This window comes from Aythya marila (genome assembly GCF_965140915.1).
Source record: "Aythya marila genome assembly, chromosome: 9".
In the NCBI taxonomy this organism is placed as follows: domain Eukaryota; kingdom Metazoa; phylum Chordata; class Aves; order Anseriformes; family Anatidae; genus Aythya; species Aythya marila.
This window is the reverse complement of record NC_139050.1, coordinates 1,623,581-1,767,759: the sequence shown is the minus strand read 5'-3', so window position 1 is coordinate 1,767,759 and position 144,179 is coordinate 1,623,581. Positions and strand designations below refer to the sequence as shown.

General features: G+C 39.3%; 1 protein-coding gene and 1 long non-coding RNA gene across 3 annotated transcripts; one reads left to right on the top strand and one right to left on the bottom strand.

Moving 5' to 3' along the window:
* Positions 1 to 46,041: 46,041 nt before the first annotated feature.
* On the bottom strand, positions 46,042 to 47,208 carry LOC309881566 (electron transfer flavoprotein subunit alpha, mitochondrial-like; the record flags this gene model as incomplete). Its single annotated transcript, XM_082767688.1, has 1 exon — positions 46,042 to 47,208. The coding sequence occupies one exon, from the start codon at positions 47,206 to 47,208 to the stop codon at positions 46,204 to 46,206; it is 1,005 nt and encodes a 334-aa protein (XP_082623814.1). The 3' UTR covers positions 46,042 to 46,203.
* A 17,764-nt stretch (positions 47,209 to 64,972) lies between these two features.
* Positions 64,973 to 122,311, top strand: LOC309881575. Of its 2 annotated transcripts, XR_014318160.1 has the most exons (4): positions 64,981 to 65,103; positions 83,042 to 83,104; positions 85,410 to 85,588; positions 121,041 to 122,311. It is a non-coding gene; the product is annotated as an uncharacterized lncRNA (long non-coding RNA). The 2 variants fall into 2 exon arrangements; XR_014318159.1 differs by lacking the exon at positions 83,042 to 83,104 and having other exon boundaries at positions 64,973 to 65,103.
* Positions 122,312 to 144,179: the final 21,868 nt, after the last annotated feature.

Here is a 144,179-nt window from a genome sequence, read left to right as displayed (position 1 = left end):
GAGCATGGGCTCACCTGGAGCCTTTGGCAGAAAACCCCAGAAGAAACTCGAGGTCGACCTCTGGGCTTCTGGAGTCGGGGCTATCGAGGATCAGAAGCCAATTACACCCCAACTGAAAAGGAAATACTCACAGCATATGAGGGTGTTCGAGCTGCTTCAGAAGTTGTGGGTACAGAGGCACAGCTCCTCTTGGCACCGCGGCTACCTGTGTTACATTGGATGTTCAAAGAGAAAATTCCCACTACACACCATGCAACTGATGCTACATGGAGTAAGTGGATAGCGTTAATTACACAGCAGGCTCGAATGGGAAAACCCAATCGCCCAGGAATCCTGGAAGAGATTATGGACTGGCCGGAAGGCAGAGATTTCGGAGTGCCAACAGAAGAGGTAACCCGTGCTGAAGAGGCACCACCATACAATGAGTTGCCAGAAGACAGAAAGCAGTATGCGTTGTTTACTGACGGATCCTGCCGTGTGATAGGGAGCCATCGGAAATGGAAAGCTGCTGTGTGGAATCCCATACGACGAGTTGTGGAAGCCATGGAAGGGGAAGGTGAGTCGAGTCAGTATGCAGAAGTAAAAGCCATACAACTAGCCCTAGATATCGCCGAAAGAGAAAATTGGCCAGTATTGTATCTTTATACTGACTCATGGATGGTGGCAAATGCTCTGTGGGGGTGGCTGCAGCAATGGAAAGAGAGCAACTGGCAGCGCAGAGGTAAGCCTATCTGGGCTGCTACCCTGTGGCAAGATATTGCTGCCCGGGTAGAAAACCTGGATGTTAAAGTACGTCATGTAGATGCCCACATGCCCAAGAGTCGCACTACTGAAGAACATCAGAACAACAAAGAAGTGGATCGAGCTTCGAAAATTGAAGTGGCTCAGGTGGACCTAGACTGGGAACGTAAGGGTGAGCTGTTTGTAGCTCGATGGGCCCATGAAACATCAGGACATCTGGGGAGAGATGCCACTTACAGATGGGCTCGTGATCGAGGAGTGGACTTGACCATTGAGGCCATCACACAGGTTACCCATGAGTGTGAGACCTGTGCTGCAATCAAGAAAGCCATGAAGGTAAAATCTCCCTGGGACAGGGGGAGATGGTTAGGGTTTCAATATGGTGAGGCCTGGCAAATTGACTATATCGGACCACTCCCAAAAACTCGCCAAGGCAAACGGTACATACTCACCATGGTAGAAGCAACTACTGGGTGGCTGGAAACATACCCTGTAAACCATGCCACAGCCCGAAACACTATCTTGGGCCTGGAAAGACAAGTATTGTGGCGTCATGGTACACCAGAGAGAATTGAGTCTGACAATGGGAGTCATTTCCGAAACAATCTTGTTACCTCCAGGGCAAAGAGGCATGGTATTGAGTGGGTGTACCACATCCCTTACCACCCACAAGCCTCTGGGAAGGTTGAGAGGTACAATGGACTGTTAAAGACTATGTTACGAGCATTAGGTGCTGGGACGTGGAAACAATGGGACACAAATCTACCAGAAGCCACTTGGCTAGTTAACAATAGGGGGTCTGACAGCCGTGCTGGTCCTGCCGAAACAAAACCCCTGAAGGGAGCTAAGGTTCCCGTAGTGCATATAGGAAGGTGGATGGGGAAGGCAGTGTGGGTTGCTCCTGCCTCGGGAAAAGGCAAACCCACTCGTGGGATTGTCTTCGCCCAAGGACCAGGGTATACCTGGTGGGTCATGCAAAAGAATGGGGATATCAAGTGTGTGCCTCAAGGAGATTTGACATTGAGAGAAAACTAATCTATAATCTAAGTTATATGTTGTAGGAAGATGCTGTAGGATCAACGACAGGTCAACTTTGCAAGGAGCCGGGCAGTGCAACAAGGACTTGAACTAAGCTGGTGCTGGTGTCCAGACATCCAACTCCGCCTGCCTTGAGTGGCCACTTTGGCAGATGAAGACCTAATCATCAACAGTTCTTATGAACATTTTCCAAGAAAGACCTATGGAATGAAAAGATACATCTGCCTATTAATCCTGTCCTGTTAAATCCTTGTCCTGTTAAAGGACAAGGGATAATGATGAGAATGCTTGTATGCTAAAGTATGGGGATCTGAGTGTGACACAAATGTTATGGAATAAGGGGTGGAGGTTGTACTGGGTCTGGCTGGAATGTTAACTTTCCCGGCAGCAGCCCATTCAGTGCCGTACTCTGTACTTGTAGCTGGAACAGCAGTGTTATCACACCAGTGTTGTGTCTACTGCTGAGCAGCAGTGGCACAGCATTGGGCCTTTCTCTAACCCTCCTAGGGGGTGGGCAAAAAAGTGAGGAGAGAAACATCACTAGGGCAGCTGACCTAAACCAATCAAAGGGATATTCCATACCATGTGGTGTCACACTCAGCAATAAAAGGTGGAAACAGGAAGAAGAGGGGAGGGGTGGGCTCTCGTTGAGAAGACGTCGGTCCTCCTCTCGAACACCGGCTGCGTGCGTTGAGGCCTTGCTTCAAGGACGTGGTCAATCATCGCTCATTTGTGGGAAGTAGAGAGTAATTTCTTTCCTCTGCACTTCCATATAGCTTTCATTTATTTTGTTTGTTTGTTTTCCTCCCTTTTTCCCCTTTCCCTTTTATTTCCCCTTAGTTAAATTGTTTAGTTCATGGTAGTCTTTATTTAATTATTATAATTATTTCCCTTTAATTAAATTATCCTTATCTCAACCCGTGAGTTGTTCTTTGCTTTACTTCTCCCCCTCCTTATCTAAAGGAGGGGGAGTGAGAGAGCGGTTGTGGGGTTTAGCTGCCCAGCACGGTAAAACCACCACACTGTGAGGGGGAGAAATTCCTCTCTCGGATTGGAGGAAAATTAAGATTGCGTGTGCCGTCTGGGCTCTTTTGGCCATGCTAGCATTCCCAGTCTGGGTGACAGATGGGGGGCAGAGGGTTCACTCACCAATAAACCCTAAGGATGTACAAGCGATTGTTAAAGCCATTGCAGATAAAGGGCTTCATTCTGCAATGGTCTCCACCCTCATAGATGGTGTTTTCAGGGGAGACAATATGCTCCCGTTTGATATAAAACAAACTTGTAGACTGATCTTTGATGGGGGGGGGATGATCACTTTTAAACACGAACGGGAGGACAACTGTATGAGACAACTGGCCCAAGTTACTGGGGCAGATCAGCCACTATATGGCTCTAGCGTGCAGCGGCTAATGGGTGTGGACCCAACAGTGATCACCCCCCAGGCGCAAGCCCAGGGCCTGTGGGCCCATGAAGTTATGGCAACTCGTGCAGACAGAGAAGCTCCAAACAGCCAACGCCCCAACTTCCAGTGGAAAATGCTGCCTCAAGGAATGATCAACTCGCCTACTATCTGCCAGATCACAGTGGATCGGGCGCTGGCGCCAGTTCAGTGCAGTGACCCGACCGTGACTCAGAATAAAACTAATGAAAACTGAGTTTCTGTTCACAGGAATGGATCATCGGACACCCCTGTAACCTGTATACCCCGGTGACAAGAGAAGACAATAAGTCATCAAGTGTCCCGTCTAAGCCTGAGAGTTCCACACTGGCAGAACCCAGACGACAGCGAAGCGGCCTCTGTGGGTGGGGGGCTGTGATGCCTTTGTATGATCTTATCTTTGGACCTTGTATACTAAATAAGCTTGTGTTGTTTGTTAAAAGTTGGTTAGAGAAAGTTAACATTATGTTGGTAGAACACCAACAACTACTTTAAGAGTGTATTTACTCAGGGTTACCAGTTACCTCCTAGTTTTCTCCTGGTTATTGTGCTTTATGTTTTTTATTTAAGTTATGATGTCTACATCTTAAGATTGTTATATTTTAGCTAATTTGGTTGTGCATAGGGAGGGGGGAAATGTGGGTAGTTAGGGTCTGGCGGCCGGAAGATGTCGTGCTGTATGGAAAGGTGGAGCCCGTCCCTTGATGGACAGCAGCGTGTGGTCTGTGATGTAAGCAAGCGGAAGTGACGCTATGGGCCTCGGTTATATAATGCCATGTGACTCGACAATAAACGCCATTTGCCATCCACCACATTGGTGTCTGTGAGCCGATGGACCGAGCGGCCTGGGGTTGGTCACCGTGCCGTTCCTGAACCAGGTCGCCACTGCCCCCTGAAGGCAACATCCTACCCTCAAGTAGATCGACACACACACCTAACTTGGTGTCATCTGCAAACTTACTGAGGGTGCACTCAATGCCCTCGTCCAAATCATCGATGAAGATATTAAAGAGGACTGGCCCCAGTACTGAGCCCTGGGGAATGCCACTAATGACCAGCCTCCAACGGATTTGACTCCATTCACCACGACTCTTTGGGCCCGACTATCCAGCCAGTTTTTAACCCAACAAAGCGTGCGCCAGTCCAAGCCAAGAGCAGAATGCTGTGGGAAACAGTGTCAAACGCCTTGCTGAAGTCAAGGTAGACCACATCCACAGCCTTTCCCTCATCCACCCAGCGCGTCACTTTGTCATAGAAGGAGATCAGGTTCGTCAAGCAGGATCTGCCTTTCATAAACCCATGCCTATTGGGCCTGATCGCCTGCTTGCCCTGCAAGTGCTGTGTGATGACACTCAAGATAATCTGCTCCATGATCTTCCTTGGCACTGAGGTCAAACTGACAGGCCTGTAGTTTCCCGCGTCTGCCCTCCGGCCCTTCTTGTAGATGGGCGTCACGTTTGCTAGCCGCCAGTCAACTGGGACCTCCCCCGATAACCAGGACTGCTGATAAATGATGGATAGTGGCTTGGCCAGCTCCTCTGCCAGTTCTCTCAGTGTCCTTGGGTGGATCCCATCTGGCCCCATCGACTTGTGCAAATCCAAGTGCCGTAGCAGGTCACCAACCATTTCCTCATGGATAGTGAAGGCTACATTCTGCTCCCCATCCCCTTCCACCAGCTCAGGGTACTGAGTATCCAGAGAACAACCGGTATTGCTGCTAAAGACTGAGGCAAAGAAGGCATTGAGCACCTCCGCCTTTTCCTCATCTTTTGTAACAAGGTTTCCCCCTGCATCTAGTAAAGGATGGAGATTCTCCTTAGTCCTCCGTTTTGCATAGATGTATTTGTAAAAAGATTTTTTGTTATCTTTAACGGCAGTAGCCAGATTGAGCTTCAGATGAGCTTTGGCCTTTCTGATTTTGTCCCTGCACAGCCTTGCAATCTCCTTATAGTCCTCCTGAATGGCCCGCCCTCCCAGTCCCCTAAAGTCCCATTTGATGGTCTTCAGGCTTCTCTCTTCAGTGTTATCACTGCCAGCCTGGACTATTAAAAGAGGATAATAATCAGAGGGATGAAACAGGTTGGGAAGCTTTCTGGCAATGTCCCTGACCCTGGCCCCAGGGAGGCAGCAGACTTCCCTACGGGTAAGGTCAGGCCATCAAATAGGGCCCTCTGTTCCCGAAGAAGGGAGTCGCCCACAGCAATCACTCTTCTTTCTTGGTGGAGGCAGTCTTGAGGCGTGGAGTTGACTTCTTCACCCTAGGCATCTTCCTGGGTAGACTTTCTACCTCTTCCTCAGCTGCTGGTCTCTTAAGCTCCAGGGCTACAAACCTGTTGTGTAAGGGTAGCTTTTAACCATGTAAGAAGAACTCATAGTAGTAGCAATTAAGTGGGGGGAGAGGGAAGGAAAGAAATAGAAAAGTAAAAGGTTTTGAAACAAACAGGAAAAAATAAATTACCAACAAGATGTGTGATTTTAGATTTTTATTGCAATCCCAGGTTGAGCAGATACTTTGTAAATATTAAAATAAGAACAATGATTTTAAAATAGTGATTTGAATAACACCTTAGATAATTTTACAGTTTATATTAAATTTGGAAAACAAATCAGGCCATTCTTCAAGACATAAAGAATAATGCATTCTTGGAGTAAAAAGCAAGGCAGTTTTGAAGGAGAAGTCAAAATAAGGGAGAAACTTACGCAAGAAACAAAGGAGTAAGAATAAGTCAGGTGTCATTCAGACTCATTGAATTTCTAATCTGATTTTATCATGGAACAGAAGACCTTAAATAACTAAAAAACCCTAAAAAACTCTGTGAAGTTGGGTTCAGAAGAGATGGGTTGGTTCAAAGCAGGAGAGTGTGGAAGTTTTGGCAGGAAAAGGGTATAATGATGCAGAAACCTTAGTTTGCAAAACAAAAATCAGAATTACTTGCTATGCTGGAAGGAAAAGACAGAAACAAACATAAAAGCAAACAAACAAAAAATACAAAAAACAAACAAAAAAAAAAACAACCCACACCTGATTGTGTGGTTTTGAATAAAATAAAAACAAAAATAGTTCTCAATTCTCAGAACTAGACAGTATCATGCCTTTACACAAAGGTGCAATGCTTACATTAAACAGAAACATTTTCTGAGAATCTGTAGACAATGACAAATAGTTACAAACATACTCATACATGTCCTTCATGATACAGATTGAAGCAGAATTGAAGGTGATTGCAGAAAAAGAAAAGTCAAAAATAAGATAATTTCTCTTTAGAAACTGTTTGCACTTTTTGTTTGGAACATTTCCTTAAACATAAGTAGCTTTTTCTTCCTTTGTTTGTAAGATGTTCTCCATATACAGAGAGCAACCATGCAGTTATAACTCTTTTTCACTTCAAATTCTTTTTTTCTAATGTTCAGTATTGTCAATATTGCTCTATTAAAAGTTCACCTTGTTACATACTTGGTTGTGCTCATTCAAGCTCACACAGTCATGGACTGTGCCATGGACTTCCAAGCAGTGTGAGTTCAGCAGGGTGGCAGGAAAGCAGTAGTGTCATTGTCTAAGTAATACTCTTGCTTTAACTGCAAAAATTTAGTTCATTTCCTGTTCGTCATGATGAAGGAAGATACATTGAAACTGAGATTCAGGAAAATGCTATAAGGTAAGTGTGGAAAGATTATTATGGAACTAGAAAAGCTTTGTTTATTTTAGTGCAATAGAACAGAAGAACACATTTAAGCTATATCTGATCTTTTTAAAGGACATTTAAATTAATAACCTAAATTTATTTATGTAAACAAATTCAATTAGAATTCATTTAAGAGGATAAGAGAAGTGGTGAACAGGCAAAACATCAAGAAGGAGACAGAACTCTTTAAATTGAAAGACAGCATCTTACACAGGCAAAGCTCTGTATGAATTACTAATGAATAAATATAACATTATACAGGAAATTATATGAATTCATCAGTTCTGGACCAGCTGACTAATATTAACAGTGCAATTAAATCAACAAGTCCTGTCTCAAGAGAGACATTATATAATTGTGATTGCTCCAAATGGGATTTTAAGAAATTACAACTTTCAGTATTAGGAAAGATTGGAATTGAGCCTATATCTACATTCTGCATTCTTTTGCCTGCAGGTTACTGATTAACCTGAAACATGAAGTCAGAATAGGTCAGTCCCCCAAGGCAGGGGCTAAATGTTGGCCTAATATCAAAAAAGTAATTTAGTTACATCTTAATTAGTTTGTTCTCTTTCATGTTTTATAGACCTGATTGTGATCATTGCTTTGTTTGAGGCTTTTCAAAGTTTTACCTCTTTGTTTGTTTATTTGTTTAAGTAGATTTGAAGAAACATTTTTATTCGTAGTCAACTTTTTGAAGGCTGAGATTGTTCTGAAGAATCAGTGTCATGCTGCAGGGACAGTCCATTTCAATGTTTTTCCTTGCATTCAGAATAAGATTCTGATATCCCAGAAAATACTGTTTTATGCATGCCATTCCATGTGATTCATTCGTTGATAATTAATCTTGCATTATTTTGAAGTTATTTTTCATTGTTAGCAAAAGGTGAACACTTGCATGTATGTAAAATAGAAACCCAATATGCCTTTTGAAAACTCATCATGAAAAATGTCATAGGAAATTTTTAAACTACAGTTAATTTCTGCAGTCAACTAAAATGGCGTATATTTGTGTCTAGATATTATTCTCTGTGATATTCTCTGAGGATAGCCACAATTTCTGTTTGTTTCTTTCTGCATCTATCTTTTTGTTATGTGACTGTACAGGTTGCAATGCAAAAGACAATGATTTGGAATTCCTCAGTCCTTGATAATAAGAATTAATGTAAATCAAATGATTAAATAATGAATTAAAACTCAACAGCAACAAAAAGCTTTTCTATAATCCATCTTTAAAGAAAAAGCCTTGAACTTTATGAATCTGGGCATGTGCTGTTGATTTATAACTCCTGCAGGATAAATAATCAGCTCAACCAATATTGTACCATTGGCAAGCTATTTAATAGAGCTTTCTTTCCAGCCCACATTATGACAGGTCTCATACTCCTAAGCAAAAGCCTATTATTATCATCTCATTATTAGTTTACATTGAAGGCTTTAGTCACGTCACAAACTTTTTTTTTTTCAAGGACCCCATCACTATTACTTTCTCTCCCAGAGATAAATAAGGAAATGATGGATGAAACTTGCTATCAGTAGAAAATGCATCAGCCAGCCCATCAGGGTAAAGAAATTTCATAAATTCAATAAACCACCAGCAGTAGAATGTGTGTATATACATGTGAGATGCAATAAAAGCATAGATAAACCAATCTGATTTGAAAGACAGGAGCACACAAAAATTCATGGCTGCCAGACTCTGAGGGAGGCTCTTTGCTGTGGATAAAGCTCACACGGTGCGTCTACACTGGTAGCAAGGATAGCTGGAAATTTCATTAAGGTAATCTTGTGGTGCAAGTGCTTGGTATGGAAGTCAGAAAAGAGAAGTTAAGTACTTTCTGATTTATTTCTCCTAGGCCTCAGTAACTTTCTTCTTCACTGGTAATACTGGGAAACATTTTCTAAATTACGTTAAAGAGTTAGTGAAAAAATGTTTATTTAACATGAAATGCTTCTTGGCCAGTTTCTGATACTTCTGAGTCTAATGGGTAGGTAATTCCTTACTTGCCTACCAGCTCTATTGACTTTATTAGGAATATTTGCACATGGCTCAGTATGACAAATATTTAAGATTACATTTGAAGTTTAACAGCTGCTGAATGCTTTGTTGGATCTAGTCCCGAGTGAGGTGTCAATCTGTTTAATGATGGACAGACCCTCAGGGCCACTTTGCTTTGTTGGAAACAACTTTAGCCTGTGGCAAGCAAAAGAAATCTTATCCTCTACATTGAGTGAAAAAGTCATGAAAGATTTTATTTATTTATTTATTTATTCCTTAAGACTAATGAGTTAGAGTATGACTTCAGTAGGTTTTGTCTGCTTCATTGCTGATCATGAGCCTGATAATTTGTTCATATGCAGAATACCTTGCAACCATTTTTGGAGGTACTAAATGCTTGCTGTGCATGTACAGCTTCCACCCCCTGTTCCCCTCCCTTCATGGTCAAAAAGTAAAAACTAGGTAAAGACTTTGAAATATATTAACAAAACTTGTAATGATATATATTAATGAAATCCTTCCTAGCACACTATTTGTTTTTATTCATAAAATCAGTTACTAGACAGTACCAAAAGACAATTGTCAAATGTAAATGCAAAAATGCATTTTAGTAAATAGGGTAGAAGGAGGTTTAAAGGTAAGGAAAAAGAAATGCAAATATGAACTCATCTTTGTTTCAGATCTGTTGGCAATAAAACTTTTCAGTACTCTGCAAACTGTATTTTTACAGTTTTTTCTATCAAACCTTTGCATGAAAAAGTAGAGAACAATGAATTCCCCCTCAGTACTCTACAACAACGAACATAAAACAGGTCTTTTGTGGACTTCAAACCATGATGCTGTAGTATACAGTACAGAGAGTGCCTTTACTGCTCAATTGATGCAAGCTTTTTTGATCTGTACAAATACATGATTTTTTTTGTGTGTACAGAGTTTCAGACATGAAGGCTGCTGATGAAATAAGCAATCACTCTGAAGCCTCTTTGAAAATGATATACCAAGGAATTTTACACATGGAAAAATATGAAGATCTTGATTATCATTCTAGCAATCAGCATGTCAGAAAATGGGAAGGGAAGTGACGAGGAAAGGGTGAGTGCAGTGAACCAAGCCTTTTCATAAGAACTGCCTGCTGGGGCTGTGTGCAGTCAGGCTGAGAGCAGAGCAACATCCGCGAGTGCCCCACTGTCTTCCTGGCCTTAGAGTTTAGAAGATCATCATACAGTCCTATGTAGCAACACATCTGTTCCTATCAGATCTGCATTTAAGTGCATTTGGAAGGGTTAAGGGCAAGGGATTTAATTCCCTGATCCTTTCCTGTTTGGAACCTGGTTTTGTGTGTTTGATTGGTTTTGTTTTTATTTTGTTTGTTGTTTTGTATTGTTGTTGTTTTTTTGTTTGTTTAACTGAAAGCAAATAGTGTGAGTTATTGGAGATTAGAAATGTCACTCACACATGAGAACAGTAATCATTTTCAATGAATATAAAAATCAGAAAATCAGTAACAATAACTACTGTCTATTATCTTTCTGTCATCAGCATTTTTTTTCTTGCTCTTCATACTTATTTGATAACTAATACTGAAGAGATGCCACTGAGAACCTTTGCTGCTTCTGTCAGTCTAAAATGCTCAAGAAAATACATGTTTATTACTCTACACGAAATACCATTCACATAAAAGTCAACAGTTAACTCTTTTTCTCTCTCTTTTTTTTTTTTTTTTTTTTTTTTTAAGAGAGTAAGCTTTTGTTTTCTGAGTTATTACTTGCATGCTGGTAATGACAGTTTTTTAAGTACTCAATTTTTACTAGTTTTGTTTTATTATTGTTAATGCAGTTAGATTGGTTCCACTCATAATTCTAAAAAATGTCTGTAACATACATCATGTCATTTCTGTTAAATTGCTTTTGTTTGTTTATTTATTTATTTATTTATTCCCAAGAAATATGACACACTGATTTATGTAAATTCACGTATTGTAGAATGAGGATGGGTTGTGAAAATAGCCATGTAAGTTTGCCTGACAGTTCTAATTTAATATGTATTTTTCAGATGTTTTTATGTTTTTGAGTTGTAACATTTCAGATTGAAATTATTTGAATTCATCTTTATTGACAGTAATCTTGAGTTTTTAAATTATTATTTTGTTTAAAGTTTCATCAAATGATTCCAAATTTTATGCATCTAGTAAGGGAGAAAAAGGTTGTTTGACAGTTGTCCCAGATTATTACATTATTACAGGAATACAGTTTACTGTCAAGAGTTTGTAGATTGTTGATATTTGACAGAAATTTGAGTCAGAATTTTGAGATTTGACAGCAGAAATAATGTTGTGGACTACAATTTTTTTTTGATCTTTTCATGAAAATCCTTCAGGATGCTCTTATAAGCATGACAGAATTTCCATTACTGCCTGTGCAGTAAAAATCATTAGCTGATTGCTGCTTAAGCTTTTAAACAGTTTATCTGCAGGAAATAAAACGAACAAAAATGAATGCTACTGCCTGTCTTGTCCTTCCCCCCTCATTCCCCTTATGTTGGTTGCATGAAGCAATCTTTGAACTAGGAGGTTAAGACCACAGAGTGTGATCTTGGTGGTTGATTCAGGCAGTTACAAGTTGTTATTCTGTGGCTCTGCCTCACGTCTGCTGCATTTTGCAACATTTTTGCCTCTGTTTTCTGAAGTTAAAGTAAAAACATTTTCTTTTTATTAGAGGTAGTTTATTGAAACCTGTCCTGCAACAGGTAAAAGGACTAGGAATGGAATGATTTTTTTGTTCTTCTTCATTGAGTTTTGGAAATATTTTCCAAATATTTTTTCCCGTGAAAATATGAAATGAGCTTACTGATGGCGAGCCTATTTGCTCACCCGTGATTTTGCAAAATTTGTTAGGGCTGTGTTCTAGCTGTGCTATTTGTCATCCTTGTTTTGAAGTTGCAGCTATTGAAGACTTTACCTTTGAAAAGCAGCCACTGCTACGAATATGCTTGAGTTACCCTTAGTAGCATTTTTCACCAGTTCCATGAAATCTCCATCCTCAGAGATGTGATTTCAGTGAGAGCTCTTCCTACTGTCACTTCCACTGAGATCAAGATTGCTTAGAAGAGACAAAATAGGAGCTGTGTCATTGAAGTCACATTGTATCTTCCAAGGCTTCATGGAGGGGAACACAATGTCAATTTAAAGTATTACAGGTGTTATTTTCTTTCTTTAAAATTGTAAATACCAAGGATTTAATGTTTGAAAATAAACTTTTTTTTATGAACAGTTTAGTTACTGTTAATAGTGTTTTCATTGTGTCAAAGGTGTGTTGAATTTGTTCCATTAAAGCTCTATTTCCTGAGACACAGTCCCAGTGGGAGCATCTCTTACTGTCACTTCCATTGAGATCACAATTGCTTGGAAGACAAAAAATAGCAACTGTGTCACTTATGTAGGACTTGAAAGACTACAGTGACTCTGGAAAAAATCACATACATTTCTTCTTTCTTTATTATTTTTTTTAAATGAAAAAAATATTAAAAAATGAATATGTACATAAAGAGTGAATGTAACTTTTTGGATCCTGTTTAGCTCCTTCAGTTCTGTTCTTGTGACCCAGTGCCTACACCAATAGCAACTGCTGAGCTGCATATGACCTACATACATTTGGAAAAACAAGCAAACAAACAAAAAAAAACACAAACCACAAACATACAAAAAAAAAAATAATAATACAAGAGTGTAAAACAATAGATACTATACCACCAGACACTCCCACTTCTTACACAGGAAATAATGGATTTACAACGTCTTTGGAAAATAATTGACTGATTAATGATTAGTGGCTAACAAAGATTTTTTTCATTCTGCAAAATGTATTGATTTTGTTAAGTGTGGTCTTCCCTCCCCCACCCCCCCAATTTCTGACATTTATTTTACTTATCTTATGGAATATGACCAGATAAAAACTTTCTTCATTTTTAGCTTCATGGGATAACATGAATAAGCTATAAATGGATTAGGATTTGTTATACTTTTTTTTTTTCCTCTTTTATTTATGATGGAAGATAATATGCTTTTAAGAATGAAGGCGTTGTCTACTGATAGCCGTGCTCATCCTACCTGTAAAACATAACTTTTTTCACTAGCCCCTTTCAGCTGCCTTGAAATAAAGCAGCTGAGTCCATGAGAGTGGTTAAATGTAATTTTCTTGACTTGTCTCGATTTTGTGTTGGGCTCAGGACTGGAACTCAGAATCTGGAGCATAGGGCTGTGTATGGTACTACTTTCTCAGCCACTTAACTAGTGACAGAGTGTGTGCCTCTCATCTCACTGAGCTAATAACTGCTCAGCCAAGGCCTCAATTTCATAAATTAGTTCTATAAATTATGTTGAAAGTGAACATAGGACCAAGATGCAAATATACATATAATTTCTTTTGTTGCAGGTACTCAGTTAACACAGATTTGTTGCTATTTTTAATATGTAGTTTAGGACTTTATGGCAAACATTTTTTATGTGAAGCAGGCTGAGGAAAACTGTAATTTGACTTCTTAACTGATATGTATTTATTTGTTGTTTTATACTCAAGAAGAGTTTAAATAGCACTACCAGCAGGGAATCTGACACTAACTTCAGCTGTGTGTCACTTCTCCAGTCTGTTTACATCTCATTAACAATATTGTTCTAACTGGATAAAAATAATTAACTTGTATATCTTCACAGAAGACTCATATAGCCCCAAGTAAAAGCAAAATTCAATAATTTACACTTTCACACTTTGCTTGATTTAATTCAGGATCATGGTGATCTTTGGCCAAGAAAATCTCAGACCTAGACAAGTTAAATAAGTTACTTGAGTTCTTGGAATTAGCAAGTCCCACATGCTGTTGTCTTTTTTAATTTTCCACATCATTAACATCTGCAAATGAATATGTAATGCTGAGTCTACACAAGTCAAACTCTTCTGTCATTAAACATCTTTGCTGCTAGCAATAACTAGCTTTTCTAATGCTGTCTTGTAGATAAATGTGTATTTACCCACAAAATACAATAATATGGATAACTTGTGGAGTTGTGTAATCAATAGACATGTCCTGAGTTTCTGGGAAAGTTACAGCTAGCCTTTCCAACTCAGTGGCATCTGCCTTAATCACTCTAAGTTGCAAGTGGCTTCTAGTAAGTAACATTTAATTGAAAAGTCAATCTACCACTGTGGACAGACTTTTGTTACTCCAAGAAAACAATGACCAAACATCAGGAGAAGATTCTTCTTTGGCTAAGCTTTATATCAGCAATCACACAGGCAGGTGGAGTTTTTCAGCAATGCTCTCATAAATAGTCCAGTTTGAAAGTAAATGTAAAACAATTTCCTTTGCAATTCCTGCCTGCAAAGGGCTTGTTGAGTTTTCTTCATAAAGGTGGGCCACAATCCTTTAATGAATTTCAACTATATGTAGTAGGTATAATATAATCTTATCATATATAGACTACACTGCCCCTGTAATAACCAGATGGATCACACACAGTCATTATTATGGTACTGTAATTTTACCCTTGGATTCCAAACAGAAGCAACCATAAGCTATCATTTGAGTTAATGCAAAGTTGTGTTCCTGTGGAAATGTAAAAGGACCATTTCTCTAAGCAGGGCAAATTTGTAGACTCTTCAAATAAACCTAATCCAGCGGTTTATTAATGTGGCTAACTGGTTTGCATTGTGATAGTGATCCTTACTTAACACAGCAACACCTAATAACAAATATATCATTATAGAAATCCTTAATAGTTTGCAAAAAATGACTTTGTTGTCTTATGGCTATTACACTTTCTATCCTCTGAAAGCTTTTCCATGTGTGAGAACTGGTTTTCAAGTCTCTTAAAACTTCTGTCATCCACGTCTCCCAAAATCCATGTCCCTTGGAAGAGGATTAAGAGTTTGACAAACAAAAAGGAACAGCTTGACCTTTATGGTTTTGACTGTTCTTTCTTAATGCTAACACAAAGCAAAAATAAACAATATATGATGGCACTCACATATCAGGAAAGATCACAAAATGGCATTACTCACTCTTGATATTTTGAGCGGCAGATGGGTAACAAATAATTTTTCTCCATTTTTCTCCATTTTTCTCAAATTTTTCTTGTCAATATTTCATTTAAAGCACCAAAGCTGATAAGTATAGTGCATTTTAGTTCTTGAAAATAGAAATATCATTATGCTTCTCTGGCCTAATTGCAAACATTTTTAAAAGAACTGAATCAGAATTTGACATGAAAACAGATTTCTTCCCCATTTTGATACAGTGAATATAGTGTATTAAAATGCTGATAAAAATCAGTATCTCATTGTCAAATATTTTCTGTGAGGTTTTCAAAATATCTGTCTCAGTCTTTTGAAGTGTCTCTCACTGGAGGGTTGAGAGCCCTGCAAACAACAGCACCAAATATTTCTTGTTTCTTAGTTAATTGCCCTGACTTATGCTTTATGCTTAAAGTTAAATGCTTTACATTTTAATTTAAACATTAAGGAAGTAACCACCAAGTCTGTACAGGGTGTGTATGAGCTATGTAAATACAAAACAGTTAACTGTACCTATCTTGCTCTAATTCTAGTAGCTGCCTAGACCTGTGTCATCACTTATTCCTGCTAATTAGGCTTGTTCTTTCTATCAGTCTTACCTATTCCTGCTAATTAGGCTTGCTCTTTTTATCAGTCTATGGATTTTCTACAGGGCCTATCACCGCACAATTAAATTCCTCCCCTGTCATTTCCCAAGTGTCTTCCAGTTGGGGTTTGGAAATGATTTACCCTGTGTTCTGGATGTAAAGCCTTACTGAGTGCACTGTCCTATTAGTTAAGTAGTGCTAATACCAAACACTACAGAATGCAACGTATGTGGATTTGACTTAAATTGGAGATCAGCTAAAACTGGGGCCATGTGCAGTTCTTAAAAGTATTTAAATGCCTAAAAATGAAAGGAAGCTTTTGTAGATTTAAAACGTTTTCAGTAAGACTACTTAAGCACAGCTGGAAATCCCACAATATCTACTTCCTATCTATTACCTGGGGGTGCCCGTACAGCCTGGAAAATTGTACCAATGAGAGTGGTGTTAGACAACTGAATATCTTGTATCAGTAAGAGCTACAATAATAGAATTTTTATTTATGCTTTTTTTTTTTTTTTTTTTTTGATTGAAAGCTCCAGTCATGGTTTGCTAGGCACTTTTTGCTTTGGTCATTCTTTTCTACCAGTTGTTTCACAGAGTATAAATATTTGAAATAATATACATATACAGACCATTAGAGTGTTATGTTTGAGGCACATTTGCCTGAAACTTCTTGGAAGTTGACAGGGAAACCTGAATGAAATCCTTATTATGTTCCCAGATTATTATTTTTTTATTATCTTTTGTCTCTACAGATACAGGCTGACTCAGGTTAAAGGGACTATAGATGTTAAAACAAGTTACTAAGGAAGAAAAACTGTGAAATAAATCTGACATTGCTGTTCCTGATAGACTGTAAAAAATATGTTATTTGTTAATTATTAAGACATTTCTTCATATTAAATTGCCACATTTGTCTTCCAGCTGGTATCAGTGTCATGTAATATCAGAAATGTGTGACTTGGGAGAGCTATCATATGACATTCTAATTATTTTTTTAAAATTATTTTTCTATGAAGTGTTGTTTCTACAATGCATTTGCTTTGTTAAAACTGTTAAAGCTATTTGATGCTTTGAAAAATAATTGTAGAAAGCACGTTTATCTAACAGTCTGTTTGCCTTTTTATTAGGTATATGTCTATCCTCTTCCACCCTAATGGATGAATAAAATACTTATATGATTTTTTTTTTTTTTCATGAAATCTCCTTAAGGAAATCTCTAGAACATAAAATCATGTATGTACCACCTAGGCACTACATTGCTACGCTCAATCCAATTTTGGGTACTTTTTTCCTTACAAGCATTCCCACTGAATTTAGGGCTGCCACTGGTGGTGTAGATCTGGTAGATCTTCTCAGTCAAACCCCTTCACTGACTGTTGTTCTTATTACTCAGCTCTGAAACCACATGTAAAGGAATGATGCAACACCCGTGAGCTATGGAGGATGTATGTGAGAGCTTTGCAAGGAGATAAAACACTAGTGGATTGTATTCTGCAGATTTTCTGTTAGAAAATCTCTTAGTGGAGCATCCTCTGGCTGATGGAAGACTGAGTATACATTTTTAAGGACTGATAGGGCACCCAAGTTTCTTAAATAATTTGTAAAGATTCAATATAACCAGGAAGAAAATTATGGGGATGGAAAATTAACAAGGTTAAACGTCAGTATTAAACCACTTTCTTCTTCATGGCTTTTTTATACATGTTTTTTCAAAAACTCAACTGAAACTGCTGCTGCTACTACTACTATTATTATGTTGTTAATTTTTAGGTAAAGCTGCAGTTACCGAGTAAAAAATTCCTGGTAAGAGTGGTACAGCAGGAATAAATTTCCAAGTCCAAATTAATTTCTGAGAACTGAAAAGGACTTCAGTTCTCTTTTCAGCAGAAATTTGAATGTCTGTATTTTCTTATATAGGGCTTTTCCTCCTCATCTCTGAGTGTCTGTTAGGAGGTGAGCATGCATCTATGGGTGTGACTTTAAGTTCTGGGATTAGGCATAACAAATACAGATACAACCCTTTGATCTTCTCATGGCATAAGACCAGACAAATATCATTTTTCATTCCACCATTAACATATTCAGTCTCAATACTAAACTGCTGAAGATTCTCCCTGATTATATTTTTATGCAAAATTAGTCTGTAACATTCCTGCTGAAGATAGATTCTTCTTGTGTGAAATTGAACTCTTTTAGTGCACCCCCCCTTTCTTGGCTGCACCAGTCCCAGACTGGAGAAGCATTTTAGCTGACTAATATTGAAAAAAAAAAAATGTATATATATATATTTCGCTACTGAAAAGAAGCAACAATTAATTGCTTCCTGACTTTCGTATGAGAAAAACAAAATCTAGAGAGGTTTCTACTCAGTCCGGGAGTCCTACCTACTCTCTACATTTGTGGGATATGCAGGATATCAGCATACTGTTCTTGAGCACCAGACTGCTGTCCTTGGACATTATAGCAGTGTGTTGAGATTTCCATGTATGAGAATAAGATATATGAAATTGAACTTCTTTTCAGTTGAGGAACTCCATAACTGTACCATCCTTCTTATTTTAGCTTTGGGAAAAAAATAATAGTAATAATTAAAAAAATTACAGAATGATGAAGAGTTATGAAAGAAATCATAAACCAAAGGAGGATCAGGAATAAACAGTCTCACAAATAATAGTCCAATACTCTAATTCTTAAGCAATATGATCATGTCTTTGAAAAATATATTTTTCTTAAAATATATACAGGTATCATTACCTCAATCATATGGCGAAAAGTATTTTCCTCACCTTTAGGAAACAAGAAGCAGCACTTTCTCAACCAAACACAGTGTCTATACCTGGAACAGCTTTTCTCTTGTATGCTATCTGTGTATAGACATTAAAATTGTAAGTGTTAAACTTGATGTGAGTTTTGGGTGGGGACCTGTCTGCAGATTCCATTTTGTTTGCCAGCAAGCACTTTACCCTGCTCTGTAGCTTGCACCTTTTAAAGAAGCAGAATAATTTAAGGCACTTCTTGTACAGTCATTAATAGGTTGTTTCCAGTGGGATCTCTTCACCGAGTACGTGTTAATGTCCATGATGTAGGTCACAACTTGGTATTGCTGTTTTCTCTAATTACCATACTTCAGTGTATTTTTCCCTCAGCTGGAACATTGTGTTCTCCCAGGCACAGTGTATGTGAAAGTGGAGATATCACAAAATGAGAGGAAAAAATAACCTAATTATCTTCATGGTCCGGAAAGGTCCAATTAGCAATTAGAGAAATGTGTTGAAATAAAAATTGCACAATGCTTCTTTTGACTCTGTTTCTAAACTGTCGAGTTCACTGCTCAGATTTATCATGTGACTAACTAACTGCTGATAAGAACACATTTAACACTAAAGTGTTAATGTATCTGACTACAGATGGTTTGAGGTGTTTGAAACTGCATGAATTACTGAACTGTAGTATCATTGCAAGGTTGTTAATTGTTCACTGAGCCTTAATTGAAAATACACTTTAATGCATGCTGCACTGTCACTGGATGTGCAGTGATCATAAATGAATATACCCAATTGCCAGCTCAAGAATGCAAGAAAGTGATCTTGTGCATTGATTAATCCAAGAATGTGCAGGCTCTGCTCATTCACACTCCTCGCATAGGTGCAGAAAACTGATGATACATCACAGAACTTTTGGTAAGAATAAGGCAATGACATTGCTTCAGGCTGAGATTCTATAGTTCATAATGAATCAAAGAGAGTGGGGAAAAAGTGATGTGTAAGAGGAATGTTTTATTGCAGGAGGGCTAACTGCAGTGATTTTCCATGTGAATCTGGCTCCATACTTATACTGAACCATCTTCAACATGAACCACACCTGAATTATAAGGCATATAATTAATCTGAAAAAATGTTTACAGACTAGGACTGTATTTGAGAAGAAACTGAAAAAAGGTGATGTTGTATCTGTGGTCCATAGTAAAATCCATAATTTATATTCCAAGATTTGATGTGGTTATATAATAGTCTTAATTTATCACATACTATATATTCTTCTACTTTATAAGGTGTCCATATCAATCTTTCCAATCTCTCTAGGAAGTGCTAAGGGTAGGCATAGATTCTTACTAGCACGCAGCTGAATCTTGGAAGTCTACTTGGTGAAATATTATTTATTAAAGACTCTGAAGGGAAACTGGAAAAGATAAATGTAAACACACAAGTGTCAAAGGATGTTAATGCTCCTCTGCAGAATCATTTTTTTTTTCCCTTTTGTCCAGACGGTTTCATATTTTTGCAATCAGAACTTGTGAAGTTGGCAACTGACAGGGATATATACATGTTTTTGTTTGTTTGCTTGTTTGTTTGCTTGTTTTAATATTTTTTTCCTGTTTTTCCAGAAAAACAGTGTGCTGTATTCAGTGGTGGTGGGGCAGGCCCTAATGAAGTATCATAAGAAAACTTGTAGGCTGCATGGCATGAAAGTCACAGAGGGTAATACCTGAATTTTCCTCCTTTTCCTGGACAGAAAAAAGAGTAAAAAAAACATGCTCTGTTTTCCATCATGTATTCCAGTTGTTACAGGCATTTATTTATTTATTTATTTATTAATCTCTTTGTCTTGCAGCATGGACAATGTATAACCTCTTTTTTTCCTCATAGATTATAAGTTCCCTTGTATTTTTAGATTTCATGCTCAATGTACTTATTCTCTGGTTTTGGATCACTCAAGCCAAACCAGTTCTTGACCATGCTTTGCTGCTCAAGCATAACATACAGATCAGACTAGAAGAATAATGACAAATATAGACAAAGGTACTCATGGTGCATAAGACTCAGAACCCAAGACTGCTAGCTGTATACAAACATTTAAATACAGGAATGCTAGGGTATATAAAATGTAATGTTACACCTCATTGTTACTCAGATGCATTCAGAAACTATTTTTAGTAGGTTCTCCTTGTAATAAAATTCAAAAAAATTGTATGTCTTGACTCTCCTTGCCTGCTTGCACTTGCCTGCTTGAACACTATGGTGGTTCAGCTGTGAGTACATATTGTTATTTTTGGGATATATCTCAAACTATAGCATTCCCCTGACTGCTTTATCCAGCTATTCTGTGTATGAAGAGTGGAATAATGTCTCTGCCAGCAATGTAGAAAATTTATGGAACTCTGCTCCTCAAAATCAATTTCCCACAAAACATTATATATATAATAATTCTCTGTCTCAGTTCCACTTTTTTCATATCCTTTTCTGGTTTAGAACATACTAAAACTTTGCTCTAAACTTGGATTAACAGCTGCCTGTGCTCTTAATCAGTAGAATAAGCAAAGAATCTGTTATATTATTGATCTCTAGGATATTGTTCTACCGTTATGAATACGTTCATTTGTAATTTAAGCCTTTTATTGTTCTCTATTGGGTGTTAAATTCAACGTTTTGTTAGGTTTGACATACTCATCTCTAGAAAAAATTCTGTAATCTGTTGGAAATGCCATTGCTTGTATGGTATACATTGCTGTAGAGGTACATGCTGTTAGAAAAATCTAAATTACTTTCATTAGTGCATACAAAGCTAAGAAAGATTATACTTTCAATTTGAGGAATTAAGGATAAACTTAGTCTAAAAACTCTATAATTAGATTTTTCCTAAAATTCCTGGAAAAATGTAGTCTTTTAACAAACTAATTGATATATTTTAAAATACTTATATATTAAAGAATATATTGTATTATGCTCTCTGAGGAATCCCAAGGCAAGTACTTTGGCAGTCAGTTTAACCTTTACTGTGTGTGTGGGTGGGGGGGGGGGAGGGAGAGAGTTGGGAAAGACAACTGGAAAAATTGGTTTACTGATTGTATAACATTTTTTTAGGAAATAAATTAATACATGGAGCATTTAATGCACAAATTTATGGAGAAATCTAGCTTCCTTGTAGGCAGAGAGAGTCTTATTAACTTGGGAGAAAGGCAGGCCTTTCACATGACCCTGACTCTTGCAGGAAGGGAGGACTGGAAGGGTTTTTTGAAGTCCTAAAGTCCAGTCATCTGCCCTCATAAGCAGTTGTAATATCTGGTACTAGTCAGAAGTACACTTTACTTGCTTATGTATACATCTTCACATGTATCCATTCTTCTAGTTGAAGTCCTCTTATTCTTGTTACTTAAAGTGAATACTTCTGTTATTCACTTTAAGGTGAAACCTGCTAATATTGAATTTATTTCTGGGTTTTCCCTTTCCATAGGTGGATATCATCCTTGTTTAATGGACAACAATGGCCTGTCCTGTTTTTTGGGTTGAAACTTTTTAGGAATATACAGTTAATACTGATAAGTAGTCACTCCTAGTCAGCTGCTGCAAGCTCCCTTTTCCAGGCAGCAGGTGATTGACTGGTAATTCATCTGGCTGTGGATCCAGGATGCCTGGGCAGAGAGTGTTGCTGGCCATAACGACCCAGGCTAATACTGCTTTATTTGCCTGTACCTTTTTGTACTTTTTGTAGTCTCTCTACTCTGTAGTGCCTCTTGGTTTTTCTCTCTCCCCTCTTTACTCATCTTCATTTCCAGATGGCCCCACTGAAGCTGGTGCCCCTGGGCCTCAATTCCCCCTGTTCCTCACCTCCCCCTTAACCATGGAATGAGCAGTTTGCAGAGAGGCAGGAGCAGGTGACTGAGGGCAGCGTTCTTTATGCTGCTGTTTGTGACAGAGGGAACAGGGCCAGCTTTGCTTTATGCAGAAAGGGCAGTAGGCCAGCAGAGCGGCTTAGTGGAGCGTATCCAGCTGGACTATATGCCATGCAGGCCTGGTTCAGATCAGGGACTTGGTGTGATTCTCTGCATGTAGTTCATCCTCAGTTCCTCTAGGCTGAGGTCTGCCTGCCTAATGCTAGCTGGGAGCTTGCTGTACACCACCAGGCCTGGAAACCTCAGCACAGAAATTCCAATGCCTCATGTTTGGGTTCTTCTAGACTGAAAACTCTCCACTTAGGGTATGTTATCCCTTAAGCTACTGGTATAACCATTATGTAAACAATTTGCATAGGAGTCATTTTTTTTTTCTAAAAAAAATACTGCTATCTGTCTGGATGTCAGCTCCCATTGTATTGGATGGCTATGGGTACGTGTCTCTTAAATCGTGCTATGACCAGGAACAAATCAATTGTATTTGTAGCTTTTACTGATGGGTGTACGAGCATTCAAAGCTGTTTGTCCTACCTTTTCTAGGTCTAGGTAAGACTTACCAAGCCTGGGAGAATTAACAAATGCTCATTTACACTATAGCATATGATGACACGCACTGGATATTTTTGTTTCAGTGTTTCAACTTTTTAAAATGTTGCCCATAGTTCTGAAAGAGGGGCCATACAGCTAGGTTAGAAGTGGGGTCTGGCTGAAAAATCAGTGTTTTCTTTTTGCTGCTTGGTAAATTCCTTAACTTTTCTGACTTAGATTAGATTAAGCTCTTGTTTTGATGGTTTCCCCAGCAATGTTTTGTTTTCAGACATTGCATTTTTTTTATCAGTGTATTTTTATTTATTTATTTATTTATTTATTTATTTTTCTGTAATCAGGCCATTCCAAGGAGCTATTCCTAGTGGAGACTGCTAATTGTTTGATAATTGTGTATACAAGCTGGGCATGCCAGCAAGGTATTTGGAAAGGTATAATTGTATCAGCATCATTTGGCCATTAAATGCAAATAAGCAGATTAATCCAGCTCAATGAAATCCTGAAGCAATTTGATAACTATATTTATGTGTGTAAATAAATTTTGGGTTGCATATTTCCAAATAGTGTATTAGAAGCTAACAAAGACCTCTGTGTTATTGCCAGATACTTCTGGAGCAGGAAAAACAGACCGGGGACAGCTGAAGTTCCTTTAGTGTGAAGAATAATAGAGATACTTAGTGACCTCAGAAATTTGCAGTCTCAAGATGAAAGCATATTTTGGGTCTGAGAGGGACTCCTAGCTGGTAGAATGTGGCTGTTATTATTTGCTTAGTAATATTTATTACTAAATGTTTCTGTTTATTGCCTAAGAAACTTTAAAGGCCATTTTATATATCTTTGCAACTGGAAGCAAAATACAAACACTTGAGTCTTAAACTTGATTCTTTACTATTTTATTTTATTTTATTTTATTTTATTTTATTTTATTTTATTTTATTTTATTTTATTTTATTTTATTTTATTTTTTATGATATGGGCTATATATTTTGCTATGGAGCAGTACAGTAGGTGTACAGCCAGTTAGAACAGATACCTGTGTTGAAGAAACAGGTATGTAGAAGAGTTCAGGTGTTGACTTTGTACAGGACATTCCCAGATGGAAGCAATAGCCTCCCTCCACTGTACCCATCACCTCCTGGTGATTTGAGCTTTGACTGAGCAATGCATTTCCTCAAGCTGCATTTCCAAAATGTTTCCTCAAGCTGCACAACAGTTCTGTTTGCTCTGTCTGCTCAAATGTTTTTCTTAGAGTTTATTGCTAACTTCAGGGCTGCTCCTTTGTCCTTTGACAAAGAACTCAGCTTCGTTAGTCCTGTTAGTCTTTTACTATGGTGTTTCTTTCATTTGTGTTCCTTTGTGAAAGATGCCCTGGTCCATATAGAATCTTACAAACTACATTTTTGTTTAAATGGTTTCCTGCAAGACTTGTGCATATATTTTTGCTAAACTAATTTTCTTTTGGGTTCATTGATCTCTTTAATGAAAGTCTGAGCACTTTTATGAGCCAAAACCTCATTACACTGCACAGAGTCTGTATTTTAAACATATGTGTTCTGTTACTGTACATTTTAATAAAACTTTATTAGTTTTCTTTTCTGATGAAAAGCAGCAGGAAAATTTTCCTTCATTAGAAATGTTGAGGTGCTGGGAAATTTTACATTCTTGTTTTCAGATTAATTACAGGTTTTGTTGTACCTGGTTAACGGACCTTCTGTGGAAGGAAATCAGTTTATCTCTTAGAATATCACTGCATTCACATCAAGATTATCTTTACACATCTGATCATATGGCTCCTTTTCAATGAATAATAGTGTTTTTTCAATGTAGGATTTATTAAGTTTTTCCTGTTTTAAATGGATATGATGCACATTTTATAACAAGGTATTTTATCTAAAGTCTGCTTCTGCCAGTGACACTTCTCTCTTATACAGCAGCAGATGCAAAAGTAATTCTGAAATGTATTTCCTTCCTTCTTTTAGGGAAGACTCTTTCTTTAAGGGGCTTCTTATGCAACATGGGGTACTGTTATCTGTACATTTATTTAGGTTTTCTGAATGTTACGAAATGAAATTCCTATTTCATAGAAATGAAAACATTTTCATGTAAATTAATTTTGTAAAATCCTGTGTAGTATCTGGAGGGAAAAGAAATGATGAGAAATTTAAAAACTTTGGAGGATTTTCTCAGTATGGTGAATCTACTCCAATATTTTATATTTCCTTCTGTGACTACTGCCTATGTCAGGGATGATACTGAGAGCAGCATATGATTAACTGCAAGCTACAATAGGTGTTTTTGTTTGTTTGTTTTGTTTGTTTGTTTTTATTTTATTGGGGGGGGGGAAGATTAGATATAAATCTTTTTTTTTTTTTTTCCCTCATTCTCTTATTACAGTTGCATTTTAATAGTTTCCTGGGTTAAATAAGAGGTTAAAAGCTCCTTGCATTTTCTTTCCTGCTACTGCTACCCTGAAAGGCTATAAATCAAGCATTTTTTTTCTCTTTCTGTTGCAGCAGTTACTTCTTTGTACCTAACTTGTAAGTTTGGGGATTTATTTATTTGTTTATCAAACAGGAATATATTTAATTTTGCCTAACCAACGTATGTATTTTCTAAACATCCACTTAGAGCAAACTACTGCTGACCTTTCATCTGCTGCAAGGAGCACCTCTCTTTCCAGTATACAGATTGCTTTGAGGTATTTCTAAATACAGGAGTAAATCATACATGAATACAGAGCAGCTTGCTTTTCAGCTGGGGTTTTGCTCTAGATATACATGGAGATAGAAGAATGGTTCAGATTGCAGGAGTAATGTTTTCCATGTCTCCCAGGAAGTGATTTGCTATTGACCTACACAGAGTACTTTAGGTTTTAATTCCTTGCAGCAGTTGTGTCATAAGTAGGGAAGTACAGTAGGTGCAAATGCCCTAGGTGTTGAGTTCAATGATGGGTTCACTAATAGTTTGTTGCACAATGAGTTTAATGCTTGGCTATTTGCTTCTGAAGGAAAATTGTACATGCGAGTAAGCCCAAATGTGCTGACCTTAGAGACTGTCCTTTCTGGAAAGGTATATTAAGTTGTACACTATGGCTTTTTAAACAGAATGACATTAATGTGGTGATTTCCAAATAACTGACATCATTTGAATTAACAAGTGCAAAGTAACTGTTCCCTCTGAATTGCTTACAAAATAGTAGCACATAAAGTAAATCCATAGGAGTTCTGTTAGCATTTAGTGGTCGGTGATTTGGCATCCTTATCCTAATAACATCTGGGATGATATGTGATGCATTTACTTCATTAATCTGCATTTTAATAATCAGATTTGGGGCCATATTTTCTGCTGGATTCTTAGAGCTGCTTAATAAAAAATGTGACACAAGGGCTCTTGGCTGCAGGTCTTCAAGCAAAAGATTTACAGTATAGGCTCTCTGAGCAGCACGCCCTAAGGGAATATGTGGCAGCACAAGGTATCTCAACTGCTTTGATTCTTTTTTTTCCTAGCTGCAAGCAAATCATGCTTTCTAGACTGGGAAATGCTCTAAGTTAGTGTTGGATTTTCCCTAAAAGGCTTGTGAAAACTCTACAAGCTCATCCTTAGTGGACTGAATTTGGTCCGAACCTTTTTTTTTTGTAGTCACCTTTTAAATATATAATCTTATTTACTCCATTTATTTTAACATGGAAAGTGTGCTTGTGCTTTGTCATCCTCTGCTTCTGTTGTAATTGAACAGAACAACTCAGGCATGCAATTTTCTGCATAGTATTTCCTTATTCAGTAAAAATGTTGGTGGAGTGGCCTTCACTCAAACCTGAGCAACCTCAGCATATCTGTTAATATCAGGTGGAAAAACTTCAGGTAATGAAAGAGCTGTAGTGTGCTTCTGAATTTTGGATCTGAACTCTTACCAAATGATGTGATATTGTATCCAGAGCTGGAGCTGCTGTGCAAATCTGTGGCAAGCATAATCCTTCGGAGGTACTTTTTTTTTTTTTTTTTTTTTTTTTTTTTTTTTTCTGTTGATGGGAGCTCGGTCCAGAAAAAGCTGCTTCTCTCAAAGTCTCTCATTGACTTCTGGCTCAGTGGGAGTCTTTACTAGTGCATTAGCAAAGCTTTTTCTCCTTAGGTATGAAGAATTGTATGTACACTTGTTTCAGCACTAATTCACAGTAAGAAAAACTTTGAGCATGGACTTGGCATTCCTGTTCCCATACTAAGACAGTGTGGGGTGTTTTTTTTCTCTCCAGCTTCTATATTTGGAAAAAGATTTTACTGAGATTTTTACTTAAACAAGTCCACTTAGCCTTTGTTTGTTCTACTGCTTAACCTGATTGTTAAACTTACAAGCACTGTGGATGTTTGTCAGTTAGTGCCTAATTAGCAGTATTTTTAAGGTCTGTGGTTCCGGAATTTTTCTAGAATTCTGCTGCCCAGTCCAGAAGCTTATTGAAAAGCATGTGTTGGGATAATATCCCAGAGAGCATCAGAGGTGTAGTCCTTGACCCTGTTTCTTCTCATCAATAGCTCTTAATACTGTTCAATATTCTCTATGAATGAGAATAAGCTTGTGAAGTCTTGCAGGGTAGATGGGTTAATGGATCGATATTGACCTTTCCCATTACAACCGCAATTAAAACTGCATATGAACTGAAATGAGAGGAGCAGTTTCAGTACAAGCAGGAGGTTAGATGGGAGTTGCAGGATGGTGCTTTCATCTAACATTCTTTAAGGCCTTTTCAGATGTCTCTGAAAATGTCACTGAATTGGAAATAAAGATATGTGAAGAACTCTGAGGTTGTGGGTAGTTTTAAACAAAATCTATTGTATAATTCTTTGCTTAACATCAACCGAATTCATAGATTTGTTGTTAAAGTCCCCTGATTTTTCTCCTTTTCTATGTATTTTGGATTGATAAATGATGCTTAGCCCAAGGATATTTTGCAAACAGTGACCAGACTGGGTTAACATCACAGAGCTGTTTCTGGGTCATAGCTGTGTGAATCCAGAACACGTTCCATGTGTGTCCTTAAGCAGGCTCCATCCTCCAGTCTGATAGGCTTTGAACACCTTTTGGCTATACTTTCACATTTTATATGACCACCTATTTCAAATGTTAAGTGGCCTGGTATTTCTGAATCATGATGAGAGAATCCAACAGGTGGGACACATCCTTATTAAGATGTGACTTCTTAGGTAGCTGCAGAATGGAGTCTCCTACCAGGGGCTTCGTTTTTTTTTTTGTGTGTTTTTTTTTTTTGTTTGTTTGTTTTTGTTTGTTTGTTTTTTTGTTTTTTTAACATGCTTAATGTTCTGATTCATGCTCAAGTATAAATCTCTCATTTTGGTGTTTTTTTCTTTTTGTTTAAGGAAATGAGGTAGCAGTATGGGAGGGGGGAAAACATTTCACATACTTTGTATTAATATAGCATGAAAATGAGAACCAAAACAAACAAAGTATGTGTGGGGCAGCTCTTTTTACTTGAGAATATGTATATATGGCGTACCAAATCCCAAAGTGTGCCTTCAAGTGAAGTGTATGTTTGCAGGTGACTTTATCATTAGTTCTCTTTGCCTGTTCTCTTGTCTCTTATTTTATCTATTGTGAAATGCAGGAATATGAGAGGAACTAATTCTTTACAAAGCATGTTGAACCACCAAATAGCTGAGCTACATTCTATCTTTTTGGCTGGTTTGCATAATAAACTCACAAAGGCTATGCATACAACTAAAACGAAAAGAGGAATGCTCATTAATTCCCATGTCTTGTGGTCACAGAGTGTTAATTAAAGGATGAAGTGGGATGGGGAAATAATACTGAAAAACTTAAAAGGAGATTTAGAAGTAGCGAGGTGATAAGTTAATTGGTTGATAACAGCATGATTTCATCATTGGGTAGTGCCAGATTTTGCTACCCTGATTTGTACTGAATAGCATATAATATTTGGAAAGGATAGCTCTGAATTGCTTAGGGTGAAAGAACTACTGCCAGCACCAAAACATACATTCTCATTTGTCCATAGAAATTTGTACGTGTAGAAAAAAAGTAAAATGATGTGCTTTCCAGGTCAAACTACCTAGTATTCCCTTCTCAAGAAAAAAATCATTTCTTCCCAAGACTGGAAGGAAATGGGATGTGCAGATACCTGTCCTGTTTCTGCTACTCCTGCTAGATGGGTGGCTAGCCTTCTGCTGCAAAAGTTTGAGAAGTGAGCTGGAAGGACTAAGGGGATTGATCTTCTTGGAGCGGTTCACAGTGCAGGATGCTTCCTAGCTTTTCTGGAGAAGCAGGTGGTATTGATCTGTTTAGTGGGGACACTAAACTTGCATTGAGCAGAAAAATCTCATTAAAGCTCTCCAAGATGCCCTTTGCAGCTATTTGTTGTGGTTTAAACATTTTTCTGTGCAATGGTTTTATTTAGATTAAATGGCCTCAAGTGTAGCAGGATCAATGCAGCTATCTGGAGACTTAATTTTGGTAAATAAAAATAATTGTAATACAGAGATAAAACCTATTTGCCATGTTACCTAGTGAAGAGAATGGAAGAATCTTCAATTTGCTTTGAAGTGATGAAAATCCATAATGCTATTTAGGTGATTCTTCTTTCCCTCCAATGCTGGAGCATGTTTTCAGTACGTCAAATAATCTTGCTAATCAAAAATGATTTTTTTTTTTTAAAGAATAAGTTTGTGTGTTTGAAAATAACTGCACTTAATGTGGGACTGTAATGACTATTACATGTCACCTCCATTTAAGCTAATCTGAATCAGACCCTTCCTTTTTTATTCTGAGTTATTATACAAGCTGTTATATAAACTCATGTATATTTTATGAAGTCTGTCTTTAGACGTCCACAAGTCTAAAAACATTAGAAATAGTGTATAGTCTCCATCCCTTTTTAGTTTCCATATGTAGATGTTTATATCTGTGTCTCCCAGTAGATGTCTTAGTGTGATTTAGTCTTACATCTAGGTTAATAGCTTGGTCTTAAGTTGTTTCTGAAAATGAAAGTTCAGGTTCAATTTGATATATCAAACACATAACACAGCTGCACAGTTTATCTGAAGAGTTGAAAGTACTTTGGAAAATTTTATGTACTTGTATTGCATAGGGAGCTTTAGGAAACTCATGACCTTTAAAACCACATATAGAGATAAGTCCTATGCACAGAAGACTAGCAGAAAGGGGACCATCTCCACTCTTGTACTTAATCTGTGGGGGTGAAGCTCCCTCTGAGCAGCAGCTGACTGGTGAAATTCTTGGGTCTAAGTTCAGCAGTGATAAGTAGTGGCAAGCAACTTGGACTTCAATTTAGATTTTAGTTCTTCCATTTGCCTGGTATGCAAACATACCTGTACAAATGCAATCTGCCAAATCTTGTTTCTCCTCAGAGAAAACATTAGTAGTGATTAAGCATCTGGAACAAGAGTAGTTTGGTTTCAGAGCTGGTACAGCAATGGAGGACCTGGTCTGATAAGAATATCACCTCCAAAAAATGAAATGAGGAAAGCTAAAGGCTTCCTCATTTGATTTAGTTTCATTTTTCTGTGAATGTGACAAAATCCTAATAGACAAAATCCCTTAAATAATTTATTTATTTATTTATTTATTGACAGCAGTTAATTGCTCACATTTTTGTCAACTTTCTAACCTTTAAATGGTGCCACTTGTGACAGCATTAAAAATAGTGACTGCTTTTAGAGGAAGCAAGAGGAAACAAGCCATGTATTTCCACTTTAGTTAGGATTTGTAGTGTATTAATGACAATCATGTTGTCAGGAAGCTTTACACACTTGTAAGACTGTCGTGATGGGCATTTGTTATTCCTTGTCATCTTCCTTTCTTTTTCCTATCCATAAAAGTGAAGAATATCCCCTAGGGTAATGTGACTTGGTGCATAATGCGGAGCTGTTTTTAATAGAATACTGCTAGTGACATGACGGGAAAATCAGTGTATAATGTGCTGCTAGTCTGCATGTAGAGAGAGACCAATGGGGATAGTAGGATTTATGATAAACCCCACCTTGTGGTTCCACTGCAAGTCACATGGTGTGCCGGCGTATCTCCTACTATGCAGGCATAATGCCTGACTTGATACATAATCTGTACAAAGAACTTCTGAGGGCAGGAGAGAGTCCCAGGTTTGTACTTCTGTCTGAAAGACCTAAGCACACACAGTTAAGGTCAACTCTGACCAGTGCAGTACATCTGGCTTCATCCCAGTGATAGACTGTGGAGTTGGGATGTGTGTCTTTTTGCATCTTGTCCCAAATGAACTGCTTGGAGCTGACGGTTGCTGACAGCAGTTTGCTTTTGCTATTTCAGAGACTTCCTCAAATGCTGGGGCTCCATCTCTGATTACATGGGTAGTGGCCACACGTTAGTGGGGGAGAAACTGCAGGGGAAGGTGGTGGTGAGGAGGCAGCTGCCACCAGAATAATTCACTGAGCCTACAGCCAGCTCTTTAATGTTATCACTGGCAAAAAAGAAGCCTATGGGGCAGGCTGTGAAACATGTGAATTGCTTGTTTTCATCTTACTAAATGTAATGCTCGTCTATAAGTTGAGATTGAAACATGAAACATCTGTACACCATTTTATACCTTACAGAGAACACTACCTGAGGCTGCTACTAATGATAGGCCTTTCAATGATTCCTCCTAATTAATGAAAATAACTACCACCTGTGTGTGGTAGTGTGTTATGTTTTTTTTATTTGAGATCATAGATTGAAGCCACAGCATTGGGTTATTAATGTGTAAACTGCTCTTACAGGATTATCTCTAGTACAAATCCTATTATCTCTATTGCACAAGTCCTCTGAGAGCAGTCACTTGTCATTTCTTTGGAAGAAGCTTAATTTAAAGTTAAGGTCACTGAGGAAAAAATCAAATGCAAACTGAAGTGTAAATGCATATTTAGCATTTCCTCTAAGACTCTCACTAGCAGGCTATTGAGAAAACAATATCAAGAATTGAACGCTGGTTCTTCTGGTTGTTTTTAGCAAAGATTCTTTTCTGACCCACTGTGGAAGCAATTTGTCATGTCTTTTTTTTTATATATATTCTTTTTTAATGCTTAGTAGTGGGTTGTCTTATCTGAAGCAGTCTTACTGTTCTTAGGAGAAATAATTACTGTCTTTATCCTAGATCTCTTTATCCTAGTTATCTTCATTTTGAAAGTTATTACCTGATTTCTTTGTACTGTCAAAGTAAGTGAATCAATTCACTGAGCTCTGTTATTATATTAATGAAATCTTTGTACTAGATGGGTAACCCTGTATCAGTGAGTGGATGACTTCTGAACTGCTCAAAGAAAGGCTTATCTTCTTAATTTCATTCATCCTGTTTTCCCCCAGTTAAACATACAGATGCCCTGAATTGTAATAAACCTGGCAGCATTTAGTAGTAGTAAATCCACATAGTTAATATCACAAAGGCTCAACCTTAATGATAGCAAAACAAGGCCATCTAGATGTATTGGATGCTGCTGCTTTAGGCATGCTTTTGGTGTGGGTCATATTGCTAAGGTTGACCTTTTCGTATTGTCCTGGTCTGCTCTGGAAAAACTGTGACCTAGTTTTGGAGCTGTAAGCTATTTAAGTTAGGCAAAATATGCCTTTTGAGAGTGTGGGCAGCAATTCTCTCTTGCCAAAAAGCAGCATGCTAGCTTGAATTATATAGAAAATGACTCTTAAAATCGGTAATGACCAGAATTATGTCTGAAAACTCTAGAACATGTACAGATATAACAACTATTGAAGTTGAAGCACCTGTGCAGGTCAGTCTAGTTAGATTTGGGTTTTACATCAAGGAAAAAGCTTATCTTCCAACTGTAGCATTTTCTCTTTCTGTTAACTCTGATTTTCCTCAGTGGTGACAATAAGTCATGAAACCCCATTTACATGCAAGAGAAATAAATCTATTTATCCCTGAGCACAGGATTCCTTGTGGTCTCCTGCTGTAGTCCAGAAAAATCACAGCATATCAGACATAGGACACTTGCTGAATATTTATCAAAGGTTATCTGCATCTGGGAGATATCAGATGTCTACTCTTGTCTAGAGGGTCATGGACTTGAGTAGCTTTTTTTTTTTTTTTTTTCCCCTGGGGTTTGCAACAAAGGGGGAATGAATTTCTGTAAATAATTACAAAAGCATTTTTAAAACCTTCACTGCTCCAGTGTCTTGAATAAGTAAAGAATATGCCCAATAAGAGTTACCCCACTGTGACCCCATAGTTTCACCAGATTTTCTTGCTCTCTGTTCGGTGTATTTCTTATCTAATGGTGCCCCTGAAGATAAGAGATCACTCTGTAAAGGTGTATGCTACAGGTACTGAAATACAGAATAAGGAATTTATTTGTTCCTTCTTATTTCTTACAAAAGAGGGACAATGGTTAACATATATATTTTTTACTGTTTTATTTTTCTTCAGAGGTGTTATTTAACCTAGTGAATCATCGTCTACATTTTTCTTCCTGCTTCCTTTTCCTATTCTAGAAAAATTCCCCTCATTGCAAAGTCCTTGGTGGCTGTAATCAATATATCATCTTCAGTTTAGTAGGCAGTACTCAGAGTCATTAGGAATTCTGGGCAATAACTGAAGTCAGTAGAGAGCTCTAATAGGTACAAGGCATTCATTGTCTGCCTTGCCTTAGGATGGTATGTTTTAAAAACTGAATTGTAAGCTCTTTTGAGAGAGGCTGAACCTCCAGGCAAGGGTATTTGATTTCAAGAAATGATTTACAGTTCTACAAAATACTTGTGCAAGCCAAGTGCAATTATCAAGACGGTTTGTGCTACCCTTAATCTGCTAGTATTTTGACATGTTTCTGCAGATATTTGTCTGAGGAGTGGATAAACATAGTAAGTCTGTTACTTCATTGCACTTCGAAGCTTGTCTATATCTATTCGCCTAAAAGATTGCCTGCTGAGTTTTATGTCTCTATCTGTATCTGCCTATTTACTTTCTAGTACTGTGGATTTCAGAAAATTGGCTTTAAATCCCTGTTTTTGCCTGAATGTTATAAATCCTTTTAGCCTTCTGTATTATACAGATGTGAGAGTGATAAGACATCTTATGGTGTTCTTTCTTCTGTGTGTTAGATCAACACTTGTTTAGAGGGACATAATACAAATAATTTGTATTCAAGTGGTTTGTTGGACAGACAGTGGGTGAGTAGGTCATGGTGACCATATCAAAATTTAGACTTCAAAAACTGTTGTGTTTATTAGGACACAAATCCTTTGTGTTTTTGAGACTACAGTTACATGTCATCCTTGTGTGTGTTTTTTTTTTATTTTTATTTTTTAATTTCAAGATATTTCAGAATTCTCTGTTATAATGTGTATCAACAGTGAAGATAGTTACCTCTCAAGAGACTGACAGTTACCTCACAGTGACTGGGCAATGGATTTATTCTCAGTTCTGAATTTGGAAAGATAACTGATATCTAACAATTATCTCTCAACAACGGCTACTCTGTGGTTGTAAGAACCTTGGTGGATAATTAATGATGAATCAACTCCACTGCTTTGATTTCTCTCTATGATAAATATCTATGGACAGATAATGACTTCTTTAAATGTATTTGCTGTTCTTTGTCTCTTAAAGCTTTTTCTTCACTGTGGGTATATTAAACTCTGCTGCTATTGTTGTTGCTGTATCTCTGTCAGCAAAAGCTCTATAGAAGAGTTTTTGTATCTAGAGATATTTTTCTTCTAGAGAAGAATATTGTATCTGCAAGATACAATTACTTCTTAGCTCAGTAATTTCAGCTCACACTTTATAGACTGGTACAAGAGCAAAAGCATTGCTATGTCAGTATTCATTATGTTTGGAGGCTCTGCAGTTACGTTGAAGTCTCACAATTATACCAGAAAATGGTATATTCTGCTCACTTTTTTCTAACAAGCCATATATTTGATCTCAGACCCTGGGTGGGGAAGAAGGAAAAGAGAGATGCTAAAGTGATTGTGGCTTCCTGTTAGCTTCCCCCCTGAGGTAGTTATTGACCACTTGTTGAGGAAGCACTTGACCTTGGTGTCTCTCACGCCTTTCTCTTCTACCTCACATCAGAGAAGACCAGTGTGACACCATTGACAATAGTGTTTTTTTTGTTTGTTTGTTTGTTTGTTTTTTAAGTATCAAGACAACTCTTCTAGATACAACTCATCTATATCTACATATTTGCTGGTATTTGGCTGGCTTTAGTTTACTGATTATGCTTCACTTTTTAATTACAAAATATCTGGATGTATATCTAATGGTTTGGTTGGATTTTGGGAAGTTAATGGTCTAGAAAGAGTTAGACAATTATTTCTGTGCTGATTAGTAAGGTTAATAACAGAGTACAGGGAATAAATAGCTGTGACTGAAAGTAAGTTTGTATTTCCAGGCATTGTTAAGGAAAAGAGGATGTAAAATCGAAGTACAGGAGAAAAGTCAGGAAAGGGAAGGCTCTCAGAAGGGCTGAGGACAAGTGAGTAGGGCAGAACAATAATCTATTTTATTTTTCTTTTTCGAGTTACTTTTGGGAGGCTTTTCTAGACCAGCATATTTCTTCCTCCTTTTTTGTTGGCTTACGTTAACAAGGGTGTTGCATGTCAGAAATTCTAACTGAGCTTTAACAGAAGTAACAAAAATATTTTGGTGTGCAAATATACCAACTGAAGCTTATAATGTGATTGGTCTTTATAGTTCAATGATCAAATCTAGGTATAAATTCTGCGTTTTTTAAAAGTTGATGCCAATGGTATAACTTCTTGTTTTATGTAGCTCTGTTCTTATGTATTTGTAAAAGTGTGGGGAAAATTGCAGAATACAAAGCAGTTCTCATTTTTAGATGAGCTGCATCTGTTTAACTACATCTAACTACTTTCAGATCCGAAGGCTTAGATAATAGTCTCTATTTTTACTGCATATTCCCTAATGGAAGTGAACTGTATTGAGCTGTATCAAATTATTTTGTTATAACTAGCACTGGAATGTACTAATGGTTTTGAACAGTGGTGTGGAAGGACCACTTTAAAGATAATACCTCAATTACTATCTTTCCTCAAAAGCATGTGTTGAGAAATGAACCAAGGCAATAAATCAGCATGAAATCTTCAGAGGGGTAATGACACTTTCCACTTTTAGCTTTATGGAATGTGAACCAGCAGCCTGTAGGCAAATATCTCCAGGTAGGCCCACCACTAATCACCTGAACTAAGCAGGTTGCCAATATTTACTCAGCACAAATACGTTTTTTTCAGGCAAAGGATATATTGCTTCCCCCTCCCCCTCATTCATGCAGCTCCCATTGTCAAAGGCAACTGTGTGTTTGCAAAAAGAAAACGGATCCCCCGAGGGTGTCAAGTTCTGTAAGGTAATGTTCTTCTGTTATTTTTTACGCACTGCTTATTTTTATGAGTTGTTGTAATTGTTTAGTGTGTATGATTGCTTCAGGGCCTGCTTTCAGGTGTGGAATCACAGCATAAAAAGGGCTTGTGAATAAAATATAAAGAATACAGAAAAGTAAGCTCATCCTTTTAATGTCAGCAGAGCAACTATTACACATTCAGAATTGGAATTGACATAAAGAGCAGCAGAAACTGAAACCTGCTGGGAAAGTGTGAAAATACACAATCCTAACTGACCAATTAAAGCCTACAGTTACTGACATTTTGGTAATTCAGTTAAAGTCTGTATCTGTTCTGAAACAACCGGTCCACTGGGAGGAATGCTTATGAAGGCATCATTGATTAAATATGCCGAACCAGATTAGTGGTCATATTTATAACTAGTAAATCAAATACACTTATAATGTAAACAACTTCTTTATTCTTGTTTTTGGGAAAACTTTTTGACATGAACATGGAAATGCTGCTACCTGAGCTAAGAGCATTGTTACAAAGTTATTGGGAACTTTTTGTCACAGTTTATACCATCAGTCAGTGAAATGGATATTTTTTGGTAAAGAAAAAAATATTTTTCTTGAGCTGTAATAATTGAACTCCATCTTGAACCAAGCAATTAGTGTTACTACTGCTACCACTAACAGGTAGAAAACTGATGGATGGATTTCTTTTGATGCCTGTTAGCTGATGAGATTCACTGTAAATGCAGAGAAAAGGCAGCTTCGTAAGAGTTGTCCTGGAGGTGAATTTAGGATGGATAAAGATGACAAGTCATAACTTTCATAAAGAAAACTTTCTAAAAACACAAACTCTTTTTTAACTTGAGATCATAATCCAAAGAATCCATATAAGGAAGGATATTTTAAGTTACATGGGGCTGTGGTTCTCCTAGTCACAGTTACTAAACTCAAAAACTTCCAAATTTGAGTCCAACAGCGCTGTAGCAGTGGCCTTAATTGTTCTCTGCACAAGGACTTCTCAGTGAATAATCACCATGTCTCCCATACTTCCACTTGATGGCAGGTTTCTTTTGGTGCAATGTTGATTTACTTGTAAACCTGCTCAAGTTCAGTCCACTGAAGTGGTTCTACTGGGTAAACAGAAAACTATTCTGCTGATGTACTGTAATGAAAGTAATTTATTATAATACAGTTGTCTACTGAATCCTTGGCTGTGGGGGTTACCCTAGTGTAACCATGATTTGGGCTCAAGTGAAGAATGACGAATTAAACCTGTAGTCAAATTTAGTCTGTGGATCCATCTTGTGTTTCATGATTGTGGGCTACCAGCAAAACATGGGGACAGTCAGTTACCTGCCGACTTACAGTTATCACCTCTTTTCCAGTATATAACCTGTATTGTAGCTGCTACAAATAAGTCAACCCACTGATATGTTTCTGAAGCAGTTTTTTTGTTCATCACAGAAGATCCCTATTTCAAAACTTTCTTCTACGTTGTGAAAGTGTAAACCATGCTGTGTTGGTGCTTGTCTACTTCTGATGAAGTTCCTGACAAAAGCCTGTACTGGTTACTTCAACAGTACTCTTTTTTTTTTTTTTTTCTTCTTTTAAATAGAAAAATCAATTCTTTTTCTCTAGAAAATGAGGCAACTCCCTCTGTCTTTCAAATGGATCTCTGATACTGTAACTAGGTTACCAAACTGGCACAACAGGCAAGCCAGCTGGCTGGCCAAGTCTGTCTATTTGGCAAGACAGCACTGCAGGTGCAGGAATAAAAGACCTTCATTGTAAAGAACAATGTTCTACAGCTGACTTCATGTCCTTGACTTTCTTGCAAGCAGCAGATATTTTTTTCTTCTCACTGCAGAGCTAAGGACTAAAATTGCATTAATCTGCTTATTCTTAACTTTCTACTATAGAAATCAACTCTATCAGAAGCCAACGTTTATGTTCCTTTTCATACCAAACTGCTTTTTCACTCTTCCCCAGTAGTTCAAGATACGCTTGGACTGCATTTGAGATTTTGAATTAATTTCAAATCTGCTTATTACTTTCAGTGTCCACTGGGGCTCATCACAATGGTAATTTTAAGTGTTTAATTCAAAATAGGATTCTGTAAGAATCAAATCATGTTATAGTCTAGGTTTGGGGAAAAGGAGTAGAAAATTTAAGAGGGATATGTGTCTTTTCAATGGAAATATCTAATAAGTTTCTAGCTTGGGAGAAATGCACAATATTTCACATGTTGGCTTGTTCTTTAACTTAGTACACCTGACTGTGGAATACTCAGTCTCCTGAATTGCTGTTGAACTGAACTGGCCTTAGCACATGTGAGAGCTGGTCAACTAGTCAAGACAAATTGTGGAATTCAATATCTGAGGCTTAGGTTTCCTAGCACAGCCTGTCCCTGTATGGAAGAAAAGATGTACTCTGCACAGCCAGGCAGAGCAGCATCTAGTTGTAGGATGAGGGGGGACTCTAGTAAGCATGTGCCGTGATGTCCTAGGGAAGGCTGGGAGGAGACTGGTCCCACAGACCGGTGGTAATGGCTGTGTTTAGCCTCACCTCACAAAGCCTTCTGGGGCTAACTGGGCACAAACAGAAGGAGGTGGTGGGTTAAGGTGGAAAATGAAAAGATTGTTTATCAGAATATATTTCTGTGTGTCAATTTGCCTTATGGTATGTAGTTTGACTTCACTACTTCTCAAGTCCAAGACTGGAAAGTTATTAAAACGCTGAATTTTGTCCTACCTCCTCCTGGTCACAGGATTTCAGGGATTTTACTAAACGTGGAAATATGAGTTAGATTAATACGAAACATTTTTGAAACTTTTGCCAGTAGAATTTCTAAAGAAACAAGCTTCCGTAAACTTGTTGTGCAGGTTAATTTATTTTTTGACATTTGCAGAACTTTGATTATTTTTTTTAGTGTGTTTGCTGGGACATCTTTCATTGATTTTTAGAAAATAGAAATAACCTAATAGAGCAGCTAACTTGAAAACATCATTTTGTCTTGAAATGCACAAGAAACATAGTTTCCTTTTTGTCTGTCTTCAGCATGGTGAATATGTATAGCAGGTAACATGCTGAGAAATGCAAGTTGAAAACAACAGAGTTTGGCCTCTCTTCCTAAGAAGAGCTGAGCTGTTCAAGTTACCTTTCAGCTCAAACCCTCAGTTAATCAGGAAAAGAAATATCTAAATGATGTCCTTGAACTCTATGAGTTTATATTAACATATGCATTAAAGATAAATGGGTATGGTGGAGCAGGGAATAATTTTAAATAGAATTATCATAGCCACGCAAGTATATACACCAAAAAAGTGTACTCACTCTGACTAATGAACTTTGCAGGCAGTGATTAAATGATCAGAAGTAGCAGCTGGCCCATAGAAGAACCCATACAATCTGGGACTTAAAGCTGAGGTGTTTTTTAATTCTATACGTGAACTCTGTTCTTTCCCCACCACCCCATTCTCCTTGAATTCTACTGAATAAACAGGGTCATCTCCCACTTGGTCTTAGTCTTTCCTTGTAATAACAAATATGTCCCAGAATGAGTTGGGGTGTGTAAGAGTATGGGTTGTTTTGCTTGTTTGTTTTTGAGGAAGGAGAACATGAAATATGTGCCTTTCAAATTCCCTATAATGAAGAGATATATTAAGGTCTGATGTGCTTGTCTGTGACACGGGTTTTACATGTATGCTTAAGTGATTTTACCAAAGGGAAAAGGATATAAGTCAGTATTTTAAAAACATTGTTGGGAAAAGATGATCAAAACCTTTTTTTTCCTCTGTTGATCTATTCCTGCTTTCTGCACTGTTGAGAGAAGAGGATGTGACTAGTATGAAGCAGGGTCTTCAAAGTTGAAAAAAAAAAAAAAAAGAAAAGAAAAAAAGAGGGAGAAGACTAATCATTACTGGTTTCCAGTACTTGTAAACCCTTCCCCTTGCTTGGGAACTTGCTATAAAACATCTTGGATCTTTGAGGCCCTATACTTGTTCTCTAAGACAAGCATGAGTAACAATATTTGCAGGCTATTGTATTGTAAGGCAGACCTTGAGGTTAGAGGGCCTGTAAAAATCAAAACCTCTGTTACACATACAACTTGTGTATGCAAGCTCTTTACAAATTTTGTGCAAAGCTAATCTCAACAGCCATATTCAAGTCCTTCTATGGAGAGGAGCTCTGAGGAGTAGGACCTGGGTGTCCTGGTGGGCGACAGGTTGACCATGAGCCAGCAGAGTGCCCTCGTGGCCAAGAAGGCCAATGGGATCTTGGCGTGCATTAAAAGGAGTGTGGCCAGCTGGTCAAGGGAGGTGATCCTCCCCCCTACTCTGCCCTGGTCAGGCCTCACTTGGAGTACTGTGTCCAGTTCTGGGATCCCCAGTACAAAAAAAAAGACAGGGATCTCCTGGAAAGAGTCCAGCAGAGGGCCACAAAGATGATATGGAGCCTGGAGCATCTGCCCTATGAAGAAAGGCTGAGAGACCTGGGTCTGTTCAGCCTGGAGAAAAGAAGACTGGGAGGGGATCTCAGCAATGTTTAGAAATACCTGAGTTGTGGGGGACAGAAGGATTTGGCCAACCTCTTTTCAGAGTTGACAGAGTGCTGGAACAGACTGCCCAGGGAGGTTGTGGACTCCTTCTCTGGAGATATTTAAGGCCTGTCTGGACACCTACCTGGACAGCCTGCTCTAAGGAACCTGCTTTGGCAGGGGGGTTGGACCCGATGATCTTTTGTGGTCCCTTCCAACCCCTTCAATTCTGTGATTCTATAGACAAAAAAAAAGTGTGTAATACTTTGAATTCTGGGCTTGACAGATTTTTTTTATTTATTTTGGTCTTGAAAGATTTAGACCAAATCCAAAGGGTACAGTTTGGCTTGGTCACCTGCCTGTGACCTGACTGAAATTACTAGACTGGCAGAAAACAGTCCAGTGGGAAAATTGTTGTTTAATGAGCCAAATTGACTTGTCAAAAGGGTTGACTCCAGAGCAAGTACATTGTGGTAGAAGGAAGAGGTGACCCTCTTTGGATGACCTCAACTGTCTTGCAGAGAGACTCTTTTTTTTTTTTTTTTTTTTTTTTTTCCAGAGAGCAACTACAGTTGAGTCTCAGAAAATCCGGTAGGCTCAATGCCCACACAGAGAATGCAGAATCATATACTGCTGTGTACTTGCTCTCTTCAGGCCCAAGTGTTAGTCTTTTGAGTCTTTTGCAGCAGCTCAAAGTGATAACTTTTATACTATCTACTGAAGAGCCACACACCTGAGCTGCTGTGGAGCAAGGAGAATGGAGTCTTAAATCCATCCTCTGGAGTTGATCACCCTGTGTGGTGTTTTTATCTAGTACTGTGTAAACAAAATGTGCTGGTCTTAAATGTCTGCCTGTGGGGATGTATAAGAGATTTTAAGGTGTGCTGTTTATGAATAAAGTTATCTAGTATCATTACTTAAATATACTGCAAAATACTTCAGATCATGTTCCTGAACAAAATAAAAACTGAAGTATACCTGTCACAAGAGCAAAGAACATATTACAGTCCATATTACACTTTCTTTACTCTTATTTGCTCACTTTCTACCACGTTTTGGATATCTGTGGGTCTACCAATTGCTAGTGTTTTAATTAAAGCCTTTTAATGTTTTTGTGAAAACTGTCATTTCATGTGGTGAACTTGACTTGCAACTTTTGTCACTTTCCTTTCTTGCCTTTTTCCTTCCCTTTGAAGGAAGGCACATAATATGGATGATATCTTCTGTTTCAAGGTGTCTGGCCTTAAAGAATCCTTTGAACACTTTTTCCTCTCCCCAAACTCCCTCCCTCCCCCCCCCCCCCTCCAGATTCTGTATTGATTCCATGGCTATTTAAATGACAACTTAATGTTACACAACCATCTGGAACTTATTTTTGCAAGTTTTTATGTATAAAGTAGTATTTCAGCATTTTTGAATCTTTAGAAGTGTTGGCTGCCGGTGGTGTGACTGTAACTGGATTTCTCTGTATTCTAGGTCTCTTTGTTAAAAGGGAGAAACAATTTCACTTGTGTTTAGACTGTATTTAAAATTCACCTTCTAAGAAATGGGGGAGAAACTCTCAAAGCAATCTCTTAATCGAATTTGAGGACTAATAAAAATACTTCCTCCATGCTTAGTAACCACAGTGTACTTACGGTCACCTAGCCAAATGGCCAGTTGATATGTGCCACTAAATTCCCTCCCAAATAGATGACAGAAGCAAGGGAAAACACTAATCAATGCTTTAAAATATGAACTATTTAAAATATACACAGTCTTTGGCTTGAGAAGTCTATAAGCTCCATATAGTTTTGCAGGGTAGACAAACCTGAGAGGATGAGGCTCTCACTTATGAACGCATGTCTGAATATATTTATTGTTACTTATATGGAACTTTTGCCATTCAAACAGACAGGCAGATGGTGAGATTGTGGAGAAAGTTTCAGGAAACAGAAGTTTGAAGAGATGGAGTTGTGTGTTTCATTCATCTGCTTGATGGAAAGCAGACTAGCAGTAAAATGTGGTATAGATGTGTGAACTGATTATGTAAAGCAAGTCTAATTTAGGTCTACTATTCTTGACAGTCTTACTTTAATAATAGCATAGGCTTTATCTTTCTTGTTGCTTGCCATGTTTTGTTCATTACTTGCGGTTAGTGGAACAATATTAATTTTTTGTTCTCCTTGTGTCAATAATGAGCAATGAGGATTTCCTGGAAAAATAGCAGTTGTTTCTTAGTATTATTTTGAGTAATCTTAGTGGAAAATATTGTCATGCAGTAAAAGGTCATCAATAAGAAAAAACATGTGTGGTTATTGATATGTTATATGCACCCAGAGACAAAGAGCAACTTCTTTCTTTTTAAAGTTCCTTCTTTTTAAGTAGTCTCTGAGTTATTATACTCTAAATGCCTGTTAAAATGTGAATCTTATAGCATAGAACAATTTCTTCATGTATTTTAAATGAAATCTACTCATCATGTTTCCCACTTGCATCAGGACCAGGATTCTTTTCTAAATTGTATCTGGAGGATCTTGTGTAGCTGCTTTCCATCTCAGCATTGTGAAGGATATGGTGATGCTTACTGTTTCTCATCAGAATTTGTGTATTGCTACATGGTTATAGAAGAGGTGGTGAAGAATTTCCATCCAAAACTACTTCATCCAAGGGAAGGCTGCCTTTTCAACTTCCACTTCTCCCTTTGGTCAAATCAAAGCATAGGCTCAGTACGGAAATGTATTCAGGAAAAATCAATGGCTTCTGTTACACAGAGAAGTCTGGCTTAACTGGTGCATTCTAAAATGGCCTTTAATTCTAGACTATGTGAATGTGAAGCTTTGTGACAAAATGAAGATGGATTCAGAAAGTAATAGCTCTCCTCTACATGGCTCATGATAGTTGCAGCTGTAATAGCAAAAAGCAAATGCTGATATTGCATCGTTAAATGGAAAAAAACAAAAATTGTGACATACTAGCAGAAGTCATAATCACACCATCACATCTGTGATTTATCTTCTAGCAATCTAAATCAGCTTTACTTCCTTTTCAGTGCCCTTCTTGTGAACTTGCTTGTCATGATATAACTTCACCTTGGTATAATTGTGGGTGAATCCTCCTATTCTTGGCCTTTCTGTATCTTGTCTCTCAGCAGGCAAAACAAGTATGGAAATATTTCAACAGCCTCTTTTTATGTCTTTAACAATGTGTTGCTTGACAAATTATTATAATGTTTCTATCATTTTAAACTTTTAAACATACAAGTATGTCGACAATATCAGTAAAGAGCATCATGACTCCAAATATTTGGAAGAATATATTGAAAATGAATCTTAAAAAAAAATAAATTATATGAAGTTTAGTGGAAAGTGAGAGTAATTATTCAAACTTTATCTCACTTCTCTGTCCAAAATTACTTTTTCTTTTACATACCATCTATACCATTTAAAGAAGGCTGACAATACTTAGGTTTACCAATAATAATAATAAAAAAAATCAAACTGCAATTCTGTGTAGCACTCTCCTACATTTATTCATAGCTTTGTAAAACAAAAAGAAAGTTTGGCAGAGAAAGTGTTTTCCAAGAGGCTGGCAGCTAGTATTTGGCTATATTGAGTAGCATATAAAACATTAATTTACAATTACAGTTTCCACTGTGATTGCTAATACAAGTTTAATTGTTAGGGAAAGCTTCTTCAGTGAGTCTTCAATAATTTTGTCATTTTACTTCCTTTTTCCAAAGAAGATTTTTATTCTATTTTGAAAAATTTGTGACCTGTCAAAGTTCTGTACTGTCTTCCCCAATAACTCTCCATGAGGCTTTATAAAGAATCTCTTCATTAGCCTTGACATATCACAGAATCACAGAATCACAGAATTTCTAGGTTGGAAGAGACCTCAAGATCATCGAGTCTAACCTCTGACCTAACCCTAACAGTCCCCACTAAACCATATCCCTAAGCTCTACATCTAAACGTCTTTTAAAGACTTCCAGGGATGGTGACTCCACCACTTCCCTGGGCAGCCTGTTCCAATGTCTAACAACCCTTTCAGTAAAGAAGTTCTTCCTAACATCTAACCTAAAACTCCCCTGGTGCAACTTAAGCCCACTCCCCCTCGTCCTGTCACCAGGCAGGTGGGAGAACAGACCAACCCCCACCTTGCTACAGCCTCCTTTGAGGTACCTATAGAGAGCGATAAGGTCACTCCTGAGCCTCCTCTTCTCCAGGCTGAACAAGCCCAGCTCCCTCAGCTGCACCTCGTAGGACTTGTTCTCCAGGCCCCTCACCAGCTTCGTCACCCTGCTTTGGACTCGCTCAAGCACCTCGATGTCTTTCTTGTAGCGAGGGACCCAAAACTGAACACAGTACTCGAGGTGCGCCCTCACCAGAGCTGAGTAGAGGGGGACAATCACCTCCCTAGCCCTGCTGGTCACACTGTTTATTATGCAAGCCAGGATGCTGTTGGCCTTCTTGGCCACCTGAGCACACTGCTGGCTCATATTCAGCCGACTATCCACCATCACTCCCAGGTCCTTCTCTGCCTGGCAGCTCTCCAACCACTCAGCTCCCAGCCTATAGCGCTGCCTGGGGTTATTGCACCCCAGGTGGAGGACCCGGCACTTGGCCTTGTTGAACTTCATGCAGTTGACCTCAGCCCATCGGTGAAGCCTATCCAGATCCTCCTGCAGAGCCTTCCTACCCTCGAGCAGATCGACACATGCACCTAACTTTTTTACCTTTTTTTTTTTTTTTTTTTTTTTTTTTTTTTTTTTTTTTTTTCCCCTATGTCGTGGTTTAACCCGGCTGGCAGCTAAATACCACGCAGCCGTTCGCTCACCCTCCCCCCTCCCTCTCTGGGACGGGGGAGAGAAATGGAAAGTGAAGCCCGTGAGTTGAGATAAAGACAGTTTAATAAGACAGGAAAATAATAATAACAAAATAATAATAACAATAATAATAATAATGTTACAATGGTGATAATAGGAAAGTAATAATAATATGTACAAACAAGTGATGCACAATGCAATTGCTCACCACCCGCTGACCGATGCCCAGCCTAACCCCGAGCAGTCCGGCCCCCTCCCCCCGGCTAGCCACCCCTATATATTGTTTAGCATGACGTCAGATGGTATGGAATACCCCTTTGGCTAGTTTGGGTCAGCTGTCCTGGGTCTGTCCCCTCCCAGCTCTTACTGCACCCCCAGCCTGCCTGTTGGCAGGACAGAGCAAAAGGCTGAGATGTCCTTGGCTTGGTATAAGCACTGCTCTGCAACAATTAAAACATCGGGGTGTTATCAGCACTCTTCTCATCCTAAGCCAAAACACAGCATTCCACCAGCTACTAGGAAGAAAATTAATTCTGTTCTAACTGAAACCAGGACACCCTACAATCCTTTATTTGTTATTATTCCTTCTTACCACCTGTCCCACCAACCCACACTGCCCAGCAAAAACATATGCTGACACCAGCGCTTTCCAGTACTCTTTTTTTTTTTTTTTTTCTTTGTCATTTCCTCCCGCAAAACGCAGTGCAGGGGCCAGAAGTGTTGCTCACTTCTTCTTCAGGAGCTCCTTCATCTCGGGCACTGCCTGGAATAAATCTGCCACCAGTCCATAGTCTGCCACTTGAAAAATTGGAGCTTCTGGGTCCTTGTTAATAGCAATGATTGTCTTGTTGTCTTTCATCCCAGCCAAGTGTTGGATTGCTCCAGATATTCCCACAGCAATATAAAGTTCTGGTGCTACTATTTTGCCTGTCTGTCCAACTTGCAGATCATTAGGAACAAAGCCTGCATCAACAGCTGCATGGGAAGCTCCAACTACAGCATACAATTGATCCGCAAGATCATACAGCAATTTGAAATTTTCACCGCTCTTTAAGCCTCTTCCACCTGATACAACTACTTTTGCACTGGTAAGCTCTGGTCGATCGCTTTTGGTCAACTTCTGCTCAGTCCATTCAGATAGACCAACAGGTGGGGGAGGGGTTACTTTTTCTACACTGGCACTACCACCACTTGTTGGTGCAGCCTCAAAAGAAGTTCCACGTACAGATAACACTTTAACCACTTCATCGCATTGGACGGTGCAAATGACATTTCCTGCATAGATAGTTCTCACAAAAGTGTCTGGTGACTTAATCTCAATGATGTCAGAAATAGGGGCAACATCAAGTTTAGCAGCCACTCTGGGAATAAGATTCTTCCCAAAGGAAGATGCTCCAGAGCAAATATGGGTGTAATTAAATTGCTTCTGAGTTGCCAAAACCAAGGGAGTCAGCTCCTCTGCTAGAAATCCCTTGTATACATCGTGCTGAGCCACAAGAACTTTTGCAACACCCTGCACCTTGCTGAGTTCTTGTGCTATCTTGTCACGGCTGGTACCAGCTACCAAACAAGAAACTTCACCTCCAAGACGTTTTGCTGCAGTGATGGCATTTAGTGTAACGGGTGTTAGAGTCTCATTGTTGTGTTCTGCTATGACCAACGTACTCTGAAACCGCTGGAGCAGTGATGTCACCCGCCGCGCACCCTGCGCCATGACCGCCCGCAACATGGCTCCGCCGCTGCTGCCCCACACCGCTCTCACGAGAGCCGCCCTGCCACCACCGCCTCATTGGGTGCCACGCCGGGCCAATGGGCGTGCTCTGCTGCCTGCTCCTTCCCTCTCTCCGCCGACAGCTGGCCGCGGACAGCCATAGCAAGAAACAACTTCAATCTATTTAATAATTTAGTTGATGCTTTTTTCTTAACAGCATACAAAAACAAACAAACAAACAAACAAAAACACAAATAATCTGATACTTTAAAAGCAAGTCCAGTGTTCCAGGGACATGAAACTTGATGCATGCTGCAGAATCAGATGTTCTCCTCCCTGAAATCAGACCAGAAATAGGCAACTATAAATGCAAATTTCTTCATCCTCTCTGAATCTAGGGGGGGAAAAAATATTGCCCTGGTCTTAATCAGCAACACTTAAAAAGATGAATTTTAGTTCTTATGTGGTAGAAATTCGATTCAGTCATGGGCGGTGCAGAATGAGTGCAGGATGCCTTGTAAGACATGTTTTCAGGTGATAATGCCTCTGCACAGTAGCCATTGTCAAATTGCAGCATTTTTTCTTCTTAAATGCTGACATGGAATTAAAGTTCTTGAACAGTCTTCAACATGCTGGGAGAAGAAGGGGCAGGTTTAATCTTTTCAGAGCACAGTTTCCTTCCTAAATGCATGCATATCCCTTTCCTGCTAGGAAAGAGATCATGGGGGAGGACTTCTTGGTGCCAGTCCTGGATGTCTTCCACTTTCACAGATTTAGCTGAATTTTACATATGGCCATGCAGATACATGTATGTTGCAACTGGAGTGACTGGCATCTGAGCCCAGAACAATTAATCCAATACAAACAGCCTTGTGGCCAAAGATCCTTCACAGATCTATGACAATGGAGATACTTTGGGTGCCTGCTGCTTACTTCTCCAGAACAAAAAGACCTGTAAAAAGTACATTTGTGATTTGCTCTAGTTCAGAAAAGAACAAGAGTGTTTTTAACCTTTGATATTCTTACTGCCAGAAGATGAATTTCCATTTAATATCTGTTTTTATACATTTATATCCTAACATTGATACTGGAAATTATATTTCAGGAGAAATTTCATTTAAAAGAGAAACGAGTATCTAATTTAAAGAAATTTGTATTGTGCATCTACCAGAGCCAAAGAGTTGTCAGTCTTTCCCCAGCACTGATAGTGACTTATTTATCGGAGTAACCACTGAAAAATTGGTATCGAAAAGTGGCACCTAGGTTAGGAGTGTTGTTAATCAGTAGAGAATGGTGTGTGCTTTCAGAGGCTGTTCAGATCGCTTAGCTGAAGCACTCTCTGAAGCACTCTCTGAAGGTCTGCCTACACTGATTAGAGGGAAATGAGGGTGTTTTTCCTTAAGGGGGTGTAATATGGTCCAACTCTTCCCTGCTCTTCTCCAGTACTGTCTGTGCTAGAAGAAGCAAAGCTTGGTATGTGTAATGGTTTTCATTGTATTTGGAAGTTATATAGTGAAGACCTTGTCTGACTTTAAATTATAAATCAAAGACTGTCAGTTTGAAAACATCTCTGCAAAACTGTAATTCTCTTAATGTATGTGCGTAAGAAAAGAACAGCATAGGATTTTTTTTAATGTATAATTTCTCAACATGTATTTTAACATTACTTAGAATTCTTATCAATATATTTTAAAACCTGTTTAAGCTTAATATTCAGCATGAATCCAATTACTGGCTTTTCAAGCTAAAAGTGGTACTAAGTCTGTTTTTAGATGTCACTGATAATTCTTGCTTCATTTGCTCTCTCATTTGCCTATCAGACACCTGTTTTTTTTAGATCTTATTGCAAATGCATATCTCATTGTTTCTGTAAATTTGTTTGCTTTCTCAGTTCTCCATAGTAATAAAATATGCAAGATAAAGACTTGAAGACCACAAAAAATTCCAGAAAAAACAGGGTTGGACCTTAAAATGGAGTTTTAAAGAATATTGAGAAGAAATGAAATCCTAGTTACTGTTTTTCCATCACACGTGAAATGACGGATAGTAGTAGAGGGCACAGTCTTTAGAATAAACCCTTCTGATCTGGAGCTGGGGGAGAAGCACAATATAGTCTTATCATATGGGAGCAACAAGGTTCACTCAAGTTGCAGGAATTACTGATTCGCGATACTGAATTATAATATTAAGATATATAAGTATCTGTAAGCAGCTGCAGTTAACTGGCATCCAACAAATTTAGTCAATCACCAAAGGAGTCCTGATTGCAGAAAATGGTCTTGGTGATTCGGAGTTAGAATGAAGTTAGTATTTATTCATAACTTTAACAGATGTTGTCTAGAAAAATGAGAGAATGATAAATAATCTAGACATTGTGCATCATTTGGGCACCTGAATTCATTCAAACACATCCTTTGTTTTTAATATTTTTTTAATCTCAGCATGCTCCCATAGAAGTTGAGAAAGGGAATTAAGCTCTGGGACAAAAGGTTCTGAAAAAAGCAAGAGGATCATGACGATTAACATCTTATGATCACCCGGGAAAATTGATCTGAAAATCCTAATTCTTTTTTTGGATTTATAAAAAAGGAAATATTTAGTAGCAACAACTTCTGTATTTGGCATTGGTGTGAGCACTAGCAGGAGCTTCTGAATGAGTCCAGAACGCAAGTAGGAAACTGGAAAGCTGTTCAGATTCATTTAAAACAAACAAACAAAAAACTTGTGCCAATTTATCTTAACAAACTGCCTGAGATATTTTCATACTTCTGTTCAACAAGTATTCAAGTCAAATAAGTCAAATTTGAAAAAGTTACCACATTTTTAAATGGTATAGCCACACTAGTATTTGATGCTATGTTTGTGTTGAAATTGCTTTCAAAAGCAAAGCAACAAGCAAAATTATACATTTATTTTGATTAAGTCCATTTTTTCTTCAAGAAAATAGGTATACAAGTACTGGAGGAAATACCAGCACTAGATAAACCATATCCATGTAAGGCATTAATGGAGACAATAATGACACAACTATCAGAAATCCTTTTCAGCTATCTTTCAATATTTATTGGTTTACTATTGAAGAATGAGAAAAGACTAATGAAGGGAAAAAAAAAAAAAAAAAAAAAAACTTTCACTAAAAATGAACTAGTCTATCCACAAAGATGACTAAAAGATTATTTTAGTTAAAGCTTCATGATAACTGTGTTTTGCTGAATGCAACCAATCAGTGGCAGTGTTCCCAGCTTAGGTGTGAATACAGCCTACAGAAACTAAATGACTATGTTGTTTTGGCCTTGCCATAGCCTCAATACTGTTGTGTTTGCCTAGTGGAAGAGAAAAAGCTTTTCTGTTTTGTGCAAACTGTCACATGAATTACCCTACAAACAAAACCCAGTCCCACAGTTAGATGTTCATATATTTCCTTAAAATCCCATTTATGCAAACAAAAGTCATGAAGACTATGCTTTATTGGCCTCTTGCTTAAACTTTTTACCTCCTGAGGGCTGTAGGCCATGAACTGGCCCTTTGTATGGAAGGAGAACTTAATTCACTTTCAAGAAGTCAAAACATAAGTTAAAGAATATATACAGTTTGTAATTGTGGCAATAAATGTAATGCTGGTAGTGAGCAGCAAACAAATTCATATATTGAAAAGCTGTATCAGTAGTGATATTGCCTGTTTTTGTCTTGGGAAAAGAAAGGATCTTATTGCATGCGTAGGGAAGGGGTAAACGTGTTACATTTTATTTGTTATTCATTGTAACTTCCTTGTGAAAATCTAAGAATCATAAAAATACGTGAATAGACAGGAGACTGAAAAGTGTGTTTAAGAAAAACTGAAACTGAGTAATTAACCTCTAGCATCTGCTATATATATATTTAAAAAAATAATAATAATAAAAAACCTGCTCCAAACAAGAGCAAAGGGTGTTTTTTGTTGCGTTGTTTGTTTTAAACTAGGAATATGGCCATTTAAATCATCACAAAGTCTATATAGACTCCGAATTTGACAATGGAATCTGCATACCTTCCAACCTGATCAATAAGAATGTGGCAATCAGTCTTTTCCCTTCCAAAGCCATTCCTAAGGACAGAGGGAGAGGCAGTAAAGCACCTTTGTTAAATATCTTATACATCAGTGCTTTAGAGTTATTTTCTGAAGGAATTAAATCTCATTAAATCTGTTTCTGCTAAATGATTCAATCAGCTAAGTGGGTATTTTGTATTACTATGGAAATGAAATCATAAAATGCAATTGTCAGGTTTAGAAAGACTAATACACAATATCATGGACTTTTGTCTTCTTTTGTTCCCTTTCTCATTTCTTACTAATTAATTTTCTGATTAAAATCTGAGTGATAATCTTGTTCTGTATTCAAGGTAGAATGCTGACATACAGAACAGAGTCATGCAGGTGAAATAGATCATTGTTTAAAGTTGTAGGAAACTTATTTTTAAACCTCATTATCTGGGGAAAGGTGGATATTTAATTTTGTGGTGACTCAGTACATGTACTATAGAACACTAATTCTGCTGGGCTGCAAATATTTTGCATAAAGAGTAGAAATATCAACTAAGTACTTTCCAAAGTTCACAGGTGACTTTTTCAGAGATGTGGTTACTGGTAATTGGAAGTAAAGGTGTTTAGATTTGAATATTAAATCATCTTCCACATTTCACAGTTCCTGGCTTTCTCTACTTTTGAGCTTAGCAATAGGAAAAAAAAACAACCAAACCAAACCAAACAAACAAACAAAAAAAAAACAACAAACAAACAACAACAACAACAAAACAAACAAAAACAAACAAACAAACAGTGCTGTAGTTTACTCTGGTCTCTTTATCTGACATACTATTTACATAGCTTTTCATTTAGTGAATGGCTCCTGACTTATTCATGCAGTTAAACTAGGGTCTGGATTCTGTACTTTTTTTCACTGTAAGGTATAGTTCATAATTTGTTGCTTCCCTACTGTTTTATATTAACCAACAAAAAACAAACAAACAAATACCTAGTTTCAAGGCTAAGGGAAAATAACCAAGTTAGGACAATTTTGCATGTAGATTTGACTGTCTGTTACCTAACAACCTTTTTTTTTTAATCATTCCAGAGCTTGTAGACATTTTTCTAGGTATTCGGACTTGATAAAGGAGAAACTCCTCAGTATGTTACTGTAGATCTTAGAGCACAAAGGAGATGTAATCCTACTGTCTAGTCCAACAGCTCTTCTTGCTTCCCAACAAGCAGTTTAAACTCAATAATGGTGGTCTTAGTTTTTAAGCTCTCACATGTTAAAATATGGTATTTAAGAAAAAAAGGAACATGAATCACAAATGCATGGGCTATTGTTTGCCAGTCTTGGAAACAAAGATGATCTTTCTCAAGTTGTCTCACCGAACCCAAGTATTAGATAAAATTCTTAGAGTGAGGAAGAGAATTGAATCCTAGATCTCCTGAGAAGCTACTCAGGGTACAGCAGGGCATGGTAGCAATCGTGTCTGCACCAGAACCAAGCAAATCACAAGATGTATGTGTTTTTATACTTCAGCAATTACAATTCTCTCAAACACCAGAAAAAATATTTTCAGGCTTTGGGAAATGAAATGAAACTTTCACCTGTATAACAGGATTTTTCTTGACATGAAATTGAACTATACCCCATAGTCATGCAATTTGTCATAGACCTATAGTACTTTCGTTTCTTAAGTTTATATTTCCTGGAATTGCTTTTACAATGTATATCTTACTGGAACTGTGTCATTCATCGAGCCTTTACTTTTCAGCATAGCACATAAGAGAGGGAAAAAAGGGGGGGGGTGGGTAGGAGGAGAAGCCAAATCAATGCTCAGAATGAGGGACACTGGATCAATCACCTCTTATGAAATAGGCTTTTTCATATAATTTAGTTATTAAATTATTTTTTTTTAGTGGTTTTGACCGTGTGCTCACAGTGATACTTAGTAATTTTCAGATGTAACTGGCTCAAGAGATCTTAGTCATTTCTGAGATGTCTAACACAATTGTGGTGGTCTAGTTCTTTCACACTAGTTCACATTTTTGAAATCTTTCTTGAATTGTGATCTTGAATGAATTTCAGCTGTTGTCTATGGTGGGCTAAGGGATGGAGGAGTAAGGGATTTTAGTTGTGTAAAGCTGAAATCAACTTATTGGGTAAACAAAAACCCAGAAACTGAGGAATGGGTTTCTGGGTTCAGTTCTTGCTGCAGATCAGTGCAATCTGCATTGTTTGTACAGCTGCACATTTGTTTACCAGTTTGCAAAGTAAAAAGTCTAATGTAGTGTTCAGTAATATGTTTAAGGTGCTTTTCCTTCAGTTTTAAGGAATCACTCATTTGGGTAACAATTGCATGAGAAAGGGGTAGTTTATCATAGCCACCTTGGATGAAAGCTAAGTATTGGTAATACCCCAGCCTCACCCACCTCTGCTGACCTTGAGAAAAGATGCTGAATTAACTTCTGTCAGCTATTGGCTCTGAATTGCTTTTAGCTTGTAGGTATATGTATAGCCTTCCCCCTCCTCAAGTAGTGTGTGTTAAATATAGGAATAAGGGTGCAAAGACCACCAGTGTACTGCACTAGAACTTTTTTTTTTTAATGAGAAAAGCTACTTGGAGGTTATAATTACATTATAATTCAGTTTCATACCTCTAAACAAGAATCAGCATATTATAACTGGTCAATTCTGAAAACATTCAGTACATGTCCACTTATGTGGCTCTTATTTAGACTCCTCTAAAGATAGCCTTCCTCAACCATGTTTTCTCTTGCTAAGAGTCTCTAATAATGTGGCTTTTGTATGACCTTGTGGTTAAATAAACTCTGCATTACACCATTGCTACCTAATTAGTTAATGATACCTTGTTTAAGTTAAATAAATGGGTTGGAACAATGCTTTATTAAATTAATCTTCATTTTCAGCTAAATAGTATTGCTAGTAATGCCTATAATTCAAGATGTGGTTTTTCTATGATATCTTACTAATTTCTGTTTAAAACAGGAAAGGTGGATCTTCTCAGACTCAAATGCACTTATTAAACTGTGATTACACTTCAATCTGTTAATTGGTGTCACTAGGCACTTCTTACACATACGGGGTAATCTGCATCTTGCTAGTACTTGAAGGCAAGCTTTAGGTCAGTGTTGTGAGTTTGACAGTGTGGTTGTTCTGCACGAAATTCTTTAGGAGATGTTGGGAGATAACAGGACAATAGGCTCACAGGGGTGTGGAGAAAGCAACAGCCAAACGAAATGTTAAGTGCCTCTGTCTAGCTTTTGGCTGTTTGCTAGACCACAAGAATTCCAAACAAACTTGATTCCTTTTTTTTTTTTTTTTTTTCTGTAACTATGTCTAAGACTGCCTGGCATTAATCATATTTTGCAAAACCCCGGTAAGGTTCTATTGCTCTGGAGCTGTGAAACCTTGCTAAAGACCAAGCCCAGTTAAGAATCCTGGCTCATTCCTATTTGCTTCCATAAAGATAGAAGTAGTTGTATGCTGTTCTATTAGCTAAGGGTGGGGAGATCTAATTCCATTTCATACAGAACTACAGCATGCCAGAATCTTGATTCTATCCAGTTTGGAACAAGAATGGAGACCTTCAAAATGATTTGGCCCTGGGATAGAGCAGCAGGGCAAGAAGTAATGCAATTTTACGCCTGCATACTGGCTCCCATGTTGGAGCCAGAGGGTCTTTGGTCTATAACAGAACTCAGGACACGAGGGGCTTGCTGCTAAAGGGTAGTCTGAGTCTTGAGTTTTTCATTGCTCTGCTGAGGAGCAGCGAGCCGGGGAAGTTCAGGCTCTGCAGCAGCCATGGAAGCATCAGGATGGCAGCAGCCCCGGGGATTCTGAGGCCTTCCTGCTGGGCGGTTTGCACTGCAGCACTGCCTCTACAAGGTGTCACTAAACTCATGAACTAACTTAAAGAAATGTTTTATTTTCACACTTATTCTTTGATTTTTTATTTTTATTTTTTTAATTTTAAAATACAGTATTGTGTGAGATTAGTAAAAGCCAAAACAACCTTCGATGAAATACCAATGTCATATTTAGTGTGAATTACAGTACTTTTTTTTTCTTTTTTTTTTTTTTTAATTATACATGCAAAAATAGCAAATTTAAGCTACAAGCAATGTCTTTGTGGTGTTTGGTCTGATGAGTGGTCCTAGTCTCCCAGTAAAGCATGTTTTTCTACCAGTAATGGCTTTATTCAGTTTTTGCACAATTCATACCAGACAATGACAAGAAGTGAGTGGGAGGAATTCACAAGAAAAGACCAATTTGTACCTTCTGTTCCAGAAATGTAAGCTGAGGTGATGCTGTAAAGCAGAAAGCCAAAATTATGTCTGGCATGGTGATCAGTGGCTGTTTTACATTAGTGTTAGAAGACATTTATTCTTTTTATGCTAGATCTGAAAGTAACAAATGTTTGATATAGCTGAAGAAACTGTCTCTCTCCTTGACTTTGCCTTGTCTATCTGGCTGACATGGCAGTTCAGCTGTGAATATATACTGCAACTTTGGCGAAGAACTATAGTGGGCTATTTTAAATGTTTTATTTATAGCAGTGAAGGTTCTCCAATTCCTGGTAATATCAGTTGGTACTGTACTCAGACAATACCCTTTTTATGTTGATATGCTGATATATCAACACAAGATCTAGGAATTGCAGAACACTGCAAAGCATCTAAAAGGCCTGCTGGCAATCGGCAGGTCTTTTTTACTTTGCAAGATAAGGTTACAATTTGTAATCTTTATCTACTAAGGCTTTCTCTAGTCTTGAAGATTGTGTCCCATGTGTTATGGCCAAGGCAGAGTGCTCTTATTTGTTGCTGTCTTCCAGACTGTTTGCTGTAGTCTTCAGAAATGCTATCACAAATCCCATTTTGTTCTCAGTTCCTGAGAAATGTGGTCTACTGTTTTTTTATAACTGTGTAAAGTAGATTATCTTCTGGCCTTTTGTGTACAACCTAATCTTTCCACCCTGAAGTTCACCTAGTCGAGTCTAATAACACGGAGTTTTCATTGTGAAATATTTGTATAGCTGTTTTAGCATCGTGTAAAATATTAAAATCTACAAGTAACAGAAATTTACGGCTGTATTTCAAGCCCAATAAACTGTTTCAACCTCTGGCCCTTTTTGAAGGTATTGTGAAATACTTAGGAATTAGACCCGTTATTCTGTCTCTTTAATATGAAACTTTATGGAAATGGAAGAATTTATTCTAATAAATGGCTAATTTCTGCCAAAGAAAGACCTTCTAGATTCATATTCAAGGAATTAATTTACACTTGTTGAAGAGCTGACAGTGTTGTGATTACTGAAGCTGCTCTATTAGTTGTTCTTCCTTTCTGCATAGATTAATACTAAATTTAATTATCTCTCTCATTCCAGAGGCAACTTGTCATTGTCACAACTGTAGATTTAATTTACAAATTTAGGAATGGTAAAATATTTTATGAGCCAGAGTCCAGGAAAACGTGGATAAGAAATACTGTATGTTAAGTACCAATTATTTGGTTTTCTGACAAAAAACACTTTTTACTGTTTTTCATGTTGTTGAAGATGTGATGTGCCTGAACCTCCTTTACATCACATCAATTTAATTGAAGCTTTCTATGAGATTGGGTTCCCCAGTTGCTCTGAGGTAATCTGAATTTTTTCATCAGCAGTACGTGAACTTGCTCACTGTTGCATGTCCCTTCTTTCCCTAAAAGAAGAAGACCATCAGATCTGAAGAAGAAGGAAGAAGAAGAAGAAGAAGAAGAAGAAAAAGAAGAAGAAGAAGAAGAAGAAGAAGAAAGAAGAAGTCCATCAGATCTGCGTGATTCAGTGTTTTGGATCAGTATGTAGAAATTAGGAGGTATCATGTTGTGCCAGCCCAAAACACGCTGCACCTCAGTGTCTTGAGCAGAAGTTGCTAAAAGGCTTATTACTATTCTACATATAGCTCCACATAAATTATTGGTGCTCTCATGTAAATATTAGAAATATTAGAAATTGTACGAAGATCCTTCTAAGGATAGTGAGTAGTTCATATTGCAAGAGAAGAAAATGAAATGATTGTTTTAATACTGACTTGAGTTTATTAATACTTGGAACAAGACTGAATGCAAATCTGACTCACTTCATTTAGTGAGCATTACTGAACAGTTAATAATTAGTAAAGAAATGTATTTTCTTAATATACTTGTATATTTTATATATAATATATGAATCAGCTCATGTTTAATTCAGTTGTTGAAAACAACAATATAAATAGGAGTAAGACAACCTAAGTGACCAATGAATTTCATAAGAACATCCTAATACGTTAGCAAAATTCAAGATACATCCAGATACCTGAGACACCAGAGGGATCTCTGTCACATCAGAGTTTAATTCCTGGCTATAAAAATATAAAATTATATATAAAAACAAATATTCACTGAAGGTGAGGAAGCCAAACAAACCTGCTGCTTGGTGATTAAGGTGCCTCGTATGATAGAGTTCATTTAAAGTGGCTGTTATTTTTTTGGTCATGTTGATTTATAGAAACCAAAATCCTCCATGTAGTCAGTGTCCTTAGCCTGTGAAGTTTATCTAAATTGTATTTGAGTATCAAGGAAACATATAATACTTGTATACCATTAACAGGAAAGGTCAAAGAACCCTATGCTTCTGATATTCTGATACCAACCTCTTTTTTTTTTTTTTTTTTTTTTTTTTAATGCTACTGCCTTAGTAACTGAAACATGTCAGTGTCTTGATGATAAGAAATGAATGGAATAATTAATTATTTTTGTAGTTTTTTATAGGTTGAGACTAAACTATATGAAAGTATGTATGGCTTGAATAGTGTAAGTTCTTGAAAATAAAAGACCCCATAGGTGCTTGCTGGTCATTTATCTTCTTTCCAAATATTTAATGGCCTAATTTGACTTATATGTGCTGTCTGCTTCATGACACCCAACTATGCCAGCTATAGTCTATTTTATTATAATGCATGCTGTGTTACTGTAATTGAAATAAAACTTAGCATTTTGAATTGCCTTTTTTTTTTCTTTCCTGCTTTGGCAATAAAATAAATCCTTGTCAGAAATGCAAAGAGTTCTCTTCACAATCTCATTAAATAAGCAAAGAAGGTCACTCAGCGTACTTGTACCACGCTAATATAGAAACTACACAGTTGACACATTTTAAAGCTGTGTAGCTCAACCCTTGTTCTACAACCAGTGACCTTATATCAAAACTGTTGCTTCAAGGTTTTGACAAAATCTGACATATTGTAACTAACAGCTCAGGAAGAAATGGGGGTTCATAGAATCATAGAATATCCCGAGTTGGAAGGGACCCATAAAGATCATCAAGTCCAACTCCTGGCACTGCACAGGTCTGCCCAAAAGTTTAGACCGTGCTACTAAGTGCACAGTCCACTCGCTTTTTAAATTCAGACAGGCTTGGTGCAGTGACTACTTCACTGGGGAGCCTGTTCCAGTGTGCAGCCACCCTCTCGATGAAGAACTTGTTCCTGATGGCCAGCCTAAACTTCCCCTGCCTCAGCTTAACACCATACCCACAGGTCCTATCATTGGTGACTAAGGAGAATGGGTCACCTGCCTCTCCACTCCCCCTTGCGAGGAAGTTGTAGACCGCGATGAGGTCCTCCCTCAGTCTCCTCTTCTCCAGGCTGAACAGGCCCAGTGACCTCAGCTGCTCCTCATACGTCTTCCCCTCTAGGCCCTTCACCATCTTCGTCGCCCTCCTCTGGACACTCTCCAACAGTTTAATGTCCTTTTTGTACTGTGGTGCCAAGAACTGCACATAGTACTCGAGGTGAAGCTGCACCAGTGCAGAGTAGAGTGGGACAATCACCTCCCTCGACTGATTAGCGATGCCGTGCTTGATGCACCCCAGGATACGGTTGGCCCTCCTGGCTGCCAGGGCACACTGCTGGCTCATATTCAACTTGCTGTCAACCACAACCCCCAGATCCCTCTCTGCGTGGCTGCTTTCCAGCATTTCATCACCCAATCTGTACGTATTGCCAGGGTTGCCCTAGGACTGGCCTGGGAGAATCAATTGCTTCAGAGGCCAGTCTCCACCTGTCCTGTGAACTAAGATAAAGACACATTTGTTACCAAGCTGTTCATGTTTAAAAATAAAATATATCCCCCCCACCTCCAAGAAAGAATCAACAGAAAAGCCATCTCTTTTGTGATGCTTCCTCTTCCATGAGCAATATGATCGCAGTGCTGCGTTTGCTTTTACTTTGAGGGGAAGAAAAAGAAGAAGAGAAAAAAAATAAAACAGGAAGGAAAATCCCACAACTAGTAATAAATTTATTAAAGATGTTTATAAAAATAATCATTCTGGTTCTCTATAGGAATCCATGTGTCCAGACGAGCCTTCCTGCTACAGACAAAAAAAAAGTTTAGCAATTAAGGAAAAGCTGATGTTACAGATGTGTGCAATTTTCTTTTTATCACAAGAATTTTACCATGCAAAGCTCCTTTATTTTTGATGTTGGAGACTGATATTCTTCATAAATTGGTATAATAAAGGCAATAGTAAAAAGGTATTTAGATCTAAAAAGTGCATTGTTCATATTGCAACAAATTCAGTCAATTACTATTCATAAGTTGGGGAGAGTGGAAGGCCATAAGCAAGAGATAATTTAAAGTTCAGTGAGTCTAATGTACAAGTCAACTATGCCTGGATTTGATACTTTGTGAATTGGGTCTATGCTAGTTTGTGAGTTAATAATTATGAGTTTTCTGACTCATCAAAAAAATCTTCAAAACCAGTCAGCGGGTACTGGCACTATCTCTGTGATATTGCCTGCATTTGAGATTATACTAATAGTTTCCATCATTCTGAATAAAAATGGGAAGAACCATTTTGCTAGAAACGTAGATCTGCTTTGTAAAGGGCTTTACTGTTCAGTTAGCAGCTTTTTGGTCAAGAGGTGGTTGGTGCTAATGGAAATAAAAAGCAGATAAGAGCATGAAGTATTAATGGCGTGCATCAGTGGCTGTCATACAGTGCCCCTTGTTTAAGTGCAGCAAAGAACATCAGGATATGAGACAGGCTGTGACACTTCAAATAGTGCCATATATATATATTATGCTGTATCTTGACAACAAGGCAAGGCCTGTAGTATGTAATATGGTTTCCATATAAAAATTTGCACTATTAAACTGCATTGGACTTGAGGGTCATATTACACCCCTCTTCCCCACCACCATCTTTCTGGGAAGTTGTTGTCTGAATTTCACAGACAGGCTTGGAATCTCATCTGAGGTTTGGTGTTATCCGTTGAGTAGATTCTCATGGATTGGAAAAGGGCAATAGTGGGCTTCCCTGGAGGTCATACCTGTAGAATTGAATTTGTCCCTTCATCACTTCCCTTTTTCCACCCCCTCCCCAGCTAATCCTGTAGTAGTCTTTGTCTACAAATGGTGACATTGATGCTCACCATTGTCTGTGTTTTTGTCTCTCACCGGGATAGGAATGCATCTGAATTTGGTACTGTAGCTTAAGGCTTGCACCAGGCTGAAGCTTCTCAATGTTGCCCAGATTGGAATGGAAGTCAGTGGTGTAATTTACAGGGTTGTTGATAGAGTGATGCCCTGGTGCTTGTCTTAACACATCTGTACTTTTTTTTTTTTTTTTTTTTTTTCCTAAAGAAAATGATAAAAGAATTGAAATTTAATCTGTTTACACATTGCCCAAAGAAAAATTTGTTCTGAATGTAAGTCTTGAAATTCTGTGGCCATATAATTACTTGTAATGATCCTATAGTGAGGTTTATGAGAGAGTAACTCCTTACATATATTTGATATGAGATGAATTGGTTAATTTGACTGTCGTCATAGTGCATTCTTCCTTTGATGGGAAGCTATGGGAATAATTTCTGATCATAGAAATTTATTAGCAATTACTTAGATAATCCTTTTGTCGCTGACATTTTTTGTTAATGTTTTTTTACAGCTCAATGAGGTGATAACTTTATTTTCTCAGAATTGTCTGTAATTTTTCAGCTCCAAAAACTCCTGTAAAGTGGCTAATTATGCATATATCTATAGTAATCTTATTCACAGTCGCAGACTATAGTACTGCAATGTGACCTTTTTAGGGCACAATTACTGACATGTTTTGCAGGATTTTTTTCCCCACAATTCTGATCTTGTTCTATACAGGTACAACCTACATGGGGAGATATTAAACAGACGTGTTAGTGTTCATCAATTAAAAATCTAAAGATATGCAGAAGAAAATTAGCTGGGGGGAAAAGAAAGGGAGGGGGCACAGTTTTAATAGAATTTTGTCCAAGAGCTGTTATGCCACAACGAGCAACATCTCCCTACAATTCTGAAAAGAGTACTGGAGAGACTTATTAATCTGCCATAGTCAAAGTTAGTGCCATTGCTATATGTAGGTGGTTCTGTTTAAATATACTATTTATGGAGATACTTAAAATATAAATGGCATTGATTAACTTTGAAAATATTCTGATTTTACTGAATGCCCAGGGAAGATTAGCTACAGGAGATATGCCACATCTACAAAACGTTGACTTCTGAAGTATGATAGTGCTCAGTGCCTGATGTGATGAGTAGTTTACAGTAGTCACAGAGGGTGAGGATCATTTACAGCTATAACAGAAGCATGCTTCTGTTCTAAGGAGGGATCTAGACCGTGTCATATATACAACTTAGGATAGATAGGACAGGGACATAATGTTTGACTATATCCTAAGACTATCTATACAGAAAAGAAGCATGTTTACTCTATGTATCCACTTTGCTTTTCTTTAAAGTAAAGTTCATGAAAACCAGATGAGTGTGAATTACTTCCTCTGACCCCAGACTGCCAGCTAACTATAGATTGATTTTCCACCTTCCTATCTTCAAAGCAATTTGCTACCGAAGTATACATGTGATCAGCCCTTTATGAGAACAGACAATGTTCAATTTCAGATGGTCCAATTTTCTAAGTGGGAGTACTTCAAATGTATGATTAATTCATTAGTATTTTTTTCTCCTGGGAATGCTACTTTGTGCATACTCTTTCTAGGATCCAAAATCTCAGTAGTTTTATGTGGCCAAAACTACAACCATGAGAAAATGTTACATGCAGTAACAAAAGTTTTTGTGGTCTATGACAAAAAATAAAATAAAAAAATGGTGTTTATGGTGTTTAAAACTGCATAAGATAATATTATGCAACTGACAAGTCTCCAGGCAGAAACACTTATTTTGGTGAATTGCTGTAAAACTTCTTGTGTATCCCCAAAATCTATGGTTTTGTCTGCCTTGATAAGGTGGCCTTCATCTCCTGCTGATTTCACTGTTTGCATTGTTTATTGCTTGTAGCACAGTGCTGACTCCTAAGTAGGGCATAGATAGATTTTTCTCAATATCATTGGAGATGTTTTGAATGGCTGCAAGGCCAAGCAATCACTAGACACAATAAGACATTCCAGTGGTGCGCTGGTCTAGAATGTGCAGCCTGCGCTGCATTTGATCAGGCTATGCCAGAAGTTAAAAATCTACCATAAACTCCTGTGCTCTGCATTTCTGATGATACACGTTGATTGCACTCGGACACAGTCATTCTGAGAATCATTTTCTTATCATGGTTTATTACTTGATGTTGTGAGATATTTCAAGTGTTTTATGCTATTGAACTAAGCTGTATTTATCATATATCAAGTCTACGTGGACACATACAGGGTGATGGACATGTGCCTAAATTTTTGAATGGCTCTAAATGTGCAAGATGCAAGACCTTTTTTGAAGTTCTAGCAAATTGCTTGTTTGCTTCTTTAATGCAGATAAAATTTTAATAGCTTAAGGAGACCTGAATAAACTCTAATAAATTTGAGTTCATTTTCTGAAACAGAACATTCCATCTGAAAAAGGAGGAGGTTGGAGGTGGAATAATCTCTATGATCAGTTTAACTCAGTAAGGTATTAGTGGCACCTTGCAAGCTTCTTCATGGAGAAAATACATGGGAGATATAACGGGAGAAAATACATGAGAGATAAAATACTTTTCTGTATTCTCTCCCTGAAGGCTACTCATCTGCAGCTGACATCTCATCTGTGAGATATCTTTGTAATTGAGAGTCAGGGTGCTCTTACAGCAGTATTGAGATGGCAGCCTCTGATGTGATGCTCAGTCTGGTAAAGGAACATATTTTTTTTCCCTTAATTATTCAGAGGGTTCTCAAACTCTTGGTTTCTATGAAGTGTGACTTTTCCCAGATTAGTTCAGAACTGTGTAGCAGAGCAACCCTGCTTCTCTGAGGAGATTTTAAGGAAAAGTAGGTAATGGCATGACATCATGTAGCTGGACTGCAAATGATGTAGTAATCCTTCTTTAATGTTGACTGGATTATGCTTGTAATATCATGGGTGAAAGCATTAGAAAACATCATTCCAGTTCTAGGATTTTGGGTACAACACACAGTTCTTGAATGATTGTGCCATCAAGAACAGTATGTGTGCTTTCAACCAATTTAGGTATGTTGCTAGGGGGAATGGTGGCAGCAGCATTCAAGGTGCGGAGCTGAAAGCTTTTAGGGGCTGTATCCCTATGCTCCATGGGTGTGAAAGAAGGTGGAAGAGAATGACCGTGGGTGAGGTGGAGGTGTAGTGAGGTAGTCTGGAAGCCCAAGTTGTAAACTGGGTTGGCTGAGGCATCTGTTCTGCTCCTCTGCCCCAGTTATTGGGAAAGCAATTTGGGGTAAAAACCTGGAATGAGATGATATCAACTCACTCAGCTGGTGTGTTAACACCAGGCTTTGCTACTGTTTAGCTGCCCTCAGCAGCCACTGGTAGGTTCATTCCAACCCCTCTTGCTGGGTATTAAAGCCCTGATGTTATATTGTTGTCTTCATAGGGAGAAATGTGTATGCTGTAAGGTGATGTATAATGGAGAAGGGAATAAATTTGAGGTCTTTAAAAAGCTGGGTTATCTGTAGTGCATTCCTTTGCCTCTACGGTTAAGACAATGAATTGAACATGGAAGTTCCGTGTGAGTAAATACTAAACTTAGTACAAGCTACATCAGAGAAGCTTAATTTCTCTTTAAAAAAAAAAAAAAAAAAAAAAAAAAAAGGTGTGGGGGGGATAATAGTCATGGCTCCATAACAGTGAATCTGTTCCACATGGTTTGAGTGGACATTGAGTATCTTATCTCCTGTTAGGATGTAGTGAGGACCTTGGAATTATCAGTGGTGCTGTGATCCAGTTCAGTGCCACTCAGCTCTAGTTCTGTCAGTGAATCAGTGGATCTTTTCAAGCCTAAAGAATGTGAGCCATCTTGTAGAAAAGTTTAATTAAAAAAACAAAAACAAACAAACAAAAAAAAAAAAAAACACTGTTCTGAACTCTGAAAACTAAGATGGAAAAAAAAAAAAACCACTTTCCTTTAGAATTTAGCAATATGTAGTATGCTTACCAATGAAATTTCACAAATTGTTATATAGTTTTTTGTTTTGTTTTGTTTTGTTTTTTTAATTTAGCTATTCTAGGAAAATCAGTTTAGCTGAGTAACAGTGATAGGATCTCTAGCTATTACCTCCTAATCATTAATTTCTTCTGGACCCTGTTTAATACCATACCAGTGGAATGTTTAATAAATCATGAAAATAACTTGGATTTAACTGAAAAATAAATTATTAAGCTGTAACTGTAACCTGTCCCCCACTCCCAACCCCCTAAACCATCTTCACTTATTAAGGCATAATTGAATTAATGTACAATCAAACTATAAATACAGGAATCTAGAGCTTAATATATATATAAAGTGAATAAATATAGGGACTATTAGCTCTGTTCTCCAGAGGGATTTTCTGGTCTTGTTGTCTAATAAGCAGACTCCTGAAAGCCATCTATTGAGGTAATGTCATATGATGTTTGTCACATTGATGCTGGAGACAAAAATTATACTACAGAAAGTTTTGAGAAGAGGGGGAAAAAAAGAGGGAGGGCTGTGTGTGTGCATAAACTTTGCATGACCAGTGGGTGAATTCCTAGTGTTAGGGATCACGAGGGACAGAAATGTGTTGCGTTTTTCTTGCACAAAATTGGACCAATGTATTCGAAAGAGGAAAAGAAAAGTTTTTGTCAGGGATTGTCAAGATGGAGTAAAACTTTCTTGTACATAGAGATCTGATACCAGCCCACAGATCTCTGTATATATAGCAAGTTTACTTGCTCTATTTCCTTTCCAGAATACTATTATAGACAGAAAAACATATTAACTGTATTTTGATTGCCTAAACTTTATGCCCAAATACAGGTTATATTTTATCATAGTGAATTTGCATAGTAAGTGGTGTAGTGGGCTTATGTGGCAAGGTTTTGGTAGCAGGGGGTCATTGGGGTGGTTTCTGTGAGAAAGATCTAGAAGCTGCCCCATGTTTGGGAAGGGCCCCATTGTCTTCCAGAGCTGAGCCAATAAGCGATGTTGTTTTGCGCCTTTGTGAGAGCATATTTAAGACAGGGAAAAAAATGCTGCGCCACACAGCAGCTGGGAGAGTGAAAGGAGTGAGGAATGGCCTTGCAGGCGCCAAGGTCAGTGTAGAAGGAGGGGGAGAGGTGCTCCAGGCACCGGAGCAGAAGTCCCCTGCGGCCTGTGGTGAGGACCATGGTGAAGCAGGATGTCCCCCTGCAGCCCATGGAGTACCACGGTGGAGCAGGTGGCCCTGCACCGACGGAGGCTGCCGCCTGTGGAAGACCCCTGCTGGAGCAGATTCCGAGCTGGACCTGTAGCCCGTGGAGAGGAGACCACGCAGGAGCAGGTGACCTGGCAGGAGCTGCTGCCTGTAGGGGAGCCAGGTTGGAGCAGTTTGCTCCTGAGGCATGGACCCCGTGGTACGGACCCATATCTGGAGCAGCTCTAGAAGAGCTGCTGCCTGTGGGAAGCCCACGCTGGATCAGTTCATCAAGGACTGCATCCCGTGGGTGGGACCCCACAGCACAGGAGACAAGAGTGACCGAGAAGGAGTGGCAGAGAAGTGCTGTAGACTGACCATAACCCCCATTCCCCTGTTCCCCTGTGCCACTCGGGAGGAGGAGGTGGAAGAGGGTGGATGGGGGGGAAGGTGCTTTTGGTTTCTTTCCTTTGTTTCGCACTTCTCTAGCTTGACTGTAATAAGCAATAAATCTTACTATCTCCCTATGCCGAGTCTGTTTTGCCCGTTACTATAATTACTGTGTGACTTTCTTGTCCTTATCTCAACCTTTGAGCCCTTTTCATCGTATTTTCTCCCTGTTCCTCTTTGAGGAGGGGGAGTGAGAGAGCGGCTGTGGTGGAGGTCGGCTGCCCACTCGAGCAGAACCACGACAAGTGGCAAGAATTTTGGGAAGGAATCACAGGGACATTTAAAGACTGAGGAATGGGTAAGGACCATTTGTGAGTGCTCAGTGTCAGCATCCCTGGTTGATACTAAGTAATGCAAAACCTGAAAATCTTGATCTGGTGTCTGTTTACCAGTATCAGCAGCTTCACAGCAGCTCTAGATTTTATCTTTAATATTAAGGAATTAATGTTGATTTATGAGACGAGTGGGAAGAACTAATGATGGCGAGCAATACCACTTCGCTGGGTGGCATTTTATTTTTTCCTTGGTAGCTTTCCTGTGTTCATCCAACTTCATCAGTCTTGATCCCGATGCTTGCAACATTATGGGAAAACTCTGTGTTCATACCTATTGCTGTGCCTTGACAGACACTATAGAGGGTAAAAAGATTGTGGAGAAGGGAGAAGAGTAAATGTCGAGAGCAAATGCCTGAACACCCTTTGTGTATTGCTTATGATGAAAAGAATACTGCTTGCTGCTATGGGCACAGACTCTTCATTGTCCATTGTACAATGGGTGTGCTGGGTAAGGATGTACTTTGGTTTAGGTCTGTATAGAAATGCAGATGGAAATACGGTGTTGAGTAGTTTCTCTGTTCAGCTTTCTTTGCAAAAGTCATGGTCTTTACTACTTTGGTTGTGGGATTATACAAATGAACTTGAAATAATTCAGGAAAGATAGGCCCTGTCTACTCTTCTCTACAGCCAGAAATGAGAGCAGATGTATCAACTCATAAGGGAAGTAACAACAACTGTGTTTCCTACAAAGTGGAGATTTGCAGCATTTTTAAAGCTCTCTGCTCACCCTAATAAGTGTAGAATTTATAGTTCAAAGAAAAGCTTTGCGGTACCTCACTGAAAATAATTAAAAAATCTTAGCTACATACAAAAGTGATTATCACATACAGGGTTTACTTTAAGGGACTCAAAGACTCTACACGTAATATTTTATAGTAAACCATAAGGGAAACAGTGACCTTCTAATTCTGAAGAAAGGATACTTAATATTCTCAGACTTTGCACTAATATTAGCAATCTCATAGATAAGAAAGAGGAAGCAGAAATACTTGTGTTTTCCGTAATCCTCCACTTTGTTTGCTGCTCTGCAAACCATTGCTTTGCAAACTTGGAATTAGAGGGGCTCTTTGGAGGGATTGCTATTTCTTCAGTTTGTTGAGAGGATGGATGGTACATTCCATGGCTTTATTCTGCTTATCTAAAAGCACAGATCCAGTGTGATGTGTTATTGTTAAGCTGCTCAAATGTTCGAGCTACCTGTCTCAGGGTAACCTAGTACTTTCATGGGAGAAGGAGAAATCACGTCTCCTAGTTTCCATCCCTGTGCTTTACATCTTATATACTGAGTAGAACAGAGGAAAAGGTAAATGGCAACTGATTTTTTTTTTCTGCTCCCTTGCACAGAAGATAGAAAAGAGCATTTGTAGGTGTTTTTAGCTGTTATTAATCTATGCAATTGTAATCTTGGTAATTTTCTCCCTTCAAAGCATGGAAGACACTGAAATAACAGCCTAAGGAGCCTTGGAAATCGGGACTTGGCATTTAAAGCCTAGTCAGCTTGCATTGCATTGTGTAGTAATTGCTAGTTAATGTAATAGCAAAACCATTAAAGTGACAAAATCTTGAAGTGTATTTCTCTTTTGATGTGTAAATTAAGACTGTCAGAAAGAAGTCCCAATATTAAATAGGCCCCCTCTTCTATTCTAGTTTGAAAACACTGCTTAATCACTGGCAGCATATATATTTGTTTGCTTGTGTCTGTCATATTCACTAGTATCATCTTTCATGCAGACTGGAGGATAAAGATTTACAGGGGCTATGAAATGTTCAAGAGTTTTTCTGCCTGAACAACTTTCCTGATGGGGACAAAGAAGCAATGATTTTTAAGTGAAATTCTGCTAACATTTTCATAGCAAACCATGCAAAATTCAAGCTTCATAGGCCTGAGTATTTTGGTACTTTATTTCTTTTCAAATAACAGTGCAAGATTAAAGAATTTCAGGGAAGATAACATGTTTCCAGGGAGTCAAAGAATTTTCAAGATAAGCTGCTAGTGTATTTGTAGAAATTACAGAAGCTTCAATAAACCCCAAACAGAAACCATCTCTTTCTTCCATTCTGTAAGTCTTAATTGTTTTTATTATGGCATAGACATAAAAATACAATTCTCCAAGTTATTTTTAGCTGCCCATATAAGAAGAAAGTGAAGCAAACATTCCCATATATTTGTGCTTGATTTCTCACTTTAGCAGAACTCTTCACAGGTGTATTTATTCTATCAAAGGCCTCAAACAGTCTTGTGAATTGCCAAGGAAAGTCAGAGGGATATTTCTTCATAAAAGAATGAAATTATATTAGAGACTGTCATTGTTCCTCCTCACGTGCTTGGTTGAACTTCCTCGTTCTCTTTCTTCCTCTTCTATTCCTGCCTTTTTTTTGGGGGGGTGGGGGGGCGGAGGGGGGAATAATAGTCATGGCTCCATAACAGTGAATCTGTTCCACATGGTTTGAGTGGACATTGAGTATCTTATCTCCTGTTAGGATGTAGTGAGGACCTTGGAATTATCAGTGGTGCTGTGATCCAGTTCAGTGCCACTGAGCTCTAGTTCTGTCATATTTGGCATCTTTTCTTCTAGCTGTTAGAGAATGCAAACTAATTTTGGGGAGGTTTTCAGAAGCTTATGTAGTCTCCTAAACTGTTTCCTGTGGAGGTGGTACTTTCATTATTTCGGCACTTGTGAATCCCATTAATTGATTGTGGCAAAGAATAAAAACAACAAAAACACAACTACATTACTACATTTACCAAAATCAGAGAACTTGCAGTATTAATAGTTTAATGCCATGGAGAAAATAAGCAATTAAGTTGCTAACATGTGATTCTACATCAAACAAATGACTTCATCTGGAATTAAGAATGAAGATAGGAATTGCACTCATCCTTCTTCCAGAGGACATCCCTACTTTGCTGCTCTGCTGAAGGCTGTATTACACGAGGCCCAAGACCTCAGCATTGACCCAGTGAGCATTTCATTACTGATGATGCGTATGTCTCATCTGAGAGAAACTGGCCAAAAGGGCATCCTCAACTGTAGTGTGACTCTGCAGAGCCACTCTCCAGACAGTGGGCCATGTCATGGATGCCAGTTATAAAGTCCCAAATACAATATTCTTTCCCCTCAGTGATTTTGCTGCAGTGTGAACTGTTGGGTCCTCTGCCCTCTTGCGTTAAGCATGAGCAGGTGGTTTGTCATCATTGTATCGCTTAATGTGGAGGAATATTTCTAGTGACTTTGATCAATGTATGTAAGGTAATTGCTGTAAGACAATTAAAAAGGAAAAAAAAAAAAGGCCACTTTGAAGTTGCTGGCAGGAGAAAGAATTCTTCCTCAAATTATTACTTTTTTAATTTGCTCTATCCACTAGAGGAACCTAAAGTTTGTATAACACTTATTATGCTAATACAACAGCATTCAGAAGTGCCTTTCTCCTACTACTTGCCAATGAACAGGTTAGTCATGACTCCTTCTCTACTCTTGAGATGCAACAAAATGTAGAATCAATAGAATCTTTTTATTTCTTTGATGATGGAGAAAGTAATCTAACCTTCCAGTAAACCTGAAGTTATATACTTTGTAAATTCTTTATAAATTCAACAATTAAAATGTAAATGTAAGCACCTGGCTAGTTCCTTGAAAGATCAAGATAGGAACCTCAAAAACATTAATTACAAGAATGAAAGAGAAACTGTTCAACAGTACTTTTTTTTTTTTTCCTTGTTTCCCTTTCTTGGCTTAGGAGTTGAAAATATGCCACAGAGTTGGAAGAACTCATGAAAGGAGATCTAAAAATAAATTTAATATTGCAAAAACTTTGCAATTTATTTCTCAGGCTAACAGGCTAACCTCTTGGGAGGGAAACCCTTAGCTTCCCTTCAAAGATGGGAAAAAATGGCTGTCTTTAATACTTGCTCTTTGTAGGCCTGACTCAGGCCTGTAAACCTGACTTGGGCCTGTAGGTAGGGACCTCCTTGCCCTGGGCATGGCAGCCTGGAACAGTGGGTAGAATCACAGAATCATTAAAGTTGGAAGAGACCTTCAAGACCCATCTGGTCCAACCATCGCCCTGCTACCAATGTCACCCACTAAACATGTCCTTAAGCACCACATCCAAACTGTCTGTGAACACCCCCAGGGACAGTGACACCACCACTTCACTGGGTAACCTGTTCCAATGCCTGACTACTCTTTCTGAGAAGAAATGTCTCCTCATTTCTAACCTAAACAACCCCTGGCACAACTTGAGGCCATTCCCTCTGGTCCTATTACTAGTTACCTGTGAGAAAAGGCTGATTCCTACCCTCCCCCCCCTTCCCCTCCCCCCCCCCCAGCTCCTCACAACTCCCTTTCAAGCACAACTTTCTTTCAGGTAGCTGTAGAGAGCAATAAGCTCTCCCCTCAGCCTCCTCTTCTCCACACTAAACAACCCCAGTTCCCTCAGCAGCTCCTCACAGGACTTGTGTTCCAGGCCCTTCACCAGCTTCACAGCCCTTCTCTGGACATACTCCAGGGCCTTGATGTCCTTCTTGTACTGAGGAGCCCAAAGCTGAATGCAGTACTTGAGGTGTGGCCTCAGCAGAGCAGAATACAGGGGGGCAATCACTTCCCTGGTCCTGCCGGCTACACTGTTCCTGATACAAGCCAGGCTGCTGTTGGCCGCCTTGGCCACCTGGGCACACTGGTAGGTACGGGTAGCTTTTATTCACAAACTCAGTAATAGCCTGTGGTAGTTTCACATCAATGGGCTGCTCAGCTCCACCATGCTGCTCTCTTACTCCCCCTCCTCTGAAGGAGAGGGGGAAGAAAATACAGTGGGGGGGGGGGGGGGGGGGGGGAATCTCCTGTGTTGAGATAAGGCTAGGGAGATTGCTCGTCAATTACTGTCACAGGCAAGACAAACTCAGCTTAAGGGAGATTTATGTAATTTATTGCCTATTACTAATGGGGCAGTGAGAACTAAAGGCATACTAAAAACTCCTTCCTTCCCCATTCACCTTCTTCTACCTCCTCCCTCTGAGAGATGTAGGGGAACAGGGAATGGGGGCTATGGTCAGTTTCTGATGCTTAATCTCTGCTGCTCCTTCACACTCAGGCTCTGCGCCTTTTCCATGTGGGCCCCCTCCCACGTTATGCCATCCTTCCTGAACTAATCCTGAGGGAGGTTCTCACTAGCAACAGCTCTTCAAGAACTGCTCCCACATGGCTCCGTACTACAGGATCCATCTGTCAGGAGCAAACTGCTCCAGCATGGGTTCCCCACAGGTGGCAGCGCCCCCCAGACCCCCTGCTCAAGTGTGGGCTCTTCTCTATAGGCTGCAGCTCTGGCCTGGGGCCTGCTCCTGTGGGGGCTCTCCACGGGCTGCAACCTCCTCCAGGCCACATCCACCTGCTCCACCAGAGGCTCCTCCATGGGCTGCCGTGTGGAGCTCCACCAGGGGCTCCACCATGGAACCCATGGGCTGCAGGGTGTTGGCCTGCTCCACCAGGGGCCTCTCCACAAGCCTCAGGGCAACATCTGCTGTGTGCCTGGAGCACCTCCTGCCTTCCTGCCGCACTCACCTTGGGGGCTGCAAGGCTGATTCTCACTTTCTCTCTCCTTGCTTCTCGCTACTGTTATGCAGCAGATTTATTTATTTATTTATTTATTTATTTACTTATTTACTTATTTTTCCTGTCTTAAACCTGTTCTCCCAGCACTACAGCTCACCATTTTGGCTCTGGCCACAGGTGGGTGTGGGACTCTGTAGTGGGTTTACGTGGCAAGGTTTTGGTAGCAGGGGGCCATAGGGTTGGTTTCTGTGAGAAAGATCTAGAAGCTGCCCCATGTTTGGGAAGAGCCCCATTGTTTTCCAGAGCTGAGCCAATAAGCGATGTTGTTTTGCGCCTCTGTGAGAGCATATTTAAGACAGGGAAAAAAACGCTGCGCCACACAGCAGCTGGGAGAGTGAAGGGAGTGAGGAACAGCCTTGCATGCGCCAAGGTCAGTGTAGAAGGAAGGGGAGAGGTGCTCCAGGCACCGGAGCAGAAGTCCCCTGCGGCCTGTGGTGAGGACCATGGTGAAGCAGGATGTCCCCCTGCAGCCCATAGAGTACCACGGTGGAGCAGGGTTCCACGCTGCAGCCCGTGGAGGAGACCACGGTGGAGCAGGTGGCCCTGCACCGACGGAGGCTGCCGCCTGTGGAAGACCCCTGCTGGAGCAGATTCCGAGCTGGACCTGTAGCCCGTGGAGAGGAGACCACGCAGGAGCAGGTGACCTGGCAGGAGCTGCTGCCTGTAGGGGAGCCAGGTTGGAGCAGTTTGCTCCTGAGGCATGGACCCCGTGGTACAGACCCATATCTGGAGCAGCTCTAGAAGAGCTGCTGCCTGTGGGCAACCCACACTAATCAGTTCGTCAAGGACTGCATCCCGTGGGAGGGACCCCACAGCACAGGAGATGAGAGTGACCGAGAAGGAGCAGCAGAGAAGTGCTGTAGACTGACCATAACCCCCATTCCCCCGTTCCCCTGCGCCGCTCGGGAGGAGGAGGTGGAAGAGGGTGGATGCAGGGGGAAGGTGCTTTTGGTTTCTTTCCTTTGTTTCGCACTTCTCTAGCTTGTTAGTAATGAGCAATAAATCTTACTATCTTCTTATGCTGAGTCTGTTTTGCCCATTACAATAATTATTGCGTGATTTTCTCGTCCTTATCTCAACCTTTGAGCCCTTTTCATTGTATTTTCTCCCCATTCCTCTTTGAGGAGCGGGAGTGAGAGAGTGGCTGTGGTGGAGCTCAGCTGTCTACTCGTGCGGAACCACGACAGACTCCTCAGAGAGGCCACCCCTACACCCCCCAACTACTTAAACCCTGCCATGCAAATGTGTAACACAGCCTTCTTCTTTTTCTCTTTCTGTAAGCACAGCAGGAATGGGAGGTGATTGTTTTCATTTTAGGTATTACTTTTTAATATATACTGGTGATTGCTTAACTATCAGGAAGCCTTTTGCTTCTATGTCTTTTTCAATTTAGTAATCTGAGTTTCAGTACATGAGAATATATTTGGGGGTGTGGGGTGTGGAAGTGCACTATACTGTTTGAGATGACTGTTGTGTGGCTGTTGAATTAAGGTTTATTACAGAAAATACAGAATAATCACAGAATCACAGAATCACAGAATTTTCTAGGTTGGAAGAGACCTCAAGGTCATCGAGTCCAACCTCCAACCTAACGCTAACAGCCCTCCACTAAACCATATCCCTATTATCCCCCAATATCCCTATTGTTAAATAAATCACAGAATCACAGAATTTCTAGGTTGGAAGAGACCTCAAGATCATCGAGTCCAACCTCTGACCTAACACTAACAGTCCCCACTAAACCATATCCCTAAGCTCTACATCTAAACGTCTTTTGAAGACTTCCAGGGATGGTGACTCCACCACTTCCCTGGGCAGCCTGTTCCAATGCCTAACAACCCTTTCAGTAACCCTTTTTTTAATGTGCAGTAGAAATCTTTCCTGCTTCATAACCTGAGCAGAGCAAACTTTTTTTTCCTTCTTTTTCTTTCTCTTGTAATGTTGATTTCCCCAATTCCCTTTTCTAAGTGCTCAGGACCTTTATTAGTGTGGCCAAGAAACCCAATATAATAGGAGTCGATTGCAAAGAAAAATCTTGGTTCTGCCAGAAGAGTGAATGAGAGCACTTGAAATGATTACCCTGGCTTGCTCTCATTTCTTCTGGTGTTCTAATGGATGAATTTGACATGTTTTTATTTTCAATTTTCTTAGCAGCTTTGTCAACCAAATGATGAAATCTGAAACAGGCTAGGCATTAAGACACAAGTACTTTTCAATTTTGAACTCTATAGGAAGACCTTTGATTAAGTCAGCATGGCTTAAAAGGATTTAGGCAATAATCTGAAGGCTCTGCTAGTGTTAGTTACAGACTTCTAAATGATGTGAAGCTGCTTGGCTTCCAAGATTTATCTTGCCACTGTAATCGAGCTACTTCACCTGCCTGTACATGCATTGCTTCCATGACTGTAGTCTGCCTTGGTGCTGTGTTTGATCTCACCGGTATCTATTTCCCAGCTCTTCATCCTAAGCACAAGTTCACTTTCAGGGACTTAAGGGGTCACAGCAGTCATCTGACTGTTGGTGTGCTTGGTCAAGAAAACTCTGCTTGAGTCAGACACTCTCACCTGTTTCTGCAGAAAAGAAGGCTCAAGGCTCTTCCAGCTCAGTGGCCAATTGTAGCAGTATGTTAAGGGGAAAATGGGAGAGATGAAAAAAATATGATTTTATTTTAATTCCTTTTCAGGTGTGCACCTGCAGTTTTACCTCTCCCTCACTCCCTCTACACTTATAGTATTATGTGTAAGCTATCTAGTTCTAAACATTTAAAGGTTGTGGCACTTTTTTTGGTTTCTAGATCCTACTGAATCATGACTATTAGTGGAACAAATCTTGACGTCCTTGGCCAGAATATCTTATTGGAATTCAACATTTAGTACTGTATTTTCTAGGATAATCTGATGTGAACATTTAAACTAATACATCATTGGAAAGAGCTGTCACTTTAATGATGTATTAATGTCACTTCCCATGAAGGTGAAATGCAAAGTAAAAATGTATTATGCAGAATGTGGTGTTCTCTGTGGAATACTGGAATAGTGTCTGGAGGGCAGATGTATGCCAATGATCGAAGACGACAAAAACGCTCCCCAAAACACTTTTATTTTTATAATAGTAGTAATATATTATTAAAATATCTTTAATGTTCACTAGGCTGATTTTACTTTACCATTTGTATAGCACATATGGAGAACAGCATTATAATATCTGAGTGTTGTAAGTAAAGTGAGGAAAATTTTATTTTAATACCGCTTTTAAAAATGCTACTTTATTTGTTGGATTTTAACCAGGTTCGCTGGACTGCCTGAAAAGTATGAGTGGACAAACAGTTTGCTGGGGGTTCTGTCAGAACTAAGTGTATTACATGTGGAAGAGAGGCAGATGCATATTGGTTTCCCACTACAGTCAACATCTTCCTTATCCAAACCCAGAAGAAATGATTCATTTTTTTGAATGGTTTCCATTCCTGTGTGCTTTCTGCCAGAGGGCTGTGCAGTCTCTTCTCTTAATTAACTCATACCAGGCAGAATCTCTAGCTGTATCATCCCAGAGGCCTGTGAAGATGATTACGGCCATGGTGAATGAACACCTCAGAAATTTGATATCTTAGGCTTTGCATGGGAAGGATAAAATTTTGGTGCACAATGTTTTGGAGCATTGTAAGATTGATGGTTGGTGCTCACTGGGGAAATTGCAACTGGCTCAAAGGTGTCTGTTCAATGCTGTGCTTTTGCAGGTTTTGTTTCACATTGGTTAAAGATTTTTGCTGTAGGGTTGGGATTTCTTGAACACTACTAAGCTTTGTGGTTCAGGTGCTGCTGCTCTCACCCCGTGATTTCTCCTCAGGTGTTTTCTGGAGCATAGGAAGCAATGTTGTTTGGAAAAGCATGTGATTTTGTTTGTTTATTACTGACTATAAAATGGAGATGTTATTCTTGAGTTCTTGAAAGTGTGTGTATATTGCTTTGTTTTCTTCAATATTTATGTTAGAAAATGTGCTTCCTCCATGGCTGAACCCCATGGCAGGGACAGCTAAATCGGAATCCTGGATATTTTTGTGTGTTTTGTTAAATAAATCACAGAATCACAGAATTTCTAGGTTGGAAGAGACCTCAAGATCATCGAGTCCAACCTCTGACCTAACACTAACAGTCCCCACTAAACCATATCCCTAAGCTCTACATCTAAACGTCTTTTGAAGACTTCCAGGAATGGTGACTCCACCACTTCCCTGGGCAGCCTGTTCCAATGCCTAACAACCCTTTCAGTAAAGAAGTTCTTCCTAACACCTAACCTAAAACTCCCCTGGCGCAACTTAAGCCCATTCCCCCTCGTCCTGTCACCAGGCACGTGGGAGAACAGACCAACCCCCACCTCGCTACAGCCTCCCTTGAGGTACCTATAGAGAGCGATAAGGTCACCCCTGAGCCTCCTCTTCTCCAGGCTGAACAAGCCCAGCTCCCTCAGCCGCTCCTCGTAGGACTTGTTCTCCAGGACGCTCTCCAGCTTTGTCGCCCTTCTCTGCACCCGCTCAAGCACCTCGATGTCCTTCTTGTAGCGAGGGGCCCAAAACTGAACACAGTACTCGAGGTGCGGCCTCACCAGAGCTGAGTACAGGGGGACGATCACCTCCCTAGCCCTGCTGGCCACACTGTTTCTGATACAAGCCAGGATGCCGTTGGCCTTCTTGGTCACCTGAGCACACTGCTGGCTCATATTCAGACGACTATCCACCATCACTCCCAGGTCCTTCTCTGCCAGTCAGCTCTCCAACCACTCATCTCCCAGCCTGTAGCTCTGCTTGGGGTTATTGCGCCCCAGGTGCAGGACCCGGCACTTGGCCTTGTTGAACTTCATGCAGTTGACCTCAGCCCATCGGTGAAGCCTATCCAGATCCTCCTGCAGAGCTTTCCTACTCTCAAGCAGATCGACACACGCACCTAACTTGGTGTCATCTGCGAACTTACTGAGGGTGCACTCAATACCCTCGTCCAGATCATCAATGAAGATATTAAAGAGGACCGGCCCCAGCACCGAGCCCTAAGGGACGCCACTAGTGACTGGCCTCCAACTGGATTTGACTCCATTTACCACAACTCTTTGGGCCCGGCTATCCAGCCAGTTTCTAACCCAACGAAGCGTGTGCCAGTCCAAGCCAAGAGCAGCCAGTTTCTTGAGGAGAATGCTGTGGGAGACGGTGTCAAAAGCCTTGCTGAAGTCAAGGTAGACCACATCCACAGCCTTTCCCTCATCCACCCAGCGCGTCACTTTGTCATAGAAGGAGATCAGGTTCATCAAGCAGGACCTGCCTTTCATAAACCCATGCTGACTGGGCCTGATCGCCTGCTTGCCCTGCAAGTGCTGCGTGATGACTCTCAGGAGGATCTGCTTCATGAGCTTCCCTGGCACTGAGGCCAAACTGACAGGCCTGTAGTTTCCTGGGTCAGCCCTCCGGCCCTTCTTGTAGATGGGCGTCACATTTGCTAGCCGCCAGTCAACTGGGACCTCCCCCGATCGCCAGGACTTCTGATAAATGATGGATAGTGGCTTGGCCAGCTCCTCTGCCAGTTCTCTCAGTACCCTTGGGTGGATCCCATCCAGCCCCATCGACTTGTGCACATCCAAGTGCCGTAGCAGGTCACCAACCAGTTCTTCGTGGATAGTGAGGGCCACATCCTGCTCCCCATCACGTTCCACCACCTCAGGGTACTGAGTATCCAGAGAACAACCGGTATTGCCGCTAAAGACTGAGGCAAAGAAGGCATTGAGCACCTCCACCTTTTCCTCATCTCTTGTAACTAAGTTTCCCCCCGCATCCAGTAAAGGATGGAGATTCTCCTTAGTCCTCCTTTTTGTGTTGATGTATTTATAGAAACGTTTTTTGTTATCTTTAACGGCAGTAGCCAGATTGAGCTCCAGATGAGCTTTGGCCTTCCTAATTTTGTCCCTGCACAGCCTCGCTACATCCTTAAAGTCCTCCCTAGTGGCCTGCCCACTTTTCCAAAGATTATAAACCCTCTTTTTTCTCCTAAGATCAAGCCACAATTCTCTGTTCAGCCAGGCTGGTCTTCTTCCCCGCCAGCTCATCTTAGGGCACGTGGGGACAGACCGTTCCTGCACCATTAAGATTTCCCTCTTGAAGAGTGCCCGGCCTTCCTGGACTCCTCTGCCCTTCAGAACCGCCTCCCAAGGGACTCCACCAACTAGTGTCCTGAGCAGCTCAAAGTCAGCCCTCCGAAAGTCCAATATAGCGGTTTTACTGGTCCCCTTCCTGGCCTCACCAAGAATAGTGAACTCCACCATTTCATGGTCACTCTGCCCAAGACAGCTCCCGACGATCACGTCCTCCACCAGTCCTTCTCTGTTTGTGAAGAGAAGGTCTAGCGGGGCACCACCCCTGGTAGGTTCACTAACCAGCTGCGTCAGGAAGCTATCTTCCACGCTCTCCAGAAACCTCCTAGACTGCTTTCTCAGGGCTGTGTTGTGCTTCCAGGATATGTCAGGGAAGTTGAAGTTCCCCATGAGAACAAGCACTGAAGATTTCGCAACTTCTGTCAGCAATTTTCTGTCAGCAATCTGTCAAAAATGTTGCAGCAATTTTGTTTCCGTGTGGCCTCTAGAGGATTGTGTGTCTGGCTGCTGTGATTTGTGATTTTTATAATGTTTTATATTTTTTTGACGTTGTAGCAGCATTGCCCTAACGAAGTATTGCAGAAAGATAATGTTTGGCTTAAACGGTTTTTGTTTGTTTGTTTTTTAAGCAAAGAAAGTTCTGTGGTTGTTTTAGTTTTGGACACTTTCCCTATAGCTAATGGCTACCGTGGTACATTGTGCTTGTACACTCACTCAGTAGACATATATGTGGTTTTGAGCATTGTAGTCAGCTGTGGTTCTGGCTGCTTTTCCTGTATCTTTCTCCTTGTTTGTCCTTTTACTGCACAAAGGGTGTGTGATCTCACTGCAGCTGCTTTCAAATCACTGCTTTAACTCAGATCACCACTTGAAATAACTAATCCTCTGATTAACAGTGTATATTATTCAATTCTTTTGTCTGCTCAGACCCGTGAAAGGGGAGATGAGCTGCCCTTAACCACAACTCAGCTATCAGGAGAGTGGATGATGGCAATTAGCGTGTATACAAACATCCATAATAAACACACTGGATAGCAAGTGTGCAGTTTACAAAGAAGTTGTGAGGGAAGAGGAGTCTAATAGGAAAACTTAAAAATCCCATTATTTCATATTAATAAAAAAAAATCCTAATAATATCATCATAGAATCATAAGATAGCTTGAGGGGACATAAGATTGTCCCTTCATAAGAAGGGATATTCAAGACGGTCTAGTTCCAGCCCCCGTGCCATGGGCAGGGATGTCTTCCACTAGAATCAAGTATCAAGTGACAAAGCAAAAACCTGTGTACAATTAAAACATTTAAAAACTTAGAGTTACTAAAAATGATTTTGCTATGTTATTTGCAATGGTTCCCCCTTCTCTTTAGCTTTAAATAAGAGAGTATTAAAAAGATGGACTGATTGTTATTCACAAATGTAGAAGAAAAAAAGAAGAAAATACCTAATTGTACTTGTTAGAATAAATAGTTAAACTCTGATTAGTGTGGGAGGAATGAATTATTATACACAAAATTATTATACACAAAAAGGAGGACTAAGGAGAATCTCCATCCTTTACTGGATGCGGGGGGAAACTTAGTTACAAGAGATGAGGAAAAGGCGGAGGTGCTCAATGCCTTCTTTGCCTCAGTCTTTAGCGGCAATACCGGATGTTCTCTGGATACTCAGTACCCTGAGCTGGTGGAAGGGGATGGGGAGCAGGATGTGGCCCTCATTATCCACGAAGAACTGGTTGGTGACCTGCTATGGCACTTAGATGTGCACAAGTCGATGGGGCCGGATGGGATCCACCCAAGGGTACTGAGGGAACTGGCAGAGGAGCTGGCCAAGCCACTGTCCATCATTTATCAACAGTCCTGGCTATCGGGGGAGGTCCCAATCGACTGGCGGCTAGCAAACGTGACGCCCATCTACAAGAAGGGCCGGAGGGCTGACCCAGGAAACTACAGGCCTGTCAGTTTGACCTCAGTGCCAGGAAAGCTCATGGAGCAGATCCTCCTGAGAGTCATCATGCAGCACTTGCAGGGCAAGCAGGCGATCAGGCCCAGTCAGCATGGCTTTATGAAAGGCAGGTCATGCCTGACGAACCTGATCTCCTTCTATGACAGAGTGACGCGCTGGGTGGATGAGGGAAAGGCTGTGGATGTGGTCTACCTTGACTTCAGCAAGGCTTTTGACACCGTCTCCCACAGCATTCTCCTCAAGAAACTGGCTGCTCTTGGCTTGGACTGGCACACGCTTCGTTGGGTTAGAAACTGGCTGGATAGCCGGGCCCAAAGAGTCGTGGTGAATGGAGCCAAGTCCAGTTGGAGGCCAGTCACTAGTGGCGTCCCTTAGGGCTCGGTGCTGGGGCCGGTCCTCTTTAATATCTTCATTGATGATCTGGACGAGGGTATTGAGTGCACCCTCAGTAAGTTCGCAGATGACACCAAGTTAGGTGCGTGTGTCGATCTGCTTGAGGGTAGGAAAGCTCTGCAGGAGGATCTGGATAGGCTGCACCGATGGGCTGAGGTCAACTGCATGAAGTTTAACAAGGCCAAGTGCCGGGTCCTGCACCTGGGGCGCAATAACCCCAAGCAGAGCTACAGGCTGGGAGAGGAATGGTTGGAAAGCTGCCAGGCAGAGAAGGACCTGGGAGTGATGGTGGACAGTCGGCTGAATATGAGCCAGCAGTGTGCTCAGGTGGCCAAGAAGGCCAACGGCATCCTGGCTTGTATTAGGAACAGCGTGACCAGCAGGGCTAGGGAGGTGATCGTCCCCCTGTACTCAGCTCTGGTGAGGCCGCACCTCGAGTACTGTGTTCAGTTTTGGGCCCCTCGCTACAAGAAGGACATCGAGGTGCTTGAGCGGGTGCAGAGAAGGGCGACGAAGCTGGTGAGGGGCCTGGAGAACAAGTCCTACGAGGAGCGGCTGAGGGAGCTGGGCTTGTTCAGCCTGGAGAAGAGGAGGCTCAGGGGCGACCTTATCGCTCTCTATGGGTACCTCAAGGGAGGCTGTAGCGAGGTGGGGGTTGATCTGTTCTCCCACGTGCCTGGTGACAGGACGAGGGGGAATGGGTTTAAGTTGAGCCAGGGGAGTTTTAGGCTAGATGTTAGGAAGAACTTCTTCACTGAAAGGGTTGTGAGGCATTGGAACAGGCTGCCCAGGGAAGTGGTGGAGTCACCATCCTTGGAAGTCTTCAAAAGACGCTTAGATGTAGAGCTTAGGGATATGGTTTAGTGGAGGGCTGTTAGCGTTAGGTTGGAGGTTGGACTCGATGACCTTGAGGTCTCTTCCAACCTAGAAAATTCTGTGATTCTGTGATTCTGTGATTAAATCTACCCACACTCTCTTTTTTTTTTTAATTCAATTATGCATCAGCAAATGTTATCATGCAATCACTAGAAAGGTGCTAATTAGTATTTATGAATTGCTGCTTTTTACGTCTGACCTTTTGATAATTTCCATTTGTGGAGATGATGTTAGGTATACAGTGATCTTGGAGAACATTTTTTTTTTTATTTTAATCCCAGTTCTGAATTTCTGATACACTGTTGAGGTCGCAATGACTTACAATCACCTTTTAGTTTCTTTATAAAAATGGAAAGTATAATGTGCAGAAAGGGCCACCATAAATCACTAAATTAAAAAAGAAATTCTTAAAGTTAGGTAAGGGAATGTATGTAAATGAGCGACCACTGGAAAGTACTATGAAAGGCAGTAAATGGATGCCTTTTTAAAATCAAGCTTCCTGTTTGGGTGCCTGAATTGGATTTCATTGCCCATGTAGAAGTCACTGGTGATATCTTTACTAGTTATCTATACACATGAGTATGACTTCATTCTGAAAATATCCATGTTGATCCCTTCAGAAACAGAAGTCTAGTGTTCTTAAGTACCCCAAGCACCAACTCGTTAATTGCCCAAGTTAAAGCTTACGGCATGAGTGCCATCATAACTAATTGAATTACTAGATGGGAGTGTGGTCAGTGCTGCTCAACCACTTGTTTACATGAAGGTTTTTACGCTGTGGAAGAAAAACACGTTACTGGTTTAATTTTCTCCCTGTCCTGCTCACGTGCTTTGTGCTTATCCTTGAGTGAGCATTTCTGTGGGGCCAGCTGTGCCAGAATGAGGTCAAGTGTTGTACATGTTAACAAAATAGCCCTACCCTGCTCACTTTTTTTATTTTTTTTTTTAATCTGTGAAAAGAAGATTGCTGTATTTTTTATGTTATTGTTTATAAAGTTATATATTTTGTGTGTATGTTAGATCTGTGTAGATTGGTTTCAATATTAAGATATCTTTTCTTGGTGCTGAGTATTCATTGCTAGTTGGAGGACTTCACCACGTCTCACAAGCAGAATTTCAGGGCACCTGTTCTGTTGAGGAAACAAGCATGTCTGGATAAGAATTGCAGGATCTTAAATGCCTCCATGCCTCTTACATTTTGGATTATACTGCTTGCCTATCTGACAGAGAATTATTTTCCAGTATGCTATTTAAACCCCATTTAGGCACTGAAAGAATTTATTTATTTATTTATTTATTTATTTTAGCAAAACTAAGAACAGTTTTGATATCAGAAAATTTAGTTTAGTCAAAATGAATTACGTTCCTCTGTTCGTGTGGTATGATGTAATTCTCCAACAGACTTCATAGGTGTCTTTTGTGCTAGGGGCAACATGGTGTCTTCATGATAGCATTCATTCTCAGTGAGTAGCCTACAAGTTAACCATAGGTAAGTTTTATTTATTTATTTATTTATTTATTTTTTCTTTTGTGAATTTCTACTACAGAGTGAAGTTAGGTATATTCATATAGTCATGTGCTATCCAATACAAATATGCCTTTGTGACCCTTTCTTCCCACTAGAGAAGTAGCAAGTAACTTTGTGGCATTGACTTGATTAAATATTAAATATTCTATTATGTTCTAGATGTAAAATTAAACTCAAGGACCGATTATTTTTATAATACCATTTGTCTATGTTCTGAGAGTGATTATGAAACTTGTTAAATCATAAAGATGCTCTAGCTAGTCAATAGCTCCGAATCTGTAGACATTCTTTGGGCATAATATTGACTGTTTTGGAACTGGATGTGAGGTAGAAAATGCACTGAATTCATTTGCTTTTCAGATTTGTTGTTGTGATCATATTTTGGACATTCTCCCTTTAAGTGTACAGAACATAAATAAGCACTCTAATTTTACTTATGCAAAATGCAGAGTACCCATGGGTAAAATCAGAAATTTCAGCACTCCAAGGGAAGAATAGATCTCTTGTTGTTTCACATAAGGAAGTACAGTTTCTGTTGCTAGTTATGTTGCATTAATAAATAGCAATTCAACAAAGCAAATAATTAAATCTGCAGTGAAAACGGCAATGTATTAGAGCAGTTCTATTTTTCTAGAACTGATCTATTCTGACCAAATTTGAGGTGTTTGTTGGATTCTACCTTTTTTGCCAGCTTAAATTCTGTTGGTTATTGTCCCTTATATAGCACCTACATACACCTATTTGGTCAAATGATAAAATATATTTTGGCGTTTGTGAGATAAGCTTTTTCTGGCCAGTTTAATTTTGTGATCATAAGCAGGAAAGCCATGATTACCTTGAAACCTTTTTCATTTACCTTTAGGTCTGTCTGTGTTGGTTTTCCTTTTACTTTCAAAGGAACTTGAATGTAAAACTGCCCTGAGGAAAGTCCTGGTAGAAAGAAAGCCCTTTGTGTACACACAAAACCAAAGACAACTGTATTTCAATTTAGGTAGAACATGACATTGCTGTACTTTGATTTCTGTACAGTTTTTGGGTGTTTTGCTTTCTATTGTAATTGAGCCACCTTAGCTGGGCACTGAACTGAGTTCCCTGAGTTTCCTGAAGTCAATGCTTCTTACATCTGGAAAAGAGCTAAGTAATACTAAGGAGCTGAGGGAAGAGATACAAAGGTAGCCTTTTTTAAACCCAACCAAAATGGCCTCATGCTAATGATCTATACTTTGATCTTCAGAATTCTAGTGTTGTCTCACTAAATTATAGATTTAATAAGTGAAAATCTGTGGTATTCAACTGTTTGAAAAAATAATAAGTTTAATTTTTGTCTTTATTAGGAGAAAAATCTAGTTGGGTAGGGAGACACTGTATCCATTACCTAAATTAAGACCAATGTACATTCTGTTTTTTCTGTTATTGCTGCAACCAATACAATGGAAAAGTCATTTTGTAAGTCAGTATTTACAAACATCACTGTGTATTCCTGATGTACAGTCAGCATGTGATGAGTGCTTAGTGCCTCTGTCACAAATGTGACATGGTAATTTCATGCTGGATCAAAAAAGGAGGGTGGCGTGTGCTGATGAGTTTATGGATTCCCTTCACATGTTTTGCTAAGTCAAGATTGCTTATTAGGAAACAGCTCCCTCTGCTCGAGAGCAGTTTGTGAATGCAGATGGTGCAAGGACTTAGCAGGATTAATACTCAGAGGTTCTTGGATGTCTTGAAAGTTGGACACATGATTGATTCAAGAGGTTACTTTTAGACCCAAAGTGTTCCCTGTTGAGAATAAAGTACAACTTTCACCCTGTAAGGTAGTGCTTTCAGCTCTTGCTTTCTGTACTCCCTAATTAATGATCCTATAATGGAGTTCACACTTACTGTAGAGCATTTAAGTCCCATGGCCAACCTTCTTTAGTTGCCTTTTGCAAGCCACCCCAGAATAATCTGTAGGACTCTATTTGGGGTGGAAGCTGTTAAAAAATACATTAGGAGGAGAAATGCCTTTTGGCTTTCTGGAAAGCAAGTGCTTTCACATGAGCTGCTCCCTGAAGATCATATTTATAGGTTGACTGAAATTGCCTCCTTTTGCCTTTGGCCATATGCTATCTTCCACACAAATCTTAAACTATGATAATAAACTAGTTTTGCTAACTAATGTTGATTATGTAATAATTAGAGGCATTCTATTCTTGGCAACTTTCCCTAAAACACTAAAACAAGACATTAAAGTTATTCGTACTGAATAATTTTTCCATTCACCTTCCAGATGCTGTGTAATAGTTCTGCTTCTCTGTGGCACTTCGTAAAGCTATGCATGAGATATGCCCGTGCTGATTCACGTGATCCATAGTTGGCATCTATCAACAAAGAATCACTAGTTGCTGATCACTAGTCTGATCACTAGTCTGGTTTCTCAGAGCAGTCAAAAGGAAATATTTCTCAGAGGTAAGAGATCTTAGAGTTTTGTCATTATCTCTTCTAGTGATAAATTCTGCACAGTTCAATCTGTCCAACTATATGGACTAAAATGTCTTACAGGTAAGCACCAAAAATAAAGGAGAAAAAAAATCTCTTCAACTTTGGGTTTTGAGTTTTTCCTATGAGGTTTATTTTCAATTTTCAAAGTACGATTTTTTTTTTCTTTCTATAATTAAGGTATTTATTTCTGTTTGCTGGAGCATTTGTATGGCTTCCTCCACTTAATGATCAGAAAATGGAAACATAGGAAAAGAGTGATGAAAGGCTTTTCAAAAGGCTTCTGATCTGTATAGAAGTCTAAGTAGCACATTAATATGTTTCCAGGTTATTCATCCCTTTCCAGTTTATGGAAGCAAGCTATGCTTTCATCCTTGTATGAAAAAGTAGGGAGGTGAGCTATTCGGAAAGTAATACAATACAGCTTGAACACAGGCCTGTTGAGAAGTAGAGATGGGAAATGCACTATGAGCAATGTGTAGATAAGACTGACTTAAAGAGCTTTCACAGGAAAATCTGAGAATAGGCTTTGCTGTGGATGCTTTGGGAATGGCACTTGCTTGTCTTCCTGTGCAAGAAGTCCTAGTTATAGTTGTTTATGTTAAGCTCTATCCTGGTATGATTACTCTTATGTAGACAGGTGAGAAGGGAATGACAGTTGTATAGCTGTAGTAAAAAGCCAGTATGATTGAAGGAAATTTTTTGGATTGGATTTGACCTCTGCAGCAAATGAACTGTGGAAATCCTTGAAACTCTCATCCAGAAAAGCAGAAAGCATTTATTTTCATCTTCAAATGGTCTTCAACAGTTTAACTTATTTTGCCATTGCTAGAAGGTCAAAAGCTCTTCCAATACAAGTGCCTCTCTATTGAGCCTTATATTATTTCTAAATAGTTTTAGCTGAGGTAAGACACATTTGTCATGCTGGGCTTTATAATTTTCTTCCTGAGTGTGATTGTAATGAAAAATATTAGACAAAGGAGTAGGAGGGAAGGAAAATGCTTTTGGAAATGTTTATGTGGGCTGCAGCTAGAGCCCCATAGGTGAGTTAATTAGCACGGTGAGAGCCTGCCTCCTCAGTGTATTAGTACTTAGCATTATGGTACTGGTGCTTTGAAAATGCTCTTGAAACGAAGACTGCTGACAGAGCAAGATGATGATATATTGTGTTGTTGTTTATACATTTTTCCCCATATCCCATACTTCCAAGAGTTACCTAGCAGTGTTACACAAGTTCATGATGTTGCTGTGATTTTTGTTCAAACGTGATTATCTCAAAAACTACAAACAAGTAAAAAAGTGTGAAAAGTTAGGAAGCTGAGGGCAAGAAGGGGTTATGTTTGGTTCATCTATGACTGAAACTCTTCTTTAAACCTTTGTTGTAATTCAGATTCAGTTTGCTTCTGCTAGAGTATTTAATGGTCAGTTACTAGGAAATTGAGACTGATCAGTAACTTCTCAGTCCTAAGTTTAATGGCACAGTAGGAACAGTGCAAAGGGCACTGGATTTCAGTTTGTCTCACAGGTCTCTAATGGTTTGTGGTGTTTGTTTTGCATCAGATACCCTATCACAAAGTAAAAGCATTAAAAATAGGATATCATCGACACAGCAGCATGTTGGCTTGTACACCGCCAGCAGCACCCATACATGGCTGTGATGCTGAAAGCTTTTTTCCTTCTTTGGGGAGCAGTATGAAGAGAAAAATATTAAATAAGTGTGTAGCTTTCCCATAGATGTCAGATACCAAAGTCACTGAAACTTGTTTAGATGATCTTGCAAAATTTTCCAATGCAGGAAAGGTCTCCCTGGATCTTTCTATGATGCCATTTTTTTCCTAAGCATCCATAATTTTTGCACAAAGAACAAACTAGTTCTCAGTTTTTGTTTCTTACTTTCTGTATGAGGGTAACTAACTTATAGCTGTAGTTCTTCATTTACTAGATGAGAATCTAGTACTAGATTGTGTTCAGTCTTCGTTGTCTGAATCGCATTTACTTCCTGCTATTAGATCAGGACAGCAACTTTTAATACTCTATTAATAAATATTTGAAACCTTTATCTGTAATTCTGATCTCTCCCTATTCCTTTGTGTATTGATTTGTAGACTAATGTTAAGCTAATGTATGGAGTCTCTATGAAAAAACTTTGGTTACCCAAATCTGCAAATTTTGGATCAGTATTCTGGAAGAAACACATTCATTCATAACAAACACTGAGAGCTATGTCAAAGGAAAGTAAAAAAGATCTTGTTGTGGGCAGAGTTGTGAATTTTTCTTTTATGCGAGTAGGATAGATGTGAAGTTGATAATGATCAGAAGGGTGAGGGTAAAGATTAATAAAAAGCCTCAGGGAAAAGGAATCTGGTGAACTCTAAGTACTGTTGAAAAAGCAGAAACTTTTACTGTGTTGTATAGCTGGCTTCTCATACAGGCTTTAGATAGTTACATATAAACAAAAGACATTAGCTGTTAATATTTGGGCAATCAGATGCTGAAGTATTTTATCCTCTTGCAGGAATTTGAAATGCTAATGAATTATTAGGCTGCACTAACAAGCTGCCTAATTTCACTTGCAATGATTTAACAGAAGTGTTTTACATCTGGGAAACACTAGAAATAAACAGTAGTTAATCATTGGCAACAAATTTGTTGACTGTTCTTTCTGAGGTTACCTTATGATGGAGTGCTGTAGGGGAGCTGGTTGGATTCTGGAGAGACCCTGTCAGAAAAGCCCACATGGATAATTTTGTTAAAGAGTAAAAATTTATCCAGGAAACTATGCCAATATATTTTCTACAGGTCTTGCTGTAGAAGTGTAGCTTGAGTATCATGGTCCTCCTGACTCTGTATATTGAAGTGTACTGTAAAAATCCAACTGGGCTTTCAAAGTACATGTAGCTTGATGAGTAATGGAGAGGTATGAGAGACACTGAGATCTCTGGGCACACTTGCCACATCTGAAATTGATTTCAAGATTGGAAGAAAATATACTGGCGTGAAATCTGTCACAGCAGATGCTGAGGGTTGCTTGCACTGAAGAGCATTGGGACATGCATCACCATCAGGATTTGTATGCGACCTGTACTTGCTCCAGTGGGATCGGTAGGTCAAAAAGAATAGAATGTTTTGGGCCATGGGAGAAGAAATAGACATGAGGTGGGGATGTGCATGTGGATATTCCAGGATGAATTTCACAAGACACAAAATACATTGTAGGAGAAGAGATCAAGTTGGGCAAAATCTGCTGTTTGGAAACCTGCTGTTTGGAGATGTGAAGTCTGTAACTTCTTTATTAGCCCCTGCTACTGCTGCCCCTCACCCCCTCCTTCCTGCCTTCTGCAAGATAGAAGAAGAAAAAAAATTATTACAAAGCTTTGAATATCCCATCTTATTTCTGGAGTATCAATTTAGGAAGTTCTGGGAGCATTTTGCAAAACACTTATAAGTGTATTGCTAAGTAATATAGCAAAATCTGAAAGGAAATATGGATTTTGAACTGAAAAAACAATCTAACTAAAAGCATATTTATATATTTTCTTAGTCTCTTAGTGCACATAATTCTCATAATGAAGTATAATAAAACTTGTGGTTTACGTCAAGGACTATTCAGAAGGTAGGCACCTTTTTGCATTCAATCTGGACTTTTAATAAAGCAAATGTCACGTGATACTGGCTGTCATATTCAGCATGTCCTCAAAAGCTCTATTCCTTCTACTCTCTTCATCCCACTTTTTTCTCTGTTCTAAATAACTTTTACTTAATTACTGTAAGAATTCTAAAATTTGCCATTTCTTAAGTTAGCTGTTTTGGAGATGAGGACAAATTGGCTGCTGTTTGGTCTAGTGCATATGTAAATTGATTTTGTGATTTTTTTTTCCTTCTCACATGTGAACTATGTACAGTAGAAATGTATAACACAGGCATATTAGATAATGGAGAAAAATATTCTTTTTTCTTTACCAGTATCTCTATTTTCTGCTCAGAGAGAAAAGGATAATACTGTGGTATTTTTTCCCTCTCTTTGTGTAAACAAGAGTCCATGCTTTACAAACTTTTTCTTATGTAGGTATTTAATGTATTCTAGATATCCAGCAAGGCATCAAAATGTGGATGTAACTGTATATATAAGAAACTCCATTAACTTTGACTATGGTTATTCATATAGAGAGAGAGATAGAATCTTGGGTCACAGTTGGTATAGGCAGCACCTTGCAGCATCAAACCTCCAGTCTTTTTTTAAATGTATAGTTTAACCATATATCAGTGCGATGCTTGTGTGTGCATGGTCACACTGAAAGTAACACCAGGTGGTTCATTGTGCATATAAATGTGTTTGATAAGAACAAAGGGCAATTGCCAAAACATTATAAAACATTCAGAAAGTTGACATGCCACTGGTGAATACCACTTACAAAACATAATGGAGTGACTTTCTCCATAATTGGATTAGTAAGACAGATCTATTACAGGTGTTCACTGCAGATTCACTGCAGATTCAATGTGCACTGCAGATTTTTTTCTGCCTATCTGCTAAATATATGGACAGTTCTCTTAACTTTTCTGATGTGAAACTTTAAAAATACAAAGTAATTAGAGGCCGGTAGTGCTGTTGATCATTTGGGAAGCTATATAGAGAAAATATTTATGGTCAATAAACTCTTATAGACTTCAGTATATTTAGGATCAGACAATAAATGACATCTTTCTTGTTGCCTTTTTAGCCTTATTGAATCTGAATAATGGCCCCTATTTTATGTCTCTCATTTGAACTCCTGGCTGTGTGGGCGGGAATCATCTCCCTGGCAGTAACGGAGTTGCAGTAACGTTGGTTTTACAACCTTGCTGTTCTGCACTGCAGAGTAGTGACTTAGATCTGAATCATCTTATTTTGTCAGGTTTAAATGCCTATTTTCTAGTCTTCCAATCTAGAGGGACAAAACTTAGCACATTCATATTATTTGCCATGCTGATTAAACTTCATGTGAAAAAAGCTCATTTAAGTTAAGCCAAGTACATGTGTAAGTATTACCACGCATGAACTTCTATCACAAGTCATTTTATAGTTATTACTTGAAGGGGGTAAGTCCTGTGGGTTGTGTGTAAGCTTGCTTGATACAACTGTTACGTTCTGCATGCTTCTCAAAGAGTATAGGGACTTTAATTAGGAAACACAATGGAATAAAAAAGGGAAACAAAAACCTACATACCTACCAATACCAAAAATACTATTCCTTTAAATATTTTATGTGCTGGGTTTATGTTAATGCTGTTTTCATTAAAAGTTTTTACTGAATCTCATCTGTTTGAATGTGCAGTGATGATGAATTATTAATATGCTGTCCTGTAAGAGAATAGTCCTTTGCTGGCAGAAAACAGCATTTGGTTTGATATGGGAAATTAAATCACTTTGTGCTTGTGAGGCTTGTCAATTATAACTGAAGTAAAGAATTTTAATTGATCTCCATACTTACTGTACAAAATCATTTTATTCACTTGAATGTGGAAGACTGCGAATGCTCAATCAGCTCTACCTTTTTCTTTCTTTCTTTCTTTCTTTCTTTCTTTCTTTCTTTCTTTCTTTCTTTCTTTCTTTGGTTTTAATTAAAAACTTTCAGATATTCTGCCTAAAAAAACCCTCAAGTATCTGCCTATGAACAGGACATTTCAATCCAATGTAGACAGAAGTCTGCCTGTTTTTTTGTTTGTTTTTTTTTTGTTTGTTTGTTTGTTTGTTTGTTTTTTGTTTTGTTTTGTTTTGTTTTGGTCATTGAAGATTGAGTCCATGAGCATTGGAATATGACAATAGCTGTGTAAGTGTTTCCTATTACGTCTGCTCACTCCTTTCCTTTACATCAGTTGGGATCACTTTACTAAGGCTGCCCATGTACAACGTAGGTGACAGAATTTCTTGTTCTGTTGCATAATTTTTATGCAGTATTTCTCATCTGGATTATAGTAGACACCTTAATTTTTTTATCATAAGATAAATGATGTTAGAGAGTAGTATGTTCTTGGCCTCTGGAACATACTGTTTTCTAAGAAATGGGGCTTTGAAATTCTGTGAAACCTTCATTTCTGTAAGTGAAGACAATGCCAGTGCACGTTCTTAGAGATAAATATTTCTTAGATATGTGCTCTGTCTTGGTTCAGTCTTCATGTGATACCAACTTCTGTGGCCTGGTAGAAAAAGAAAGCTGAGGCTCAGGCAGGTAGCTTGAACCATTATAAAGACCTGAGTCAGAACTCCTGGCTGAATCTGGGTGGTTCATTACTCTGACAGTAATCAGAGAAAGTTTGAGAGATATTGGATATCTGTTTTCCCAACATTAGCCTCCCCCCCCCCCCAACCTCCTCGTGGAGAAAAAAAAAAAAAAAAAAAAGTAATATTTCTGGTTACTAATGAAATCTTCTCTAAAAAAGATAAAGTTCTGGGTTTGTGTTATAAGCTCGAATAGAAAGGAACAGAAAATGGATATACAATATATTGTGTTTTCCCAGCAGAAATGATCAACTTACTACAAATTTTAAAAACCTGTTGGTGCAGTGGGGGATTTTATAGTTTAGATGTTTGTTTAGTCTTCCAATGTGCTTTTTGCTGTCTTCTCCCAAAAGGATGTATACACAGCTGGTTTCACAGTAGTTAGTAATCAGCATTGAAAAGGTAATACAGTAGACCTGAATCGTAAAATAAAAAATATATTCTTTTTGTTTGTTTGTTTGTTTGTTTGTTTTCTAGGAAAATGTCATCTGGATGTAGTTTAGTGTTACCTTGATTGAAACAGGGGACATGTAACATTAATGGAAACTATATAGCAGAGGATCAGCATTTAACATTTTTCCCATTAATTCCCTACCGCAAATTCTGTGTTTCTAAGAATATAAATCTTAGCAAAATAGAAATAGAGCATTATTCAGAACTGACAGGCAAGAGCTGTCTTCCAGTGATCTTTAATGTATTTGTTTGCTGAGGCACAGCTGAAGTCAGTCTTTGCTGAGAAACAGACAACATGTAATTAATATAGAAGTGTGAAGCACGACACATGTAATAACGTTGCTTAACAATACTTTAACTTTTAGAAGGCTATGCAGAATTTCACTGTTGGGCCTGAAATTGGTGACAAAGCCAGTCTGTCTGTCTGTAAACCGCAATGCAAAACTTTCCAGTGTAAAACGCAAAGCAGTTAGACTGTCACCTGCACCTTGGACTTTAACAGGGGATTGTAGCATTGAACAAACTGATTGGTAATATTAGTTTCTGTTCTTTCCTGGTGTGATTTCACATAACTGTGCTTTCAAATTAGGGAAAGAGCATTTCCCAGTGGAAAGCATCCTGAAAGGATCATTCTCAAATACCTGTTTAAGACCAGCTATTTCAACTATCCTCTAGTGATAACGACTTGCAAAAATCATGCAATTTTTGCTAGTGAATGTTCAGAATTTCCATCTAAAGTAATATCCAAACTGCTAACTTAATAGCCAATAGAAAAATAGTGATGGCTGATCATATTTTAAAATATCAACATTTATTAAATTTATGAAATGCTGACACCTATGAATAAAATTCAAATGGCAGTGTCTGCTTTGATCTCACATATTCAGCATCCATTACTCTGCTGCAGATCAGACTAAGGAATCAAAAGGGAAGTTAGAAGATAGAAGATAGAGTTTGTTTTATATATATATATATTTTTTTTTTTTCCCTAGACTGAGGACATATACCTTTTATATTTGCTTACTATACTAGGTCTTGCATGATGTGTACTGGTATGGAAGACTGCAATAGATAAATCTCCATTTCATAGGTTCAAATATTTATGATTGATTAACAAACTTAGGTTTATGTTCCAAAAGCACAGGTTTATGTTCCAATTCCTGCTACCCAGCCTATGCAGGTGAGCTCTCCAAAGCTTGTTCAGGACAGAAAAGATAAAGACTGACAGATGAAAATTCTGTTGTAAATCTAGTTTCAGGAGGAAAACACAGCTTTAGTTGTATTTTCTAGAAGCTTCTACATGAGACAAATAGTATGTGTCACTTAGTCACAAGACTGGCATATTTTGTCTATAAAAATTTTGGCTAGTTGACAAACCTGCTAACCTGAGGAACTGGTACCAAAACCTGTAATAATCACCCATAATGCTACTTCTCAGAGTGTTAAATACCTTTCAAATAGTTTTTGCCATCACATATTTTAAAGCTGCTGCAAATCTTGAGTAACTTGACACCTTAATTAATCCTACAGTGCTTTGGTGTATGTATGGTTTTAAAACTACACTTGTGACTTGTCATGTATTAGTTTGATATTATGTTTTAAGTTAGAAGTAAGTTGTTACTCTTAAGCCTTTGTAAAAAAAAACACCCTTGTTAGAGTCACAACGGACTAATAGTTCCAAATGCTATTATTATAACTTTAATCCATTTAAAGCAATAGATTTGAAAAAATAAAGGACTAATTAACTCTTTTGCAATAGAGTTTTCTTTATCAAACCTATAAAGAAATCCTACAATGCATTTTTTTTGTGCAATGAAGGGAGCATCGATAGAGAAATCTGCTTTATTATAATTATAAAAACAGACACCATGAGAAGCAGATGTTTTGAGAAAGCTGAAAAAAGAGTTAAGTTTTAATGAGAAGTATTGTTGTGGTTAAATAATGCATACCTTCAGCTATATAAACGTTTACATTTAGAGATTCTAAAGTGTTACATTCTCTGGTGTGGGTTCAATTAAAAAGTTTTTTTTTTATCACCAATTAAGTAAAGCTTGAAAACTAAGAATTTCAAGTGACTTCCCTGAAGCAAGAAGCTATTCAATCATGATAACAATGGTTTATTCCCTATTGAACTGCATGAGCTGCATTTTGCAGCAGTAGCTTTTTGAAAATAACTAACCTCCAACAATCCGAATTGCTGAAATCTTGAAATGAAGTCTTGAGACAGGAAGGAGAAAGAGATCTAAGTGTTTTGCAGAACTGCTCTATATATTTTCAATGTATACCGTTCAAATAGTCTTTCATATGAAGTACCTTATGTTCAAAGTTTTTTTTATTGACTTTGTTTGGATTCACAATTCTCCCAGTCAACTCTTCTCTTCCAAGTTTTCACAAGATATCCTAGAGATTTAATTGCTGGAAGGTTTGGTTTAAGTGAGTTCAAGATTCCCAGGAAATTCCCTTCAGAGTGGAAAAAAGGGCTCTAAGCTGGGCTGTGGCACAGGGAATGAGGTGTAGTGAAATGCATCTTACTTCTGCCTCTTCTCTCAGGCATAGGCCTTTCTGCCTATTTCATCAGCATGTGCTAATCTTTTGTTTTTATCATCCCTTAAGTCCCTGCCACTTGACCCACCAGGCAGTCCTGGACTACTCAGGTCTCTTGTACCACTTGAAGGCTGCTTTACCTGCAGTTCTGGCACACGTCCTAGTTTTTCACTGCTCAGTTTTTCCCTTTGCCCCAATACTGGTGAGAGGCCTTGCTGTTAGCTCAGAAGACCATCAGGGAGATGTCCTTCCCAAACAGCAGCTAGGAAGCAAGCTTGGCCCGCCACAGGCAAATGCATGTCCGGTGCACAGACAATGATTTCTGCTCTCTAAGATCAAACTATAATGGGTATAAGTCCCAAAATAGTCTGTGTATTGAAGCTTTTCAAATAAAGGACTTGTCTGAATTTAAGCAAGACTGCACAATTAGTGTTGGTCTCCAAAAAGGCCAAAAGCGTATGGAAATACAGATAAAATAATGGATGTGTCAGGCTCTCTCAATTATGGGCACATGTACCATACTCAATTGATTCAGGTTAGAGGGTTTCATAGAATGAATTATTTCCCCACTCACATACATGTATCCTTGTTAAAAATCTTTTAAATGACTTCCATAAACGCAGTTATACCTCTTAACAAATGGCAAGTTTACTGTCTAAGTGATATTTAAAGATGGGATGTATGGTACATCTGAAGTATGATGCTTGTTTAGTGTTGTGTGGTGATGATAAAGCAGTTATCAGAATAATATAATATTCAGTGTTCCTTTTGAAACACAGAAGGCATGTCACTGTGCTCTGTTGCATTAAATATATTGCCATTTTCTTGGATTGCTCTGCTCTATCCTTTTCAATCTTCTCTTACCAATTTCAGAAGTCTTGGTGGAAGAAAACCATAATAAAGATCCTATTTTTGTATATAGTTAATCGTAAAGACATAAAAGGGAGAACTTCTTAATTGTCTGGTAAAGCAGGCAATTCTTCAGGGACAATGCAGTTAATTTTTTCTATCTGTGTTTTGCATTCATATTGCTATTAATCATGGAGATCATAAAACCAATGCTCCTGAAAATGTGGTAGTTAAATAAATGCAACTGACTTATGATATACATCATAAGAAGTCTTTGGGGAGCTAAACATTTTGCCCTGCATAACAAGTTGTTACTGCTATTTCTGAATATAATGGTAAAATGAGAGCAGAGAGGATGCAGTCAGGCTGTCCTAGGGCCTTGAATGAATGTAGTGGTGATTTCCATTCTGATGTATGAAATTTACTTATTAAGTAATACTAAAATTGCAGTCCTAACATATTCTTGGTAGCTTGGTTACTGCTGAAGCATCATAGCTTTGTTACTGGCAATAGATTTGGGAATTAGGTGATTCCAGGCCAGTTTGTGTCTCCTAATTGGATACAGAATGAGTCTAAAGCATTTTACTGCTACTGGAATGGCACAAGGGTACTGCAGGTAACTTTTTTTTTTTTTTCTTTTTTCTTTTTTAACAGTGGTCGTCTGTTTGTTTGACATGTTAATTATGTAATTTTGGAGTCTTCAGGTTGCAGAAAGCTAAAAGTCTCAGAATGTAAAATAGGATTCAATGATTGAATTGATTTATTATTGATGATCGAATTGAATTAACAGTTTTAAAAATTCAAATTATTTTACCACCCTATATGCTTGTCTTAATACTTGGTTTTGCAATGCTGTCCTCTGGATTAATTTATCAGTCTAATTGTATGACTGAAAAGGCCTCTGAGGTGTACTGTGAGTGCTGCAGGCCTAAGCTGTATCGCAGCTCAGAATTTGAGTGCACAAAGAAATGTAATGGATGAGACTTTTTCCAGTTGAAAATGAGAAAGGACGTGGTGTTTCTCCAGCTTGAATACTTAAGGAAGATCTTGACAATGTAACTGGTTGTCTGCTACCATTAGTTGTATTTGAGCATTTTCACCACCATCCAGCTGCTCCTTCCTCTGCATATAAATTATAAGTGTTATCAAAATTAGCATTTATCTTATTTTAACCTTAATCAGCTTATTAATAATCTGTATTTGAGGTACAAAGTAAACACCAGCCTAATTGCCTCCTTCTTTACCTTGAGTGGTTGCTCACTTGTGAAATATGTTCATCTGATTCGTGTCAGTATGGAACAATGCTAGGGCTGCATGGTATGATGAATGTGACCTTCTGTCTTACATACCCTTGTATAACCACAAGTCTAAGAAAAACAGAGTGGTTAATGTATATAGTTCTTGTATCTTGCAAAGGAATGTTTTAGCAATTCGTGTCAACAGAGAGCTTGAAGGGAAATGTATTTGTAGGCTTTTCCTTGAAGTCTCTGATATCTGGGGGGTTTCAGAATAACTGCTAACTATTATGACCATTGCATGGAACACTATGCAAGTCTTTGATATCTGGCCAGGAGATTAAGGAGACGGGGAAAGCTGAAGAACAACTAAAAGACAAAGCTTGCAGGGGACGCTGCACAAGTCTCTGACATACAGCCAAGTTGGACAAAGGAGAAGGACAAGAGGGAGGAAGACTATGAGCCTTCAGCACGAGAGACCCCTAGAGACCCAGAGGGACCACCGGAGACTGATATGCATGCTCCAGTAGGAGGGTTTGGATTCTGGAAACTAATTATAATAACCCTGTGGTTTTTTTTAGAAGTAGTAATGAATATGTATTAGCCTAGGAGAATAAAAATCAGCTGCTTGATGTAACTGGTGTACGTCTTGGTGGAGCAGACTCACAGCGCACCCAGCACTGTTTGCTTGCCTCTATTCCTTTCATAAATTGTAAACTTTGATTATAGTCCTATTTTGAAGACTGAGCCATTTATTACACACGTAAAAGTCAAATGATTCTATTGAATTCAGTAAGTTTAAAAATAATAATAATAAAGGATAATTCCTCTCTTCTGCAGCAGAAGAGAATGAGATCAATCTGTGTAGTCTGAGGAATATGACTTTTGTCCAGTTAGCACAACTCCGCAATGCTTTCTCTGTGCTAGGTCCCAGTAGACATGACTAACTTGGTGAAAACGGAGCAGGCTGGCCTTCTGGTGTCATGAGCCAAAGGGGCTTTGAAGTGAATGTGTCTAAGAATCTGTCTCAGTGAGTTTCCCAAAGAAGGCCAAAGTAAGGTAATTAATGTGGTTAACAGAGGCAAAAATGTGGGTGACTAGAAAAGGCAGAGTGATATAAAAACTTTTCCTTGTTCTTTCCCCTGCCATAACCTTTGTTGCCAGGTTCTGGCAGGCATGTTACTATTCCTGGGTAGGGATATCAGTCAAAGACTTCATGAATTCTTCTGATCCTCACAGAGTTCCTGCAGTCCCATGAGAGGCCAGATCTGTTCAGCTGCCTCCTAGTCGCCTTCTGAACAGCACCACCATGCCTGCCTCACTGGCCAACCTTCCTGTGCTCTGGGGCCTCCTACCCTTAGAGCATGCTCAGTAGATCACCAAGCAGAGTGTTTTCCGCTGTCTAGGCCTATCTTCCAGTTTGCTGCTTAAAGCAATGTAATGACAAGCAAAGCCCAGGGGATCTCCTGTTCTGTATTAGCTGGAGTGGTCAGGGGCTCTTTGTTTGTGGTATGGAGATGTATGCCTGTGAGGTGGCAATTGCTGGGCAGACTTATCTGGGGAAAAAAACAACAAACACAACATTGAGCTGAACTAAATCAGTGAAAATGATGGCAGTTACCAGTAATTTTACCCAAGATCTTGCTGGTCAAAATACTGGTCTGGAGCTGGAAGTGCCCAAGTTCAGTCTTCTTAGTCTCTTGAAGGTCATGGGTTGAAATACCAGATCACCTTGCCGAGGCGATCGGCTCCGGGGCAGATGCGTTCTGTAGCGGAGCGTGGGAACCGGCCAGGCAGGGCTAATTTTTCCGGCATCGAACCTACTTGAGGGAGCCGTCAGGACCCAGCAGCCCTCGTGAGGGAGGCTGACGAGGCATAGGTGGAGCCAGCAGCGCCCCCTCCCTGGCTGTTCAAAAGCTGCCCCTAGGGAGCGCGAGCGACCAGGAGTGCGGCAAATGGGGCGGGCAAACAGGGCGTGGCGCGTCAGAAGGGAGTGGCGCGGCAGTTCGCACAGACAGGGCGAGCAGGAAGGGCAGAGCGCTTTCCCCCGCCCATACGAACACCTCCTTAACAATAGCCATTAGTTAGGCTGCAATGGTCCACGTGGTGGTGGAGCTCAAGGAGGAGGTGGAAAGGGTGAGGGATATCAGGGAGTGCGAGCAGGAGATAGACTGGTGGAGCAACTCCCTGCAGGGCCTCAAGGAGAGGTACCGGGGTGAGACACCCCAAATGGGGGTGGACCCCCTGCCCTGTCGCCATCAGGCAGAGAGAGGGGACCTGGGAGTTGAGGAGGAATGGAGACAGGTCCTTGCTCGACATTGCAGGTGATGCCCTCCCCCACCGGCCCCACCTTCCCAGGTGCCCTTATGCAACAGGTTTGAGGCCATGGAGACTGAGAGACTGGTAGCTGAGGAAAAGGTAGAAAGTGTACCCAGGAGGATGCCTAGGGCAAGGAAGTCGACTCCACGCCTCAGGACTGCCTCCACCAAGAAAGAAAGAAGGGTTATTGTTGTGGGAGACTCTTTTCTTAGGGGAACAGAGGGCCCTATTTGACGGCCTGACCCTACCCGTAAGGAAGTCTGCTGCCTCCCTGGGGCCAGGGTCAGGGACGTTGCCAGGAAGCTTCCCAACCTGGTTCTCCCCTCCGACTATTATCCTCTTTTGATAGTCCAGGTGGGCAGTGATGACGTTGAAGAGAGAAGCCTCGAGGCTATCAAATGGGACTTTAAGGGGCTGGGGCAATTAGTGGAGGGAGCAGGAGTACAAGTGGTGTTTTCGTCTATTCCTACAGTGGCAGGGAGAGGTACTGACAGGACACGAAAAGCCCACCTGATAAACGCGTGGCTCAGGGGCTGGTGCCAGCACAGAAATCTTTTTTTTTTTGACCATGGGGCGCTTTACTTGGCACCTGGCCTGATGGCTGCAGACAGGTCCCTATCTCTAAAGGGAAAAAGGATCCTGGGCCAGGAGCTGGCGGGGCTCATTGAGAGGGCTTTAAACTAGGTAAGGTAGGGGATGGGGCTGAAACAGGGCTTGTTGGAACTGTGCCATGGGGAACAATGGCAAGGCCAGGGGATAAGGCAATGGCCCAGCTGAAGTGCAACTACATTAATGCACGCAGCATGGGTAACAAACAGGAGGAGCTGGAAGCCATTGTGAAGCAGGCAGGTCCCATCACGGAGACATGGTGGGACCACTCTCATGACTGGAGTGCTGCAATGACGGGCTATAAGCTCTTCAGAAAGGACAGGCAGCATGGAAGGGGTGGTGGTGTGGCTCTCTATATTAGAGAATCTTTCGATGTTGTGGAACTTGAGGCTGGGAATGACAAGGTTGAGTCCCTTTAGGTTAGGATCGGCGGGAAGGTCAACAAGGCTAGCATCCTGGTCGGGGTCTGTTATAGACTGCCGAACCAGGATGAGGAGACAGATGAGGAGTTCTACAGGAAGCTGACAGAAGTTGCGAAATCATCGGCACTTGTTCTCGTGGGGGACTTCAGCTTCCGTGACATATCCTGGAAGCACAACACAACCCTGAGAAAGCAGTCTAGGAGGTTTCTGGAGTGTGTGGAAGATAGCTTCCTGACGCAGCTGGTTAGTGAGCCTACCCAGAGGAGGTGCCCCGCTAGACCTTTTCTTCACAAACAGGGAAGGACTGGTGGGAGATGTGGTGGTTGGAAGCTGTCTTGGGCAGAGTGACCACAAAACAGTGGAGTTCTCCATTCTTGGCGCGGCCAGGAAGGGGACCAGCAAAACCGCTGTATTGGACTTCCAGAGGGCTGACTTTGAGCTGCTCAGTACACTGGTTGGTAGAGTCTCTTGGGAGGCGGTTCTGAAAGGCAGAGGAGTCCAGGAAGGCTGGGCGCTCTTCAAGAAGGAAATCTTAATGGCGCAGGAGTGGTCTGTCCCCATGTGCCCAAGGATGAGCCAGCGTGGAAGAAGACCAGCCTGGCTGAACAGAGAATTGTGGTTTGAGTTTAGGAGAAAAAAGAGGGTTTATAATCTTTGGAAAAAAGGGCGGGCCACTGAGGAGGACTATAAGGATGTTGAGAGGCAGTGCAGGGACAAAATCAGAAAGGCCAAAGCTCATCTGGAGCTCAATCTGGCTACTGCCGTTAAAGACAACAAAAAATCTTTTTACAAATACATCTATGCAAAACGGAGGACTAAGGAAAATCTCCATCCTTTACTGGATGCGGGGGGAAACCTTGTTACAAAAAATGAGGAAAAGGTGGAGGTGCTTAATGCCTTCTTTGCCTCAGTCTTTAGCGGCAATACCGGTTGTTCTCTGGATACCCAGTACCCTGAGCTGGTGGAACGTGATGGGGAGCAGGATGTGGCCCTCACTATACACGAAGAACTGGTTGGCGACCTGCTATGGCACTTGGATGTACGCAAGTCAATGGGGCCAGGTGGGATCCACCCGAGGACACTCAGAGAACTGGCGGAGGAGCTGGCCAAGCTGCTTTTCATCATTTATTAGCAGTCCTGGCGATCGGGGGAGGTTCCAGTTGACTGGCGGCTAGCAAATGTGACGCCCATCTACAAGAAGGGTCAGAGGGCAGACCCGGGAAACTACAGGCCTGTCAGTTTGACCTCAGTGCCAAGGAAGCTCATGGAGCAGATTATCTTGAGAGTCATCACGCGGCACTTGCAGGGCAAGCAGGCGATCAGGCCCAATAGGCATGGGTTTATGAAAGGCAGGTCCTGCTTGATGAACCTGATCTCCTTCTATGACAAAGTGACACGCTGGGTGGATGAGGGAAAGGCTGTGGATGTGGTCTACCTTGACTTCAGCAAGGCTTTTGACACCGTCTCCCACAGCATTCTCCTCAAGAAACTGGCTGCTCTTGGCTTGGACTGGCGCACGCTTCGTTGGGTTAGAAACTGGCTGGATAGCCGGGCCCAAAGAGTTGTGGTAAATGGAGTCAAATCCAGTTGGAGGCCAGTCACTAGTGGCGTCCCTTAGGGCTCGGTGCTGGGGCCGGTCCTCTTTAATATCTTCATTGATGATCTGGACGAGGGTATTGAGTGCACCCTCAGTAAGTTCGCAGATGACACCAAGTTAGGTGCATGTGTCGATCTGCTTGAGGGTAGGAAAGCTCTGCAGGAGGATCTGGATAGGCTGCACCAATGGGCTGAGGTCAACTGCATGAAGTTCAACAAGGCCAAGTGCCGGGTCCTGCACCTGGGGCTCAATAACCCCAAGCAGAGCTACAGGCTGGGAGAGGAATGGTTGGAAAGCTGCCCATAGGAGAAGGATCTGGGAGTATTGGTTGATAGTCGGCTGAATATGAGCCAGGAGTGTGCTCAGGTGGCCAAGAAGGCCAACAGCATCCTGACTTGCATAAGAAGCAGTGTGGCCAGCAGGGCTAGGGAAGTGATTGTCCCCCTTTACTCGGCTCTGGTGAGGCCGCACCTCGAGTACTGTGTTCAGTTTTGGGCCCCTCACTACAAGAAGGATATCGAGGTGCTTGAGCGAGTCCAGAGCAGGGTGACAAAGCTGGAGAGGGGCCTGGAGAACAAGTCCTACGAGGAGCAGCTGAGGGAGCTGGGCTTGTTCAGCCTGGAGAAAAGGAGGCTCAGGGGCGACCTTATTGCTCTCTACAGATACCTTAAAGGAGGCTGTAGCAAGGTGGGGGTTGGTCTGTTCTCCCACGTGCCTGGTGACCGGACGAGGGGGAATGGGCTAAAGTTGCTCCAGGGGAGTTTTAGGTTGGATGTTAGGAAGAACTTCTTTACTGAAAGGGTTGTTAGACATTGGAACAGGCTGCCCAGGGAAGTGGTGGAGTCACCATCCCTGGAGGTCTTTAAAAGATGTTTAGATGTAGAGCTTAGGGATATGGTTTAGTGGAGGACTGTTAGTGTTAGGTCAGAGGTTGGACTCGATGATCTTGAGATCTCTTCCAACCTAGAAATTCTGTGATTCTGTGATTCTGTAATACCAGATGGTTATTGCTGCCCACGTGGGTGTAGTAGTAGACGTTGTTTACAGAGGAAAGGACACACATTTTTACTTGGGACAGGAAGAAAAGTCATGAGAAGCCCTCTGCAGCCAGAGGGTGCTTCCTGGTGTTCCTCCCCAGGTCTGTATGGCTTTAGCAAGTTCACCCCCGGGCTTCTAAGCAGCCTGGGCTGCAGGGCATGGCTCCTGCAGGGGGATGCACCCACAAGCTCCTCTGCTGGAGAAGGGATGCGAATGCTGATCTCCATTGTCCTGCATGAGTCCTCTGGTCCCAGAAGCGCTAAAAGTGGGGAATTATTGCTCTTCGTAAGTCGTACTCAAGTGGTGCTTTCTGATTTATTTTGTGTGACTGAAAAAAAAATGAAACAGTTTAAGTGGAGCAGAAAGCTTTGTTCAGCTAGGAAAGAAAGCTTTTCATTCCTCTGCCAAAGAAAACTGGGGGAGGAAAATGTAATTGTGGTTGCTCTGAATTTTGTGTATTTGGGATCTTTTTTTTTTTTTTTTTTTTTTCCCAGTTATTTTTATCCCCTGCTTAAGGCTCAATTTTTGTACACCATTACCTGTACTGAGGACTGGGCCTTGGATCTATGAAAGGGCCAGTAGTGGCCATGCGTCTCCTTTTATCTGAGGTACTGAAGGTGATGAGGGGCTTTGGAAAGCTAGAGCTTTCCCGTAGTTCAGTTTGTTTTAAAAACTAAGCTTTCTCAACCTACTTGTCTAAAGTGTTATGCTTAGTTCATGCAGTTTTGAGTCAACTTACACAAGGCAGACCTCTTTTTAATGAATAGGGTAACTGTCATGCATGGCTTCAAGCTGGGCTTGTTTATATATGAGAATATATATATTTTAAAAAGCTCTAGGGAAAGAAAGATGATACTGCTGACTTTTACCTTTTTGACTTTTATTTTGGTTGTAATTTCTTTTTGTATTTGAAAAGAAATTTAACTACTGTATTTCTAGGAGAAAAAAAAAGTAAAACCAAACCACAAATGAACTAACCTAGTGCTATGAAGTCTTTTAAAATCAATAGGAAGATTGAAAAATTTGGAGTGTTAACAGAACCTTTTCCATTTTAATGCAGTTTTGTGTACTGACATTAAATATTTAATGGAAACACTTTATTTTTCCTGTGCAGAAGTCAGTTGTGATGTCAGCCTGATATTCACTGTTGTGGTAGCAGCTCTTGCCTGTACCTCACTGCATTAAATGCTGTATAAATCTTGCTGTGTTGGGAATTACTGTGAAAGTTCCTTAGGGGACATAAATAAATGCAATTCAATCATTTCTCTGGAGTTATTGGTTTGATTGCATTTTATTCCTATTTTGAATAATTAACAGTTTATTTTTAGCTGTATCATTAGCAGTTTATGCAGTTTTATTAGTGCCTGGGAATTTTTGTATGGTAAATAATTTTGATATTTGGTCTGCGTGTTTTTGTTTATTTTTGTTTGTTTGTTTGTTTTTGTGGTTGGTTGGTTTGTGGTTCACTTAAAGTTTTGAAGTTTATCCCCACCTCAAAGAGCACAACATTGCTGCTGTGCAATTCCAATTAGAGCTGTAATCAGTCGTTAGTTATGAGTAACCTTGTAGTGCAAGGAGAGAGTTTCTCCTTTAAAGCAACTTTATATGTCACTGTTTTAATTTTTCCTTTAAGAGACAGATTCCTAATTACAGCATTACATTCTAAACCTTTATAGTAGCATAGTCCTTCAAGCTATTTGTGTTCTGGGGAATAAAAAGCATAAGCAAATATGCAGGTTTAATATGCTTGAAATTTTTTAATAAAGTATTCCTATTTCAGTTACTATTGTATTAGGAGATGAGGAAGGAACAACCAACCCAGGTAACCAGGCCTGCAGCACTGGCTTGTGAGAAGAGGCTGTAAGTTCCCTCTTTCTCAGGACAGGGTGAGGTGATGGCCCGGCTAGTAGATGCAGCGCCTGTGTCTGTGTGTGCATTTGGGGAGGGGAGAGATTCCTCAGCTCACTTCAGAAACTCTTGGCTTCACCCGAACATAGAAGTAGAAACTTTATGAGATGGTACACACTTCCCCAGGATGATAAAATTGTTCTGCTACCAAGTTGTAAAGCTGCTGATAAAGAGACAAATTATTAATTAACAGCACGGGACTGTGGGTGGATTGATGCAAGTACCTGCTTTCAGCTGTTTTGACGTATTTTTGCAACAAACTAATGTAATGGCTGCCCATGTCATGTTGAGTCAGAGTATAGCGCATAACACTGCTTATTTTCTTCTACCATCCTGCTGATTTGACATTAGTAATATATAGATGATTGTTTTCGTCTTTCTCCAAGTGCAGTTCTGAGAGGATGCCACTGAAGGAATAAAGGTACATTATTTCTATGGGAATGTGGCTAATGAGGTTGGCTCATATAATAACTAAGCTGTGCAGCAGGAGTGCTTAGAAAATACTCAGGATTGTGTTTTAAGACAAAGAAACAGATATATTGTCATGGAAAAGAAAGCTATCACTTCTGAAATACTTTCACTCTGAGATGGTGGCAGTTTATATTATTAACCCAGAATGATACTTTCTTTGTCACTGAACTTTCTGTGACATTTATAGAAAAGGAAGCTTGCTTTATCACAGAACACTAGAAGATATTTGAGAATATATATCTTAAAAAAAATCTAGCTGTAGGGACTGAAGAAGACAGAGTAACAAGTTTTTTGTTGTTGTTGTTTTTTTTCTTTCTGTTAAATGGATGGGGGGATGAGAGGTGGGAAGACTTAAAACTGAAAATTAGTACTGAAAAACTTCAGATGACTGCAAAAGGCAACTTTTATTTGTTATATAACAAGGAGAGGTAATTGTTACTGACAAAAGAGAGCACCTTATATAGTCTGAGCTTCTGATGTGGTCCTCTGCATTACTGGTGCATAAGCTTTTTTTCTTAAAAAAAAAAAAAAAAGTATTCTGAAGAAAAACTGAAATGTGTTTTGACTAGAAAAGTAGGCTTCTTGTTCTCTATCATCACTTTCTTCAGCATCAGTTATTAGGTAAAGTGGAGAAACCATTTTGTGAGAAGGAAGCAATGCATATGTTAAACTGAGGTCATATAATAATTAAATATGATTTCTATGTTTTAAATGCCTCTAAAAATTCTGGGTTAAGTTCAGTGTATTTTAGTGAAACAAGGATCCACTAAAATCTATGAATAGAGGCTGTATTACTGTATTGATATGGTTATGACAGGTATGTTTTTTGTTAAGAGTAACTACAACATTTTTTTTTGCAAAATAAAGGGGAAAGTTTTTATTCAACTCCAAAATTGACCATTTTTTCCCAAAAAATAAATAATCAGAAGAGTGGAGGACTTGATGTACAGTACAAATTGAAACATCAGCTTGCATTTGGCTTTGCTAATAGAAGTTTATTCATTTTATTAATTTTCTGCTAATGTGGCTTTATAGAGCATTTTACTTAACTTGTTGGTTTTGTGAAACCAGTGTTTATGCAAATGTATGACACAGATTGCTTCTTTTACTGCTGAATTTTAGTTTTCCTAACAACCTGGAGGATGCAAAGAGAATACAGAACATAGTCAAAACAGCAACAGCAAACACAAAAGCAAACTACCAACAACAAAAACACTAATACAGGACCACATTAAAGGATTTGTCACATAGTCGAGGGTTTTCCTTAATCTGCTCTCTACTATTTTAGTTTTTACTTCGGGGGGAAGTATACCCCTATCTTTTCTCCTAGTCATTCCATCAGCTCCGTTAGGATTGTATCCAAAATATGATTGAACTAGAAAATAACAAACAGACAGTAATGTGGGTCATGCTTTGCTGGGGAAAATCCTTGCATTTGGCCTAAGATAATTTAGGTGTTTGACTGTGGCTGACAGTCATCTAGACTACATGCTGGAGACATACTGATGCTGATAAATCCTGGCTCTATATTGTTTATGAGATCTTGTGAGATTACAGCATAAATTAATATGGCTGGATTATGTGGATGATGCAATATTAATGCAATATTAACAAACTGAAGTTTACAGGTCTTGAGTTGTTCACTTAAAACTTAATTGTCCATTTTTTATTATTTTTTTAAAGCAAATAAGTGATCTAAGATTTGTTTATACCAAAACCAGCAAATTTCCCCCTTATAGGAAGTTGCAGTTCAACTATGACATTCTTCATTGCAACGAATGCTAGACATCACAAATCGAGCCAGACTGCAGATGAAGAAGCACCAGTACCTGTTCAGAAGCTGATTTAGAGTTAACAGGGGGACAATTTTACTATGCTACAGTGCATAAAATATTGTCAGTGCAAAATGTTTATAACTGGTCACAATGCTGATAAATACATTTTTATGGATTACCTGCTTGTAATGTGCAGATAAAGGCAGCAGAATTCTCAGTTTTATCTTGCTCTATTTTATTTTGTCATTTTAATATGATTTAGAATAAGTCTGGTAGGTCATTAAGAACCAACAGCTCTACATAGTTCTTAGTTACACTGATGTAAATGACAGTTTTCTGTCTGTGGCAAAATTATTCCACAGTTGTAGAGGAATTTACCAATCGTAGCTATGCCTTATGGTACTACAGAGATATAAAATCAGAGCAAATGATATAAGCATTAAACCTTTCCTGGAAATTGTTACCTTTTTTTTTTTTTTTAATCCTGCCTTTAAAAATAATAATAAAATAATAAAGAAAAACTACACAAGATCTTTGTAGTATAGCTCTACATCCTAGAATAACAAAAATCTCTTCTGATAAACGCCAATTATTAAATTTACCTCAAGTTGCTTGGGACTAAAGAGACTATTGCTGGCACTGAAATAGTGGAGTCAGTGCCTGGGGAGGTTTGAGTTGCTAAATTTCAAGTTCCTTAACTGGTCCTTCTTGTTTAAAATATCATAAACCTTGTAATCGTCCATTAATTATTTATTGACATCTTTTACCGTGCACATCAGCCCAGGGAAATATAAGCCTAGGGAATTCTAATCCTGCTCAGTGTGAGAAACCCCACAAGCCCTATTTTTATCTTGTTGTTTTTACCTGAATAGGTCAAGAAGGCTGTGAATTAAAATTGCTGAATGTTAATTTTCAACACTGTCAGGGCACCCAAGGGCAGCTTCAGTCCTAAAGATTTTCCTAGGCTCAGTGGGTTTTGTCATCACACCCAGGAACCACCAGGATAGGAGGGGACTCTGTGAAGCTGCTATTTCTAGCTCTGTCTTCTATGCAGAGGACAAGGAAGGAGAACAGTAGAAAATGAGACATCCTTAGTGATATCCTGCTGTTCTTTACAGATTTTTCACTACAAGTTTTCTTCTTAACCAGCTGGCTTTACTCGCTTAAGCGCCCTTTGGACTGGGGAAGAGAAAATCTGCTTTGCACTACTGGCATCTGGTTTGTCACTTGTGACTTCTGAAGGAGCAGGAACAGAACTGCAAATATCAGACCTGCCCTACTGCAGAGCTCTGGCTGGGACTGTGTTGAAGGCAAGTGCCTTGTAAATCCTCTTTTGTGTTAGCAGGAAGCTATTGATACAAGGCTTCAGAATCACCATGCTAAGTATGTGGTTTCCTATCTCTAGATTGTATAATGAGATTAGTTGCTTCGTGTCCTACAGAACAGTTAAGCCTAGTGTGGGTTTTTATAGTTTAGTTAAATATTTTCAAGTCACGATGAGCATGGGAAGCTGGTTCCCCTGGTATGCCAGTACCACCTGCAGGGTGCCTTTGTTCAGTTTTGGGGTTATGCCCTAATGACCATGGCTCTGTATGCTTTTAGTGTTTCCTTATTGCAAGGGAGCTGTTCTGGCTGAGCAATGGTGTAGCCAAGTTAGGAAGAAAAAATAATGCAACGCTAACTGTTTTGATTCTTCTCACAATGCGTTTTAATGTAGTAGCACTATTAGCAGTGATGCTTGCAGTTTGAATTTTAGCATTGAATTTATGGGATACATTTTACTTCTTATTGCTTTTGCATCCCTAGGATGATCAGTCTTAGGGAAGAATTATGTATTTCTTTCTTTGCTTCCCCAAACTGGCTGTGCCATAACCACAAGCCACCAATTTACCTGAAGGCTCATCAGAGAATTTTCAGACACTTGGGTGTCCTCAGGGGAGGACCAGGGGTCAATATGGTGGTGTGTGTGTGTGAGGGAGGCGTATTAGAAGCAACAAAAAAACAAGTACAGTTCTAATCTCAGCTAAACTGAATCTGTGCTACAAGGAAAAACGTGTGTGTTTGCTTGTTTGTTTGTTTTTTCTTTTTTCCCTCTGAAATAAGTGTATTGTGCATTTTCCTGTCTCTTTTGTATATGTCTGTCCACTCAGCCTAATTTCTTATGTTTGAGCATGATTTGGAACACACCAACAGGTCTAAAACATATTATGCATTATATTATGAATTCCAGAATTTGAAGCACACTCTGGATCCCGTTATCCCCACCCTGGTTCTGTTTTTTCAGCACTGCTGTAAAATGACTGCTAAGGTGGATGTATGTGAATTCAGTCATATACGTTTGAGCACTCTTGTGTTTTATCATGCTAGCTAGTCCTCAAAAGCTAGAAGTAAATCTTTGCTGACTGCAGAGCAAGAACTGAAGAGACATAACCAAGACATCTGTCTGTAGTGTTGCCCCTCAAGACCTCTTAAATGTGAGTTTGTAGAGTTAGGTTGTAGTGTTTGTTGTTGTTGTTTTTGACTTTCATGGTAGATGAAGATTCTGCCTTGCTACTTCAGCTAACAGTTACATTTTTTATACCCTCATGGGTATGTCTTTTCTGTGCTGATGATTTTTCAGATCTGCGTGTTAACAGGGTCTCTGTATTGGTAAGCATACTGTGAAGCTGTGCCCTTTCAAAGTGTTATCACCAGTTTTGCCTTTTTGTGCCTGACTGGGATTTATGGAAAAGCCTTGCATAGGCTTTTGATTCTGTTATGTTTCTCTTCTGCAAAAAACTGAGCCTCACAGATTTTCTTCCTATGAATTGTGGGGGAAGTCATCTGTCTGAACAATGGTAGAAGAATTATGAACAGACAATGTAGATCCACAGGCATTTTACCTTTTGCAGAGATAACTGGTTAGCAGTTCACACTGGTAGTTGAGTTAAAAGCACCATTGATTTCAGGTCAAGTCAAATAGTTCTGTAGGGAAGTGGTCAGGAACAATGGCTGTGGAAAAGACTGGCTTAACTATGGTGTGAAGACAAATAGTTAAGTAAAACTATAAGCAAGTTAAAACAGCTGCTTGAAGTGGCCAAGTGCCAATGAGGCCTACAACTTGACAGAGATTTTTCTGGTTTTGCATTGGTAGTATTTTTTTTTTTAATAGATATGGATTTCAAGCATTATTATGTTGCTCTTGTATTTGTGTATTGCAGACCTCACCAGAAGAAAAAGTAGGCTCATCATAAGTGTAAAACAGTCTTTGTAACTGGGTTCATTTTTGCTGATTAGCAAGTAATGCCACTACAGTTATTAATCCCATTAAGTTTTAGGGAGTGTATTTACTGCTATTTGTTGATATTTTGGTTGTTTAGAATAAAAAGATGAGTGCAGTACACGCTGTTCAGCTGGCTCTGCTGTGCTTTCTTCTGGTTCTTTCCTTTGAGGTACTTGCAGAATTTTAGGGAACTGTCACTTCAGCTCTGAACACTACAATCATTGTAATACTGCTTCTATTAGGCACCTTGCATCTGACATCAGATCCATCATCAGAAGGAAACTTAAATCATTGGAGAAAAGTAAATCATTTGGCTTCATTATTTTTTTTCAGTGATCAGTTAAGCACAGGCAGATGTGGGCAAGCCAGAACTCCTAAGATACACATGTATAAGCACACTCTGAAAGCAATGGCATTTGGGCATCTTTATGAAACACTGCTGTGAAGACTTTTCCTGGCATACTCTGAAGAAACTCTTTCAATGATTCTAACAAACCAGTCTTTGTATTTCAGAAATGTTCCTTTAAACAGAGATGATTTTTTTAGTGTAGGCTTTTTTTCTGCCGGACGTATTTCTACAGCTACTGTGTAATGATGCAGTAGATTCACCCAGGAGCTTGTTATAGTTAATAACCTGTAAAGGGCAAAGGTATTTGGACAATGCACATTAAATTAGACCTGTATCATTTACTAACAGGGTAAGTTATTTCTTATTTTTGTCCCTCAAAGAATATATTTTTTTTAGAAAAAAATAGAGGTCAACTTATTTTCTACACATTTAATTTTTACAGCTGATGACTTCTTGGTAAATAAATAATGCCTTGTTCAGAAGACAAGCATCAACTGCAAGCAATTATCAAAGATTCATGCTTGAAAAGCTACAGCTGCCTGAAATTCAGAGCAATTGATCAACTTTTTTTTTTTTTTTTTTTTTTTTTTTTTCTCCTGTTTTTCATATATTAGCAACACAGCGGGGGTAATAATTATGATCCTAACTGCCCCTACACTTCTAGATAAATTTACTGGTTATATTGATTCAGTTAATGTTCCTCTATGGCTATTTCGTAAGAAGGTACCCTTTCAGAAGGGAAACAGCCTCTTATTTCCCTTTCTGTGTAGAATGCTTTTCTACTTTTTTTGTTTGTTTGTTTTTTGTTTCATGCAATTTAACACTTTCTTTGTGTTTGACTAGAATTACCTTTTCTACTATTACGGTCTATAAATTAGAGAAATGAACAATAGAACTGAAATGTATAAAGGCTTTGTCTTTCATAGCCTGTCAAATCATTCTTCAGGTCTTTAATAATCTAAGTTTGGAGATTGTAGTGAGAGCCCTACTATAAAGTGCTCTGTAAGAGAACTGTCTCCATTTATTGGAACAAATGTTTGTGTGGTTGATGTCAGAAAGGTCTTTGGCAAATTCTTGCATATAGAGTGAATTATTTCAAAACCTGTAAAAGCAGAGATGCTGGGGGTTTCCCGAGTCAAGGTTTATATTACAGGCAGAAGAATTTGGATTAAAGGAATTTACATTATATGCTGCCTTCATTTAAAAGACTTCGGTTTCCAATCCTGTCTTTCTCTTGACCTTCACCCAGAATAGACTGTAATAAAAACTATTTTTAAAATTGACAAAAAGGAAGCACAGGCACTGCAGCCATAACAATGTGAGATTACCTGTGGATTTATGAGTAGGGAGATGTTGCTACTTTGCTTATAGCAATGAATCTGTCCGGTATTAATAAGCAGTCTTGTCGCTGCCCTGGCATCAGCAAGTCAAAGTCATCGTGGTGTTCTCAGCCAGAGCTAGCTGTGTACTGGGGCAATGAGCTCAGCTATCTCAAAGTAAAAATGGAAATTACAAAATACCTATTCATACTTTTGCCACTTTTTCTTTCTTTTTTTTTTTTTTTTTTTTCCCGCCCTGAAGTAGTGCATCTACAATTCACTTGAAAATGAGTTTCTCAGAAAAGGAGCCCTCATCTTGCATGGTCAAAGATAGCAACCGAGGCCTCATGAATCTCTTAGCATTCATCTCTTATTCAGATAACCAAGGAATAATAGACTGCATAAATATTCCACCTCAGATGGAAGAGGCTGCATAAAGCTGCCTTCATGCTTCTCTTGTTTTACATGAAACTGGGGCTTGGAGAGGCCCTGATATCTTCTTTTTAGGAAAGGAGGAAGAAAGGAAGGGAAGATGATCAGGATGAGGCTGTGATACTCCTCTTGTTGGCTTCATGCTCTGTGAAATGAAGAAAAAAATGCATGTAGAGAAATTAAAATAGGCTGTTTGCAAGTAAAAACTGTATTGTGAAGGTTATGCTCTGAAATGCACTATTATTTATATGATATATGCTATCTAATTTTGTGGTTATTGCTGTAGCAATTGTAGGTAAAATACAGTTGTACATACATTTGTGGATTTTAAAAGTAGTTTAGAGTTATTTTAACTCGACATTTTGTGAGATCAGTAAAAATTTTAATACAGGTTTTGCAAGTTAGGCTATAATATTGATATATATTATAAACTAAAAGGTTTTTTGATGCAGAAAAGAGGAAAAATCTAGTTTATATTAGAAGTACTGCAGTAGTAAAAGGAACGGAGTCATTTTTATTTATCTAAAATCAGAGACTCTCACCCTGAATACAGTAAAGCTTGTAGTTTGCAACCATGGGGGAGAATGCACCTTTAAGACGGTATCTTTGCTAGGCAGTTGCTTGTGTTTAATATATCTGTCTATTCGTAAATACTTCCCTGTAAAAAAAAAAAAAAAAAAAAAAAAAAAAAAAACCAGTGTCTTAATACTTACTGTCAGTTTTAGGGTATATCAGTGGCTTGCTGGTTAAAATACCGTAATTGTATTCTGTGTAGATCTGCTGGCTATGCAAAGCTATACTCAGCAGTTTTGACTCCACATGCCTGGTTCCTTAGATATTAAGTTAAGAATGCTTTCCAGAAAAATATCTAAACTTTCCTTTACCCAGTGGTTGGTGACTAATTTATTGCCTATTTACTGTAGCTTTGTTGTCTGTGATGGCTGGTGAGCAATGTGCCAGCTGTGCCCTCTTTCAGGAAATGTGGAATTGTCCCTGGGTATTATAGGAAAGAGCAACTCCACGATAAAAGGTAGTGGAAATAAAAACCCTTAACAGCTGTATTGAGATGATGAGCTACAATTAAAAGACAAAGGAAGGAGTGGGGGAAAGAAACTAACAACAGATTAGTTGTAATATAAAGAGTATAAGAGTATTTGGTTGCTTAGAATAAAAAGATGACTGCAGTACTCCCATTTCGTAGCTGTCTTGAAGGTCATGCTTCCTCAGAGATGATGTATGTAAACAACAGCATTTATTAACCTCTATAAGCATCAGAGAAAATGGGATAAAACAAAAGAAACTTCTAAATATGTTTACTGTGCCTGCAATTCTGCTTCCCTTCTGTGCATAAAATGATGAAACAAAAGTTAACTTAGTAGCATCAGCTGCTCACAGGTAAAGGTTTTCCAACAGACAAGCTCAAAAGATGATTTCAAAGCATGTAGTGATCTTTTATTTATTGAAATGAAAGGGAGGGGAGGGTGGAATGCTTGCAATTGATACAGCTTTCTAGTGTTGTCCTAGAGACTGCAGTTATTCCTTTGTGCAGGACCACTCATTTCAAGTTGAGACCAAATAATTTTTCCAGCACTTTTCCATCTTTGAATTGTGAGTTGCTGGCAATGCACTTTTCTGGAGTTGAATGATAACATTTTAAAATCTACCATCCTCCGTTCAATCCTGCAGTTACCTTGTAAGTCATAGCTCTTCATCAAAAGGTGTGAAGTCCAGGCTTCCCCAAGTTTTGGGGCTAAGCAACGCTTAGTTGAGTTTACCAGCCTGCCTTAATACCATTTATTCTAACCTGCAGAGTAAAATGTTTTGGTTTATCAGGACATTCATAAAGTCTGCAATGGATCACAAATTGATTGTAAAGAAAAAGCAATATTTGATCTGTATCTCTATCATGCTCTCTCGCATCCTATATGGCATCCTGGGACAAGGAGAAGACAATCTAATGTTAAATTGTGGATATTAGAATCATGAAAAATTGAACACATTGTTCTTGCAAACATATGTAACTAGGAGTGGTAGCTGTGATATGAACAAAGGCAATTCTTTCAACTGTGTGTTGATAAGGCTCTCAGCAGCAGCCCTACTTAATTTGGCACTGCCCTTCAAGGAAAACATGAACCAAAGACAACAGGACAGATGTAATCTTAGGTTTGATAAACTTGGAAAGAAGGTTAAAGGGGAGGCATGACAAGTCATTGTCTTTTCTGGTATTAAAAAAAAAAAAAAAAAAGACACAATCCCCCTCCCCCCCCAAACAAACAAACAAACAAACAACTACAAAACAACCAGCTTTGTTGTGTGTAGGCTGGCATCATAATGCCTGAAATTAGATTACAGCAGTCAAGGTTCTGTGTATTGTGCAGAATGTAGCACGCAGTAGTATGGCTGTGAAGGTTTGGGTCTCAGGACTGGTCTATGCTGCACTTTGCAACAGCTTGTTGTGCCACCTGGCTTGACTGTAGTGTGGGTTGGATTGCCTGGACCAGACATGATGGCAATTTTCTGCCTATAAGGGTAATCATTACTGTACAGACAAGCAAATGTGGGTTACCATCATACATGTGATCTGCAATGATTAAAAAGCTAGTGTCAGAAATGTTAATGTCAGAAATAGCATCTGATATATTTTCAGTGCGGAGATGAACCAGATCCCTTAAGATGCTTTGTAGCTTTCCTGTGATTTGTAAGATATATATTTTTCAGGAGTTCTTTAAGCCTAAGGTTGGTCATACTGACCTCACTGTTGTGATCATGGTACAGCCGGCTCACAATTTATCTCAGGCTTGTAGATTTCTTCTTTTATAGTTTTCCATCTGAAAAATGAAACTTAGTGAGAAGCTTAAAGAATGGCCCACACCAGTGGGTTAATAGAGAGCAGAGTGAGTTTACAGCCAGGATGAATGTGGAACAACGGTATCTGGAGTAGCACTTAGAGCTTTTGTCTTTACATTGCAGTTTGTTTTTTACTTTTACTGAATCTTTGTTACCTCTTCACCAAAGCATTAGTAGAATTCTTTGTTCTTTGGTGGTCTTTGTACTTGCCGTTCACATTTGGCAGGTTGTTTCTTTGACTAGTTGGAAGAAATAGGATTAGATGAAAAAAATAACCAAAGAGGAAGTGAAGGTAAGATAAAAGTAATGGAGACAGTTCCATTCTGAAGAAGGAGGGGGGGAAATTGCCCAACTAGTAAAAAAAAAAAAAAAAAAAAAAAGGCGAACAGAAGAAATGTGACAGAGGGCAGAGAACAAAGACATATAGTAAAACACAGGAGGTGCAGTCTGTAATTTTTGTCTGATCCTGTACCCTCCTGTTCCTTTTATATTGCTACAGTGAAGCAATATCTGGTTTTAAATAAAAAGCACACTTCTTGTAGAGTCCTGGAATTCTGTGTACCTGATGATAAATGCACTTTTATCTCAAAAGTACAAAGGCCTGTACTGAAGTCTTCCAGTTATATAAGAAAATATATAGCTGCTTTACTTGTTGAGGGATTTCTTGAAACAGCAAAAATCCCATGGCTTGCTGTAGCTGAGCAAACCAAGCTACCAGGGCAACTATGAGAAGTTCCCATGACAGTGTTCCCACATCGCCCAATTGAGGAATTCAGGAAAATATTGTTACCAGTAGCTGGCCTCAAGGACAAGGTCTATGTGACTGCTAATCACAAGGGGGTTGTTTTCTTGCAGGTGGGGTTGTTTTCTTGTAGCTGTTTGTCTGAGTGCTTTTGACCAATAATCTTGTGTGAAACACTGTCCACCCCTGTTAAGTTCTCTATAAAAGTTAGGCTATTCGGGCAATAAAATGGAGCATGATCTGACTGTACTGGTGTCTGTCGTGCTTTCGGCCGTGCTTCCTGCAACATTTACTGTCAGAGCACAGGTGGGGTTGAGACACCTTTTAGCTCTTGGTTTCCCTTCTTCTGTGGCTAATGGTTTTTAACGGTTGCTTGGGCATAGCTGGGCTGGCTGTGGTGGACAGGACATCTTTCTTGAATCCTGCCTTCGTGCAATTGCAGAGATGTCGGCAATAGCAAGATGCCACCTGCATGATCTGATGGATGTTCCCTTGGCTGGCCACATAGTATTCCTGGGGACCAAACCCTGCTCCTTTCCTGCTCATAATGGCCAGTCTTCTAGAGAGAGCATACCCTGAGGTCAGGGTTGGTGTGCTGATGTTTCTGTTTCAAGGTTTAAAGGGCACAAAAAAGTGATTTTATTTTTTTTTTCTTGCTGGACATCTTTGTGCCTGTCAATGATAGGTTGCTTATTTGAGGGTCGGGTGGGAATGTTACTTCTCAGTTATCTTCTGTGTGTGCCTTTTATAAGAAAAAAATAGCTGAAAACTTAAATACCCATTTGTTTTGCTCTTTCTTGAAATTGTCACCATAAGAAGTTCAGTAGTTGGTACTGAAGTTAAACCTGCTCTCTGCAAGTGATAAGTTAGAAAGGGAAAAACTTGAAATAATTATTAAAAATAAAAAAGCCACATACACTAATAAAGTCTTTACAGTAAAGAAAAAACATTTCATTCCTTATGCTCAGGAGCAACCATTTCAGTATGTTTGAGCAGCTTTAACACAACAAGTGCAACCAAGACCTATGGGAAGGTAATGGGTGCCACCTGATGCAGAGGGCAGCTCTTGCAGCACTGGAGTGCTCTGGTGATGCCTCAGCACCTCATCTCATTGACAGCTCAACAGGTGACAACATAGATCTAAAGAAGGTGTTTCAGAAACTCATTCTAAGAAGCAAAACACAAATGATATATTTTTAAATTATTATTTCCAAACTGTATTTATATTGCTCATACACCACTGCCTTTATTTTCTCAGTATTATCACTTATTGGTATATGCAATTTAATTACAGTTCACAGTTATACATATTGTATAATTGTTATACAATACTGTAATTGCTTTATGAATATTATCTTAGCAGCTTTCTTCTGATTTTACTTCAGAATCTTTTATCTTGTTCAGTTCTTTCTTTTGTACAGTTTTCATAACAAATGGAAAACTAAATGAGATAAAATACCACTCCTTTTCATCCTGTTTTGTCCCATGGTACCTCCCTACCTTTTTTATTGTTAGATCACAACTAACAGTGGGCTCTCAGGTGTGTATTATTTCAGTAAGGGGAACCAAGAGAGTGTGTGAGAGTGATTTCTTGAATATTATGCTTGAAGAAAAGACTTCTGAAGATACAGTGTGCTGTGCTTCAGGCTACTATGCAGCCTGAATGCCTAACCCTTGCTTTCAGATACTAAATTTGATTTAGGGTAAGTTATGCTCTTTTTTCTTAAAAAAAAATAAAATAATAATAATAATAATAAATAAATAAATAAATAAAAAATCCCCCCCCTCTCCCCCAGTCTTATAGGAACAAGTGGACTAAGTGCTAGGAGTGCACATCCAATTATTATAGTTTTGATTCTGTTTCACTTCTTAAAGCCAACAGATGTTTAAGGAACTGTAATTTGTTGGGGGTAGGAATATGTTTCCACTAACATGTTCTTAATAAGAGAAGTAGACTTCTTTGCTAACATATAAGCCTTTGTATTCTATACTACTTTTGCTTTCCAAGTGTGAGTGGTGACAGATACTGCTTTTTATCTGGACTAAAATGTTCATAAATTATCCAGCCACTTGGAAGAAAAAGGAGCAATTATTTGGAGAGGAGAAGAAAGCTTCAAACATATAGCTAAAATGAGACTAACTGTTGAATGGAAGACATGAATTACTGCCCTAATGTCATCTCATCTGTCTTAAAAATTCCAAGGTGGAAGTGGTTATCTTAACCACTGGTTGCCATGAAAGTAATAGCTTATATCTGGTTGTGCAGCAGCTTTACTTGCATATACGTATTTAAGACTAAAACTTAATGCAGATGACGTATACCCAATTAAAAAATTGTGTAGAAGCTAGGTTTCCTTGTTAAAGTCTTTCCTGTAATGAAGCATGTGACAAGAGTTATAAAGGAGTTGTTTGTAAGGGTATTAAGAGGAACTTTAGAATTAAAGGAATTAGCAACTTAAATGTATTTGGAGTAAAAAAAAAACAAAAAACAAAAAACAAAAACAAAAAAAAAACAAACAAAAAAAAAAAAAACAAAAAAAACAATTATTTTGATGCATACAGTTTTGCCTAATCTCCCCAGGTTCTAACTATGTCAATAAAGACTTATTTTGAGAAATAACTTTCTAAACTTTTCCTATTTTTTTGTTTGTTTGTTTTTTAATATCTCTATTTTATTAGGAATATCTCAACCTTTCCGTTGTGAAATGTAATTTAGTCTTAAGTAACTTTCTTTATAGGGTAGAATGGATTTTTGGAACATGTTCAGAATATCTGGGTCTTGTATTATTAGTGCTTTACAGGTTAAAAAAAAGAAAGGCGGTAGTTAATGGCATTGTTTCAACTGTAAGTACCATCTCCTGATAATTAAAAATGGGTTAATTGGCACAAAAACAAAGGCCAAAGTTTTCAGGGAGAGGGGCAGAGAGAAAAGAAACAATGAACATGAAGAAAGTCTCTATTCTAGTAATAAAAAATAATCTTGAGTGTAATGTTATATTTTATATGCCACCTGAGTCATCGTACTGTATTTATATGCCTGTAATTTAGCCTAACCTGTACTTTCTGAATTCATCAATATAAGAAGAACCCAGTGAATGAATGCCTATTACATGCAAGATCTTTGACTTGGGGACAATTTTATTTTACTCATAAATTTTAATATCTACTCTCCTACTACAGTGAAAATAATGAGCCTGTAGTGGCTTTGCCCATCGTTACAGAGAACTTTCTTAAAGCCATAAAAAGGAGTTGTGACCAATTGGGATTGACCCACAAATCTGCAATCAATCTTTTTCCTCAGTTTGGTGTCTGATACCAAATAGCCTTTGGAAAGTATTAGCTTATTGTCCTGGTTTCAGTTAGAACAGAATTAATTTTCTTCCTAGTAGCTGGTGGAATGCTGTGTTTTGGCTTAGGATGAGAAGAGTGCTGATAACACCCAAATGTTTTAATTGTTGCAGAGCAGTGCTTATACCAAGCCAAGGATATCTCAGCCTTTCGCTCTGTCCTGCCAACAGGCAGGCTGGGGGTGCAGTAAGAGCTGGGAGGGGACAGACCCAGGACAGCTGACCCAAACTAGCCAAAGGGGTATTCCATACCATCTGACGTCATGCTAAACAATATATAGGGGTGGCTAGCCAGGGGAGGGGGCCGGACTGCTCAGGGTTAGGCTGGGCATCGGTCAGCAGGTGGTGAGCAATTGCATTGTGCATCACTTGTTTGTACATATTATTATTACTTTCCTATTATCACCATTGCATTATTACTATTATTATTATTATTATTATTTTCCTGTCTTATTAAACTGTCTTTATCTCAACTCACAGGCTTCACTTTCCATTTCTCTCCCCCGTCCCAGAGAGGGAGGGGGAGGGTGAGCGAACGGCTGCGTGGTGTTTAGCTGCCGGCTGGGTTAAACCACGACACTTATATCCCGCTATGAGAATGATTTTGCTTTTTTCCATTTGTCATAATTTCTTGATATTTTTTTATAGAAAGAATGCATCAAATCAGCTTTTTTTTTCTCTCTTTTTTTTTTTTTTTTTTTAATTATCTTGAGCAGCAAAGTATGGGTTTGGTTTTGCTCATAAATGGAATACCATAATTTTTTAGGTTACCTTTGATCATGAATTGATTTTGACAAAAAAATAAAAATAATTATTTGTAGGATTATTAGTAATCAAGCTGAGTAATTCTTGGTGGATTTTGGTGCAGTCTTCTTGTCAAACTACCTCAGACATGTCTAAAATCTAAACCATAATTTTCTAATGTTCACTTGTAGAAGGTAATTGTGGCTTTAAAGCTTATCCAATCCACATAAATCTACATATGGAATATTCAGTGGGAGTCAGCCATCATAAAAACTCAACAAGTTCAGACTTTTAAATCTACAGGATCATCTGCCAATATTCTCTGAATACGTATTCAGAGTATAAACACGGAAAAATAAATATTCCTGTCTGAGTGGAAGACATCTGCTTCATTAGCTGAAACCAATGAATGAGCTGGGTACTCAGGCCTCCAAAAGTCCTGTCATTTATATTAGTACTGATTACTTGGCTCCAAAGTTCTGAAATGATCATATTTTATTTCACATTTTTAAATAAATTTTAGATCAAGCTCTAATGTACTTAATGTTCAGGTTGCATATGCATATAATTATTCTAACTGCAGGAATCATAGATTTTATGTGTATATTTCAAACAGTATAAAAACAATGTATTAAAAAAAAATGGATAGTAGAAGACATTAGGAAAAGCAGTGGCAGACTTCTTGAAATTAAAAGTGAATAGTCCTATAACAGTACATGGAATAAATTCCTATATTGTGTGTTATATAAGTTTAACTTGGAGAAGGCTAGTATTTTAGAAAAGCTTTTTTAGCCAATAATTGCAAGACTCAATTTACTATTTTCTTTAAACTTTCAAGATTAACGTTGCTTTCCAACCTCAATCTTATTCTTTAGAAACGTATAATTTTTTTTTTTTCTAGGTTTTGTGTTGTCTTGAAGTCATAAGAAGTTCTTTCTGGTGTGTCCTGAAACATCTGTCTGAGGAACCAGGATGATCAGGAAATAACACCTGTCACTGAATCTCAAATATCTATGTCCTTAAAGGTTATCTCTGTCTTCATTCACTCAAGTCTGCTTTTTAAAGTTATTGAAGGAGTTTATGTTCAACATTTCTTTGAGCAACATATTACTCCCAAAGTGGAAGGGTAAAGAAATTTGTTGTAAAAAAAAAAAGTGGTGTTTTCTGCCTGCTGTGTACCCACATAAAGGCTTGCTTCTTCAGCCAATTATTTTTCTTTATATTCTCACAAAGTAACTTATTTTACTCACACAATCACAGAATGTTTGAGGTTGGAAGGGACCTCTGGAGATCATCTGGTCCAATCCCCCTGCTAAGCAGGGTCACCTAGCACATAAATACTCTTCATTTACAGTCAAGCTTTCCTTTTAATTCAAATTATGTACATTATTATTATTATTTGCTTCAGTACTTGCTCTGACCTTCCCTTTTCAGTTTCTGAATATGAAGTTATGGTTAGTCTCTGTCCTGTTGTTGCTTCCACCAGTCATTATGTCTCTTAATTACCACAAATTTTCCTTGCTTCCCTAGCTCACATTTAACAATGGAAATACTGGCCTTGCACAAGTGGGCAGGATGTTGAGTATCCTTGCCAGAAAGAACATTTCACTGGTGTGCATTAAAAGTCTGCTTCTAAACCTTGCACTTATACTTTAAATAAACACATTGTTCTGACAGCATCTCACATTTTGATGTGTATGCAGTTTTTCAGATTCATCTGTGCAGTGCTTCTCACCCTAATTGACATGTTCCTTCCTGGTCACCTAGTGCTGTCTGCTTTTTGTCACTACTCATACAACCGGCAGCTGCTGTTGCTCTTTGTTCATAATTTTTATGAAGGTCACTTTCTGTGGAAAGACATGCCAGCATTTGCTCTGTCAATATCCCCAGTTGTGTGTTCAGACACCTATTTTTTTCTTCTTTCATCAGTGATTTATTTTCTGCAGAAGACGAATGATAAGTGAAATACTAATATGATGTATTCATCTCAGTATCAGGATTGAAAAACAAAAGCAATTAACTCTGAGTAATAATGGCCATTTGTTTAACATCTAATTATTCATTCTAATAAAGAGGATGATAACTTAATGTTATATAGCTCACATTGTTTGGTATATTACATTGAACTGTGGAAATATCACAACTGGCATATTATCCTCGGATGCTACTAAATGTTTGAAAAGAATAAATACTCTGTCTTGTTTGCCAAAATATCACAGTAATTTTCTTAATTCTCTCTTTCCCATGGGCACTTTATGAATATGCTTTTACTTCATTTTCCTGACAAGTCTATTTTTTGAAGAGGATTTTAGCTTGGGTCAAATTCATAAACGTTATGGATTACAGTCAGTGATTTGATTTTTGAGGTTTAAATCGGTGACCAATTTTCTTTGATTTCAGTACAACTTTGATCTCTGCACTTTCACTCATAAGCAGAACTTTTCTATTCAATGGGGATGCTTAAGTTAGAAAACAAGGCAAATAAACCCTCTAAATTTTAAATAAGAAAATAGAATGATCTCTGTCAAAGCATTGTCTTCAGTTTTGATATATTTATTTATTTAATTAATTTTATTTTTTTCTGTGAAAACTATAAAAAAATGTTGCAATTTTTAAGGGTATATTTTGAAAATCAGAAGATATTAATTTTGATAAATTCCATGAATATTTGTTTCAGTAAATTGTTTTCATGAATAACATTAATTTAAAAAGCTACTGAGTTCTCAATTAAGTTCACAGGGTTGATAATTAATGTGGGTGTCTCTTGGAGCTTCCTAATTTTTGGCCATTACATTTAGTAAGTGTAATTAATCTTTGGGGACAGTGATTTATGCAGTTTTATTTTTTTTAATGAAAAAAAATAAAAGGCCAGTCATTCAACTGAAGATGAACAATATTGAATGCATCTGTATTTTAAATTGGATCAATACAGACCACTGGAGAAGTCAGTATTATAAAGTAGTGCTGTTTTTAGGTGTGTACTGCATAATCTCAAATGTAATCTGTTATTTCTTACAACTGCTTGTGACATTGCAAATTTTTGCTCTAATACCATGCCAAAAATCTCCAGATCAGATATCACAGAAGGTATACGGGGGTGTCACTAAACTGCATTCATTACATGGAACCGGTGTTGTTAAATGTTTAATTTCTCTTCCTGATTAATCCTAGTGGAAGTCATATGATAGGCTACATACAAGCATACTGGGGAGCTTAGTGAAAGAACTGAAGGAATGCTATTTTTTTTTCTTTTTATCCTGTTTCTCAGTGGTTAGAAGAAAGAGAACGTGGCCAGGTATTGCTGCTTTCCAAGGGTTTGCACTTTTTTATGGTGAGGAAAAAAAAGTGTGAACAGCAAGAACTATCTGTCAGAAGCAATGAAGGCTAAAGAAATAATGCTGTTCTGCTAACCATGTGTTCATCTTTCTCCTTATGGAAAGGGAAATGATGGAATGCATAATCAACAGCTTGGAGAGAGTGATGGCTCTGCAAATTCCCCAGCTCTCTGTCGCGTTAAGGGGTGTAGCTGATTAACTGTTATGGGCCTGGTTGGATTCAGAGTACTGAACCAGTCGGACATTCACCAAAAACACGTTAACCATCTGGGGGTCCAGTCAGACATTCACCATCAATGCATTAACCGTCTGGGGGTCCGTTCAGACATTCACCAAAAATGCATTAACCATCTGGGGGTCTGGTTAGATTCAGAACACTGAACTATCACGGATAACCACCCTCACCCTAGTTGCACTTAATGAGAGCTATCACAATGCAATCAAGTATGGTTTATTACAGCAACAGATAATCAGGTTCTTTTGGATTGCCAGCGATAGTGACTGTCTGCAAAAGCAAGCTAGTATGCATTAAATACACAGGTGTTACAGGTGTTACAGATGTTACAGGTGCGCAGCCTAGAAATAAACATGTTAAAAGGATCAAAGACTCTATAGAGATTTATAAGCAAGTATTCAGATCTCACCTAAAGGCGTCCCAATGGGGGGGGAAGAGAGGCTCAGCCCGTCGGCTGATCCCAGGAGTCAGGAGGTCCTAAGGATGTTGTATTTCCTCGGGATGGTATCTTTCGTAACATCCCCTCTCTCTTGGGCCAATTTATATTATTTTCTATCTTTTAGGTGGAGCTTGAGTAGCTCTAGTCAAGCATATCTTAGTTATGATTGGTGTAAAGTTTTCCCATCTCCGTTTAAAGTAATAGGCTCCGAGAAATTCAGGGCGCATGCTCAGTGAGGGGTGGTCGCACCTTGAGGGTAGCTTTTGGGATGGAGGTGTGTTTTGGTATTATAGTGATATTATAATGAGCAAAAAGTACACTAGGGTACAGCATTTGTCAAAACGTGACAGGTCTTTGGCTCAGGGTGGCAAAAAGTGCAGCTTTGTGCACAAGAACAATCAAGGCCCCACCTGATTACAGAGCCTAGCCGTGGTGTCTCCACTCCACTCTACGCTCTGTGCTGTTCCTTAGAGCTAGCACACCAAGTTTCCCCAGCGCGATAGCATCTAAGGTTGGGAGCCTAGGAAACACTCAGGTAATGCAGTTATGCCCTACCCTGAAAGCCTCTTCAATGCTGTACCTTTTCCTTAAAAATGTGAATGTTAGTTTTATTTTCCTAGTTACTTCAGGCATTTACACCACACTCTCTGAAGTCTGGGGGATAGCTGTGTGCTCTTTGTGGCTATGGTGGTTTCAACCTGCTGCACCACTCTGTGCTCTTGCTCCCCTTCCTCAAGGTAAGATGGAAAGAAAATAAGATGGACAGGGCTCGAGGGCTGTGATAAGTCCAGGGAGATGGCTCACCATTTACTGTCATATGGAAAACAGACTCAACATAAGGGAGATTAATGTATTACCTATTGATGACAAGCAAGAGCAGTGAGAAACTAAAAACAACTAAACCCACCTCCCCCTCATCCACCCTCTTTTACCTCCCCCCCCGAGCAGCACAGGGGAATGGGAAATGGGGGCTGCGGTCAGTCCCTACACTTCTTCTCCACTGCCACTACACGGTCTCTCTCTGTCCCTGATCCACACGGGGTCCCTCCCACAGAGTGGGGGCCAGTCCCGCAGACCCCTCACTACCAAAACCTTGACATGTACATCCAGTACAGTGGCTTTGACAGTGAAGGTCACAGATGTCAGAAGGTCTGTCTGTCATACAAGTTCTACCATGCTCCCTGGTAGTCCTGGGGATGTGATCACAATTTTATTTTGGTGGTTTCCTTTTGGGTCTTTTCTATGGTGCTTTGGATTTTGTGGGGTGGGTTGTAGCTGAGGACAAGAAAATGATGGTGGGTGGAAATGTGTTTTTGATAGAATTACTCATTGTCTTGGATTTAGGTAGAAATATGATGACTTTATTGATTTGGGAGGTGAGGTCTAAACTCAAAGATAGTTTATTTTCAAATAACCATTTTGTTTTCAAAATAAAGTGCAAAAGATCAATAGCAAAATAGCTTCCTGTAACATTTTCAACATACTAATCCTTGTCTTTGCTGCTATTGGCTACAGACACAATTGAGTGATCATCACGCTCTTTTGAGAATATTTTAATGTTATGTTTGAATTATGTTGTATAATCTTCAATGTAAAACTGTAATGAAAGGCAATGTTTGTATATGCTGAATATTTCTCCCTGATGGCTGCTTTTGCAGAGAAGTTGGCTCCTTTCTGACAAGGGTGCGCTACTCAGCTGCTGCTCTTCGTGTTTTTCAAAGGGAAGCATTTTCATGTTAAATTAATGAAAGCACTAGCAGTTTGCCATTTGGTTATGGCAGGGCTAGGATTTCTCTCTTGGGATTGTAACTGTATGCCAACCAGTCTCATCAGTCCTTCAAGAATATTTGTTCTTTTCTGATTTCTATACTATGGTGATTCTACCAGTGAAGTATCTGGAATTCTAGACAATGTTCCAGGCATACTTATAGAGATAAATTGTTAAAAATAAAAAATACAAGTCCAGTCAGCAGTTGTTATTGCATACTACTGTTGTACTGGCTTTTGTAATGCTAAAATATTAAAAAAAAAAAAAAAAAAAATTGTTTCACCTTTTAGTTCATTATACTGTGGTGCTGATAAAGACGCACAACCATGAATTTTAAATGGTGCTCTAAGATCAGGTAAAAATACCCCAGTACACCAGAAGTGGATCAATACAAGCTTTTAGTAGTTTATAACCAAATGTTTGGAAGTAAAAGATCTCAACCAAGGGAAACCAGCTGATGTGATTTTTTTGGACTTCAACAAGGCTTTTGACACGGTTTCCCATAGGATCCTACTGGACAAAATGTCCACCATACAGCTAAATAAAAACATCATACGATGGGTGAGCAATTGGCTAACGGGCAGGGCCCAAAGGGTTATGGTAAATGGGGCTGCGTCAGGCTGGCGGGCGGTCACCAGTGGGGTCCCTCAAGGCTCCATTTTAGGGCCGGTACTTTTCAATATTTTTATAAACGATCTGGATGTAGGAATAAAAGGTATTTTGAGCAAGTTTGCTGATGACACCAAACTTGGAGGAGTTGTGGACTCGAATGAGGGTGGAAAGGCCTTGCAGAGGGATCTGGATAGGTTGGAGAGCTGGGCGATCACCAACCGCATGAAGTTCAGTAAGAGCAAGTGCCGGGTCCTGCACCTGGGACGGGGAAACCCTGGCTGCACGTACAGACTGGGCGATGAGACGCTGGAGAGCAGCCTAGAAGAGAGGGATCTGGGGGTCATGGTAGACAGCAAGTTGAATATGAGCCAGCAGTGTGCCCTGGCAGCCAGGAGGGCCAACCGTGTCCTGGGGTGCATCAAGCACGGCATCGCTAGTAGGTCAAGGGAGGTGATTGTCCCGCTCTACTCTGCGCTGGTGCGGCCTCACCTCGAGTACTGTGTGCAGTTCTGGGCACCACAGTATAAAAAGGACATGAAACTGTTGGAGAGTGTCCAGAGGAGGGCTACGAAGATGGTGAAAGGCCTGGAGGGGAAGACGTACGAAGAACGGCTGAGGTCACTGGGCCTGTTCAGCCTGGAGAAGAGGAGGCTGAGGGGAGACCTCATCACAGTCTACAACTTCCTCGTAAGGGGGTGTCGAGAGGCAGGAGATCTTTTCTCCATTAACACCAGTGACAGGACCCGCGGGAACGGGGTTAAGCTGAGGCAGGGGAAATTTAGGCTTGACATCAGGAGGGGGTTCTTCACAGAGAGGGTGGTTGCACACTGGAACAGGCTCCCCAGGGAAGTGGTCACTGCACCGAGCCTGTCTGAATTTAAGAAGAGATTGGACTGTGCACTTAGTCACATGGTCTGAACTTTTGGGTAGACCTGTGCAGTGTCAAGAGTTGGACTTGATGATCCTTAAGGGTCCCTTCCAACTCAGGATATTCTATGATTCTATGATTCTATGATTCAATTCTATTCAGTCACTAGCACTGTAGTAAAGTAGGATTATGTCTTTCAGGTTAATAGTATGCTCAGGAAAAACAGGCAAAAGAGTATTAATAATAATAATAATTTAAAAAGTAGATTCAAATTAACAGATTTTTTTTCTCTCTAGATTTAGTGCTATTTGAAGCTTCCAAAGGAGCATTATTAAAAGCACTTCAGAATTGCTATCAAACAATTAAATAACCTTTCATTGCAAACATTTTTGTTACTTAACCTGTGCAACCACAAAGACTTCTTACACAAATGTTTAAGACCTTTTAATTGATTTAAATACCTTTTCTTTGCACAGCCTGGATCAAACGCTGGCTTATAGTCTTTTACAACTGCTGTAATGAAAATCTCTAGTACTTTTTTTTTTTTTTTTTTTTTTTCAAGCTTTTTCATGTGCTTTTTTTTATAGTGCCTTCTTTTCCTATCTTTCAGTATTATATTACACTCTTCATAATGTGGTCATAAGATCATGTATTTTTGTGGGATTTCAGTGAAAACAAGTGTCAGCAGATCTCTCTCTCCCTTATGTGAGTTTCATCATTTAAAATTCCACCAATGCTGGAAATGAATTAATTAAGCAGTTCAGAATGCTTTTTTCTTATGTCTTGCAACTTTGAGTTTTTTATTTATTTATTTATTTAATATTATTTTTTTTAATATATTCCTGTATCAAGATCAAAGTAGGATCTTTCAAATCTTAACTCATCCACCCTCCAGGTGTAGTGGGTTTATGTGGCAAGGTCTTGGTAGCAGGGGGCCAAAGGGGTGGATTCTGTGTGAAGGATCTAGAAGCTGCCCCATATTAGGTAAGGGCCCCACTGCTGACCAGAGCCGAGCCAGTAAGTGTTGTTGTTTTGCGCCTCTGTGAGAGACAAGGGAAGACAGGGAAAAAAATGCTGTATCATGCAGCAACTGGGAGAGTGAGAGGAGTGAGGAACAGCCTTGCAGGCGCCAAGGTCAGTGAAGAAGGAAGGGGAGAGGTGCTCCAGGCACCGGAGCAGAAGTCCCCTGCGGCCTGTGGTGAGGACCATGGTGAAGCAGGATGTCCCCCTGCAGCCCATAGAGTACCACGGTGGAGCAGGGTTCCACGTTGCAGCCTGTGGAGGAGACCACAGTGGAGCAGGTGGACCTGCACTGACGGAGGCTGCCGCCTGTGGAAGACCCCTGCCGGAGCAGATTCTGGGCTGGACCTGTAGCCCGTGGAGAGGAGACCACGCAGGAGCAGGTGACCTGGCAGGAGCTGCTGCCCGTGGGGGAGCCAGGTTGGAGCAGTTTGCTCCTGAGGCATGGACCCCGTGGTACGGACCCATATCTGGAGCAGCTCTAGAAGAGCTGCTGCCTGTGGGCAACCCACACTAATCAGTTCATCAAGGACTGCATTCTGTGGGAGGGACCCCACATCACAGAAGACGAGAGTGACCGAGAAGTGGCAGAGAAGAAGTGCTGTAGACTAACCATAACCCCCATTGCCCTGCGCTGCTCAGGGGAGGAGGTGGAAGAGGGTGGATGGGGGGGAAGGTGCTTTTGGTTTCTTTCCTTTGTTTCGCACTTCTCTAGCTTGACTGTAATAAGCAATAAATCTTACTGTCTCTCTATGCCGAGTCTGTTTTGCCCGTTACAATAATTACTGCGTGATCTCCTTGTCCTTATCTCAACCTTTGAGCCCTTTTCATTGTATTTTCTCCCTGTTCCTCTTTGAGGAGGGGGAGTGAGAGAGTGGCTGTGGTGGAGCTCAGCTGCTCACTCGAGTAAAACCACCAAACCAGAGGATATTAAACAGCTTACTGATTATTGATGAGGGACATCTGAATCTAGATCACTTTTGTCAGATGGATTCCAACCAGCTGCAGTCGGGAATGGGAAGTGTGGTCCCCCGTCAGTCTCGTAGGCGTACCTGACCAGCTTTGTAAGTGAATTCAGATTCACTTTGAAAGCAAAGGCTGAATTACCTGTTTCACACTTCCTTTGGAAGACTACAATCAATCAACTCCTCATAAATTTTTCGGCTGTGATGTCATGATCCCCCACCTCTACCTTTCTCATGGTTCAATGTAGCAGAATAAACATTTAAGGAAGAGATTTCTCTGAGATTTTTCCTGTGATTAAATTATTTTACTTGTAAGTTGAGACAGTAATGCATGAGAACAGTGGAATTATGGAGTACATCAAAAGGATAAGTTAATTTAAAAAATATATTAAAGCCTTGCTTTTTTTTTTTTATATAAGGCAATTAAAAAAAATAAGGCTGTGCAGTGGGAGCTGGGTAAGCTAAGAATAGGCATGAATTTCTCTGAGGGAAAGCAGTTATTATTGGGGAGCTAAAACAAAAATTAATCTGTGTTGGAAGATTCATAGTAAGGTGGCAAACAACTTACACCTTAGGAATTAAAGGGTTAAATGACACAGTGAAAGATCTAGAGAAAATGTTCTATTATTTGCAGAAAAAAATGCTGATACATGGGTACACCAAACTTGTATATTCTTCCTGCAGAACATAGCTGTTGGCAAGTTTGTTTTCTAACCGCACATCCAACTTCAGCAAAAGCAAATGCTTGATGTACAAAGCTAGATAATTTTGTACCTGATTGGGTGGAGTGATAAACGGATTTTGAAATAATTTAAACATAGAGATTACTAAATTAGAATTGTCATTTGCCCTTTTCATTATTCAGCTGGCTCGACATAAGATTTATCTATCTCTTTCTGGAGAAAAATAGGAAAATTAAAAAATAAAACTTGTAGCATTGGTTTTGGTGTTTTGGCAGGATCCTTTGCTAGTCTACATGGTTGATGATGAGGCACAGGCTGAGAATACAAGGTTTATATTGAGCTGTTTGGTCACACCTTTCTACGACTCTTAACTTTCCACAAATATGCCTAATTGGTTGCAAAGGCATTATTGTTTCTTGAACAAGCTGCTATAATTTGAGCCAATTAGAATATAATTACAGTATTTTATGCTTAATTAGACTCTCAATTACTTTCTTCAGGCTAAGGTTATTCCTGTGGCTCTGTATTTTGAGATCTCTTGTCTTCCACTGGAAGAGGGAAAAAGGTAAAATAAAAGGGCCTCTAAATTCAAGAAGTGCTGCTGTTTTTAAGTTCATTAAATAACTGTTTGGGAACTTGGCTCTTCCATAGTCAATTTCTTCCAGATCATTGGAATGAGAACCATATGGTGGCGATTCGCTGCACTTGCATTTCTCAGTTTGCTCCATTATTTCCTTCACAGTGTTCAATCTCTTTTAAGGCCACACTGTGAATTCTTAAGAGAAGTGCTCTTGGAATAGAAATTTCCTCATTATCCCTTATGATAAAGGCTTGTGCCAAAAAGTCCTTTAATTTCTTGTACTTTTAATTCCACACAGATGCCTAATCCAGAAAAGGCTCAGAATTGCCCACACATTCACCTTGATAACAGAGCATTTAGATACTTTCCTGCATACAGAAATCTCAAACCCACAATATGATGCTGACTTCTAAAATACTGATGTTTGTAAGCCAACTCTGGACTACTTTCTTATATATTTATAGGTATTGTGTTCTGTGTGAACAACTCTACTCTTATAGGCCTAACTGAAAAAGGAAATAATTGTAAAAATATTTAACAACAAAAAATGGGGGGAATAAAATACTTCCATGCCCATGAAATCTTGATGTTTAAGCACTTCTCCATGGTAATTCCAGTGGAAGTGCATCAGCAATGCATTTGTCCCAGTACCATCAGGCTGGATTAGTGTGGCTTTGATGTTAGACGCAGATGTGACCTTTGAGGTCGCCTACCAGTAAGAGAGTTTTCTTTAATGTTTGCTTGTAAGGAATAGATACTACATAGATACTGTACTTTTTCACTCACAAGAGCCTTATTAAACCTATATTCAATATGCTGAATATTGATTATATTCAGTGTGCTGAACTAAACGGCAGATCTTTATTTATTTTTCAGTGGCAACTGATACTTGGTGTACTTTGAACTGTGGCTACTAAAGTGTGGCTACTTTAGGAGAAGTAGGTGTTGCGAGGACATTTGTTGTCGACGGAAGGAAGACACAGACGCTCAATATGAGTGATCAGTGAACTTCGATTTATTGGATAGCTCAGTTGTCTTTTATCTAATTCAATATAATTAGCTCATACATATTGCAAAAGCTAAGCTCATGATTGGTTAGTACATTTCTCTATTTTATCAGCTAGTTTCTCACTCCCATCAACCTAAATAACACAGTTAGTACTTTCCCAGACCACCAACAGATATCATGTCCTTGTACCTGAAACCTCCCTGAAACCTCCCTGAAACCTCCCTGAAACCTCCCAGATTTTACGTACTTTCTCAGACTTATTTATGCACTTTCTCAGACTCATATGAGCTGTGTTCGATACTTTGTTAGCTCGCGACCTCCTAGTTGCTCAATATTCACATGACCTACTTCACTTAACCATTCCTCCACAATTCCCCCGTTTTTATTTTGGGCTATAAACACCTTCTCTGTGAGTTGTTCTAGTTTCCTAGATAAGCAGCTAAAGACTACCCGTGCAGCAATTATAATCAATATAATTATAAGCAAAAGGCGAAGTCCCTCCTTGATTAAGTAAAAAACCCATCCCCCTACACTTCCAAAGACAGATTTAAGCCAATCATCAAACCAATTATTTTGTATCGTAATTTTTTGTGTATGATCCCTTAACCATTTCAATTGATTGTGAATTGATTGCCCATGATCAGAGAGATTAAAGCAACACATTCCTTCTACATCTTCACACCCATGTCCTTGAGCTAATAACAAGAAATCAATAGCGGCCCTATTTTGTAATACAGCATGTCTTATGCTCTCCATATCTTGCGACATTTCAGAAAGAACTTGTGTTGTTACATTTGATTGTTTAACAGCCCAACAAGCAAGCTTATTAATGTTAGTCAAAGCATGTGCAGTTCCCACACCAGGTACCAAAGAAGCAAAGAATCTTCCTGCTGGACCCCACAGTTGTACACCATCATTACAGTCAGAACCCAAAGTTTTTAGTTCTCGTTTAATTCTTCTGCTCCCTGTCGAGTTCTGCCATGAGTGCAAATCTGGAGCGAAAAGTGTAAGTCATCCTAGGTAACACGGACCCCCAAAAGCACTAGCTGGTATTCCTTGCCATGCACGGTCCCCACAGATTAAAAACATGCCAGGTGGCAAAGCTTTGGCCTGACTTTGAAACCAGATCGAATTGGTGTCACCTATTCCATACGCCCCAAATGGTACGCTAATGTTCCCGGTGTTGTTCCATCCACAGTAATGTCCATTGGCCTCAAATCCAAGGGTCCTCGATGTTATGTTGGTCCAGTGCGTTTTATTTTGTTTCCCTTCATTGAGTACAAAGCATGTTTGTGTCCAGTTACTACTGCTATTCCCTACTACCACAGACCCCAGGAGATCCAGTTCTTGAGGGTCCCATGGCAGTGAGTTATTAAGAGCTTGCAGGGCAGCAACTACTCCATCCGAGACGTTTGCAGAAAGGGATCTACTGAGTAGAGTAATACTGGCAGAATATGGTGCTAACATTTCACTCAGTTCCTTTGGATCCCCTATTGGGACCCCAAATAAGCATGTTCTGAAAGGATACATAACATAACACAACTATACAACTTAACTCTAATAACACTACAATTACTGTAAGGAAACATGATTTTGCTCAACCAGTACTAATTTCCTATGATTTCAGCCTGTACTATGGCAATAAATGGGCTCTCACTAACACAGTACACAGCACACTCACACCCAGAGCACACTTGCACACCCAGAGCACACTTGCACACTCAGAGCACACTTGTACACTCAGAGGCCTCTGGCACATCTCACTCTCAATCATACCACAACCTCAATCATACCACAAGAATATAATTTAGAATGATAAGCAAACAATACGTGCGGCCAATATAATTTAGAATCATAACCAAACAAACAAGTATTGTCTCTCATTGTGTTCCTCCTGAAGTGACTTGCAACACTTTGTTTTAAAACCTTACCCTTACACAAATACTTTCAACACAAAATACCTGGACATTTAAGAATAACACATACAATTATTAACACTCCAGTTAGTATCCCTTTTGCATTGCAAGGTAAACCTCTTATAAAAAGAATGCCAGAGAGAAGCAGCACAGCCGCCGCTGCTTCCATGGTTACGTCAGACAGGCTGCAGGGTCCTGATGTCCGTCCCTCTGCTCTGTGCCGACTCGCCTCACGGTGAGGGTCGGCTGCCGTTCGATTCCGCGGAACTCCGAGTGCAGCGCTGCTCGTGGTGGTGACTGAGGGGGGGGGGGGGGAGGCTCTCATTGCCCTGTAGCCCCCTGAGGCAGCGTTACCGTTCTCACTGAAGGCAGCAGTGGGCAATCCCCAGCTCCAGCACTTCCCGGCAATCCCAGTCGCTCTGTAGCGGTAGCAGCAACTCTCTGCTCAGCCTGATGTATAACTAAGGCGTTAGTGACTGCTCTCCAAGGCTTCAATAATTTTTTAGCAGTCTAATTTTCATCAAACAATTTGTCCCCAAATTTACGCCACTCTGTTTGTTCAAAAACTGTATCAGGATTGATAAAACAACCCTTAGCTACCCCATATGCTAATAATCCTGGTAAATCCTTTTTGCAGTCTATAAGCTGCGTGCTCCGCTTTTCTAAAAAGCATTTGAGCAAATCATGCGCCGCTTGTCTCTCCATACCTTTATATACGTCGGTACTGTTGCAGCCTTTGCAAAGACCTCGGCGACGCTTTCCGGCGGGACCCTCTATAGGCTCATCCCGGGTGCGAGGACTCCTTTCCCGAGCTGCGGGTGCAGGGATTCCAGGTTTCTTGTCCATTCACCTTTCAGGCCTCGGATGCAGGGATTCAGCAATTTATAATCCTTTTCACCTCCTGAGCTGCGTTGCAGGACCGGTCCTCGTATTCCGTCCAACCATGGCTCGCAGGTTCAATTCCAGCGCAGGTTCAACTCCAGCAAAGTCCCTGTCCCCGTATAGCAGGTCCCTGTTCCCATTTAGATCGGTCCCTGTTCGGGCGCCATTTGTTGCGAGGACATTTGTTGTCGACGGAAGGAAGACACAGACGCTCAATATGAGTGATCAGTGAACTTCGATTTATTGGATAGCTCAGTCGTCTTTTATCTAATTCAATATAATTAGCTCATACATATTGCAAAAGCTAAGCTCATGATTGGTTAGTACATTTCTCTATTTTATCAGCTAGTTTCTCACTCCCATCAACCTAAATAACACAGTTAGTACTTTCCCAGACCACCAACAGATATCATGTCCTTGTACCTGAAACCTCCCTGAAACCTCCCTGAAACCTCCCTGAAACCTCCCAGATTTTACGTACTTTCTCAGACTTATTTATGCACTTTCTCAGACTCATATGAGCTGTGTTCGATACTTTGTTAGCTCGCGACCTCCTAGTTGCTCAATATTCACATGACCTACTTCACTTAACCATTCCTCCACAAGTAGGATATATCTTTCAGAAATAAGACCTCAATATATTATTTATTCCATAGAAACAACAGGCTTTTTGGCTGCTTTGGAAGACCACAATGGCTACATTACATTTTCTGGGGGAGAAAATTCTGAGTCAAATCAGTGTCAGTTAAGTATCTTTTGTTATACAGGCTTTAACCAGTGACAGTGCTCTGTGTTTTGCGCCCTGAGATACTGCATATTTTCCAGCATTTTTTGGTGGATCAGGTTGGACATTAGGAAAAATTTCTTCTCAGAAAGAATGGTTAGACATTGGAACAGGTTGCCCAGGGAGATGGAAATTGTCCCTGGAGGTGTTAAGGAAAGGGTACACGTGGTACTTAGGGTTGTGGTTTAGTGGGCAGCATTGGTGGTAGGAGTGTGGTTGGACTAGATCATCTTAGGGATCTTTTCCAACCTTAATGATTCTATATGTCAGCACTGCTTATTTCTCTGTATCTACATCAGGGGAGCTATGAGGAGGTGTGGAGGGGATTCTTTTATATTTTTATCTGGCAAAACCCTATTCAGTAGCTAGGTCTTAATGTTTAGAAGGAGGGGAGGGTAGAGAAACTTTCACCTCCTGATGACAGATGCAGTTATTTCTTTTTAACACTAATACTTTATACTTGAACTTCTGAAGAGCTGTCATCATGTAGAGGAAAAAGGCTTGATCTTCCTCACTGAGTACTCTTTTTTATCAGTAGCAAAATGAATCACCATCCTTATGACTAACTACATTTAAGATTTAAATGTACAGACACTTAAATAGGGGCCTGAGGTTCACCCAGATGGACTGACATAAAATGGCAGGAAATTACATCAGTTTGAGACTGCCTGTACTCTAATTACATCTGGTATACAGTATTTAGTGTTACAAATCTCAAATTCATGACAATAACACTTTCTGAACCACCTTTTCACTGCCAACTAATGCAATGTGTAATTCTACCTGCCTGGGATCTATTCTTTGGGATTTATATCCCCTGCAGGTGGTAGAGAGGTGCTGCAGCACTGCAGATGTCCAAAAATCTATGCAGATCCCTGTGATGGAGAACTTCATTCCTGATGGAGACTAATGGCACCCAACTATTTATATACCCAGTTATTATGTTTTCTAATTCACTGGTTTTAGCGGCAGAGAAAACTGATCTCTCTTGCTGCCTGGGGCTTTGAAACCTTGAAACTTGCTCATGAGTGTTGCAATCCTTGACCTAATCAGCAGTGCTAGAAATTGGAGAAAAGCCTTGGAATGAAATGTGTTTTTTTTTGTTTGTTTGTTGTTTGTTTTAAAGTGATGTGCTAATCTCTTGTCTTGAAATTGCTTTTCTGCAATTAAGGAAGAATTTTTGTTGCAAAGAAGAGAAGGACATCTACAAAGCTGTTGATATAAAGTAAGATTGTTAGGGTTAGTTTCTAGTTTTGTTTTTTAGAACTCCAAAAGCTAGTATTAATTTGTATAACATCCCCAGATTGAACTAATACCTGTTTTTATATCCCTTCAAAAAAAGTCCAGAACTATTTCTAATCATTCTGATAATTTTCTGTTTAGTTTGAGTCTCTGTATTTTTCTTTGTTTCTTCATGCTACATGTGGATTTTCCTTGAATGTACTTAAATAGTGCTTTTGACAAAGGCAATGTTACCTTTTTTTTTTTTTTTTTTTATGTTGTGTTCTATGACTTTTCATCTGCTATTAGTGCTTCCAAAGCAAGAATACAAAAAGGAGTTCAGAGTAGTTCCGTACAAGTGAATGAATCAGTCTGCAGTGTTTTAATCTGAAAAGTAGTTATGAAGCAAAGTTAAACAAGGCAGGTATTGTTTTATGAAACCTGGATTGATTAAATATACCTGTAGCCTGTACTAGAAAAAAAAAAAAAAAAAAAAAAAAAAAAAAAAAAAAGTTAGTTTCTCTTTTTATGAGTGAACTGAGATAAAACATGAAAAGTTAACACAAGGAAATTGTGTTAGCTTTCAAATCTGCAATTTAAATTTAATGCTACTTAATAAGCCCTGTTTAGCATGAGGGGTTAGCTAATGCAGTTTCTGTTAGCATTTTCATTGTAAAAACACAAACAGCCTTCAAAGAAATGTAACACATACTTCTGTGTAAATCAGAACTAATCAAACATCTACGCCTTCACATTTTATGTGTACTGGGAGGTCTGGGTAAATGAGCAACAAAGAATAGCTTAAGTGGTGGCACTTTACTGTGCTTCCCTACTTCCAGCTATTCACCATCTATATATCTCATGTATGTTTAGTAATCCATTGCTAATCTCTTCAGAAGAGAACAAAGTACACATAACACTTAATTTTCACTTTTTTTTTTTGGCACAAATGCTTTACCCACAATGCATGCATACATCTGATTTGCTTCAGAAAACTTATGTAATTTGGTTGTATGGTTTGAGGGTTTTTTCCTTCAGGGATGTGTGTGCACTAATAAGCAAACAGCTTGCATTAGAAATAATGTAGCATAGCATTATTTCAGTAAATGTCATGGTACTAAAAGGATTTAGAAACAGATAAATAGATAATGTAGAAAAAGCATCTCTGAAGTTCTGCAGTGTTTATGCAATACAGGGGGTCCCTAGGACAAGATTTAGCTAATATTCAGCTGTTCCAGTTTCCTATTCTAGCATCATTTGGATCTTTCTTCTAAATTTGAGTGATATTGAGCAATAGCATTAGGTAGTGTTCTCAAACGAGAGGTTGTGTTTTGCATTCTGCACTTATGCAGGTATTGTGTGAGTTTTTGAAGAAAATTTTTGCTCAGATACTCCAGGACTTGTTTGGCAATGAGTAAGGTTGAATTTCTGTGAAAAGTTGTTGCTAACCAGGTCCGGGTTATGAATAACTCAAGAAGGTGAGACAAACCTGAGGCTGCATTCAGCTCCACACTGCTGGCTAAGGGTGTTGTGAGGGTTTTTGTCATCCAACCAGCTATTCATGGAGTCCGCAGAAAGGACTGGGACTGAGCATCAAATAGCAGAACATCACAAAAAATAAGCAGCCTCCTTCTGTTCTGTCTCTATCACTTTATGGCCACGTAAATGGTTAGAGAGGAAGCTTGCTGTGTGAGAGGTTACTTGAATGTTACGGAATTTGAAATTTAAGTAGTTGTAAGTATCCAATTGCTGCTTTTACATTTTGGGAATAGTTTTGTATTGTTCTTTTACTTTTCCCCAGTGCTTTAACTAAAGCATTTGGATGCTGCAGTTCAAAAGCAGAATGAGAGAGACGCTTAGAAGTCATGAAGCTAGGTGTTTGATTTTAGTGCATGTAATGTTCCAGCGGATGAATTCCTAGTAGCATGCATGCTGAATTTTGTACCTAGGTAGACTGAGTATACATACCCTTTTCCTGCATGCTACAGAGCACGTGTGTTTTTTCTTTTTTTCTCTTCTCAAAAAACAAAATAGCAGCAACAACAAAATAAAACAAGAAGCATACATTGCATTTTTAAAGGTCAAAGAGTCTGTGTGGAGTTGTACCTCATTCACACCCTATCAAACTTCTGAATGTTGCTAAATGTCCTGAGAAATAGTACATATCATCATCACTGGGTCAGAGAAGCTGGGAGTACTCAGACATACCAAGGACTATGTACTTGCAATTTTTTTTGATCCCCATGAATTAGAACTACTCAAACTCAGTAACTAGTGGCAACTTCTTACACACTCTTTCCTCATCTAGCTAAAATTAAACCCATTGCTCTTGTCTTTGTGTCCCTTCAGATCAAACTTTTTCTGATGTTGTTCCACTATGCACGTGTTGTCCCTTACCTTTGACTGAACGTTGCTTATCCTTTGGATTGGAGAGCGTGCATTCCCAAACTAATGCTTTGTGTATTGCTGGAGTTATCAACCCATCTGAGTTTGAATACAGGATCTATCACTTCAGCAGCTAAATAAAGGAAAGGGAACAAATATGAACCATGTGATACGTGCCTACTGGATGCCATCCAAAACTGTAACTATGTAAGAAATTTGGACTAAGATTCTGCATATGAAGCAAATATTAAGACTATATAGGGGAAGGTCCTCACTGAAAATTAAATTTGGGGTGTGTGTGTACTTTTGAAGTGGTGACGGGCTCCTGGACTAACTAACTAGGCCACAAGCATTGGGAAAAATTCAGTTAATGTCACCTTTTATCTTCAGTACTCTTGATATCTTATGACTGATCACTGATCAATGAAGAAGTAATACAATTCCCCCTGAGGCATGTTGTGATGCTGACATATCAGCATTATTTACAAACTGTTCAAAGCATCTCAGCCAGAAATGTATGGGATATTAAATGACATTAAATCACAACAGGATGCAAATTAGTTTTCTTCTCTCTCGTGATTTACAAGGCTTTCATTGTTTGTGAATTTTGAAAATCAAATTTCATTCTGGGTCAGAGAAACTGCATGTTAATCTATTATCAGCAAGCACTTTTTCAAGGGCAAAGTGTGACTGAGATCCTTTTTCGGTTTATCAGAAATTTATGCTTGGGAGTTCAACATTATTTCAATCAACTACCACCTTTGAGTGTAAGTTCCTTTGATGGCTGCTTAGGTAATGTTTATTTCTGTGCCATTTCTGTTAGAAATAATGAACAATACGAACTCAAATGAAAGAGATACACAGGTGTAACAATCCAGTGAACACAAGGCTCTTGTTCTGAGTGTTTGGAACAGAAATCTGAAGCTTTCATTTAGTGCTAGGCTGTAATGGTTCCTAGGGATTTAAGCATAGTATTTAGTACCTTAGTGAATTGCAGTGATGATAGAATTTGTTCAGTGAAGTCACAGGTGTTTTGCCTAAGGAAATTCAAAGACCATAAGTGTGCAGAATGCAAATCATTTGAGACTCATCACCTTAATCGTCCACAACTCAAGTGCTTGTATACAAGATGAATTCATCCCTGAGAGATTAAATTCTCTCTGTAGCCATGCTCAGAGTCCTTGCCAAGAATTGGCATGGAATTTGTGCCAAAAATTTGGCACAGGGATGTGCTGTACCTCCAGTTCAGTTACACACCCTAAGAAAATAGAGGACAAAGCTATCTCGTCTGCCTCCTTACTGGCAGTTGGGAACTGGTTTTGTAAGCACTTTTATATTAGAGTAAATAGTTTCCCTAAAGATGTGCTGAAGGGGATTTGGAGGCAGTCTGTTGGCCTTCACTCTGAGACTCTTGAGCTCATCTGTATTTGAGAAGCCATTTTAAAGACCTCAGTCTCAGTGCCAGTGAAAAGGGGTGCTTTGCACAACAAATGTACAAAATGTTCATGTTGGCAGTTACATTGTGAATTAACTCAGGCTTCTTGTGAGAAACACTCTGTAGCCAATAACTTAGGCTTAGGCACGGATCTCAGTGAAATAATTTATTTGCGATTAAAATGGCGGGCACCCCACAAGCAGGAGAATGCCTACTAGTCACACAGGACGGTTTATATACTTTATTTCTCAATGACCGGGACCCTCCCCTTCTTCCCCATTGACTGGGTAATCCAGGTTCACAACCTATCACAGACAATGCATGGCCTTCAGTTGCCAGCCTGTTAAATTTCAGATTTCTTTTGACTTTTTTTTTTTTTTTTACTGTTTGAAGTGGTAATGTTTCTTCACTTATCTGACTTGATACCGTGATTTTTACTTAATTGTTCTAAGAAGTCTGGTTGCCTGCATTTTACAAGGTCACCTGTAAAACATTCCTTACCTTTAAACAATGTAACTCTGCAAAAACAACGTTTTTATTCCCACAATTAATGTGGTATTGAGATATGTTTGCAGTGATAAGAAAACTTAGCAGGCAACCGTGTAAAATGAACTACACTGCATAGCTTAGTGTCATGCTTCTTTGGCTGGTATTGGAGACAGCAATGTAAATTCTGTTTTGTCCCGCTACAAGACAAACCCCACAGGTATTTTCTGTTTATATGTCCTGCATATATTAGCCAGGATTGTTCCTACCATTGAAAGTAGCTTCAGAAGAAGTCATCAGGCTGTGATGCATTGTTTTACTCATGAACATCATCTGCCAGATGTTCATGGATGTTGAACTTCTATGCTGCTATGAGGGGGCTGTTTGGGGGAACACTGAACAGCATCAATGCCTCTTGCAGTAGATACTTCATGTTTAAAGCACCAAGTTCAGCCTGCAATGGTGTCAGAAATAGGGGGCTGGAACCTTGTTTGTTTGTTTCTTTCACATGCAACAGCACAGTTTACAAAAGAAGGTGTTGATAACTGCCTATTTCTTTTCTACAACAATAGGTAAACAAGAGCTTTTGACTATCAAACTTTTAAAAAATATTTTGAATATTTTGAGTTTGATCAAGCTTTCATGTGGAATACTTGCCACATGCTACTTTCAATGAAGTTCAACAAAATTAAGTTTGGCTTGAGTTAAAGCTGATTTAAAAGTAACTGGCTAACAAAAGAGCTCTATCCTTGTTATTGCAATGGTCCTTGAATTTGACATCAGGGACTACCAGCAGCTGCCTTTGCTGAGCTGTACTGGCTGCTCTGGGAACTGCTGTTACAGGTGTGTGGGTGCAGGTAATATTTTTCAGTCATCAACAATGACAAAGCTGGCAAGTACTGCAGCTGCTGGAAGCAAGGGAGGGATGTCTTGCTGTGGTGGTTAAGAGGGAGTTATGAAATCTTTGGGACTGATTTAGTTACAGATGTAGAAGTCTGGTAAGGAAGGCAGATGTTCAGGCTGTCTTTGTGTACTTCAAAACAAACAAAAACTCTGATTTTCTTTGTGCAACATTGATTTAAGCTAAGGTAAGCTCAAACTGAATTGAGAATAAAGCCAGAGTTAAAAATGTGTATGTTTGGATTTATGCTAAATTTACACATGCATAACTGAGATTTTTTGCCATGACTTTTAGAGTATTATTTCAAGATGGTTGCTGTAGCCTGGGATGTTCTGCAGCTGTCATTTGATGTTATTTTTTTGGCATGAATCCATTTTTTTGAAACTGGTTAAAAGACAACATAAATGGTGACATAGTCCTAAAACCATATTGTACTGATAAAACATCCTATAAAGCTACGTGATATTTTATCTTGAAAAAAAAAAAAAAAAAAAGAAAATTTCTGTACAAATGGAGCAGGCTGAACTGGATTCAGACCACCTGTGTATTGGAGACTTCTTTACCCTTTGCACTCTGTGAAGCCAGGAGATTTCAGGATACTGGAGAAGTGGTATGTTGGCTGCAAGTCAAATTTTATGTGTGGAAAATAGCACTAATATTAGATCTAGCAGCTAACCTGAATCCATTAGATTGTAGGTTTTCAGCTCTGGTGCTTTTATTAAGATTGATAATGTTGGAGCACTTCACATCTCTGGTCAGTGGAGACTGGAAAAGGCCTAAAATCATTAGAGCTGCCATAAATAACAGAATAGGACTCTCTATGGTCAATTGTTTGCATAGATAGCTTAAATAGCTGTTTGAATCCAGCATTGAGACTGTTGAAGTGACTATTGGATTCATTAGCAGCATGTGGCTGTGTAGTGCTGCAGCAGGAACCTGGAGGTGAGGAACAAAAAACACAAACTGATCTTTACTCCCAGGTCAAAAGTCCTCTGGAGGGTTTTTTTTCAGTGTTTCCAGTTCTTGTTAAAAATCCTAGATGGGCTGATGGAGGTTGCTGCCATATGACACTGCAGGAGGCAGCACTGCGTCCTGCTGCCCTCTGAAGAGAGCTGCTGGGACCTGGGCAGGCAGTGGTGGGCGCTCCCTGCATCCTCTCTGGGCAAGCACAACAGAGCCTTTGGCCCAGAAATGGAGCTTCTAGGAGACCTGAAGCTCTGTCAGCTTGAGACGGATCCTGTTCAACTGCATTAAAAGTGACATCTTTCAGCAGCTGTGATGAAACTAAGGAACTACCAACCTTATTATCTGTAATGAATGTGGTTACTGTTGCTTAGTAGCTTGAATTTCAACCGTCCTCTTTGGTGGCTATAGCTCAAACATAAATACCTATATATATGTGTATATATATATATATATGTATTTTATATGTATTTCCCCTGGTACGTGGATGGGAAAAAAAAAAAAAAAAAGTGGGATAGGGGAGAGAAACATTTTTTTTTAAATGGCAGAACATTTCAGTTGGGTGTTTTCCAAATGAAACTTCATTTAAGGTGGCAAGGCTTGTTTTAGGCAAAGAAGGGTAAGAACAATTCTGTTTTGATTGGACCTGAATCAATATGCCTCCCACCACCCCCCACAAAATGGTCCTTTATCTTGCAAAATTTCTATACAAAATGAAGTGTCCCAGAATGTAATTTTAATATACACTGGCAAATTTGATAGATGTGACTAGGTTCATGTGTTTATTTGAGGCAAGCTTGACTGTAAATTCCTAGTGGCTAAAGAACAAAATAAAGAACAAAAGCATCTGACAAAGCAAACATCTGACATCTGGTACATTGTTAAAGCTACAGAATTGCTTCTATGGATCCAGCTCAGTAATGAATGTAGTTTAATTAGCCATAGAACACTGCATTGTATAATATTAAAATTTGTCTGTTTATATGTTATTTTATTATGTTACATAATAGTTTCAGAAGAAAGGACAAGGAATTCTTTACAGCAAGCAATTTACAGTGTAAACAATGGAAACCTCAGGTTCATCCAAAATGCTTCCTAGACTTCTACCCATACATTGGCCATAAAATATTGTGTGTATAAAAGATAACGCAATAAGAGTCCAAGGCACATTTTCCTTTCCTTTCCTTTCCTTTCCTTTCCTTTCCTTTCCTTTCCTTTCCTTTCCTTTCCTTTCCTTTCCTTTCCTTTCCTTTCCTTTCCTTTCCTTTCCTTTCCTTTCCTTTCCTTTCCTTTCCTTTCCTTTCCTTTCCTTTCCTTTCCTTTCCTTTCCTTTCCTTTCCTTTCCTTTCCTTTCCTTCCCTTCCCTTCCCTTCCCTTCCCTTCCCTTCCCTTCCCTTCCCTTCCCTTCCCTTCCCTTCCCTTCCCTTCCCTTCCCTTCCCTTCCCTTCCCTTCCCTTCCCTTCCCTTCCCTTCCCTTCCCTTCCCTTCCCTTCCCTTCCCTTCCCTTCCCTTCCCTTCCCTTCCCTTCCCTTCCCTTCCCTTCCCTTCCCTTC